The sequence below is a fragment of the Camarhynchus parvulus genome, chromosome Z (genome assembly GCF_901933205.1).
Source record: "Camarhynchus parvulus chromosome Z, STF_HiC, whole genome shotgun sequence".
In the NCBI taxonomy this organism is placed as follows: domain Eukaryota; kingdom Metazoa; phylum Chordata; class Aves; order Passeriformes; family Thraupidae; genus Camarhynchus; species Camarhynchus parvulus.
The window spans coordinates 19,680,565-19,824,743 of NC_044601.1; the positions used below are offsets into that span (position 1 = coordinate 19,680,565).

The 144,179-nt window shown below is 39.9% G+C and overlaps 1 protein-coding gene across 6 annotated transcripts; it reads right to left on the minus strand.

Moving 5' to 3' along the window:
- Window positions 1–15,204: 15,204 nt before the first annotated feature.
- SNCAIP (synuclein alpha interacting protein) lies at window positions 15,205–104,691 on the minus strand. 6 transcript variants are annotated; one of them, XM_030969313.1, is made up of 14 exons: window positions 104,409–104,691; window positions 70,239–70,344; window positions 70,032–70,148; window positions 68,640–68,742; window positions 57,588–57,660; window positions 46,295–47,157; window positions 44,489–44,668; window positions 42,933–43,046; window positions 37,375–37,500; window positions 31,911–32,080; window positions 25,324–25,416; window positions 21,855–22,923; window positions 19,980–20,047; window positions 15,205–15,773 (listed from the first exon to the last, which is right to left on the minus strand). In XM_030969313.1, exons 4-14 carry the CDS (start codon window positions 68,694–68,696, stop codon window positions 15,689–15,691), a joined length of 2,898 nt encoding a protein of 965 aa, XP_030825173.1. In that variant the 5' UTR covers window positions 68,697–68,742; window positions 70,032–70,148; window positions 70,239–70,344; window positions 104,409–104,691; the 3' UTR covers window positions 15,205–15,688. The 6 variants fall into 6 exon arrangements, with proteins under 6 accessions (XP_030825173.1, XP_030825172.1, XP_030825174.1 ...); XM_030969312.1 differs by lacking the exon at window positions 70,032–70,148; XM_030969314.1 differs by lacking the exons at window positions 70,032–70,148; window positions 70,239–70,344 and having other exon boundaries at window positions 104,414–104,691.
- Window positions 104,692–144,179: the final 39,488 nt, after the last annotated feature.

A 144,179-nucleotide genomic window follows, 5' to 3' on the forward strand; every position in this document is an offset into this window, starting at 1 on the left:
GACAGCGGTTGGAAATCCTGTTTCCATCCTCCGCTGTGCCCGGTCCCCAAGGAGGGCGGCGGGCGAGGGGGATCCGCGGCTCCCGGGTGTCGGGGCAGCCCCGAGCCGCCTGCATCGCCTCTCCGCGGGCCGAGGGCCCCCTCTGCTGCCCTCCTGCAGGAAACAGCGAGCTTCCAGGGAAAGGAGCGCTCCCGCACACGGCCGGCGGCGCGGCTTCAGGACAGCGGCTGGAGACTCGCCTCTCGCCTGCTGGGAATGCACGAAGGAAGGTTTGGCATCTCTTCTTTCCCGCTAGGCTGAGTGGGAGTAAAGAGGTGATTAGGTCACCTCACAGGGTATTTTCACCTCCTGTGCCCGCAGCTAGCCGCGCCTCAGTCTGATGCTCTGTCATAGGAGGTGGCTGGGCATTTTTTCTCCCCCTTTGTAGCTGCTGCTACAAAAGCCTGAATGTGAAAACACACAAGGCACTCTTCATGTGTAGGCAATCCCTTTTCTTAGCTATGAAAAAGCAGGCAGTTTTGCAGTCCTTATTTATGGTGTTAGCAGTAAATCAATATACCATACAATCAATAGACAATCAATTTTCATAACTGGAGGCAGACAGAAGGGCAGGACTCAGCAGTCATCTTCCCAGTGCTGAAGTGACGAATGACTGTGTGGCACTTCTGCTCATAAAACACTCCTGGTGGATCACATAAAAGATCAAGTCGCCTACTTAATGCATGAGAAGGGGCACTGATCTTACCACACTAAACCAGTTCTAGACCTGTCTACCTTCAGTGTTGTGATAGCAGCTGTATTTACTCAAGGAGTCGCACAGCTTCTTATTGAACCTCCTTGCTTTGTTACTGTCCTTTTGATAAGTTTATCTGCTTTCAGTCTCTGTGTGGGCATCTCATTGCTCATGACTGCAGTTAGGAAACCCACAGAAAGGGTTCAGATAAGGTCTTACCAAATATTGGAAATGCACCCACTTCTCACTTTTACTCTTTGACTGGCAGCTGCAGACAGTCATTGCTGTAGAAATCTCAGAGATGGACAGGAATTAAAAGTTCATCATACTACACAGCAAAAGAGCGAAAGCAGAGACGATCTGAACTCAGGTAAAGAAAAACCATCACATTAAAGAATACCCTCACCTCTCTATCTCCTAGGGGCCACTCCAGATATTCTTTGGGTTTTACCAAGCGTGTTACTTAAGCCTGATGCATTCATAAAAGTGCAGCAAGCATAACTGGAGAGACAGCTCCATCTGACTAAAAGTATGACAAACAAGCTTGTGAAGTCTTGTGGTCATTGCATAAGCAGAAACAGAGCTGAGAATATGTTGTGAGAGAAGTTGTTACTATTCTTGTGTCTTTTTTAGGTAACAATGAAAGAGAAAAGATGTTTTCGATTGGGTCAGCTGTAATAAATACATGGGTTGTCAGGTACGGGTGCAAAAAAACAGCCTTAAGAAAGTTGTGGTCCTCCAAACTGATTCCCCTATAACTAGTGGACATGCATCAGTTCCTCTGGCTGGGAGAAGAAATCAAACCAGAACACTGCCTTTTCCTCCATGGCTAAAAAGGTTGTTTTCCTGCCTGAGAAAGAGGAGGGTTTTTTTCCAAAACAGGTTTCCTTTTCAGTCATAGACAATAAAAACATTCTGCTTCTACTGAGATCCTTTGTGGTTTTCATTTTGTAGTAGGTTTGGTTCCATGCTTTAAAATGCTCTGATAAAGGTGATAAATTTGGGTGTCACTTTTCTCTGAACCAGATTGAAAGCAGAAAAGCAAGTTCATCTCCAGCAGAGGCCAGTGCACATTTCAAAACAAAACATCTTGCCAAAGTGTGTTTCAGAGACCTATACAGACATGTTTCTTGAAGTGCTCTCAGTACTTGCTTGCACCAGGCACAGCACTAACATGTGGCACTACCCCTCAGTGCCCTGTTCATCATTTCAGAGTTCTCTCTGCCAACTCCTCTCTTTTTCTGCAGTTCTGCTTCACAGTTTCTTTTCTGACACCAAGTTTTGTATTTGTCAGTGCATAAATAGAACCAGGATTGTAAAAATATTCTGCTTGGCAGCCAGGCTTGGCAGTTCCAATCAATTAAGGCTGGAAGTCATGATGGGATGGAGAAGGCAGCCCAGGCCCAGCGTGTATAAATGTTCTCATGGCCCAAAAATTCTCTTGGCAACTCCAGCCCCAAGTGATTCAGTCTGCTTAAATTACTGTGTTTTCCAGTGTGCCTGTGCTGGTTGACTTTGTTTGCCTCATACTTCTTGGGTTAGTGATACCTCAAGGATTGTTTCTGTGGTGCTGACAAAGCATCTACTTACCTTGGGGCCTGAGGGTAAGAGAGGTGGCTGACAGATCTCTGGTGAACATTCCCTGTGGCTCTGTAAGGGCGTCCTGAGGCATAAGATAGCAGTGGAGCTGCAGAAGTGCGCGGCTTTCCGCACTGCTTTCTGTGGTTATGGTCAGTCTTCACAAAAATGGAGCAGGTGGCACTTCCAGCTCAGCCCCACTTGCAATCTGTTCAGCTTTTACAGTGCAGCCCAGACAAGCTGTGGAGAAAAACCCCATAGGATTTACAATAGAAGAAAGTAACAGTGGTAGTGGTCCAACCAGCAACTTACTCTTACACAATTCCTAGCACGCATTTTAGTGGCATGTAGTGCAACACATGGTAAACTAACATTAGTCATCCCTCAGATCTGCGCTGGTATCTACTACACAAGCATACAATCAAGATAACTTAACTATATCTTTACTTACATGCCTTCTACAGATTCAGCCACAGGGATAAACAGGGTTTCCAACAGCTATGTGTCTGTCCACAGCTGAGTGCATGCAACACAGTGCTCTGATAGTTCATCTCAGCTGTCAGGCAGAGCAACAGGGAGAAGCCACGACTAAAACCAACTGCATTACCACTGCAGCTATGGATTCCTTTGATTCACTTGGCAGCTGATGCACCTTGCCAAATATAGGTTCAGTTTCTCCCATGGGTACTGCCTTGCCTGATACCAGATCTTGCTGGGTGAAGCGGAGTTTAGTAGTGATTAAGCCAAGAACAGAAGAATTCAAATTCATCAGTTGGCTCAACAAAGAGTTAGGTTTGAATTTAACATGGTCTATGACCAATAAGAAAAAGAAAGCTTTGGCTGTCAAATCTCTGCCTGTGCTGCAGCCAGTGGGTACCTGCGTGCAGCGCTGACTGTATGCTGTATACACAGATCTGTATGTGTTCCACACTCGCTGTAATAGCTGCTTCTTTCTATCAGATCCTAAAATGTAAGTTTTGGAAAACCATTCTGCTGGAAAGGGTGCTCTGGTTTCAGCAGCAATCTTTGTTGAAATGGTGGTTCAGACACTGCTCTTGTGGGCAGATTAGTCTCAAGTTATGGGATCAGCCAGATGTGACTGCATCCTGATCTTCAGCTCCCTTTCTCAATCTGGTAATTTCAGGCAGGCCTTCTCTGCTCTCAGTAAAGCTCCTGGAGTTTCCCCCTCCAATAAGACCAAAATTATAACCATGGGATCCAGGCAACAGATTCAGATAATCTCTCAGATTAACTGCAATGGGAGTTCATCCCCTTAGTTGCTGGCTGCTAACTGCAGGCTACCTTGTGACCATCTCCTGTGAAAATTCATATCAGACTTGTTCAGTGGAGTGAAGCATTTTCCCAGTTTAGCTTCTTGCCCTCAGAAAACATTCTTGAAATTATCTTTTTTTCTTTTTCTTTTTCTTTTTTTTTTTAACTCTGGTTCTCTTTGTGTTAAACACAACGTGTTTTAACACTGGCCTTTCTGGCCTACACTTAACTTCTTTTCTCCTGTAAAGGAGGTCTACTTTGTGTCCTTGTACTGTGAGTGTTCAAGTTCTCTCTCAGGCCCTGTTTAAACTTTGCTAAACCCTGTATTGCTTACTTACCCAACAAATACACAGGCTTCATTTACCTTTTACAGTAACCAAAACTGAAATTATTGATTACCTGTTTCCTTCAGGACACGGTGTTAAACTGCTTCACTTCCAAACTAGAGAAGCTGCACACAGCAGAAAATCCCCTAGAAAATGTAAAAAGGTCAGTGGTGCATTTGATGACATGAGTGCTTATGAAGCTACATAATTCATCATTTGTCACTGCAGAACTTGTTCCTAGGGGGATTAACATTTGCCAATAAATATACCATATGCTGGATTCTGCATGGAGATTTTTTTAAGCTACTTTACCAAGTCATTATGGATCTCCCATGACAACTATGACTAAAATGGGCCAAACCCACCAGGGTTCCCTAGACCAGTGAAGCATGTAGGTTAAAGGATGAAGTCATGTCTCATTCGTGTACCAATTCTTCAGTGAGACGTTTACAATTAAATAGTTTGGTTGTGACTTGTCTTCTGGGCAGAACTATTACTCCTCTGTGAGGTTGTGGACTTAACCCTTCCCTCTCTCCAGAAGAAGAATGGAGAAAGAACACAGACAAAAGTAAAGTACAGTTTGAACAGATATTAGTATCTGGTGAGGCTTGGATTCCAACAAGAATTGTGGATATGGAAGAAAGGCTATAAGCAATCTCCTATTACAATTAAATTGTAACTTATTTTCTAAGTCAAAGAAACAAATGGAAGAAATACAACTAGTTTTTGGAAGTTGTTCTCTCACAGGAAGCTCTTATATGTTCCGCTTTCATGCTGTTACGGTCCTTCCTTAGCAAAGTTTCCTGAAACTGCAGAGAGAGAAAATGGGCTTTCCAGCAACTGCGGCAGGAAGCTCTGCGAGACAGACACAGGCATGAGCTCACTCACGGTCTGTAGCTGCTTGTACCAACTAGCTGAGAAAAATCCTTTTGCAGATGGTGAAAAAGCATCAGATTGCTTCTTTGGATCTCAGCTATCTTCCTGACTCCTGTGCCAAAATGGTTAATATTTCCGCTGCCTCCCGTCAGCCTCTCCTGTGTTACGCTGTGCCAGTAAATGAAACAATGGCCCTTTAAAACACACAACCTGCCTTTGTGCATGTGTAGACTCAAGCACTCACACCAAGCGTGTTTGCTTTTGACGTAAAAACACTATATATACACACCCAACACTGCATGTGCTGAACTAAAACCTAAATCACGTCACCGGAGACAAATTCTTTGAAGAATTAAGTATGACTGGGGGCAGGTCCACAGCATGTGAGAAACTCTGAAGATCTCTGGAGATGAAAGACATTACTTAGTTTTAAACACTGGGAAAAATTCCCAGTATAGCTGGAAATTAATGACAGTATTCCCAAGGAACTTCATTAGAAGGAATATTTGGCTCATGTGACATAATACAGATGGTTAAATTTTATCATGATGGATACTGTGTAAATGACTAAATAAAGGAGGAGAAGACATGACGAAATAAAAACAATAGTAGTATATATTTTCTAAAGTGATCCTAAAATGGTGCTCAAAATAGATGTAATTCTAGGCTTTGCTTTTGTAAAAAAGTCTTTCCCCTGTTTTAAGTTTCTGTTTGCAAGAACAGAGAGATTTCCTAAAGCAAACCATGCACTAGCAGAGTAAATTCCAGCCAGGTAATATTCATGTGAGTGCATATCCTACCTGCAGAAGTATATATGGCTTCTTTTCTCTGGCCACTGTAGAATTCATTCTGCTAGTGAGAACCAGCACAAACTTGACATATTTGAGAGGAAACAGAACAAGAGAACAGTATGTGTCTGCTTATCTATTTCAGCTTCTTTTTACATGTAAAAAACTTTCAGTAAAGCCAAATGCCAGAAATTAACAACCAGGTAATCCTGTTGGCCTGTCTGATCAAGAAATGGCATTATTTCAGCGCTACAAAAGAAATGGTTCATAGAACTGGCAAGTGGGACACTTTTTCCACACTAAATTTCAAACAGTTTCAATGGTCAAAATTAGCCAAGGCCACAGCCATACATGAAGGTGCTATTCTGAACAGAAAAAAATGAGCTATCTTATTAAAAAAAATTTTTTTTGCTTTGCTGTGTTTTGGAAGCTTCAGCATCTTTCCCTCTTCTCCCCTATTCTTCAAATAACTTTTCATACCACTGTGTTTGAACAGACAAAAGCTGTTTGTACTTGTTAACTTAAAATCAGTGCTATGTAAGCAATCCATTCCTGCAGCAATCATGGGTGGTGCACAGAAGAAATGATAGATTTTCTCTGTGTGTTTTGAAAGACAGAATACTTGAGAGCCCACATTATCCTGACTGTTACAGAATGGTTTTGCTCCAACACATGTCAGGGAAATGACACTGAATGGGCTTTCAGGGAAAAACTGTCTGACAGCCCAACTACTTGCAAATCATTAAGTTGCCAGTTTTTTCTTTCCTATCAATAAAGTAAGATAGAAAGAAGAACGAAGTAATTTAGCCACATAGGCAGTTAGCAAATGCAAGTTCTTGAGAGCAGAGGATGTTGATTAGCTATGGGACCTGTGAGAAGCCATCTCATCCAGGTAATTATGAGGCCTCTGAGACCTGCTGGTCTATTGCCTGGAGCAGTACTATGATTTTTGGCTGCTAGATTTTTTCCAACAGTCATTGCTACAGCCACTGTAGACTTCTAAATCATTATTTTGGCTGATGAAACAGTAAAGGCTTGAGTTCATCATCCACAGGATGATCTCAGTGTTCTGCAGGTGTCAGGCAGAGATCATCTCTGTTGTCTTCTCAGCCTTGTTGTAACACAGGTTAATTACAAGAAATGTGGCTATAAAAGATAATGTACTTCTCAGTATTCTCACCACCAAAACTTACAACACATTAAGTTTTGAAATAATTAAATATCATTGTAGACATATCCTTTTTAACAACAACAGCTTCCCTCTGGTGTGAAAATGGGGTCTCAAACACTCCTTTTGTTCTCTCTCAACAAGGCAGCATCCCAAAATGCACATATGTACATACTTCTGTGCTGATTTCATTAAATCATTTGTGTTTACATATGTATTTCATTAAATCATTTGTGTTTACATATGTATTTCATTAATTTAGAATAAAACAAAATTATTACTAGTAAGACTGCCTATATTCAGAAATATTTTGTCCTGAGGTATTACGAAGTTACTCATCTGTCATATGCATGTCTGTCCAAAAGAACACAGAGCACAGAGTGAAGTCTCATTATTATTCCTATCTGTCACCGTTTTGGAAACTTGCATGCTCTCATGCTACCTTTACCTTGAGCACTGCTTGCCACTTTCAGCACTGTCTGGAAATGTTACACGCTCTGTCTCCCTCTGGTGATCAGTGAGGCCACAGGGCAGCCAGCATCCCCATGATATGTGTCTCTGGTCTGCACACAGGACAGTGTTCATTTGTCACTCAAAATCCAAACTATTGCATGCAAATAATATCTGCATTCTTACTCACATACCTTCTATTTTAACAGCTTTGTTCCTGCATTTTGCCGACAGCTTGCTGACATTGTTCCTGTAATGCTTTAGTGCCTGAAGCTAGAGAAAATGTTAGATTTAGGCTTTAAAACCTGGAGCATACTGCACTCAGTATTGCATAAAAAAAGCATCTGGAATACAGAAAACAATACTCTGTGGATAGTTACTAATCGGATAATCATACTAATGACATGATTTTGCAGTTACTGAGTTTCAAATAGAATTCCAATGCAAATGGTTTGAACTTGTCTCCTGAAAAGTTTGTATCTAAAATCTTTCCAAGTCATGTTGAATCAAGTTCTAAATATATCATTAGGAGAACTGTGGCTCCTAAAGAGACTTTTATATGAAATATTTCTTAAGGAGCTCCCTTTGCCTGGACAACATACTTTCAGTTCTTCGAAGTTACTGTTATTCTTAATAGGCAGTGCTTGACTGACATATGTTCTGCTCCATAAATCTGTATGAAGATCATAAAATGCCAGAGAAAATCTGTTAGTTTAACAGTAGCTGCCAAGTTATATTTTGTGTTACACCTGTGTGGCATCTTAAATTCTTCTGATGTGTATCTATATATTTACATATAAATATACATGTAAAAGAGTGTATATCTATTCACACACTTGGAGGACAAGGGTAGAAATGAAAAATCAATCTCTGTTGAAATGGATTTCTCCTGTTTCTGGAATTCTATACTGTCCTTACTGGCAGAACAAATTCATTCTTTTCCCCTACCTGACTTTATAGTGCTAAAAATGGTGGCTTCCATCTGCTTCAAAAGGTGAAGTTACAGGAGAAGCGTGAGGGGCCTCTTGACTGCCAAGCACTTACCTGAGAGACAGCAATGTAAATCTCCATGTGGCTCAGTCCAAACTCTCTTTTCCTTAGTCTCTGCTGGATGTGGTCCAGTCTTTGTCTTAAAGACTGTTCAGAACAGATAACTGACATGTTAAACACATAGAATCTGGTCTAAAATGTTCACATGGAAGTGCAAGTCTCTCCTGTCTTTCAGGAGAAAGGCTGAAATAGGCATTGAAATGGCTCCCTATAGATGCCTACTATTTGTAATGTGGCAAATTTCTATGCCCAAAAAAACCAGAAATTCCAAAAAGCAAGTTCTCTACTTTTCCAGTAGAGGACTTTCACAAACAGAACCTCAAATTAAATTGAAACATGCACATTCATTTGATGTCCAGGTGAATATTCTGTCTTTTTAACACTGTCTGTAGAAATACGTGCCTATTTAATGTTAGTTTTAAAAGTATAACAAAAAGCAAACTAGGAGAAGGTCTGGGGTTTTTAATTGCTATGGCATAAAAAGGATTTTCTCCCTGTTTCAGCATATGCTTACCTCACTTATATGAAGACAGAAAAGGCTTTCAAGGTGAATATTTGCAATGGGATTTCTTTGTAGTAATCTTTGTTCTTAACTTCTTTTAATGTTTTGAAGTACTCCTTTTAATGCTTTAAAGCACTTACCTTCAGTATCAAAAGATTTGTGAAGACATATTGCTATTTTACTAAAAACTGGCAAAAATTATCCTCAATGCTGACACTGGATGTCACTGGATGGCAGTTTTCTAGCACAGAGTTAGAGTTGCTCAGAATATGTTTGTCTTCTACTCCGTACCGTAGAGGGAAAACAGCTTCAGAAAAGCCACTTAGGAGAGTATGCCCAGGAACATATTAGACAAACACATTCAAGACACTGAGGTATCCAAGTGACTTTTAGGTGAGACCAGTCAGCACTTTTGCCACAGTGCTGTTTGTACTATTTTAAAAGCAATACATGTAAATTTATTTATTGCAAATGCATTCCCAGTGGAACCAGAAGTTATAGGCTATAGATTTTGAGGATATCTCTTTCTTCTGTTAAGATTTTAGGAAATCCAAGGACAATTGTGATCTGTAACATCATCTGTAAAGGGTACACAAAGGATTTTCTCATTATCAAGTGTCTCAGAAAGTAGTTCACACAAATGCAGCTGCCTCAGACATGGTTTTTGGATTTAAATCTTCATGGTAAGAGGAAGTTTATTGTCTCCTCTAGGTCAACTGTCAGATGTCATGCCCCAGGAAATAAAAGAATAGGCTGATTTATTTACTTTTTAAATTGCTAAATAAAGGACCTGGAATAACACAGATCTAATCAGCATCCTACTGCGTATTGCCAAGTGAGTTCTTCTTGAGCAACATCAGTGAGTTATCCCCTGACACCAGCAGGAAACAAACAGTGAGCACTGCAGCATGTGAGTGCACTGCTGCATGAGGTACCCAAGCAAGCTAGTAGCACCTGTGGCAAGTACAAGAAGTGGCATATTACAAACAATTCCCTCTGAAAAACTGTGAACAGCCTGTTTTACACATGCACTTTCATGGCGCAGCTCTTTTCTGCACAGGCCTTGTTCCCATTGCTAGGGAAGCAGAAAGTTCATGTACACTGAAACATGTAGACAATGAGACTCCTGTAAAAAACCCTTTGCTTATAGCTCTTGGTGCCTGGTGAAAAGTGGGCATTGCACTGAACAACAGGATTTCATCTTAAAAGACCAGAAGAATATTTTAGAAGGTGTCACATTTGGGTAGACATTTTCAAGAAAGCTTAAAGTTAAGTCACTTATTTGATTCCTAAGCAAACCTGTAGGTGACTCTTACCTGACCAGTGCTCTCAGAAAATAAATGCCATATCATGGACCTCAGGCAGAATTGTTGGTTATCTTGACAGTGCTATAAAAGTCACAAGGTGTGGAGACCTCACAGTTTTCCCTTTTAAGTTGATTCTTAAAGAGCAAAATCGCAGTAGAATTACAGACCCATTAAAGGAGACCTGCATAAAAGGGATCTCAGGATGTCATCCAGGTCCAGCTGCCTGCCTCATGGCATTTCTGATGGTTGTTGCTGGCATGCCATTTCAGACAGTTGCTTCTCCCACCTGTTCTTAAAATCCTCTGATTACGACTCTCTCCCATCTTGCCCCTGGCTATTGTTTCCAATGCTATCATTACTAGTGGAAAATTTTGCTAACACATGACCTCCGTATCATTTGCTACAGTTCTATATTTACTGCTTCTTGTTCTGCCCCTAGTAGACAATGTGCAGACCAACAAGGACAGGCATTATTTCCATCCTCCTTTTTAGCTGTGTACTGGAAGACAGTGGTCTTAACATTTTCATGCATATGCAAACACATAGCTATATGGCCAGGTCACAGCTTTTTGAACTGCAAAGCCCCTGAAATTTGTCCCTAAGCTGCAGTTTTTCCATACCCTATCTAAATGTAAGGCTATGTTCATGTTTGAACAGGAAAGAGGGCAAACTCCTTTTGGGCCTTTTCCCTTCACTTCCACATGATTTTATTTTCTTGGAGCAGTATTGCCTTCTGAAAACAGAGATAAAAAGCTAGCTCTGTGTTCTAACAGTATCAGGATTTCTTATCAGTTTCCCAAATATACCCTGAATAATTATTTTCCTTCTTCCTGTACACTGCTTGCCAGTAAGTACACTGGCAAAACACCTAACGTTTAGAGTGGGAAAGGAAGTGACTCTGCAGCTGTCAAAAAAATGTTCTCCAGGAAACAGATGGCTAGAGCTATTATTTACAGCTGACCATATGTGTTAGACAAAAACCGTCCATACTGCAAAATCTGGAGTATCTGGAAAAGTGGTGATGCATTACTAAATGTGTGCAAAGAGAATGGGTGGTTGGTGCTATGTCTGCAGCACCCTTCTTTACTTGAAGAGGTTGTGTGGCATATTAAGAACCTACCTGCTTTCTCCTGTCTGAAGTCTCTGATACTTGGATCAAAGTTACATATTGAATAGCCATTATAATGAAGAAAAGATGGGTACAAAGAGTGAATACTATGTCTGGTGTATGCAAGAAGGTGATAGGGCAGTGATATCCTACAGAGGCAGAGGATGGACTGTGGGTAATCCCGTGCATGGGCTTTTACACTTGGACATGGAGTGCTCACCATAGTTCCATGTCTGAAAGATATATTGGTTGCAGAGCATGTGCTGTACTTTTCCTGCACAACTGTTTGCTTACTTCCAACCTCAAAATGCAGAGAAAAAAAAGTTATACATAAGCTAACTAAGTAACAGCCCATATTTGGGCACAGCTGTACAGTGGGAAAGACATCTCAGAACTTAGAATAGGAAATGAAATATATTTTGAGAAATTATTCCTACTGTGTCATTGAAAAACCATTTCATGACAGACAATTAAGCCTTGTAGTTTGATGCTACAAATGCAGGGACTACTTTTAAAACAAATCTTTCTGTTGATTTTTTATTAAGTAGATTTTTAAAAGGCTAAGAAATATTTCAAGCATATGAGGAGGTGAATTTTAGTCTACATGCAAAGTTGTCTCACCTTTGAGATACTTCACTAATCCATTAATTCATACCTGGCATATGATGCGCTGACATTTTTACTTTGGTTTGATTGTGTTGCATGATCATATTCTGATGTTTCTTGTGATGGTAGGTGATGAAACATGCAACAAATCAGCACTCAGCGTATTTCTGAGACAGTTACCATCTTGTTATAATAAGTGGATGTTGGAGTATTTTTTTTACTGTTATGCTGTCAGTCGTATTTTGTTATGCTATTGATCTTATGCCAGCTTGATGTTACAAAAAGGTTTCTGAGTGACAGTTACAGTGAAGCGAATATTAAATCTGAACTGTCTAACTAGTCTCTTCCATCCACTTCATACAACTATGCTGACTATAGTTTATTTATTTATACATTACTAAACCAATGTATTTGACCTCTCACTTGGACACTGAAAGGCAGACAAATGGAGTATTATGAAAATGCTCCTTTACTAATGCAGAACAAAGCACAGCCTACCATTCTGCTGATGAAATTAAAGCACCATTCCTGCAGTTGTGATGCTGCATGTGTGTCCATATGCTGCTTGTCTCAAATACCAGAACCAAAGAAATCAGTCAACCATGAAAAAAACACAAGGCTCTTAGCAAATTATTTTCATTTTTCAAAAAAGGTGTCAGAGATTACCTGAAATTGGGAATTCACTACAGCTCTCTGGCACTCTGTTTATAACTTTTGGTAGAGAACTGCAGGATAAACACCAGGAGGCTTATTTTGACATCTTCTGAGTGATGGATCATGAAAAGTCATTCTTTGTATCTGTGGTGTCCACAGGTACAGTTTTACTAGGACACACATTGGTTCATTAGCAAATCACTGACTTCTTGGATCAAAAACTTCTGAGTGGGCAGAGGAGGATCTTTTATATAGGAGTTGTAATCATAAGGGTTTTGTGTTCCTGCTAAAAGCTTTGGATAGGTGATATTTTCTGAAGATGTTTGATGGAAATTCCCTGATCATCTCTTCTGCCTCTAGGAAATGCTTACGCTTTGCTGACAGAAGCCTGACTTAGACTCATGCCAGAAGGGATATGCTTCAAGGATTATAAACTAAACAGGAGAAGTAACAGCACCTGGATTTTATAGCTACTAAGGATACAAATACACAAAGCACACAGGCATCAGCCAGCTGAAGATCACAGAATCAGCATTTCTCTATAAGGCATGACATCAGATTGTACCATGTGGGCTTTGGGGCCCTGGGTAGGAAAGAGACTACAAATAAGGAACATTAAAATCAGGAGCTTATACAACACGAGTTCACCTTAAGCCTTCCAGATGCTACTTTTCATGCTTACATCAAGCTGACCTCTCTTCTGCACCAGCTTGCCCCAAAACATCTTTCTGTTGCAATGTGCTCAGGAGCCATGGATATCTTTAACCACACATCCCAAACAGCCCGTGGCATATTATCTCTTGTAGTAATCTGCATTGCCCTAGCATACTTGCATTATACAGCAGATTCTCCACATGCTGTATAAGAATACGCTTTGTAAATTGCTACATTGCAGGGAGCAGATAACTTTTAAATCCTCAAGACTCTAGAGTAAGCAGTTTCTTATTTCCAGGATTTGACAATATTTATATCTTGGTCTGCTTCAAATCTTTCACTGAAATTCAGTTTTATCCCCTGCTTCAGCTACGAACAACAGACTGTGTCAGACTTTACATATCTCCAGTCAGTCAAGATCATTCAGCAGGACTGGTGCTTCTGCCATTCACAAGAACACAGTGAACTCTCTTCACATTCTCAAAAATGCAGATTGCCAGTTTGTTTTAAGCCCCTCTACCAGACACAGAATTTCTCTTTTTTTAACTCTCTTTCACCACTCTGGCAATTGCAGCACATATGTCTCTTCTCATTCTGCTTTCAGATTTTTCATATGCACACAGATGACAGGAGGCCCAGTTAGAGGTATTGCTGTTCCTGACTCACAGATATTTTTGGAGGTTTGGTTGTTTCTTTAAACAGGTCAGCTAGCGTGCAAGGTTTATCACTTTAGCTAAAAAATCAGGGTGCTGCCAAGTGGCAGATAAGAACTGTGGAAAGAATTTCTGAGTTTCATTTCTGCAAGTACAGGCTTTTATTTTTTAATATTGTGTGGGCTTTTTGTGTGTATGTGTGTAGTGTGGTTTTTTTGTTTGTTTTGGTTATGTCTGGGGGGGTTTGTTTGTTTGTTATCCTGATGTCTCACTTGGCCCTGTATTTATCCAGTAGTACTCTGTGCTTACCCAAGGTGCCTGGAATATTCAGGCATCCTGGCCCATGCAAGCTGTGTAGCCAAATGTGACATCGCCCTGAAGACTGACACAAAAAAAGACATTTATCACACCTAATTAAAGGCATCCAAATAGTAAGTAACCATTCCTGTATCTTTACTATTTTAGCTCCCCTGTAGTAAGTAGGAAGGGATTAGCTAATTCTTCGGGCAAATACGACATATCTAATAGGCAGAATGAATCATAATCAGGAAGTTTTTCTCTCCTCACTGACCATAAATGAAGCCCAACAGTCAAGATAAACACCAAAAAAAAAAAGGCAAGAGAAACTGAACAGAAATCAACTGCATTGTACTTAATCAATATCCTCATGTGCCCACATTTTTTTAGTTACTAGTTCTGCATTTGCAGGAATTTAATTATCACAAGACCATAATTTTTATGTCCCTGCCCACTACGAGGAGATTTGAGCTCAATGATCTATAAAAGTCTTGTCCAGCCCAAACCACTTCATGATTCTATGACTGTCTTTGTGACAAAGAAAAAATTTCCTTGGCAAATTCTCTTTGACTTCCCTGTGTTATATTAAAACAGTCAGCAAAACAAATCCTCACAACTTTGAATCTTTCTCAGAAAACTGTAGCAGTCTTCAAATGGAAATAAATCAACATAATCAAAATAAAATAAAGCAAATGTATGCACACATATTTGCTATAAATAAATGTGACAAGTAAAAATTGCCTAGTAGTCTGCTTTTGGATGTTGTGCTGTAGGATGCATTTGAAGAATGTGCTCATAGTTTACCAGAGACAAAGTGAATTAATTAATTTTCTTTGAAAAGTTAAAAGAACATTCAATAAAGGGATCATGACAGCTTTGAGAGAATGTGGATTAGAGTTTCAGCAGATTATGCAGTAACTTCAGCAAAGCTGAGCACACTGCCAGTGCTTGGCAAGTAGCAGTAATTGGTAACTTAAACTGCATTTACATTTTTTTTTTATTTATACATGTTTTAAAGCTGATAAAGGACTACTAAATATTAAAGCAACTTTTGACACAACTAATTGACTGAAATCCAGAAACTGGATGTTGTCTAATTATCAAATGAACATCAAAAAGAACAAAAAAAACTTACAGCTCAAAAAAGGAAATGAATTACATGAAGTATCTGCACTCAGTGTATCCTATTAACACCGTCTTTATTTCCTTTTTACAAAAAATAGAAATAACAACAGACAAAACATACTAAAAAAAAATATCAATGCTTTTGCCTTGATCTCACTGAGGAGCTGCTCAGGCAGAGTCCTGGATGAAACTTTGATAGTATATGCTGTTGACAAAGGGAAATAAAGATATATGACAATATATCCATGCAAGACACAAAGTACAAAACGTGTTCTGTGGCCTAACAAACATTTTGGAAGTTGCAAGTGTCATAACAATTTTCAAATTGTTACTTCTGCTCACCCATGCCTTTACACAGCACAGCTTACAAACAAGTTACACATACACATATATCATAAAAAAGATTTGTATATGGTATAACTGATACAAATTAAGGCATCCTAACAGCTGCTGTTTTGCTGGTGAGGGGTATGTCTCATATAAGTGTTTGAAAAGGCTATATTTCAGGTATTTCAAACAAAGTGAGACATCATGACATGTTTTAGAGGAAGAATTCCTGCAGCTCTGGCTCTTCAATACTGCTTTGACCGTCAGATTTCTGGATTTTCCAGTTGATGTCATCATGCCTGGAGAAAAAAATGGAGAAAATTACTCAGTGGTTACATTAAAAATACAAAGGGGTTGGCAATGTGTTTATTTACCCTGTTTTGTTCCACTTGTATGTATTGAAGTCTGAATTAATCTTTCTCTCTTTCTCTGGGCCCATTTTCTAGACACATGCTAAACAAAATACTTTTTAATATTGTGGATTTTTTCTGAGTTATAACTTCATTCTGAAATCAAACCTGAAAACCAATGGTATGATGAGAAGCTTTTTAAGTCACAGTACTAATTAGTGTGCTGTTGTCATGTTCTGGTAATAATGCAAAGAATATAAAAAAATTCCTTGTACTTTAGAGGAAAGTATCACAGTGACAGAAGGATCCACTACAATCAACATTAGACATATCCTATTGGTTTCTGACTCTGCCTGTAATAGAATTATCTTATCACTGTTAATAGTCATCAGAGAGAAATGAACCTCTCTATCTATTCTGTAGGAGATTTGAATGAAGCTTGCCAATTAGAGTAGAAAAATTAAGCACAACATATCTGTAGCACTCATTTTCTTTACTTCCTTTCATATGCTCTTGCTCTGAATTCCCAGTATGTTCACCTTCTCTTCAATTAACCTTCCAACTGATTGTTCACTAAGCATCTAATCCACAGCAATTTTCAAACCTGTTAAGAGCGTCACATTTGGTTATTAGTACTGAAGAGCAAAACTCCTGCAATACAACCATGACTAGCTGGTTTGCTGCTGCAGAGGACAGACACTAGAGTGAGACCAAGAGTGTGTATGAAGGAGTTTGCCTTTAACTCATAAGCCTGACTCTTGTAAGCTAGAATAGCTTTATTTCAATCTACAACCATCACAAAGAATGAAATATTCCCAATAAACTTACACTTAGGGTGGTTAGTTAACCTGGTAGTTACTTCAGGGTTTAAGAAGATGACCTCATGGTTTTGGGTCCTAATAAGAAATGCATGAGGGATCATTCTATTTTAAATCCCTCTACGTTCATCTAAATTACAGTTGTCCCCCAAGGCAAGATCAAAAGGCACAGAACTGAGCCAGACCAGACAGATTTTGCAGGACTGAGTCTGAAGAGATAAAGAGGAGCTTAACTCTTTGCCATACCTACATGTTGGCATTTCAGGTGCATTGCTGTTATCATAGCATTAACTGTGTATCTTTACTGAAGGACGCTTTATAAGGCTAAGACTAACCTGCTGCATTGGCCCAGGCTTGCAGAGTTAAAGAGCCTGTGGGTGAGTTCCCCATGTAGAGGCTCACTAGGCACATCAAAGAGCCCTTTGGCAGCTCTACAGTTGCAGTGTGACCTCAAAGAAAAGTTTTGGCTAATGCAGATGTCTCTAGGTGACCATACTGAACAGATACACTTTTTGCAACTGCGCCTCCAGACCTGAAAAAAATGTATCACTAATATTGCTAATTAGTAACAAAATTTCTAATTAAATTTCTAGCAGATTCTAGTGCCATATCGCCACTAATACATCCTCTCATGCAACAAGCAGTGACACATGATCCCAACGGTTCACCAGAGAACAAATGTAAATCTTCTGTGACAAAGTTACTTTCACATCCATGTTGCACTCTACTAGTATAGTTACTAGCTACTGGTTAGTAATTAGTTAATGGTTACTATTTTGTTGGACATAGAGATAAGCATTCTTTTTCTGGAGAATATATTTGAAGTTGTAATTTATCCAGCATTAGGCCTAGCAGTGGGATATTTGCTGTTTTAGAAGCATGCCCATTTTTCTATCTGACAGACATGATGATGGATTCTGCTGAGTGTCCCCATGGAGGAAGCAATTTTTGCTGTTCATAGCTGTACCTACGTACAGGGTTTTTATATTGATATGGTGAGTTACTGTTTATTTTAATGTAATGCAGATCTCAGATGACTCAAAGTGTGGGAAGGAACTGTTATTGGCATACAGGTAAGATGGAAAAATACCACAAATACTTGCTTGGAGTTCTAATATGCAAAAACCAGCTAATCCTTCCAAAAGAGGAAAAAATATCCCAAACCATCTTGCACATCCAAAATGTCCTCCAAAGCTTTAAGAAAAATAGGGTGTATCAAATTTAAACAGGCCACTAAAGAATTTAGCACAGTCTTCTACTATTAAGTGGTGACCAACTTGAAAAAGTAAACTACAAACCCTTAACGTACTTTGGGGTATTTTGAATAAAAACAAAAATTAAAAAAACAAATGAAAATAATAGAAGCTGAAGAAAAAGTGCTGGAAACTAGCTGGCAGGAATGCAATCTCACTGAAAGCAGATTTTGTATCTTGACTTCAGATTTCAGAAAATGCTAATGAAATTCCCTATTATAAGGGTATAGTGTCACAATGGGCTTGGGACAGTGTTTAGAACTATAACTTCCCAATGTAAAAATCTGTGAAGTTTTTAACCACCAAAGACCATCTTGTTTTCCAAAAAAGTTCTTTATTTTTTTTCAAAATAGTTCTGAAATGTTAATTATGTAGTGTCCCCAGACTATTTAGGGAAAATTCAAACAGTGTCCAGGATGTTCTTTGGTTACGCTCTTTTAAGATTTAAATGTCACAACTACTAGGCATCATGTAGCTGACAAATGACAGGCACCCATTTTGCTATTCAAAAATCACAACATATGCTATAGGTCATTACAAAGGCTAACTCAGAAGCTCTGAGAACCTTCAGTCTGTGTCCTGATTTCTGAAAAGCAAAATACAACTCCCATTCTTATGTGGTGTTTGGAAATCTCATGCCACAGACTTGGGCACATAGTTTGCCCACTTCCTGATTTGTGGGCACTGTAACACCTCCTCAAGCTATGCCAGTCGTGCATTCTGCTCCTTGCTTCCCACTCTGGTTCTCCAAGTGTCTGTGGTACTGGGGGCAGCTTTAGGACATGGTGCCTGGACCAGCAGTGCCTGCAGGGATAGCCAGGAGTTCGTGCCCAACCATCACCCTCCCAGCAAGTGACTCCACAGCCCTGCAGTGGCAGCCAGACATTCCCTGTCTCTCATTTCTGGGAAAATGCCACATTGCCATTCTCATAAGAGCAGTACACAAGGCAAGTGACAAATTACAACAACTGCCTACACCTAGGAGATGGCTCTAACATAAGGATGAGATTAATCATTTTCTATTCCTCTACAGGCAGCTGGATGTTTTGACTGGAACCTTCCCATTAATGCTCCCTCAGACTGCTGCTATCCAGTTTTCTGCACAAAAGTTTTCAGGAGAGAATGAAACCTCTTGGAAATCTTACAGTTTCTGCTTTCACATACACTGTGCCAATGGCTTCTGAACAAGACTCACATTTCCATTACAGAAACTGAGTTTTTAAGTATGGGAAGGTCCTGGCAATAGAAAACTAGTGAATGGACCCCCCTTCCTCCACGTATTAGATATTTAGAAAACACTAACTTCAAAGTTAGGAAACTTGGGGTCTTGAACTGCAGAATAACAAATATCAAACTAACTTTACATCTCAGTTTAATAGAAAAAGAAAAAAGGAATTTGTGAGGGTTAAGAGTTAAGTGAAAATGACAGGTCATTTTTAGATAGCATTTGCTTACAAAATAAACATTTTATCAAGTGTTGTTTTTTCCAACATATCTTCATGTAATTGAGGGACTGGTTTCTAACTGCCTGAATAATCTTGAGGGAACAGGATTAAATTAAGGACTTTGAATACAGTCAGAGTTAATCTGATATGAAAAAGTGTTAAAAAACAGATTTAACTTCAAAGTCTAAAGGAAAGTAAGGAAAATGTGTGAAAATAGAAGAGCACTTATTCTTACAGTAAAGCACTCTGCTTCATGTTCTCTGTATTCTCTTTAGAGATGAACTGTAGTCTTTTTGCTCTTCTCATGAGGGGAAATTTAATTTCCATTCTCATCTGGTACTTGACTTTTATTCAACAGAGGCAGAATACTCAGCCAAAGTCTGCTATATACCCTGGTGGATTTATGAGCATGAATACTTTCTGTACTTGCTTGGAACTGAAATCCTGTAGCCAGTTCAATGGTGACATCAGCAGAAATCCATCATAAATTTTTGCTTTTCTAGGAATTTAGATGTTCATCTACTTCCCCTTTTGTGAATCAATCAGTTTGAGTGCTTCAGTCACAATGTTAAAAAACACATACAATTTGAGAAAAGAAGGCAACAGAGATGCTAAACATTACCACACAAAAGCACATACCAAGCATAGTTACACAGCTCTTCATTCAACGTGCTAGAAGAAAGACTGGTGTAGCTGAAGTAAGGATCCTAAAGAAGTGCAACATCATAACAATTAAGAGCATGCACAGAGCTTCCCACATGCATAACATGGAAATCAACTAAAACATGCAGTCAGATGGCCACAGTAACATTTAAACAGATTTCTTTTTGCACCTGAATCTGATACCTCTTTGAGATATGTGCTGTGGTTCTTTGGGTTGGTATGAAAATTTATTCTTTCCACAGTTCTGATGCTGGCAGCAGTAACATGCAAACATGGTCTCTTCCCAGAACAAGCATTTTATATTGCTAGTATCAATACTGTTACAATTACCTCATACAATCCTTCAAATTTCTTAGCGAACTACAAAAAATGCTCATGGACCTGCAACCTATCAGAACATCTTTGAAAACAGACTGTCTTTTCTCCTGTCACTATGAAATCTGAATCATCCATTAAAAAAAAAAGGCATTGTGTTGTAAAAATACTTCGTTAAACTGGCTGTTCGACAAGCTGGTGCATGTCTTTAAAGACTCAAATCAGTAGTTCATATTGTGATTCTGACTAGACTAAGAAATGCAGTCCCACTTCTATTTAGCCCTTTAGGTCTTCTTTGAATTTTTCGTTCAGTTTCATTTAGTTTCATTTCAGTTTGCAATAGCAATAGCTATTAATGGTCTAATAGCACCCACTAATATGGACTATTCACTATTTCCCAGTTCTCTCTTTCCATTCTTTCTTTTGCCTCCTCTTTGCCTAAGATGTTCCTGCATTTTTCTCCCATTAACTTGTCATACTTTTTACAGTATATAATTCACTACTGCTGCCCCTCCTCCTATTGGCCTCTTAATGTATTTTTTATCTTGAAATTACTGTTTTGCCTCATGTCTTTCCATCTACTGCTTCCCTCCCTGCCTGTCTTCCACTGCGGATTAAGTCATCTACAATTCCCTCTCACTCATCTCTATTGTATCTCCAGATGCTCGCACTTCTCTCCACTCCATAAACATACTGCACCCACAGTATTTCCTACATCTGTCTCTTCTATTCAGTACAAAATCACAGAATCACAGAATTAACTAGATTGGAAAAGACCTTTGAGATCATCGCGTTCAACCTATGACCTAAAACCTTGAAAGATGCATTTGCTCGAAGTATTTTCTCCTATCTTTTAAACAAGAGGACCAGTCTTTAAAGTGCACACACCCCTCTTTTCCTTAGGTTCCCAGAAAAGGCACTCTGTTCACTGTAGAGAGGGAAAGACCTGAACCCAGTATGTTTTCTGACAGGCCAACCATATGCTCTGACACAAGAAGACTCTGTGCTATGAGAAGAAGGTGGCCAAGGAAGACTTGCTGCCGACAGCTTCAACACCTAGAGTTGGCTGTAGCTCCCACAGAAGCATGAAGGACCATTTCTGCAATATTTCCGGTTCTTTTTCTTTTTTGGTTGGCCTCATCAGTCTTTACAGGACAGGACAGGGCTAGTCCTTCAGTTATTTACTCCTAAGAAAATGCATGATTTCATGACTGGAATTCTCATTGTACATTTTGTCACTCAGGCAGCACCAAACATCATTTCCATGTGAATCACATCTCTGTGGAAAGCTTTCAACACAGAATACGGGAATCATGTGCCCTAAGAGCACAGACTCTATACATAAGCAATACCTGCCACTCCTTGGAAAATTCTTCCAAAACTGAAAAGTGGATGGGCTTTCTGTAGGTCAAATACAATAAAGTATTTGTGTGTATTGTTTTGCAGTAGAAAGGCAGAAGGAAGAAGCTGTCACACTTATGCATTACTTAATGAGACAAGAAAAAAAAAGGCCCCTCCTTCTTTCAGTGTACTCACTGGCTTGTTTCTTCCTTTTGAGACAACTGCTGGATTTCCCTTGCTTTCTGTTGTCTTCCTTCCTAGTGAGGTAAAAGGCGGCGTTGACGAGGTTTTGATGACGTTTGCTGTTTGACAGTTGTTGTTGTTATTTTGGTTGCCACTCAGTGTCTCCATTATGGACCGAAAGGCTCCAAAAGGCCTTTTCAGCTGGTCCCCTGCATGCTCCCCAGAGCTGGCTGGAGCCCGCACGACTCCTTTGTTCCGGTCTTTATCCTTTTCCTCATTTAGTTCTGACTCTGCTAGCTCCACCTGCACCACAGGCTCCTCAAAAGTTACTCGAAGTTTCAAATTTTGAGAGGTTCTGCGCTTTGAGGATGGAGACTTGAGAGCACTCTTTGGGCTGGTGGCAACCTTCTGGGCAGTGGCACTGTCAGTGCTGGATGGAGAGCTGTCTGCACAGAACTGGTTCTGCGGGATGGTCCCAGACTGATATGGGGCTTCATTATCCGCATCACTGCTCTCCGAAGTAGGGGAAGGACTGTGGCCGTCCACAGACTTAGAGACCCTGATGCCAAAAGGGAAGCGCCGTCCTGCTGTGGAAGTGTGCTTCTTAAGCATCATGTTTAAACTCTCTGCGCTCTCAACACTCTCCACTATAGGCTGAGGCCTTGGTTTGTCAGTTCTTTTCACAGGGGTGTTCTTGTGGTCCTCAGAGTTAGCTGAATCTGTATCAGACTCGCTGAGAGACCGCTGCATCAGCTGCCTCAGTCGGGCTAACTTCAACTCCCTTTTCTCTGGCAAAATCTTCTTCACGTTCTTGGTGGATGCATGAGCATCCTGAAATTCCAAAGTCAGCTTTTCCTGCGTACAGACATTCTCAGAGATTTCCTTCCCCAGCAACTGGCGCAAGATTTTATCGGAGTCCTCATCTTTTATCTTAGCCCGAGCACGAGTAGATGTGCTCGTTCCCAAGCTGCCAAGAATCTGAATCCCATCTTGGGTGTTCAATTTACTTTTTGGGGGAGACAATTCATCTGCTTCAGATGGTTTCCACTGGGGTTTGCCAGAAGCAGGAGATGAGGGCAAGCTTAAAGAAAAAAAGAGGAAATGTCACAGCAAAATTAAGGCATACCTAAAATGTGAAAGTGGCATTTCCAATATATGTGTCTGTCTCAGTTTATTGTTACTTATCCTTTTCATCGCTACTCACATGGAATTCATTACCATGATGCCACAGCAAAGATTCCATAGAGAAGGATGTAATACTGTTTCTACTCCTGTGTAGAGCTTGAGTGCCTTCATTTTCTCTTACAAAAAAAAAACAAAAACAAAAACAAAACCCAAACCTCCTTAAAATCAAAACTTAGAACAGCTATTCAAACACCAAATAAGACTTTATGAGGAAAACTCTAGAGAAATTACTCCTATTTGTGAGAGCTGACATGCAAAAAATCTCCATAAGGCCAAATGCCTACTATTCAAGTCACATCATAATACAAAACTAGCTTATTTTAGGTCCTGTTTAAGTACCACCTCTCTGCATAGCATTGATTTCATAAATCTAAACTGCATCTGGTATTAATAATAACAACCATACAAGACCTCATAAAAAATCAGGGCAATTTGCACTGAAAACCTTTTCAGATATGAAATACTGAAAAGCAAGAGAAAGGTGACATGAATGTATTTCATACTAATAGAATAATAAATTAAATTTAGAGCTCCAATTCTTTTACAGAAAGAAACAGCAATTTCAACAATGCCTGATTTGTGAAGAATGTAAATTGCAGAGACATTTTCTTTTCCCGTGACATATGCTAGAGGTCATAACACTTCACATTCTTACTTTAAACCACTTTTCCTCTAAGCAAGGACAAGGTGACAAAATTTAGGTTTTTGTGAGGTTGGTAAGTACCTCGTGCTCTGATGAGTCCGTAGTTCTCACAGTGTAAAAAATTCACATGCCTATACTAAACACCTAATTTTCAATTAATTTTATGCCTTTTTTTTCTTGAGGCAAACCTACACAGTCTGAAGAACATGCATTTATCTACAGTGCACATTCCTAATAAAAGGGATATTTCTCTTAGATCTGCTACTGCCTCCTTGGATGATGAAAATATCTACAAGTGAGTTCCAATTAGAATGAAAAGTAGTAGTCAACTACGAAATAAAATAAATAGAGTGTAATTTTCAGACTTGGTTACTTAACCAAAGTCGAAGCCTGCCCTTTTACAGGAATAATGAATTATGAGGGATTTGCTTTCACCTGATCTTATCTGGTACTGAAAGTAAAACAGTCCTGGTGCACACCAGAACTCAGATGAGAGAGCACTTGGAAAGATCAGGCAGCAAAAATCATAGAAACCAAATGAGCTGGAAAACAGCTTTTGGTCCCATTGTCCCTGCTGAGCTGGCACACAGGGAAGACAAAGATTCCTTAAAAAAGGCAAACCCCCCTTTTTCCAGGGTGGTTTTCTACTTCAGCAGGAGTTCGGAGCTTACAGACCTTTCCTAGCTGAAGTTCCTTTACACAAATGTGTCTCCAATCCTAATGTCTTTGTTATGTACAACTGCAATTGTTTGCACTTTTTCTGAAATAGTGACACATGAAACTCAGGGCCATGGAGCACTTGTACAGGAAAACGCTGAGGATTCTGTGAGAATTGAAAAAAAGCAGTCACTGACTCTACAAGTTCATACTTGATGACCACAGCTAGGATTGTCAATGTCTGCAGAAGCTTTTATGCCAGCTTTACATTTTCACATATATATAGCCTCCTAAAAATTCTGAAATAGGGAAAGCACTGTATATGGCTTCCAGAGAGGAAAATAGATTAAAAAATAAGGATAAACCAAGCTCTATTTGCATGTGAGTTACTTTATTTCTTTCAAAATCATCTTCAGATTGCTGTGAGAGTGAAGTCATGCTTGCTTCACCTGCTTCCATGCAGACCTCTCACTGTCAGAGAGACCCAGTCCTCTGCATCCTCCTTTAATGTCTGAAACTTACGTTTCTTTCTGTGACTTCTGACAGGATAAGTAAACAATAGCTTCCAGAGATTTGACTTTTTATACAATCTAGAGCAGGTAAAAGATTTAATGAGTATAAGGAACCGTATTAATACGAAAGCAGGGGTTTTTGGTAACTTTTTATAACTTACTACTAAAAGTAATGTATGAGAGACCAACAAAACATCAACCTTTACATCTTTCCTAGGGTTTCTAGGATCTTCTGCTGTTCATCTAATTCAAAACATATTACATTCCACTGTAAAATTGGCTTTCACTCTATTGGGAAGCAGGGACTATTCAGTTTATACTCAGAATGTCAAACTCTAGAAGCTCAGCTTCAAGTCCAAGAGGTAGCCCCACATTTTCTTTACAGAACGCATCTACTATTTAGCCAGATCACAGTTTCTCCTGATAACTGGTATATTATGAAAATGTGCAAATCCAGGCTGCAGTACAGTTCCAGCCACCTTACCTTGGGGATGTGGGCAGTGACTTGCCCTCTGACCGCTGGGCTTCTAAAAGCTGCTGGAGCTGGTTCTGTAATGTCACACGTTCCACAGTCTGCCTGCAAGAAAATGTAAGACTGTTTGCCTCAAATTGTAAAACTGACTAACTTACATAAGCAAGTTACAGGAAAACTGATACTACCCTTTCAACTTTGAATTAAGGAAAGAAGTCCCCTTCACTTGTACTTTATATACTAAATAGAGAACTTATAAATAAGAACATAGAGAGTTTGTGCTTCTGTCTGAATTTCTGCTGACATTTTGTGATCACTGTAAAAGAACAACTGAGAAAAACTTATTTGTCAGATCAATTATTATACTTCATATAAGGACAAGTGTATGATTATAAGCACCAGTGAATTTAAACTGACTCACAGACACAAAAAATATGGTAAACTTAGGGCATTTGTTTCTTATTTGTTTGTGGAAAAGAACAGAAAGCACACAGATTAAGTAGTCACTTCGTACATTCAGTGGATGGCCTTCATCATCTGGGCAACAGCTCAGGAAACTGCTCTCTCCCTTTCTATTTGCAAATGAGCTCAGAGAAAAGTTTCTGCCCACTGGAAAGGATTGGTCCAAACTACAGCTGCAGGATGGAGTTGGCTGTTTGATGTTTGTACTACATCTGCTTGTTGTGCATCCTTTTTCAAAGGTCCTACCTGGGCTCTGCATCCACCTTATCCCGGTACTATACCTACCCAAGTGTATCACTTTCAGTGTGGTGTTCTGATCTACACTGTTTTTCAGATAACTTTAGAGACCAGCACTTAAAAACTTGCAATAGTACCTAAAAATTGTCAATGAGAGTGATATCCACAGTAGAAACTCCATTTTCCATTTGCCACCTGTAATCACTGTTTGTCCTACAACATATCTATTTTTCTTGGATGGTCTCAGTTGAGCATTATAACCTGCAAATCCTCAAGTACAAGAATGGTAGATCAATTTGCACAAAAAGATCATCTTTTTCCTGCTTCCATACAATTCAGACATTCCATTCTTACATCAGAATACCCCTTTTTGTTGACCACCACAGGTAACATCTGTTTAGTGATCTGTAATTTACAATGCATCTAAACACTGCACAGAGAGAATTATTTGAAAACTTCTAGAAAATTAGAGATTTTGAGGTTTTTATTCCCTGATCCTGACCAAATAACCATGGGAAAATTACTTTTTATCATGTTCCCCCAGGCTCTGCTTCTGTTGCTGTCTGTGTTTTAGTACTTTTATTCTTGTTGGATTTGCAGAACTAAGGCAGTTCTCTACCAATGAGATGGACACTTTCCTAGCTCACATGCCATCAGCAAAAGATTTAGCTGTGCTCCAAATGCAGTCCTTATAACTGGTCATGTCAAGGCCAGAAAGAATCCAGATCACTTTTTAGAGGTTGTACTTACAGGGCTGGCAGAAAAAAAAATGTTTTAATATATCAAAGCGAATTTGAAAAGTGAAATAGAAATAAAGGTGTGATCTTGACATACTGCTTTGCATTTTACAACACAGCCATGCTTTATAGATCCTTTTTTCCTTTAATTTTCCATCTTTCTTCCTCTGGCCTATACACTTCCTTAGACTATTTTAAAATTAGTTCTACCATCTGTCAACATTAGCTTATATTTCAGATTGCCAGATACTCTCCTATAAGAGCCAGTGAAATTCTTTTTAGGTTGTGATGCAGTACATCTGTTTTCTTTTCCTTTTATCATTCCTTTAATTTCTTTTTCTAAATAATGCAGCTAACAGTTTTTTATGTGTTTAGTTTCAGTGGAGATCTATGACATGTCTAGCTTTTGAGGTAATGCTCATTCCCCTTAAATAAATTATTGTGCTAAAAGAGTTGAAGTTTACTCCATTTTCACAATTTAACTAGTTAGTACATAAGTCACAGACACCCACACTTCTTGCCAGCACTATCCCTAAAGATAAATAACATGCACAAATATATTTCAAGATAACAATGGAAACGAGATCACAACTTTTTGGAATAGCAATAGTGCAAATTATTAAAGCCAGACTGATTTAGGAGACAAGATCTCTGTAGCTTCAGAGGAAAGAGGGTACACTCAATTTATTATAATTGATGGCCGAATTCTGGGGATCTTAGCTTAGCCAATGCTCCCAGTGACTAATATGTAAGGACTCCTCAGTGTCTAGTTAGGCATCTGGGGACCCCAGATAGGTCCTTATGGAATCAGAGAGCTCTGTAACTGCAGAGAGAAAAGGCTGAGGCACTGGGCTCTGCAAGAGTATATCTCATAGCATGGCTTTTTTATTTCTTTTTATTTCTCAGTTTTTGGTGTTTTTTTTTCAAATAACACAAGAATGACTATGCTACAAAGCAGAACATAAAATGTCTTAACTAAGTGAAAAAGAGATGAACATTTCAAAGCTTATATTGGGTTTCTTACTGTATGTCTATATACCATGATCTAGCCCAGTAAAAATCCCACACAATGAAAAACCACACCAACCTGCACACACTTTACCATACCACTATGGAAATTTCTTATTCAGTTATTTTTACAGCTGCTCCTAAGATGTTCCAGAAAATAATTAGTTTCTTTCATACAACACAGAAAAGTGCCTACAACAGAGAATATTAAATTATCTTCTCAACTTCATCTTTTGACTCATGGTTTGTTTTGATCTTTGGCTTGACAGCATATCAGAAGAATCCTTAGGTGTCTCACTCATTAATTGACTTGCCCATCCAGGTCCATAAATGTAGGACAGTACCATCTGGAAATGCAGGTCCATTTTCAGGCAGCATTGCAAAAGAAGTCTATAGAAGCACTCTCTATGTCATTAATTCTGACATGGTCTTCAGACCAGGAAAGCCCAAATAATACAAGTTATACTGCAAGTAGGAATTTTCTGCATTGGCAACTACAGATTCTTTTGGGCAGGTGAAATCAGTGAGAGAACAACTAATATTGTAAGACCTGCGAAGACCTCAGGAAGTAAAATGAAAGCAAATTACTTTGTATAGCCTGTATAGGAAACTTCTGTGACTGTCCTAACTATTGTGTTTAGCTGAGAAAGTCATACTGGAGTGAAAAAAATTCTGTAATTAGCAAGAGATTTAAACCAAAGCTTGCATTTTGAAGCCAGTAACACCAGGTCTTTGTGGGCCACTTTCGTTTCTACCTATGGAAAGAATTGCTTGGAAAGAATGGTTTTTTCCCTTCTAGGGGAAACCCTCAGCTAATCCTCTTGTGAAGATTTGATGGAACATTTGTAATTTCCACTTATTTCCTTCTTCCAAATATAAAGGCTTTTGCCCCTAAATGGAGAATTAGACTCAGCTCAGAATATTTTTCTATACTCCTCTGAATTTGTCATCTGAGCTGCTTTGGTTCAAAGAGCTGAAAGATGTGAAAACTGGAAAAAAAACGATGTTATTGTTTTGATTTTATGTCTTCTGTTAATAAATGGCTCCAAACAGTATGATGGTTCCCTAGAACTCCTCTTTGTTGTCTGATGACTGGAAGAACTCATAACAAGAGAATGGAAGATGATACATCTTTCTTTGGGTTAAAACCTTTGAAGATTTAGGTCTTGATAAGTACTTGTCTAAGAGAGTTTCTGCACTGTTTTTCTTCTTGCAGAATATCAAGAAGATATATCAAGAAGAATATCAAGAATCTTTCTTAGGTTGAGGAAACAGTATTACCAGATGAGGCTCCTTTATTTCATCAATAAAGCACTCAAAAAAAAGAAGATTGCATTATCAGCTTGTGCTTATGGAAGCTGAGGGAAGGCTGGGAAACACATAAGAGCCCTCAGTGTTTTGACCCTTCAGGTAATCCATCATGATACAGCCATACCTCTTCTGTCCCTACAGCAGTGTTCATTAACCCTGGTGAATATCCAGGAAAGCCAGCTCAACTGCCCAGGTTGCAGTTATTCCTACCTAACAGCTATGTTACGTACATTTCAAAGAATGAGATAGCAAACTTGACTTCCATCTGTTGACATCTAATGTCTTCAGGATATTCTTAACTTTTTTCAGGATTTTCAGAGGTGTTGAAGACAGTGAATTCTTCTGCTATGAATAAGACCCCCTTGACAAGGTGCTCCATGGATGCACTTTGTACTATCCTTGGATTTTTCAGAAGGATGACAACTGCAAAACAGGGCAAGAGTCTTCTTCCATCATCCCTTCTGGCTCCTGAGCATGAGCCTCTGAACATGGCATTTATCAAAACCTCCTATGGCCTGAGGCCTGCAGCCCAAATAGCCATGCAGAAGCTGCTCATTCAAGCAGAAAACAGATTATTTCACTGCCTCAGTAAACTGAAACAGGGTTCCACAAGAGACATATCTCTGTAGAAGAGGCAGAAAAGGCTGCTGCTGCACTTACTGAAACTAATCTGAAGCCTGAAAAATAGGCTGCTGAAGGGATGGAGATTTAACTCCAGCTGAAACCAGCAAAGAAACTCCTCAGGAGCCAGATAAGAATAATTTCAATTACTTCTTAGGGATGCAGTCTGTGAGACAACAGGGATACTTGGTAAAGTGTTAGTGCTTTTGTCATGAAAGTCACAACTAGAGTATTTCTGTGGGAGTAAGCAGCTTGCTGACTCACATAACAACTCCTTTCTTTCCAAACGAGAGGCAAAACTTTTATCAAGTACTGGGTGAGAACAGAGAAGAACTGAAACATGGGTATTCTGCAGCTGCCACCTCTACTTCCTGGTTGTGTGTGTTTGTGTGGTTTTTTTTTCCTGCTGAATTATGGAGAAAATATATTTCATCATATTACTCATGATAGGAGTCAGCTGCTAATTCTGTCTTCTAGAGAAATGCCTTATGTTTATTTTTTTTTCTTTATGTCAGATGATAGTATTTTTCAGCAAATGGACCAAGTACAACCAGGTACATTGATATATCCAGGGGACATTGTTAGGCTATAAAATGATGAAAATGGTAAATATTATAATGATCCTCAGTTCAGCGTTTGTATTTTTGACAGTATAAATGTAATAGCATGAAAATACTGCAAAGGGGAAATGTAAACATAAAGACAGAGTTCACTTCCCTGCTACTGTCATGGACAAAAGAGTTTCAACATGGGGGATTTAACTCGATTCATGGTTTATTAGCATAAATATTTCACTACTGGTTCAGGTACTGGGAAACAAAGAAGGAAGACATTTAAAACATCTATTTCCCCTTTTCCAAGCTTAACTTCTCTCCCAGATTCACCTGCACACCTAGCTCCTTTTCACCATTTCCAGGCTTCACTCCAGATACCTCTCTTGCCCTCTTGTCATTGCTGCAGGTTACCCCCAGTCTTTTCAGCCACATTCAGCCACATGCAGCACAGGTCAGGGTTCATGTGCAGCACTTTCTCTCTGTTACTCCTTTCCTCCCACCCTTTCCTGTTCTCTAGTATACGTCTTTGACAGGCTGCATTCCAATCAGGATATCGCTGGCTCTGGGCTTGTCCATGGGCTGCAGCCCTTTCAAGGGATGTTCCTGTTCTACCACAGGTACTCCAGGGACCACTTGGGGATATGCCTTCTCCACCCTGGTGCACCTCCACCTCCTCTGGCCTTGCTGTTCCCTCTGATTGTCACTCTTCTGTTTCCTTCATCTCTCTGGCATTTTCTGCTCTTTTTTAGGTATGTTTATGAACGGTGGGGCTTAGCTGTGTCCTGCAGAGGGTCTGTTTCAGAGAGTTCTGTCTACCAATGGGAAAACCCTCACTCATTCTCACTGAGGCCACTCTGCAGCTCCCCTGCTAGCAGAGTATTGTAATTTATACCCAATACAATTAGCTACACATTTATCACCACAGAATTATATGGTCTCCTTGAAACTTAGGGTTATTAGAAGTCATTTTCATGGACTGTGATAGCTGACATCTTGACCACATATCTGTGCTGGAACAATGTCACATCAGTGCTGATGGTTTCTAAGAGTATTATGAGGATACTGACATGTTAAGCCACAGTAACTGTATCCACAAATAAATCAAGCAACTAGAATTGTTTGTTTCAAAATAATAGGCTCTTTACAGAATATTTAATAAAAACCATACCAAAATATTAAAACCAGTTCATATGAAGAAATATAGAACAGAAGATATTTCCTGAGTAGCTATTGTAAGTTTTGGTGACTTTCCAAGACCAAAAAAATTCCTTGCATTTACTGTCTCTACTATTCCTCCCAACATAAACACCCAGCACTGTAACCTGTAGATAAAAGCATGCTATATGAGCAGAAACGATGATCTGTAATTATGTGATTGCCAGATATGCAAAGGGAAAAGGGACTGGATTTCTTCATACCTACCCTTTTTAGCTTCCACTCTTTTCATGTATGTCCACAGCAAACTGCCACAAAAAGAACAGCTGAAAAACTAAGCTGCTAAAGGTGAAGGGACAAATACTTGAGAGTAGGAAAGAGTGGAGAAAAAAGGTAGAAATCCAACTTTAAAATGTCATATATAAGAAGAAGAAAATAGACACTGCTAATAAACTGAAGGCGAATTAGGGTATTGTTTTAAGGTAACCCCTCTTGCTAACAATGAAACACTTACTCCTTCAGCTGCTTAGTCAGCTTGACAACCTGAGAGGCCAGTGACATACATGTCTCCACAACAACTAAGTAGCGGGAACACATGGTGTGCCCATGTCGCTCAGCACTTTGAGAGGGTTTCTCTCCCACATGGTTTTGCATGGTGACATTTGCTCCATATTCAACCAAGGTCTGTAAAAACATAAAAGGGAACAGTGACATCTGTAAGTGTAAATCTCTGTTGTGACTTCTGATCAGCACAAGAATGGTTGAACAAAAAGCACTCCTGAATAAAATGTTTGAAAAACATTAGTCTAAGCCAGTAATTTTTAAAATTCACTCACTGACAAATCTGTTTGCAGCTTGAATTCAAACCACATACCAATAAAATCTACCAGTCAGGTGCAACAGTAACATAGGTGAGAGCTGCAGTTCCGAAGAGTTATAAAGAGACTATATTTTATATGTTATTCCTTCCTCTCCCCTCGAAATTCTACTAAATGAATTTGTTTTCTGTTCATTCATTTTCATGTTCATTCATTTCATCATGAATGCACTTGCAGCATTCATACAGGTGATGGGACTAACAAATGAAAACAGAGGACTTTTGTTTGGCCACCTATTGATTCTCTCCTGCACCACAGTAACAAACTTTTGCAGATGCACCTATCTATGCATTACAGAACATTGTGATAACATTGTGATGGCAGACCTAGAAAAGAAGACACAGGACACCTGTTGTAGATGGCATCTAGGTCCAGAGCAGCAGCAGAATGAACACATTGCTAGCCAGTTTACAATGAGCTGTAATAGCTTACTAGGTCTTTTCTTAGGATCTCCACACTGCAAGGTATTGCAACACACCCTTAGAATCTCATTTTAGTAATGTCTTTGCTACAGTATTTGCTGACTCCTTTTGTTGTTTAACTCTCCATTTTCTACCACAGCAGAATCCCTATGTTTAAAACACTCCTTAGGGAAGTCTCAGTGTCCTGACTCCTTAAATAAGTAATACTTAGATACGAAAGACAGGGCAGATACTTAAGGTCAGATAGGCACAAATTTCTTATTGCACATAAAGAACTGTACAATGACTATATCAATCTAGTTGGAATTTTGCAGGGGGGTTAGGTCACTGTGGTTTTTTAATGCTGAGAGAATCTCATTGCTTTGCACTTGCTTGGTTAGTCACTATTTTCTTTTGAAGACATACTGAAATATGTGTCAGTTTTTAATCTTCAAGAAAAATAAGATCTTATACCCTGACGTATATCCCTGTGTTACTCACAGCATCAGCAAAGAACCCTAGCTTGCTGCTGGAGAACTATCCCGGTTTTAAGCATGACATTTGAGTTATTCTGAGACTAGAACAAAGAGTGTTCTATGTGCAAAAAAAGCTCTGTCTGGCTGACTTCAAGACATCCAATAACTGAAGCAAGATTTGAGACCAAGTCTTCCCTCTTTATGATCTGTTTGTGATAATCAGTTAGGAGCTATTTGCATTGATGGAGTAGGTAAAATGGACCTAATTATTCTCAGCAATGCTTTGATACGCATTGATGCCAACCCCTAGGAAAACCTGTGATCCTGTACAGTCAGAAACTACAGCATCATTAACTTTATGCACACACATGCAGACGAGGAATTGCATGGCTGAGCTCTTGGTTGACTTATCCAAGCAGAGCTGGTAAGCCACTGAGGGCTGGAGTGACTTGGCTGACCACAAAGAGCAGACACAGAGACCTCGGCATCTGCTGGGAGAGAAGTGGAATGGGTGGTCTGTCTGATCTGCTAAAACCATACAGAAAGGAAAGTTACAAACTCTTGCACTGCATCTCATATCAATAGGTTGGGCTTAATTTGTCAAGAAAGAAAACAAAGGAGAGTTATGACCTTGCAGAAAGTAATCATATAGTTTGAAACATAATAGCAGCATCACATGCTCATAAACACAGTGAGTAAGCGGGCCAGGGAATCACTGACAGCCTGTGATTCTTCATTTTTTATGCTGTTGCCTATAATTTCTCTGCTTTCTTTATCACTTCTTTCCTCTTACCAGATTATTCACAGTACATTATTTTAAATTAGACTGCAAGCTTACTGGGCACAGAGCTTATTTTGTTTCACAGCCGAAAATATCAACTACACTTAAGACTGTGAGGTGTTAGTGAAGTGATATTACTGACATTGCGTATTTTTATCACCACTAGATAATTTCGTAACTTATTTCTCATGGTCTCACTTCAACAAAAAGCACTTGTTGAATTGCATATTTACCTAAAATAAAATAATCTTTAAAATTCTAAGCCATTTATTAAGGTTTGCTTTTAACAGCGAAAGCAGGGCTAGTCTCTTTGTTTAGTTTTATCCATGAAAACAGCCTGCAGATGTTACCACTCTGTTCAAAGTAATCCATACCCATTTCTCCTTCAAATGTACTGCACATCTTGATGAGGCACTGCTGAGATAGCAACCCTAAACACACACTCCATAGGAGCCCTAAGCACACCCCCTACCACAATAGTGCCCCCCACCAACAAATCATAAACATTTCTTCTATCCATTTTTTCCAACTGATGATAGCAACTGGCTACAATACAATAGTAAACCCACCAGATTCAGCATGGATGTGATGGTTTGCTTATTTTATTCTCATATGAGTTTTTACAGGATCCATTCTTCAAGTCTTTAAGAAAAAAGACATATTCCCTCAGCAAGAAAATGCAGAGATGGTCATGTCCTCCAAATCTATTTGACTGTCTTCTTTTCAAGTCTATTCACTCAGCTCAACCTGTTTTTCTTTTTTTATTATGCAATACTCTCACAAACTGGCTTTTACAAAATTATGTCTTCTGGGAGACCAAATATATAAATAGACTGTAATAATAATAATAATAATAATAATAATAATAATAATAATAATAATAATAATAATAATAGCAGCAGCAGTTCTGCAGCTGTAGATCCAACATAACAGTGTGCACAAATATACTTAGCTCTCTGGAGAGGTTAGCTAATGAAAATTAACTCTCCTATTTCTTTTAGGGTTGGACTAATACAAAAGTTCTGTATTTGCAATGGCCTGAAGAGTGGATTGGTTCATGTGTGGTTGCAGGAATAACATGTTTACTGATACATATCTGAGTTCTTGGAGAATTACTGCTCCTTCTTGACATGTTTTCCTCCCCAACTTGACTTAACAACTTTAATTTTTTTTTAATAACTTTAAGTTTTTAATTTAACTTAACTTAATAACTTTAACTTGTCTTTCTGCCAAGAGATTATTTTTTTAATCTGTTCTTCTGCAATTACTTGTTTATTTATTGAATATCTCTCTGCAATTTCCTGGAATAATTTTATTATTATTTCTTCTCCAAAAAGCTTTGGCTCAAAGTGCCGACAACACAAACAGTGAAATGTACTTCTGTGACTAATGGTTCTAGCAAATTTGATGGACAGAGGATACATCTGCAATTAAGACAATGTTCATTGTTTCACCTTCAATAATTTACCAGAAGTGCTGATCAACCAGGGGGGTTCCAGTGACTGCAAGCTGCCAAACTTGGCAGCCATGTATAACAAGGGTTTGAAGAAGGAAGGATTCAGGGAAGACTAAGCCTGTCAGCCTGATCTCAGTGCCAGGCAAGTTCATAGAGCAGATCATCTTGATCATCCTCATGCAATTAATACAGACAACCAGGGGTTCTCACCTATAGCATGGGTTTATGAAAGGCAGGTTCTGCTTGACCAAGCTGACCTCATTCTATGACAAGGTGACCTGCCTAATGGATGAGGAAAAGGTTGTGGATGTGTTTACCTGGATTTTAGCAAAGCCTTTCATATGGTTTCCCACAGTATTCTCCTAGAGACTCTTGCTGCCTATGGCGTTCACTGAGAGAAAAACTGACTGGATGGCAGCTCTGAGAGCAGTGGTGAGTGTATTTACCTCCAGATTGTGGCTGATCAGTGGTGGTGCTCCCCAGGGCTCAGGGTTGGGGCCAGTCCGGTTTAATGTAATCAACAACATAGACAAGGGGATCAAGTGCATCGTCAGTAAATTCACAGATATATCAAGTTGGGCAGGAGCGTTGATCTGCTGGAGGGCAGGAAAGCTCTGGAGAGGGATCTGCACAGACTGGATCAAAGAGCTGAGGCCAACTGGATGAGATTCAACTGCACTTGAAGGTCCAGTGCATCCTGGCCTGGGTCCATAGTGCGGCCAGCAGGACCAGGGCAGTGACCATACCCCTGTACTGGGCACTGGTGAAGCCACACCTCAAGCCCTGCGACCAATTCTGGGCCCCTCACAACAAAAAAGACATTGAGGTGCTGGAGCAAATCCAGGGAAGGGCAGCAGAGCTGGGAAAGGGTGTGGGACAAAAGCCCTACCAGGCTGAGGGAGCTGGGGTTGTTTAGCCTGGAGAAAAGGACACTGAGGAGGGACATTGCTCTCTACAATTTCCTGATGAGAAATTGTTGACCTGCAGGAATTGGCCTCTTCTCGCAGTTAAAAATTAACAGGATGAGAGGAAGTAGCCTCAAATTCTGCCAGGAGAAGTTTAGAACAGTTATTAGGAAAAAAAAATTCACAGAAAGGGTTGTTAAGCACTGGAACAGACTGACTGTTGAAGTGGTGGAGTCATTGTCCCTAGAAGTGGTGTGGATGTGGCATTTGAAGACATGCTTTAATGGTGAACATGATGGTGGTGCTAGTTTGGTCAGACTTGATGATCTTTGAGGTCTTTTCCAGCCTTAATGGTCCAATGGTTCTATGACTCAGTGACCAGCCATCCAGTTCAACTCCATGACTTTTTTGGTATATCTGCACTGAACTCAAGTATTGGATGGAGGTATCCAAACTGGTCTATTCTGTCTCCTGTAAGTACTCTAGATGTGTAAGCCTTCTCAGCTGGAAAAACGACCAATTTTAGCACCTCTATAAACAGAACTATATTGTTTTCAGTGGCCAAGATGATTTACTGAAACTTAGTTAGAAGTCAGCATCACTCTTCATTGTATAGCACAGATTCATTCCAGGATGGTAAGTCTGAGCAGCATGGTTTATTCAAGTGTAAAGTGTTCAACAAACCTATATTTTATACTTCCCCTGAAATGGATAGCTACAAAGATCCTTTTTCAATGGAAAAAGAAACAGAAGGAAAACATCAGAGTAATGACAAAAGTATGCATATCTGTACTGGCTGCCCTTTTGTAACACAAAAAAAAACACAGTAGCTGCTTATATGTAAACAATATAATCATGCTTTCATCTTGCAATACAAGTTAGTTTAGGCTTACAACAGCATACTCGAGAATAGAATCAAAACCCAGAGATTTTCAGTATTTCAGTCTGACTCCTACTGGTTTCAAGTTCTTCCTTCTGATATATTTTAATGTATCAATAATTTTTCCCACTTAGATTTCTAATATTTTTTTTGTCATTCAAGCTTGAAGTTTAGAGGTGTCTGCTATAGCTATCACTCTACCTGTATGCATCCCAGATAGCCATGTTGAGCAGCTATGTGAACAGCAGTATTTCCATCCTGGTCAACTTCATCCAGCGAAATCCCTTGTTCTTGCATAAACTGAAGAAGCCACAGAAGGATTTTCTCCTAAGGGCAAAGAAATATCACAAAAGATAAGAAATAATGAAAAGGAATACTGGTGCTGTCATCTATTACTAATACTATCCAATAATTCCTTGTTTTCAGTCTTAACTTTGTAGGCTTAGTGCATCATGGAACTCTGGTTTGTCTTTTTGGAGGTTCTGGGTTTCTTTCCCCCACCCACCAAGGAAAAAAGTGGAAATACTTTATTTTATAAAAAGAAATAATAGGAAAAATACGAGTACTGTAACACATTTTGAGAAATTGTACATCAAGATTGTGCGAGCCTCTGGGCTGGTGACGAAACCTGAAGAAGAATAACCCATATATCAAGCTGAAAATTAGGTTGAGAAATTTGGTCAGACTTCAGAAAAGCCTCTCTAGAAAATCAAAATAGGATTATGATCAGATGACAGAGCTGAGCAGCTAAGATTCTTCAAATCTATAATCATTCCCCATGTGGTTGTGCTAAAGACAAAGCAACACAACTAAAAGCAGAAAATAAAGCTACCCTAAGAACTCAATACATTCACTCATGGACCATTCGTATGCCCTGCATGTAGGGAAGGAGGGGGAGACTTGGACTGCAAAAACTTGTCACTGAAGGTCTGGAAGCCAAAATAGAAGCAGAAGCTTTTTTTTTCAACATCACCTTTTTGTGTGTGTATGTAGGTGCAACGTACACTTATTCGGGTATTCTTTTCTAACAATGGAGAGTTACATATGCGCACTAAGCTTTTTTGACTTCTTATTTTCCTCAGGGAGTTTATTTGGAAAAAAAAATTCTTCTCTCTAGGAACTTCCAATGCCACTGCAGATTAAATTTCACTTCGTCATAATGAATATTATACATATTGAAAATCTAGAATAAATCTATAGATTGTATAGAAAAGTGGGGTCCATGAAAGCTGACTACAGCTGCTTTCCCAGTTTTTCTGTCTGAAAAGGTGAAAAGACTAAATTACTTCCTAGCATAAAACTTTTTTATTTAAATGTGTATTTTTAATACCTTGTGTTGATACCTATCATGTTATACCTGCTCAGAGCTCCAGTTCCAGGGGGCTTTGTGGATTCTAGTGTTGCTGAGGCAAAAGCTGATCCACAGACTTAACCTGCAGCACCTCAGTAGCTTCAGTGACACATAAATACGTAATCACCCAAAATTAGAAATGTGGAAAACTAAAGTAGGCCTAAATAAAAAAGTACTGAAAGCACATATAGGACTGTGAGCAGTAATTAGTAGAAAAGAGAAAGAATAAAAACTGAGAAAGAAAAGCCTAAAAAGGTTGAATACAAACCTGCATTTTTGTGTAAAAGTACTACAGAAATTTTAATCTCAATGAAAAGAAGAGGACTCTTCTCGAGCTACTCCAGGATGATTCTGCACATTCATGCGTCTGGGTCTCTGCTTGCTGCCTCAGAGGGCTACTCTGTCTGATGCTTATCTTCTTCATATCTTCACTTCAGCAGCAATTTTGTTCTTACTAGAGGGTGAAGGCATAGGTATTTTGACTTCTCCTTGGCTCAATGCCCAACACAGCTGACAGCCAGTGTGGAGAGATGACTACAGATCACATATTCCTTTAAAAATACTTTTGAGCATTTCCCAATATGCCAGTGGTGTTGGCCAGCAAGGAAGAAGGATTATACTACTCCTATGAATTTCCCCTATGTTTTGATAATTAAAAGAAAAATATTTTAGCAAAACTTATCTGCAGAATTGGAAGACAACTATAGCTTTGAAATCATATATTTCTTTGGAACATATTAGGGATCAGAATGTTAAGCATGTTCTGTAATTTTATGATCACAATCAGCATGGACCAAATGATGCTTTCTAGTCATTTATCTTATCAACAAGGAAATCAAGTGGCTGGGTGGCCCAATTCAATCATCTGTACTTAGGACTACCTGTGCACTAAGTGATCACAGGCACAACATCACAGTTCTACTCAAACAGTTTGTGTTTCAACAAATTTATCCTTGATCAAAAAAACCCAAGAAAAAAATATTTTTTTCACTTAAAACTAGGGAAAACAAACCCATCATATATCAAAATAAGCCACATTTCAGTTTATTACCACTCATAATACATATTTAAAGGAAAAATGTTTTCAGGAATAGATTTATAGTCTTCAATTTATTCAGAACCAAAGGAAAGATAGAAAGAAAATTCATCAGATGAAGGCAATGAAAAATAATCACTTTTTTTGTGAAGTAATAGGAACTGATAAATACTGATAAATTATTCAGTATATCTGTTACTTTTAAGACCTACAATGCTTATGCTCTAGCAGTTATTAACACCTCTCTGCCATATTCTAGACCTACAATAATTCAAATCTGTCTACAAGGAGATTTCAGGAAAATTTGGGACAGGTTGCTGACTTTGGTTCCATCGGATAACTTTTGGGGAAGAAAGTACAACTAACATGGACCACTTAAATGATTACCACTTAAATGGCCTACAAAAGGAAGGGTTAGCATGCTGAAGAGTACTGACTCTACAGCTAATCCTAGACCCATCACTTGATATTAATTAAATAAGCTGGCCTTCCCAGTATCCCTTCACAGAAGAGGAGTAGGAGTGCGTGATAACAACACATTGCCTTTGTAATAATGACATTAGACAGGAAGGCAAATATCCTGAGGTGTAAAACACGGGTGTTTCGTTAGCTATCTGAATATCTGAATGTTGTACACTCCTTCCCACTGTGCTCTCCGGAGCCGTACCACCATCAAGGCGTGCACAGGATCCTTTCTAGAACACCAGCATGCTTCAGGCTGGTTGCCCAAAGTCTCTCTAGATTCTCCAGAGTTCAGAAAATGCAAATCCTTGACATTCCCCACCCTCTGCACCCACCTGTGCAGTCCATACTACCACAACAGCCCTGATGGAAAGGCATGCCAGCCCCATGAAGCTCTAAGTCAGGACTAGGACAATGTGCGCCCAGGACTGCACCACCACCTTCCTGTTACTGGTGAACTGGATCAGACACACCTGGCAGCCCTGTACTCATGCCTTAGCCCAGTGTGCAAAGGCCTGCCAGCCGTCATGGTTTCTCTTGCATAATATCATGCTTAAAGAAACCCTTGCTAGGAGCTATGCTGACCAGGCTATAGGTTGACTTTGAGCTTTTGTTCTCTTCAATCAGATTAACTTATGTGGTCTCCTCTCCGACTGGAAAAATAAAATGTTGTTGACATGTCCTTGGAGGCAGGCCACAACTGTAGTTTGATGACCTGTAACATAGGAACTTTGCTATGAACTCCCTTCTGCTGCCCATTCTAAAGTATAATTCTTGAAGAAAAATATGGCGTGCATGTCTAATGCCTGGAGAAACAATGGACGGACTGAATCTCTTAGAAAACGATTCTATAACAGGTCTTCCTTGTAAAAATATTACTCTTGTAATTCTGCCAAGACCAGTGTTTACATGGATTATCTCTTGTGTAAGTAATGGTAAAATAAATTAAAGCTTCCAGGACAGCGCCAAGTAAGCATTTAAATTTCTCAAAGGTTTTTTTTTTCTTAACACAGTTGGGTAAGATAGTCTGGCACCCCTTCAGCCTCAATATACCCTCACATTTGAAGTTTGTTTATGGATTATAAAAAAATATATAATCAGCACTACATATGAACTTTGTCTGGCATTCAGCTAACTAAGAAAATTTGGCAGCAATTTATATATCACCTTTTCAAATTTCATGGGTGGCTGACTGTGGTTGGTGTTTTTCAAGTGGTAGAGCTTCCGTTCTGCTTTGAAAAGAATCTAGATAAAGTGTGCCAGATCTGTTTCTGGCAGTAAATAGCATAGCTCACGAAAAAACTCCAAAACTTCACTGGCTTTAGTTTATATAAATATCTTTAGAGATGAGGACAAAATCAGATTAATCAAGTGAAGATATGAATTTAAGTTCATATGCAACTTTCTCTTCCAAACTTTTTCTTCCTAGTAGGAAGCACTCTTTTCTCTATTCCTGTTTTGATCTGGCTCACATATTCTCTATCCTCAGTGCTGGGTTTACAGCAAGCTTGCTAACACCAGCAATCCATATATCCAGCAGGGTCCTGTCTCACACCAGTAACATCTGTATAGTAGAGAAGTGCAGAAAAAATGAGATCTTTGCACAGCATGAAAACAAGGGCGTCTCTGTGCCTATGGAAACAGCAGGAGAAAAAGTAGACTCCCAGCACCACAGCTGTCCAAACCTGCCTCCTCTCCTTCCCTACCCTTACAGTAAATTCATGCTTGGACAGAAGCAGTTAGCAGCAGAAATATGCCACAATAATTGTATGGCATTTAATGAGACAACCACACACAGCAAAGAACTGATTTTCTTAGTGGTTATATTTTGTTTGCTGTCTCTTAAGAAGAGTAAAAAGCATTCGCACAAAATCAGTAAGGTTTGGTGTCTGTGCCAATGTCTGGGGAGTTGGAACTGGATGATCTTTAAGATCCCAACCCAAACCAGACTATGATTCTGTGATTCCATGATTTATCTTAAATGTCTATCAAAGAAACTGTGGGATCAAATGGTCCATCTGCCAAAGAGATTAGAGAAGAATAACTGATCACTATTTCTTTCACAGTAGATCCTGGAGAAGGTCCCTTGAAGATGGGTTATTGCAAGATCTACTTAGGAGAAAACAGACATTGTGGGAAGACAATGTAGTGTAAGTAACTGGCATAAATGTTCCTCCAGATATTAGCAAAACACTGGAATGCTGTACTCCTGTGCTGTCTCATTGTAATATTAATAGACAAGTTAGATGTGAAACAGGATTGATTTACAATTAGCTCAGCTGGCTAGAGCATGGTACTAGTAACAGCAAGCTTATGGGATCAAGCCCTATATGGGCCATTTATTTAAGAGCTGGATTAGATGATCCTTGTGGGTCCCTTCCAAATCAGAATATTCTGTGAATCTACAGATATTCTGTGAATCTACAGAATCTACTACCTACTTTTGTATGTAGTTTTCAACTAAAGCGGCTAAAGCTAGACAGATGATGTTCAAGTTCTACCATACTTCACTGGCAATACAATGAATTCTTAAATTGCAAAATTTTGTTGCTCTTCTGATGTATCCTATGAGTCCTCTAGACAACAGCTAATTTCTGTAGACATTCTTAGGATTTATTGGTTGACCTAATATGCCAGTTAATCTTCTCCTTGCCATTATTCAAACCTTATAAATCAAAACCCAAACAACCAAAAACCAAAACCCAAACAACCAAAAAAACAAACAAACAAACAACTTCACAGGGGAAAATGCTGAAAAAATTACACAGGTTAAGTTAGGAAAGATTTTGCTCTACTTCAACTAATTCAGAACATCTTAATTAAAAGCCACAAAATGACATACACACTTTAATTCGAATTCTTGTACAAGCATCTAAGTAATCCATTTGAAGAAGAAAAAGAAAGTCATACCTGGCCATAGCAACCTGCATAATGAATAAGGCTTGGGTGGTCTTTCGAGCAACTGAGTTCTGCAATAGCTTCCGTTTCACTCACCATCCACCGAACACACTCCAGCTGACCATTCTAAACAAGCAAAAAAAAAAGTCTAGATTCCATTCTAAAATCTAGCTGTTTCCATTCTAAACACATCTACTAGAGAGCAAAAGGTTTATCAGAATTATTAGAACTTTCCAGTTTGTTTAAGAATTTAAAGAATAAGCCAATAACACCTTTTGTCCTTTTCTGCAGAAAGGCTGGCTTATTTAACATTTGGTTCCTTTACTTCCAATAATACTTGAACATTCTTTGTCATTCACAGAAAAGAGTATGAATGTGTTGGAGTTCTTCCTGCAAGTGAGGGTGCCCTAGCACAAGTATTTCTAATGATGACTTACATAACTGGACATGTCCTGGGTCATTGCAAAGTTCTGTAAGAGCCTTTAAGTCATCTGGCTTAACTAAAACTTGTGGTTCTTTATTCTTACTTCCAGAGTGGTCTTCAACGCTGGTACAATGATATTTATTTTTCTTGCTCTTCCTTTATACCACTGTAACTCCCATAATCTTGTATTATATGGGGTGTGCACCTCTTTTCCACAAAAGCGATAAGTACTAGAATTTACTGGCTTACAAATACATCATATACCCACCTTGAATAAACAAGGAAGAAAAATTGCAAAAATTTTCTGAGACTTTAAACTGGCAGATTGTAAATATACAGTGTGATACAGGCCAAGATTTCAGAGCATTTTATTAGTACAACTAGGATCAATTTAATTTTCTAATCATATAGCTTGGTCCAGAAAAATAAAAAACCCCTACCCTGACACCTGCACTAGGACCCTAGGTCATTGAAATGATGCTTTAAATATGCAAAACTGCAGGCTGGAATCCACCAGTCTTCTCAGCTTCCAAACCTTTGCCAGGAAGAAAGTAACAATAAACCCCCTCAAAGAAACAGAAACTCTTGTATTATGTCTCACCCCTTCCCTTCTTTGTCCCTGAGGTATTTAGAGGATTAAAGGAATGACATTTAACCATTCACTCTCACTAAAGAACCAGAACCACTATGGGTAAATCATCAACTGCTTTGGACAACCAGGAATTTTCACCTCAAGGTGCTTTTATGCTTTGTAAACTTGTTCTTACACTTGTCTTACAAGACTATACCAGTACTTGTAAAAAAAACAAGAAACTGTTATGCTCCTTAAAGAAACAACTGAATCCAAGTTAAATGAAAGCTGCTTGAAATATAACAAATAGTCTCTAGATTCAGTAGACTGATTTAAAAATTAATGTATATGCATTGATAACAATGTGAAAACTGTCACTATTATACAGTGGATATTACATCTTGTGTAGTAATCCATTTTCCTTTGCTTATATAGTACCAGCCAACAGGGGTTTTTTTCCCCTCACTTATAAAGCCTGAAAAATAACATCCTGCTGGATGCATTTCTACTGCCATCAAAAGAGGAAACTAAACGACCTTTATGTCGCCTAACAGTAGAGAAAGGGCCTGTTACCTTTATTGCTAGCCCAGCTGGAGTTAGCTGCTCAATGTTTCGTTCATTCAAACAGTCTTCACCCATCAAAGAAGTGAGATGCTGCAGGCATTCTGCATGTCCCTTTGATGCTGCTACATGCAACAGATTGTTGTCACATTCATCATGGATCTTATCCAGATTATCTGCTGCTAAATGTGGCTGTTAAAAAAAGCCGTATGTTAGTTACAACTAAGGATAAAAAGATACATTTATCCTCACAGCCCCAGACACAAGCCAATAGGTTTCCCAATAGGCATGTTCTTTTACAAGTCAAAATCCAGAGCTTTTCACTTCACTGTACAGAACCTGGATACTACTAGCATTAGGACAGAAGTGGGATGTTCAGTGGCTTGATTAATCATGAAGTTTCTCTCCTCATGTAAATGTCATGCAACAGCGCAAGATCTTAAGTGCCTTCAATTCTTTGCGCTAGTCTAGTCAATACGGTAACTGCAAAAATACCCATAAATTAATAATTTCTGTCTATTTTGAGTTTTCTCTCCTTTTAATTTTTTTTGGCATTATATTGATATGTAATTGAAGAGAAAATATTCATGACTTCTGAAAGACATTCCTGACTAATTTTGCTCATCACAAAAGTGACAGCTTATGCTTAGCACCATTTAAAACACAGTTAAAGCACATGACAGAAGACTTTGGTGTGATGGGTTTTTTCCATGAAAAAAACTGTTGAGATATTTACTCAAAGTTCAACACCACTATGATGTAATACATTATTTCTGCCCGATTCTAATTTAAAGACAAAATAATTGGATTGAGAAACTCCAAAAGAAAAACAGATGATTGAAGACAGAGTCAAGAAGTAGCAATAACAAAGTTCCTAGAGTTATGCAGTCTTGCCAGAGTATTGTTCCATGAGTGTACTTCATGAAGAGGTTTCAACCACTTTGGAAAAAATACATATTTTCTTACCTATGATGTCCTCTTTTTTCCCCCAATTTCTATTTCAGGACAAATTTATCTTGCTTTTATTTCTTAATGAGTAATCTAATATTCTCTTCTGCCTCTGTCTAGTTTTGAATATCTTCCTTTGTCCTTGTTTCTATGTTAATGGCATGCCTTTGTGCTTGAGTTAGACTGCTAAGCAGAGAAGCTAAACAAAAATCTAACAAAAACAGTTTTTATACATACACTGTGCCTTCACCAGCTGCTCCATGTGGAGATCACATGCTCTGCATCATTGTGCTAACTTGCAGCCAGTTACTTTGGAAACCAACATTGACAGTGCCTGATCACAGTGCTAGAATTTACTAAAAAAACCTTCATATGGGTCAGAGGCCAACAAGGCTTTACAGAAAGCTCCTCCCTGAGAATGCTGCTGCAACAAGACAGCGTAAATACTCCTGAATAATAATCAGAATACAACAGAAGCCTCTCTGTTCCCATCATCAACTTCTATATAACAATAATGGTAAACCAGCAATAATTGAGCAAAGTGACCCACAAATGTGAAAGGCAAAACTGTTTGGATTTAAATTTGATATTTAAATGATCCTATTAGTTAAAATGTCTGCCTTCTTTATAATTTCAGTGTACTGCATAAAACAGCAATCTTGGCCATGCATACATAAAACTAGTATCTTGGTTTTGCTACATATTTTATTCAAATATTAATACTTTGCATTTGGAAGCCCATAAGCTTAATTTCTAAGGAGTCTACAAGATAAAAAGGGCACTTGATATGAATATCAGCTTAGCTAGCCTAATAAACAACATCATAGATCACTTTTATTCTATGTTTGTTATGAAAAAGATGATACTTACCAGTAAAGATATTTGGCCTTCCTTTACAATGTTTAAGATGCTCTTAATTTTTTTCACCTCTTCACTCCTCTCTTCTGGGCCCCCTGCACTGCTCCAGTTCATACTCAGCTCCTCTAGCTGCTTGCTTTCTGCCACTGCTGTCTGCAGGTGGAAAGTCCTCCGGTGGCAGTTCGGCATGGTCTTCTCAGCTTTGTGACCAAGAGGATCAGCAAGTGTCCTGCTGAAGAAGCCCTTGCCTTGGGCGTCAGATTCATGGGCTGAGCTACACTTAACTAGAGGCTGAGAAAGCTCTAATTCTTCGGCTGAATGCTTGTGCTGATCAAGGATAATGGGCTGTGTTTTTCTCAGCTGAGCGCCTTTCACAGGAGACAGCACACAGAACTGCGTCCCGCCAGCAGGCGAGCTCTCCGCGCTCCCTGCAGGACAGGTCTTGACACTTAGACCGTTCACAGTTGAACACACACTTAAAAGTTTTTTCTCAGGAGCTACCTTTGTAAAAGGAACAGGTTGCTGACTTGATTTAATATAAGGCACATCCAAAATTTCATCCATATCCAGGTCATAGTGCTCCAGCTCCCCAAGCAGAACAGCAGGCTCGGTGCCTTTGCTTTTAAGGCTCTCTCCTTCTCCTGGACTCTGGTCATCATTTGGAGGTGCAGACTGAGAATCACTGCCTTTCTGGTATTCTCCCTTCTGGTTCTTCTGGTCATCACTTTCATTGTTCTCAGAGCTTTCTGGCTGGTGCTTTAATGGAGAAACCCTCTTCACTGGTCTGAATTTATTGCACACATCTGCAATTCCTGTTGGTTTCTGTGCACTTCCAAGAAGAGTTGAGACCCCACAGTTCCAGCTGCTGCTGGAAACTAGAGAAATAAAGGAATTTGATTTAGCAGTGAGTGCTACCTGACATGTGACACGATAGCATGCTTTTAAAGACACACCTGGCCAAATACCGGGAACAAGAATTATATGATAACATGCCAGATTCATATCTAAACAGATTTAATGGCAACACTATCAAAACTGAAGAATTTTACATTCCTAAAAAAAAACTTTCCTCAAGGATATATAATGTAATAATTACAAATAATTAGTTCTAATCAAGTTCTAACCAAGAAAATAAGTTATCTGTGAGCCAATAATGTGTGCTGGTACCCAAGAAGGCCAATGGCATTCTGGGGTGCATCAGGAAAAGTATTGCCAGCAATAATCTAGAAGTGTTCCTCACCCTTTACTTGGCCCTGATGAGGCCATATCTGGAGTACTGCGTCCAGTTCTGTGCTCCTCAGTACAAGAGAGACATGGAGCTCCTGGACTGGGTCCAGGCTGTCCCTGTTAGTAAGGGACAGGACTGTCTCTCTTACCAGGAAAGGCTGAGGGAGCTGTGCCTGTTCAGCCTTGAGAAGAGACAACTGGGGCAGGACCTCATCAATGTCTATGAGTATCAGAAGGGAGGGCTTCACGAGGAGGGACCAGGCTCTGCTCAGTGGTGCCCAGCAATAGCAGGAGAGGCAATGGGCAAACACTGAGGCACAGGAAATTCAATCCAAACTTGAGGAAGATCTCCTTTACTGTGCAGGTGACTGAGTACTGGAACTGGTTACCCAGAGAGGTTCTGGAATCTCCTTCACTGTAGATATTCAAGAACTACCTGGACACAATCCTGTGCCACATGCCCTGGGATGGCCCTGCTTGAGCAGGGAGATTGGACCACATGACCTGCTGTGGTCCCTTCAACCTGAGCTGTTCTGCAAGTAATAGCCTAGTGGCATTTACAGGGGTCTGGTCCAACTATGTTAGTGTGTACTCTGCTCTGCACTGAGAGGCATCATAAGAGTAGAATGATTTTCTGAGAGGGCACCAAAAGAGTTAGCCAAAGTTTTTTAGTGGATTTGTTTTAGCACCAATAACAACTCAGTTGTTAAGGCCTGTTTCCTCTGGAAGATGTATTTTTCTTACAAGAACTAGAAATTCATAAACATCAACTGAGAGCTGGGACAGTTCAGCTTGGGAAAGGAAAGGGTCAGGAGGAATCTCATCATTAAGAAGAGGTAACAAGGCTCTTTTCCGTGACAAGACAAGAGGCAGCCAGCACTAAGTGAAATATAAGAAATTCTATCTGAGCACAAGAAAACACTTTTTAAATTGTGTGGCTGGTCAAACACTGGCATAGTTGCCCAGAGATTTTTGAAATCTCCATCATTAGAGATAGAGTTCAACTGGACACAGACCTGGCTTAACCTGCTCTAGCCAACCTAAACAATTCTGTGATTCTCTGATCTAAAAATTAAGCCTACTTATTGAGATATGATGTTCCTTCTGAACTTCTCCTCTCTCTGTTGGCTTTTCTGCCAAACTTTCCATCCCTTATATCTATAACCTGTGTACACTCACACCCACATCCACATCCATATCTATAGCTCTGGACCTTCCAGGCAATTATTTCAGTGCACTGCAGGACAGTTTGAGTAGTGAATCTGACTTGAGAGAAGGGAAGGAGCTCAAGTCAACTGAACCCTTAATTCTACTGAACTTGAACCCAATCCTACTGAATTTGTACTCTTTCAGAAATAGTCCCCTCTGGTAATATTGATGATCGTCATAGTAAGTGGAATTCTGGCAAATAGTTTTCTTTCTCTTGTTATTTTCAGTTGAGGGACAGCACTAAAACCACAGAAGCATTTAGGCAGTTACTACACGCCTTTCAATGTACACTAAGAGTTAATGCAGTCTGAAAGTCAAGAATGCTGTTTAAACAAAGCAGATTTATAACATGTGCTAACTGCATATCAGTGGGATCTAATTTGTGGTCAAAACACACAATTTGCCATGAACACCTTCCTAAGGAAACAGATATATACACTTTCAGTGCAACATTAATATCTGAAGCAAAAGATTAGTATGGCTTAGTAGTTATGGATGTCTGAAAATTACATTAATACTTTTGGAAGTGCTTAAGAAAACATTTCCGAAGAAGTAATAAAAATAATAATAATCAAAAGGCATGTAACTTAGTGGGCCAATACAAAGAATGCATTGTACTGACTTATTTATGTATTGTATAAGATTCTAGGTTCAAAGGCCTACACTTTTATGTTGGTTTTATTTACATGTGAAATTTTTTCCAAGTGATACTGGGAAATGGATACCATATGTTTCCCAGCTGTTTTGTTCTGACAGGAACTATTAAGCACTCAGTATGGAAATGAATTCTGTCTGAGTTTTATGAAAACACTGCTTTCAACACAGGGGTCTAGACAGAGGAAAAGGTATCAGCATTTTGTTTGTCGTCACTTTATTTAAGTTTACATTTATTTTGTTGCTTCACTTTCTCCACTTTTTAACTTTAATAACATGCATTTACATAAACCACTGGGGACCAAACTGTAAAATCAGGCACTGAGAAGAAGCAATGATGTTTGTTACAAATCTGCCTCAGATAATGATGAAGTCATGTACTTCTCCTTTCTTTCATTAAAGTTAGAGCAGAGTAAGGTACTTTCATTTTTCATTGTATTTTTTATCAATATCTCCTTACAAACACAGCTTTTCCAGGGAAAAAGAACCAAACTGCAACACCAAAAGCAGTTAGCAATATTTTTACTGACTTAAAATTATCCTCTTCACTTAACTGAGATGATAAATTTCCACTGTTTTTAACAAAGGACTAGAACATAGTATTTAACCATATAGCTGAAGGGATGAAAGCATGTCAGACTAGCAGACACAGAATTTCTTTGCGCCATTTACTCCTTGGGAGCTACATCAGTCCTTAGGCAGTTAGAGCTTGATTTCCCTCTCCATGACACTGCAGTCATAGCCTGGAGTGGGCTGGGACATGGCTTGAATCTCTTTCTTTCTGCTTTCAGATGCTTGCTCCCCAAAAAAGCAAAAGCAAGCGCTGCCTATAGCTCCCAAAGCACCAGCACAGCAGGAGTTATGCTGAGTAGTCTTAAACAGATGCTCCAGAGGAAAAGCCTCTTGCTCATCTCTCCATACTTATGAACTCAGACAGGGGCCATTAAAAGTCTGGGTCAAATAAATACTGTTTGATTATTTTATAAACAACAGTAAAAGATGGCCTGAGTTTAAGGCAGGGGGCTAGAATACAGAGCAGCTAGTTTGATTCCAGAATCTGAGAAATAATTCTGGTATACTCCTAAAAAGAGATGAAAATTTTTTTTCCCCAACTATGTGTCAAAATTATCTCCCAAACTTTTACTCATTAATATAAGAGACTTGAATAATTCTACTGTTGTGTTACTGAGGCAAAAAGAGTGAGGAATACAGAAATTGCAGACTTCTTTCGCGTTGGTAAAGAAGTGTTAGCTGCCTGATAGACCTGAGGTGTCAAAGTATTTCTTTGGCACAAAAAAAAACTTTATCTGGCAAAAACCTGCAAGAGCCAAATTTGCAGATGTAGTTCCTCACTATATATTGTGCTCTATTTTTTTTTTTTTTTGGGGAAGACAAAATGCAAATGAGTCCAGAGGCCTGCAGGCTTATTTATAGGTTTTCTTATAAATTTATTTACTTACAGATGTCCTAGAACTACTGGGGGCAAATAAGCAGAAAAGGGGACAACTAGGAAGCAACTTATCTTTCAATTTAATCCCCACCTGATTCTATTTTCAGGAATCAAAATTGATCCTTATAACATGTTTCCATTAAGAAGCATCTGTTGACTTCAGAGTATTTTTCAATCACCTCTGTGTCTAGAGAATGGTGAGAGGTGGAGTATCTGGTATACGAGAATCTGTAGAACTACAGGGTAACTGAGTTTTCTCCAATCATCAAGATAACCTCCTGCACAGATATTTTACACTTGTGACAGGCAGTTTCTGTGATACTTACAGTCAAATGCCAAACACAAAAAAGCCTCTAAATTGTCCTGAGTATAATGAAAATATCAGTATCATGTTTTACTTTAAGAAAGCTTGTGAATAGCATTGACAACTGTCCATACTTTTTTTAATGCAGTATTTCAACTTAATGCTCATGTAATATTAGGAGGGGACCTGCAGCAAATCTACACAAAGTTTCGTATTTGGAGTTTTACTGTCATCTGAAAGAAATGCCTGAGCTTCTTCCTTGTGATATGCCTTCAGCAGAGACTTGAATCAAATAACACCTGCATTAATTCAGGTAAGACAAAGCATTGTGATTCTGACTTTGTATACAGGTGCTGACGTGTTGACTACACTAGGGAAACTTTCCAAAAACTCATGTTTGTAATCACCAATGTATCACCAACACTTAGAGGAGTATGTGGGCTCCAAGTGATAGAGGAATGGGTGTCTCTTACAAATCAGTGGAAAATCAGAGCCAGATCCAAGGATCTATTTACTCCTTTATTAATATCACAAAATTCATATTTAACTGAATTCATTTTGACTGAAGGTGGCACTGTTTTACAGTTTTAATATATCAATAACCTGTACCAGGAATACATACTGGAGTTCTTTAACGTGAACTCTTATAGCACGGGAACCTCAATTAAAGAACAACCCTGCACAGATTAAAATGGAGAGGGTTTGCTCCCATTTAAATGGAATTTCGAGTCACTCTAAAGAAAAAAGGAAGAGTATACAGGGTAAATAATAATTAATGCTTTTAAATAACAGTGCATCTTCTCCAGGTAATTCAAACAATTTGTGTCTCAGTGAATGAATATTTTTTCTTATCTTGGTTTGAGGAGGAATAATACAAAAGCTGTCATTCTCGAATAGATAATAAAGGAAAAGCAAAGAAAATTTTGAAATTAATAAATTTGGTTTACTCTTGTATAGAGTGATCTATGGACATAAAAGGAAGATAGCAAACAAAGTTCTAATGAAAAATCAGAAGAAGTCATTCTGACACAAAATGTGTGAAAAAAGAGGAGGGAGGATGCAAAAATTTGGTAGGAAAAGAACTTATATGTAGCTAGCACAATTGGCTTTTTACTAAGAAAATTCTTCAGTATTCTACCAAGGAATGATCCAATCAGTATTTTATTGTTTCAGACATATTTACCTGGGAGATATTTGGAGAGTATAGTCTTGAATATAGAATATAGAATACAAGTCTGTGAAATGGATGGTTTTTAACACTGCTTCCAAATCAAATTTTACTTTATTTTCTCATACAACTAAAAACTACCAAGAGCTTGAGACAGAAATTGAGACAGAAATTTTCTGCTCATTGATTTATTTTTCTCAATTAGAAAACGAATATTTTGAATAATTTTTCAAATGGCAGTTTCTTTGGGAATGAATCAAGCAGTGCAGAAGGATAACTGCTGGACATTAAAAGTGAATTTGTTTTTACCAATCAGTGAATAAAGATCCAGAGTAGTATTTTGCCTTCATTTGAAACAGCCATGTAATGACAACTGAAAGTTGTCCCAGATGACAGAATATACTTCAACAATGACATAGTTCAGTGAAGCTTGTTTAACACTGTTGTCTTGAACCATTTATTCAAGCGTCCTTAGAAAATTTGCCCAGAAAGAATACAACCAATTTCATGCTTAGTAACAAAAGCACAAAGGACTGATTTCTGTTTCAGTTCATCAGTCTATATTAAACAATGCTGGAAATCAACGGGCACTCTGGCTAATACTTCATTTCAGGAAAAATGTGCTAGCTTGGTCCATTTCTAAACCACATTCTTTAATTTTTTATCTTTGAAGATAAAAAAATCACAGAATCACAGAATATTCTGAGTTGGAAGGGATCCACATGGATCATTGAGTCCAGGTCTTAAGTGAATGGCCTGTACAGGGCTTAAACCCACAGTCTTGGAGTTAATTAGCACCTTGCTCTAAACAACTGAGATAATGTCCAGCTTAGTGGTTATTATGCTACCTAATAGATCATTATCTAAAAGATCATTATCTTGATGCATGATCGCAGAAAAAACAATTACCCTTAATCATACTTTATTGTGGATAAACCATGATTTTCCCTGCAATTTTTTGCCAATACTGTATCTCTTTCCCTGTAATCTGAGGGTACTGACACATATACTGGCTCCTAGGATCCCTTGGAACTTTCCTGAGTCAGAATTCCCTAAATCCAAGGACTCCGAGAAGTCTTAAGGGACTTGGATGCAGGACTTGAAGGAATACTAAGGAAGTTTGCAGATGACACAAAATAAGGAGTAGCTGGTTACTCTCTCTGAAGACAGAGAGGCTCTGCAGAGAGACCTCGACAGATCAGAGGCCTGGGCAATCACCAACTGTATGAAGCTTAAGAAGGGAAAGTGATGCATTCTGCTCCTCAGATGGGGTAACCCTGAATGAATGGACAAACTGGGGAATGAGAGGCTGGAGTGCAGAGCCATGGAAAGGGACCTGGGGTTCCTGGTCAATGGCAAGCTGAACATGAGCCAGCAGTGCTCCGGCAGCCAGGAGAGCCCCCATGTCCTGGGGTGCATCAGGCACAGCATGGCCAGCTGTGCCTCATGCAAGGGACAATCCCCAAGGGAGGGGATTGTCCCTCTCTGCTCTGCACTGGGGCAGCCTCACCTCAAGAGCTAGGGGCAGTTCTGGGTGCCACAACACAAAAAAGACATTGAGCTGTTAGAGGGGGTCCAAAGGAGGGTAACAAGGATGGTGAAGGGCTTTGAGAGGAAACCGTTTGTGGAGTGGCTGAAGTCACTTGGTCTGTTCAGCCTGGAGGAGACTGAGGGGAGACCTCATTCCAGTTCTGCAGCTCCCCCATGAGGGGAAGCAGAGAGGCAGGCACTGATCTTCTTCTCTGTGGTGACAGTGACAGGATTCAGGAGAATGGCATGAAACTCTGTCAGGGGAGGTTTAGGTTTGGTATCAGGAAAAGTTCTTCACCCAGAGGGTGGCTGGGCACTGGAACAGGCTCCCGAAGAAGTGGTCACAGCACTAACCTGACAGAGCTTGAGAACTGTTTGGGCAATGCTCTCAGGCAGATGGGGTGACTCTTGGGGTGTCCTGTACAGGGCCAGGAGTTGGACTTTGATGATCCTTGTGGACACCCTCTAAGTCAGAATATTTTGTGATTCTTTGATTCTGAGACAGGATGGAGACTGTGTTGTTTCATGGCTGTCATGCACATCTTGCAAAAGAGCGAGGCAGGAGCAGGACCTTCCCAACAATACACTCTACCTGCCAGTGCTCTCCAACAAAGGGAGGCAATGGTGGCATTTCAAGGAGGAAAAACTACACATTGGGAAAACTTTCTAATACCTGCCTTTCCAAAAGAACAAGTAATCTAAGCAAAAGTTACAGGCCATCAGAAATAGTTAAAAAAAACCCAAAAAGTCTGCTGAAGGAATTATGTGAAATACCAGAGAAGACACATTGACTTCTAAACATCAGTACTTGCCTAGGATTAAAAGTGCTCGGAGTAAGTTGAAAACAAGGTAACCAAATACTTTCATATGTGACTAACTTATTATTCAGTGTTTACATGAAAGGGGGAAAGAAAATCGGAATGACAGGGCTATTTACCAAACTTATCTGCAAACAATGAATAGTAACACTTCCATATTATTAGCCATATAGTTAAGAAATAAGAAATGGGTCTGGTTTATATCTATTCCAACAATTCTGCTGGTGAAAACTGTTGCCTATGTATATATGTATATATAGATATATATAATTATTTTTTCAAGTATAAATTCGAATCTTACTTTCTCCACAATTTTTTCTTAACTGTATTAGTGAACTAAATATTTTCCTAAGAGAAAGATGACAGACAATTGTTTTTTAGGTTATGATGTCTTACCTACGGTTAACATTTGCTTAACTTTTAGTTCTTCTGAAAAAAAGAATTATTGGACAGCTACTTTCATAGTCCTCTCTGTTTTAAAGGAGAAATGCAACCTCTAAGTAAGCAGGAGTCAGTATGAGGTAAAAAGCTAGATCAGCACTTTATAAAACCTCTGAGTTTTTCTATTTGTAACTACTTGAATTAACAGTGGAATGCAGATATAAATTAGTATGAATGCTTCATGCTATAGTATGAAAGATTTATTATATAATCAATTTTCATTAAAAATAGTGCACATCATCAATACTTTGGCATCATTATTTTAATGACCTACAGTATAGGGAAGGCAAAATACTGTGCCAAAAGCAACTGTGAAAAGTTATCAAATGGAGCCTTATATAATGTTGACTAATCCAGCTTTGTTGATATTTCAAGATACTTGAGATACTCAAATCTATATAGACATGTAAAGTGATACATGTCTGTATCATGCATGTCTGTACATGCTGAACTCCTGTTCAGCACTGTATTATTACTCAGGAAAAAAAGAGAGCAAAAATAAAAATATTTCAGTACTATCTCCAATTTACCAAAATAAGTGGTGACTAGCAAGAAAACCCAGCTTTTAATACTGTTTCCACTTTGCCAATACTACTATCAGTGCAAAAGACCTCTTTTTTACTCAATACTTTTAAACAATCTGCAATTAACTTCTACTGGCAGACTCCCCAGAGCTACTACTGTTTTCCAGCAATTCCTGTATTTGCTTCTGTCAACCCCTTTTTAAGGGAATAGATGAGTACTGATTTAATTAAAATCATAATCAAAAAATGTCCATCTGCAGAGGCAACCACAGAACAAGACAGATACAAGGGATGCTGTCAGCATCCCACAATCTAAAGAAAGAGCTCATAACCAATATTTCATTCTTACTGTTGGATTACATTTCACTTCATGACTACTACCTTAATTTTAAATGGAGATAGAAGAATGGGAGGAGGAATATGGGAGAGAATGGTGGGAGCATGTGGGGAGCAATGGGGGATTAAATGCTATGGAGTATGGTAGGGAAGAAGGATGAGCAGAGGGGGGAAGAAGTGGGTGAAAACAAGGCAGGAGGACAGAAGGAGGCAGGAGTAATGAGAGAAGAGGGGGAGAAGAATAGTGTGGAGCAACGGTGTGACAATAGGAAAACAGGGAGAGTGGGAGTAAGAATGGGTAAGAAAGGAGAAGAAGAGGGAAGGAATTGGAAGAAAGGGGGAAGGTGTCAGGATGCAAGGGATGAGGATGGGGGGAAGAAACAGCAAGATGGAAGGAAGAAGACAGAAGAAAAGGGATAGGGATGAGACAGGGGAAGGATAGAAGGATGTAAAGGGGTATGATGGGAAGAAAGAGGAGAATATGCAAGGGAGGATGGAGGGGAGGATGGGGTGAGACTGGGCTAGAAGGAGATAGGGCAATTTGAGGGGAGTGCATCAAGAGTCTTCACCCATTACACTTCTGCCCTACTCTTGCTTGCAACAAGTAATACTGTGAGTGCAACCACTGTTGTACCCTGTGTAGGCAAGTAAGTATTGTGAAAGTAATATGCAAGTAAGTATGGTAAGGAGAGCTTTGCTTCTCTTTATTGCCAAGGACAGTGGCATGTGGTGACATGGCCTCCAATAACTGTGTTAGAAGAAGTAGCAATCAGAAAGTTTTCACTTAAGTTTAACACAGTAGAAATTTTTAAAAGTCTGAAAGGAAATATAGAAATAAAAGTTGCTGAAGTATAGCATGGTTCTTAAGTCCTTGTATCATCCCATCAATTCCAGATCTCCTGTTTCTGTTATAAAAGTACTTGATGAAACAACATTAACAAAAGTTCAATTAAAAGATCAAAAAAGCACAATAAACTTTTCATAACTCAACAAAAATGCTTCTCTCACCAATTCATTTCTCCTCCATCAGGAAGAGAAAAATGAAAGCGGATTAATCTGATTTACAGAGTGAAAAACAATGATGAATGCACTTTTTGTCAGGGGGCAGGGGGAAGGTCTCCAGCTGGTTCTCATCTATATGCCATGATTCTTCATTTAGTTTACACTATTAAACTAAAAAACTCTGCTTTAATCTTAACTATTACAGTATGCCTTAGAGTAGATTCTATCATGTAGCATCCTTGATACAGTTTCAGACTCTGGCAAAACATCATCCCTCAGACTGGTCGTGGCCATATGGGTAGTAAATGTATCCAACATTTTTTCATTGGCGCCTACATTATTACGTCTTGTCACCAATGGTTTCTCGGGTTTTCAAGTAAATTGTTGCACATACTGTGGTTTGGAGCTGCTGAGATGAAGCCCTACATTTATCTGTAAACAGCCAAATCCTTTTTTGGAACTTTCTTTCCTTCTAATGAACTAACATCTGTTAAAAAAAAAGAAACTCATGTTTCCAGAACACTGTACATAAATGAGAAAAAACAAAACAACAGGACACTGCCAAGAAGTTATTGTTGCCAAATTGTACATGATTAAAACAAAGCCTAGAATAGTATGGGTGGACAAAAATGGGCATCATACCTGATCTGTCTTCATTTTGTGAATCACACCTTCTACATAATTCTGGGATGGTCTTGAGAGAAGTTACAGAATACTGTAAAAAAGGAGAACAAAATGTATAGAGGTAATAATTAAAAAAAGACAAAAAGTAAGATTTTCAAGACGTTCAAATGTCATGGACACTAACTAAATCTACAAACCAAGGCTGCTTCTGGCAGTCTGATGGTCTTAGGTCGCATGAGAAAAGCAAAAGGCACCTGCTTTTGTTTCCCACCCAGAGACATATGAAACAGACTTTCAAAGCCAGAGCAAAGCGTCTCCTCACCTCAGATTTCTCCTTCCTGCAGGTCACCACTCCTCAAGGCACAAACACAAGGTGAGATACATTGGAGGTCAGACCACATGCAGGCTTCAAGGGTCTCACTTTGCCCACCTGCGCACCTTTATGGTGCTGCAGTGCATCAATTACCATGCTCAAAAATTACAATTCAAGCTGTCACAAACTGATATGTAAAAGGGATGCAGAATATCTGCACTGCAGAGATTTTATTCCAGAGAGGGGGGTGCGTACCCAAACATATCAGACAACAGGCTGATTTCTCTAACCTGGGCTTTATTAAAGCAAATTTGTACTATTATTTTGACATAAATAAAATATTTACAAAAAACCCCATATCTAATATGAATCAGTATGTTATTCTCCACATTAACCATTCAAAAATGGAAAATAAAAAAACCCACAGGTGCCATAGGTATTATACTAAACAGAATTTTTTTGTTTACATACTTGTGGAATACCTTTAGAAAGACATAGAATCCAGAGTTATAAAACCATACATTCTTGTCATGGTTTGACACTGGCACAATGCCAGTGCCCCATGAAAATATACTTCCCTGGTGTTTGCTGTGAGATGTGACCAGGAAATAAGCAAAGCAGGCCTCTACCTTAGAAAAAAAAGGTTTATTAACTAAACTACAAAAGGAAAAAAAACCACACACACACACACACACACCTGGAAAATGAAAACTCCACAAAAACATTTCCTCCTCCCCCCACCACATTTCCAATACATCTTCCAAATTTCAACTCTCCATCCATCACCCTGTAAATACTCAATTCCAGTCCATCAAGAGGAGAGGAGTCCTTCTTGGAGGGCCATGGTGACCTCTTCCTTCCATGTCCCGCGCTCTCACTGCTGCGCATGGACCAGAGCTGCTTCGAGGGTTGTCCTTTTAAGGGTGCTTTGACCAGTTCCAAAAAAGCACAGTCTCTCACTTTCGGGACCTCTTGTCCCCCCATACTTGTCTACCCCCTGGGGCCGGGGGGTCTCCAACACTGAACCCTCTCAGTTCTGAGCCATCGCCTCCCCGCTGCATGCAGCCTCTGTGTCGTGAGGAAGCATGGTTCTGTCCATGGCTGTACCAAAAAGAGTCCAGCAACCAGCTACTCCATCATCTCTTTCCAGCCTCTTCTTTACTCTCCCAGCCTCACTCACTGCTCCGACTGTCATTCACTTGCCCATTTCCTCTTTATCATCCACTCCATCTCCCCTCCAGGAAAGGTCCAAATGCTCTGTGAGCTCTTCATTGTCCAGAAAGGGGTTAACAAACTCCTGCACGCGGCCAGGCTCCTTCCCTGCTGCACTCCCCCCTTCCCCCTCCTTCTCCACAGCCGATATCACTTCAAGGCCACAGGCCCCTACCAGCTTTCTCTCTCATCTTCTGGGGGCTGGGGGGTGCTGCCCAAATCCTCTCGGGGCCTCTCTCCCTCTGTCTCTCCTGGGGGGGGTGCCCAACGCCTCCTGGTGCCCCCACCACCCTTCCATCTTGAGGGGTCAGGCCTACCTCTGCCGGGCGCAGGTTTCCCCTCCCCCGCCCAGCTCGAAGCCAGGCAGGGGAGGCCTGGCCTCTTTGCTGGCCGGAAATCAAAGAGAGAGCCCAAGGGAGTGCTCTGCTTCTAACCCCTGTGTTCTCAGAGGCGCACCCACCCTCAGTGGCCAAGCCTGGTGCCAGTTTAGAATCTGAACACCTATTGGCCTCTGGCCACTCCATTCCCAGAAAACCTGCTTCCTGTAAACCCACGACAATTCTGATAAGTAGTTGCTTTATAGCAAGTCTTTCTTAATCAAATGCTTAAATGTTACAGGAATCTCCATTTAAACAAATGAAAATCATTATGTTTGTGAAAGAAATATCAATTACTTTGCTTATACTAAAAAAGACCCTATAAAAACAGTATTTTGGAAACTTAAATAGAAAAAAAAGCATTTAGGATTAGCACAACTGAAATTTTTCTAAGAATACATAAACACCATATGTTTTCAAAGAAACAGACATTTTAGTTGGTGTGCTGTTGACCAATGAAGCAAAACAGCTACATATGAAACCATATAAACTTTCCACACAAAAAAAAAGAAATAGTGATACATTGTCTTGGGTTTTGCTGACAGTTAGTCATTCGGTGTTTGACATGTTTCTAAAGCACAGCTGGCAATCTCATTCAAAATAATCTAAATTCAAGCTCATGTGACCAATTGCAGAGTAATGTACTTTTCTGGTGCAAGTTTAAGACTGTTACTCAAATGACTGTAGTTACTTCATTAAGCCTAGAAAACCTCCCAGGCCCTACTTTTTCCCCTTGCTGACCTAATTCAGGGATGTATTGAGAAACCTCACCCACAAGAAGAAACCCTCGTAAGTATTCCCAGGATCAACACTGAACTTATTAATCAAAACGTGTAGCACTACTCCAGAACTACCCAGTGATTCCAACCCCCACTAAACAAGGGGCTGTCTGTATGGCTGTGACTGCTTCAGGATATGACAGCCTAAAGCAAAAAAGAACAGAGCTGAGATGGCGAGAAGGATGCTACTAAAGACAAATTAATCCCTGGACAAACACCATGTGCTGTCCTTCACTTTAGTTATTGTTTAATAAAGCCTGAGCTGTTAAGCTATACATCTTGCTATTTCAGCACCAAGACTTAGAATGCAATGTTGAACTGGTCTAGTAAGATTCTTAAAAGAATCCAAGGAGCATGTGTCCAAGGAATATGGTAGCTTCATAAGACCAGCTGTTGTAGTTTAAACTATTACACAGTTTGTAATTCAATTAGAAAGAGGTCTTTTGTATTCTATTGCTATGTATTTTGTCAGACAACTTCAAAAACAGAAAGCTGTCTTTCTTTTTGTCTTTTTCCTGCTCTTTCTTGGAAAACCAGATTTTTTTCTGTTTCAGCATTGCTCTAAAATGTATTCAGTTAGTAATCCCACCACCAAAAATCTATTGGATGTTTATAAATTTGTTATTCATTTTAATAATATTGGTTTGATTTCATTAACAGATTTCCTCCCATTTACCTCTGTTCTCAAAGATATTTAGGCAAATTTACATTTCTGCCTTTTGTATTTTGTGGTTAAAATGTAAAGAACCAACTTTTCATCCACGAAAAAAATAAAATTACTTTTTCAAGTGGACCTTTCCCAACCATAAAAACAATCCATTCCCTGCTCTTCTCACTAGAATTGATTTCTCACATATCTAGCTCCAGTTGGAATAGTCAGTAATGTCTTCTCACTTTTCTTCAACTGCAAATTTCAAGGTTAAACAGGACATCAAAAGCAGTTGAGACTGCTTCCTTCCTTGGAACAGAATTTAAGACTTAATACTTATTCAACCGCATTTAAAATTAATTAGTTTCAACTCTTCATTTAATAATTTCAATTTTTTTTTTTTGCATGCAAAATTAAACACCACTTCTCGTGTTTCACCACTGGAGTAGCCACTTCAGCCAGAGCTGAGGGCCATGCCCAAGGGCATAACTGACAATGTAAGGGCTGAGCACATCCTGTTACTTCCTTAGCCAATGCTTACTGTGATCTTTGGTATTTAATAAAGTCTGTTGTGGTTGATGGTGACATTCAGTAACAAACTAAGAGCTTGTTCCTAAGATAACATATGTAATGGAATTTTTGATTACTGTTTGAGTTCTGAGTTCCTTTTCAGCATTTAAAGCCTGCTGAAATAGTGAATTCTAATACGTCTCTAAAGAACTTTGTAAGATGGAAGAGCAGTATCAACAGCAAATGAGACAAGAAGCAGTAGCAAGCATTCCATGCAAATGCAAGATAGTCCCAGATATTTTTCCAACAGACACTGGTAATTCAAGAAAAAATAGGACTTCCCTTATAATACAATACATTTGTTCATTATGTAACACTGCACTCACTACAGAATCTGAATTAATGCCAAGATTAACCTTTCAATTTTCACATGGTTTTCAAATTTTAATGCAATGAATTTTAAACAAAACAGGTAAGAAAAAAATATCTTTAATAGGGCTGTTCTGCTCTATGCCACTTGTCCACCACTTGCACATGCACTTATGTTCTAGAAGTATCAGAAAGAAGAAATAACTGATCATGAGTAGTAGCAGAGAAATATTACAGAAAATAGTAAAAACCCCAAGTAAATTACGAATCAAAAGTTACTTTTCAACATTCTGCTGTATCCTAAATGGAGTCAAAGTGCAAAGTTGTATGCATAGTGTGACTCTCAGACCATTCTCACAACCATGACACCCCCAAAGCATGAAGGACCACATCCAACTGTTTGCAGTATCAGAACTCAAATAAATTACTGCCACCAATGACTCTGTCCTGATCCTAAACGCAGACTTCTGTTTTCATTTTGGTACTGAAAAGAGACACCTTCCTCCATTACAGCAGCTTTTTTCAAGTGTGTCCAGGTAAATAGTCTCATTTCAGTTTATTTGTGATAGTGGAAAAAAAAAGTTTCATTGATATTAAAAACCTATTAAATTAGTGACTTTACAATGCATTTTCTTAATCATTTAACTGTGCAATGTCATCGTATCTCTGAGACATTTATTTGCGAATAGCAAAATATATTGAGAAAAAGTAAAGGAACAATACTTGGCCTGATGTTGCAGGAAGATTTTTCTCAATAGTAGTGCCAATTTAAGCAGCTTCCAAACAAAAAACAGAAAAGGAAAGAGATTAGACTGGTATGGTGCATATGGGAAATACCACCTCCTCAAACTAAGTGTCTTTCTTACAGCTGTGATGAACATCTTTGGAGCATTAGTTAGGTTATTTGTGCTACATGTTGTGCATTTTATATAGACCCTTGATATGTTATTCTTCCCTTTAGCTTAAAAGGGGACCTATATAGACACTACTAACACAGTTAGGGGTACAAAATACCTGTCTGAAACTAACACTTCCACCCAGAGGACATCTGCATTTTGCTTCATTCTGAAATGGGAGACAGGAAGAAAAGAGAGAGGTAAGAGAGAGCTTCAGCTGGATGGTAAATTAATCAGTGCTGCAGCTAATGATTGTGCCTGCACAGCGACGTAGGACCCTGCACACTGAGCTCAGCAGCACTCGTGGCTGGGTAGGCAAAGTCTGGTTGTGTGCGAGCCTGAGGGGTGACCCAGCTCTTCCTGTGGCCAAGGAAGGGGGCAGCAGGCTCAGGAAGGGCCCTCTGTTGAGTAAATAGGAGGCTAGCAGCTCGGGCATACTCCTGACCACACACAGTCTGCGTCTTCCCTGCCAGGTAAGGATTCACAAGAAGTTTTTTAAGCTGTCCCAAAATTCCTGGTGATTCAACAGCTGTTTATTTAGATTTGAACTCAATTACTGCACTTGCATTTCACAAACCTTTAAATCAGGAGCAGTCTCACACTGGCACCACTGAGCTGGGCTTTCATTCATACAGAGCTAAGAAAATTACCAGAGCAATTATCTATATACTCAATCTCTAACAGTTTACAAGTATCTTAGCATGAGGAACTCTGGTTATGATGAGGTTATCTTGTACTATTTCTGTAAACCAAAAATAAAATTGTTTCAATTTCCTCAATTTGCCAGTGCAATATAAATCCTGCATTCCAACCAAAGTGTTAGGAAACCTTCAGGTAACCATACCAAGCATACCAAGCATAAAACTTCAAAGCAGGAATAAATTTATATTCAAAATCAGGAGAAATAGCAAAAAGGTGAAAGCATAAAACATAAATTTGACAATGTATCTATCATTTAATGCAACCTAAAGGTCTTTTATTTCCCCTTTCCTTTCTGTAAGCAGTTATCAATGAAGAAATAAATGAAAATATGCAGCTGGGTTGCTTAATGTTATTGTACACAGATTATTACTTTTGCTTAACATAAACAAGAGCCCCAGAAATCTATTCTGCTGTCTGAATTACAGTCAAATATACTATACCATTTAGATCAGGGATGGAACCATCTTAGTTTATAAAATGAGCACCACATTTACATTCCATGACCCTGATGGAGTTGGTAGATGTAGCTGCTAAACCATGCTCAATAATATTTTAACATTCATAGCAGTCAGTCTCCAATGACTGGATAAAAGTGATACCACATTCTCCTTTAAAAAGGATGAAAAGAAGGCCCCCAGGAACTACTAGTAGGTCAGCTACGCCTCAGTGCCCAGTAAGAGCATGGAACAGATCCTCCTGGAACTTATGCTGAAACTTATGAATGCCAGAGAGTTGATTAGAGACAGCCAGCCTGGCTTCACAAAGGGAAAATTGTGCCTGACTAAGACAGTGGCCTCCTACCATGGAGTGAGAGAGCTACAGAGAGAGCCTCAGCTTCTGTAATGCCTTTGGCACACGGTATCCAAGTACAACTTCCTCACCTCTAATTTGGAGAGACATGGGTTTGATGGATAGATGGACAAGGAATTGGCCATGTCCAATGAGTTACAATCAGCAGCTCAGTCTCCAAGTGAAACTCAGCAATGAGTGGTGTCCCTCAAGGATGTATACTGCAACCAGAAGCATTTAATATCTTTGTCAAGGACATAGATGATGGGATCAGGTGCAAGCTTTCACATGACACCAAGCTGAGTAGTTAATTTGCTGGAGGGATGGAATGCCATCCAGAGAGATCTTGGGACAGGCTGTGGTGTGGGCCCACATGAACACCATGAAGTTCAACATCAAGATCCTGTGTCTATGTGTCAGAGCAATGCCCAGGATCCATACAGACTCGAATATCGAGAGCAGCCCTGCAGAGAAGGACTTGGCATACTGGAGGATAAACAATTTGACATAAACTGGCAATGCTCACTTGCAGACCAGAAAATCAGTCATATCCTGGGCTGCACAAAAAGTCTGGCCGGCAGAGTAAGGGAGGCGATCCTCCCATGGACTTCATTGTTGGGAGAATCCACCTGGAGTACTGTCTTCACTGGGACAAAAATGACATGAACATGTTCAGTGCGTCCAAAAAAGATCATGAAAATAGCCAAGGGCCTGGGCCACCCTCTTCTGTGAAGTAAGGCTGAGAGAGAGTTTGGATTCTTCATCCTGGACAACAAGTGGCTGCAGGTAGACTTTCTTACGGCCTTCCAATACATACAGGAGGCTTATAAGAAAAATGTAGATTGTTTTCCAGGGCCTGTAGTGACAGGACAAGGGGCAAATGAGAAAACATCAATTTAGATTGAATAGAACGAGGACATTTTAAACAATGAGAGTAGTGAGACAGCGCAACAGGCTGCCCAGAGAAGTTGTGGATGCCCACCATACATGATTGTATTTGGTTTATGTGGCAAACTAAGAGTGGAGGATGCCTCCATGTAGGAGTAGCTGCTGGCAAAGGCTGAGCCCATCAGAAATGTTGGTAGCACCTCTGGGATAACAGACTTAAGACAGGGTAAAAACTACTGCATAAAAGCAGCTGGGAGAGAGGAACAATAAAATGTGAGATACCAAGGTCAGTGAATAAGTAGCGGAAGGTAGTGTTCCAGATGCTGTGGCAGACATTCCCCTGAAATCACAGGAGAATACCATAGTGGAGCACATATCACAGACATCCAGCTTTCAGCCCACAGAAGACCTCACACTGGAGTGTGTGGAGTGCCCTGAAGAAACCTGCAGCTTGTGGAAAGACAGTGCTGGAACAGGGTCCTGGCAGGAACTAATTCTTGTGGAGAGGAGACCACATTGGAGCAGGTTTTGTAGCAGGAACTGTGACCCTTTGTGAGACCCATGCTGGAGCAGTCTGCTCCTGAAGGATTCTGTCTCATGGAAAGGATGCATGCTGGTGCAGTCCATGAAGAATGCTGGTCCTTTGGAAGAATTCACACTGGAGAAGTTCACAGAGGACTGCCTTCCATGGGTTGGACCCCACGCTGGTGCAAGCATGAAGAGGATGAGGAGGGAACAGCAGAGACATTCTGTGATAACCTGTCAGGTTACAATGTAAGATGGACCCAAAAGTATGTATTCTTTCATCAGCTTCATAAGCTGTTAAAACCAGGTAGGGCAGTGCTCCTTATCTACTTCATGACTCATCCCTGATAACTCCAGGGGATATCTTCTGCTAACGAGCCACTGAGTCTCACTGCAAGACTGATAAAATTACATCGTCCATTGTGAGATGCTCCACCCAGCAGGAGGATCCAAGGATTCCTACCTGGATATAATCGGAAGTTTGGAACATAACAGGCAGCTTTATCCACTGAATTCCCGGAGGACAAGAGCTCCACAACCACCACTGGATCTTCGGAGGAAGATCAAGCCCTTCTACAGGATCACTGCTTCACAGAACCACATCTATCACTTCCAGAGGACTGCAGCCACCATTTAATCAGATGCTACCAACACCCAGATGCACAGGGTGTCAGGTCGCATTGAGACTCTGTCAGTGTTTCTGTAATATTGCATGTACTTTGATTTTCCTATTAAATTGTATTTCTGACTTGGGATCTCCCACTGGTTTGCCTTCAAACTGGTACCTGAATACAAACCCCATCGTCCCCCATCCCCCTGTCATTATCAAGGTGGTAAAGCAAAGCACTCAGGAGTGAAGTTGAGACTGTGGAGAGGGAGGAGTGGGGAAAAGGTGCTTTTAGATTTGTCCTTGTTTCCCATCATCCTGTGCTTTTTGATTGGCAATAAATTAATATCACCAAGAAGAGTCTTTTTTTCCTACTACACTAATTGGTGAGTGGTGTCCATCTCCCTAAACCACAAGTTTCTTGATGGAGTAGGATTGACAGAGTGGCTTGGTGGGCACCTGATGACCAATCAATGTCAACCCATCACAACGAGCCTTGGGACAACCTGATCTAGTGGAAGGTATCCCTACCTACGACAGGGAGATTGGAACTGAATGACCTTCCAATCTCCCTTCCAACCAAAACCATTCTAGGATTCCATGATATTGGAGAAATGTAGTTTCCTTTTCTCATGTACAAATGTAACATAAAAACAAACCAACAAACCAACAAAAAAACCACAAAAACAACAAACAAAAAACCAATCAACCAAAGCCAAACAAAACAAAGGAAAATAAAGTAAGAACCCAAACACACTTCCTCCACTCTCTTTCCCTTACTTACTCATATATTTGCCTTTAAATCAAATTCCTGTCTTTCTATCTTTTTTTTTGATTATTACATTTTGGTTAATTTTGCTGAAATGGATGACAAGGATCTGGACTACAAACAGTGGCTTTCTAAATGAGGTACATTTGTAAGTGCATCATTTTAACAGCCTTCTTGCTACCATTACTATTAGTCACTTTTCTGCACTGGATTAGAACCAGAGGCCTAACATGAATAATATAATTTGCTAATACAGATGCTATGCAGCTGCTCTTACCAGAGCAGGCTAATGATAAAAGGTGAAGATCAGGTATTTCTAAACTGTGTATGAAGAGATACGAGCAGAGCACTAGAGTAACCATGAATTCTCTTGTTGATCTGGGTTCTGGCAACAAATCTTTGTCCTCTTACTTGTTAAAGCAGGGAGTATAACTGCGACCTCAATCACTTGTGATGATTTTTTATTTAATGTTCAGCATCCCCTGAAAGAACAGCCTGTGAAAGCAGGCAGCCTGAGCTGTTCAGCAGTGAGTAACCTAACCCACCAGTATGCAGCAACAGCCACAATGGGAGGGACATGGAAAGGTTACATCTATTATGTTTTACAGTTTTACTAAACTGAGTATAGAAACAGATACCAGGACATAATCTGGCATATAACAGTAATGTAAAGAAAGTTGCCCATAAAAAGGTATTCACTACAGATTGGCTTATTGTCTTGTAATATTTTGGGCATTTGCCATATTCTGCTTTAATAAAAATTCAACAGTACAATAGGTAGAAAAAAATTTCTTTCCAAAAGGAATTTGCCAGTGAATAAAGCATCTGGAATGTTTTAAAATGAATCAGGAGTCCCAAATGCTAACAGGAAAACCAGGACCTTTGTGAAAAAAAACTATAAAACTATGAAACATGGAAGGAGATGGTGGCACACTTTAACCTGAAAATTGAATTAATAAAATCTCTTACAGGAGATTTAATTTATGTATTCAAGTCTATTTTTTATCAAACATTGAACATATGAACAACTCCATTGCACAAAAAGCAGAAACACTGGCAGTAGGAGTAGTGTTATGAGAAACAGAGAAATATACAGGACCAGTGCCTCCTATAAAAACACTAAAAATGTAGAAAGTATTTTCGTTTGTAATTAGGCTGATTTATTTGTGACACTAAGGATCACTGCTGCCTATAAATCCCTAGAAGTCTTTCTATCTTTTTCTGTACACTACCACATCACACCTATTGATAAAATCAAGCTGTACTGGGAAATGGCTCCTCGTGAAAAAGGCAAAGGTGAGAGAAACAGGTTTTCTACAACTGAAATCCATTTGATTAAAAAAGTAAACTTAAAATGTTGGTGTCTAAGGCTAGCACTACAGCACATATGCTCATTCAGGACAAAACAGGAGAGAAGCAACCCAGAAATGAAACTAATTTATTAATTTTGTCTACAAGTAATTTTTACTGCCTGAAGGAGAGAAATCAAGTTTTCATTCCAAGCTTTTTAGAGAGATTTCCTTTATAAAACATCTGATTTTTATTCTAGATTCAACCTATCTAAACATTCCCTTAAATGAAGTAAAAGGAAGTGCGGCTTATGACAAGAGTATTGCTTTTTATATCAGGACTGAGATATCTAAGGTTATCTCAACTTGAACAAATAAAGTAAGATGTGTACTTACCGATATATCATCACTAAAATCTATTTCATCCAAATCAAGGTATTCAGGAGCTTCCATTATTCTCTTATGGACATTTTGGGTGAGTCAGCACATTAGTAAAGACCTAATTAAGAAAAGAGAAATGTGTTGTCTTTAGAGAGCCAGAATCACACAGAAGAGTTTCCATATAGTTGCTACAATACTGAAACATTTAACTTGAATAGTAAAGTACTAATAAAGTACTAACTTGATCTTAGAAGATAAATACGATTTACCACCTCTACTCTGCATATTGTAAAGCAGACATTCCAATTTTCTGGGAGAACAGCTAAGTGCTACTTGAAGTAGAAGTACAAAATACTTGGTTCAGCATCACTCAGTCCCTCCAGAAGTTCAATACTGGTATAAAGACCTAAGCTATTGAACACCCTCATGACCTCGCAACCATAGCTTTGTTAATGACGTGCCTTCTCATGAGAATGAGACATTTACTCACAGCAACTCCTGTTACTCTAGTTTTCCTCTGCCCAAGATGCCAGAAAAAAACTGAGATTCCTGCTGTGCACAGACGATAAAGTCCTATCACACCTTATCTCTGCTTACAAGCAGACTAACACACAATGCAGCCAGCGCTTTACAGATTAATGGTTTACCACCCCTCAGGCTCTGAGTGCACATCAACAAATTCAATACCAGAATTATATCACATGCACTAATTATCAGGGGCATTAACCATTTTCTTACAGTAAGAAAAGAAAAAGAAGAGCAAATTCTCTTGCAAAGCAAGAAATTCGTCTGGAAAAGTCAATATTAGATCTGAATAAACTGAAGCGTCAACAGTCAGAAGACCAAAGACAATAAACCCCTCACTGTCAATCCTAACTACAATGAAGGTGTGTGTTATCACTACAGACAAGCACCACAGAAGTAAAAGTAGAAAAGGAAGGTATTTTAAAGGAAGCTGAAAAACAAAAGCACAATGCATTTTTCAATAATGTGAGTCACCACATAAGGATTAAGTATTATTATAGGAGAAAATTAAATCCTCCAGTACTTGTACATAGCAAAGGAAACACCCTAAAAAAAAAAAGACATAAACCCAACTTATTCCTATGACAACTACCAAGAAATATGTTTATGAATAATGAAATCAGCTGTGTAGGCCTAAATAAAATCACTGTGTGAAACTTCCACATGCATTTAAAAATGTCCTAGCATACGGGGTCTGAAAAAAAAAGCTTTTCTGTAAGTGTCAGACAAAACCTCAGTAACTGATCTCCCTAATAATACACTATCCAAGCACAAAGCTGACCTTAATACACCTGTTCTTGAGAAGCTATTAGAAAGAGAACCAGTAGGCAAAACTCCAGTAATACCCTAAAACAGACAGAAAAGCAAATTTTTGTTTCTCACCAAGTTACTGAAGCTCTATCAGCATCATTTTCTCATTAAGTGAATGTTCCAGTTTTGGCTGGGGTGGAATTAATTTTCTTCACAGCAGATAGTACAGGGCTGGGATTGGGACTTGTGCTGGAAACAGAGTTGATAATTTGGGGAGGCAATGCTTTCATTACTGCTGAGCAGGGCTTACATAGAGATAAAGACACTTCTGCTCCTTACCTCTCCCCACCTGTGAGCAGGCTGGGGGGCTAAAGGAGTTGGGACAGCCAGGACAGAGGATCCCAACTAACTCAATGAGATATTCCACAGCAGATGACATCAGGAGCTGCATAGAAAGATGGAAGAAAGGAAAAGGAGGGTGTTTGGAGTGATGAAGTTTGTGTCTTCCAGGTCAGCAATATGCATGATAGGGCCTTGCACTCCAGGAGATGGCTGGCCTGCTCACGTAAAATGGTGAACTAATTCCTTTTTTTGCTCTGCTTGTATGCACACCTTTTGCCCTTCCCTACTAAACTGTCTTGACCTCAACCCAAGGTTTTTCTCACTTCTACTCTCCAAGCAACTGTGTGGTAACACTGTGGAGGACAGCAGCATGTAAGACAACCTCAACTACCTACAATTTTCTCTCACTGTGACTGTTAGACTTGAGTGAAGCAGTGGGAAAAGGCTACAGAAAGGTAAAACCAGAAGTGTCTGTATTGTGACACTCATCAGAAGCTTTTTATTTTGCACATTACTAAATGCTAAGTTTATGGTCAGAGGGACCCACTAAAATCAGGCAAAAGCCTGATTATGAAAGGAAATAGCGTAAAAAGGCATGACACATTCAAGTCTACAAATTTCTGCACTGCAGATTCTCCTTTACAGAAACACAAAGTGTCAGTATATTTTTTAAAGATTTATGTATTTCGTAGACATTTCAGCTAAATTGTGCACCGGTAATGTATTGCAGTGATTGGCAAGGCAAGGTTTTGGTAGTGGTAGAGTTACAGGGTTGGCTTCTGAGAGAAGATGCTAGAAGTTTCTGCTGTGTCTGATGGAGCCAGTTCCAGACAGAGCACTCCAAGACAGTTACATTGCTAATCAGACCTAAGCCTGACAGTGGTGGCACCTCTGGGATAACAGTTTTAGGAGAGGGAAAAAGTCACTGTGCAACAGCAGCCAGGAGAGGGGAGTTAGAATATGAGAGCAATGGCCCTGCAGACACCAAGGTCAGTGAAGGAGTGGGACAAGGTGGTCCAGGTGCCAGAGCTGGAATTCCCCTGTAGCCTGTGGTGAAGGCCATGGCAGGGCAGCTGTGTGCCTGCAGCCTAGGAGGAGCCTGCGGAAGTCCCCAAGTCAGAGCAGCTGGAAGCCCAAAGGAGGCTGTGATCCCACAGAAAGTCCATGCTAGAGCAGGGTCTTTATCGCTGTGACCACTGACACCAGCTCAAACCAAATGATTATTAGTTTTTGAAGCAAGACAAAGGCTGACCGTCTATGCCAAATGTATTTGACAAATTTTAGCTCTATATGCCAGCTACCAGAGGGTGGCTGGGCACCAGAACAGGCTTCCCAGAGAAGTGGTCACAGCACCAAGCCTGACAGAGTTCAAGGTTTATTTGGACAATGTGCTCAGACACATGGTGTGACTCTTGGGGCTTTCTGTGTAGAAGGCTGGATTCTATGATCCTTTTTTGGTCCTGTTCCAACTCAGAATATTTGCATGATTCTGTATGTACCGTCCTAGACAAGCGAAAGGATTGTGTTACTACATAAGCTGATAGATGTATGAAGAAGAAATGAGCATTAAAACATAAGTTTAAAGGTTGAAAACATAAATGGACCATATAACATAGAAATATTATGAAATCAAATCAAAGCTCCAATGAGTTTTTGTTTTTCACTGGAATTAAACGGATTAAAATCTGCCCACCCACTGTATTTAAAAGTCAACAGAAGAGATAAATAAAGCTACTTTAAACATGTCATGTAAGGAAGAATCAAGAAGTGATCCAGAGTTTTTATTTTCTACTAAGACTAAAGTCATTCAGTTAAAATTAAATTACAAAATGTTTTTAAAATAAAATTTTGAAATAGTTTTTTAAAAGTAAAATTAAGTAGCCACTTTAAAAATGATTAATTAAAAACTCCAGTAAAAAAAAAACTCCACAGCTTTAGTAATATAACTATTATTCCTGATTACCACATATCTCAAGATTTAGAACAGAAAGGTTTCAATCTTTCAAACTTATTTTTTCATTCCAAATTGGAAGAAGCCATTGAAGCAAAGAAATTCGCTGTATCCATGCACAGCTGACAAAAGGACTTCATTCCACCTGGTGATGTACAGAACCCATGAAGTCAGTCCACAGTCCTGCATCCTTACTTCCCCAAAATGTTACAATCTGTCTTCAAAACTTAAGACTATGAAACATGTAAAGGCTGAACAGGAAGTTAATAACCAAAACAAAGACATTTTCTCTATGGAAAGCTCTCTGAAAACAGTATTCAGTTATATGAAAAGAAAGGGCAAGAGATTAATGAATTCACTTTGCTACAAAATTTTCATTTTTTTCTTAACAAAGTAAAACTGAACAGCATCTCAATTCAATTATTATGACTAAATAAGATTTCTCATGACTATACTTGGAGTTTTATGCAAGAGGTGTACTTTTTGGATACAATTTAATACAGTAGAACTCCACCATGCATAATCCAAACCATATGGTAAAGATGGTACTCAGAGTGACCATTCTGAGAGCTTTGTGATGGCTGAATCCAGCACAATACGAGAAGCAGAAACAATCTGAATAAGATTCACAGGAGGATCATAAGCACAACTGGTCAAATTCAAGGTAGGAATAACTGCAACCAAAATTACAGCTGCTAGCAGTGGCTGACATGAGATGAATAATGTGCTTCCAGTACAAACATCAAAGCAATACAGACGACTGTCTCTAACTTGTCAGCAGAAATGTCTGACATTTAACCCATAAATGTTCCTAACTGTATTTTGGAAGCTAGTAATTTAATATTCCACAAAATTTTAACCCCAAAAAGGGCATTTCCTGTCTGGCAATTTGACTTGCAGAGTGACTTATGCACACACATGTATGTTTTATACAGGTTAATGAAATTCGGTTGGCTCTCAGAATTCACAACTAAAAGAAGAAAACCACATAAACATCACCCATATGTACTCGGGGAAAAAAAGTATCTTTTTACAATTTTGTGATCCAGTTCACCAGGTGAAATCGAGCTAAAAACTACTACAAAGAAATGGGGAAATACTAGGATTATCAGTACAATAACATATTGCATATGTTGCATTGCAACAGATAGTACTAGTATTTGGAACCAAACTCCTCCTTTTCAAACACTGTTTTTACAAAACAGATTTCCTCTGCTGTTTTCCTTCCCAACTAAAACTACACACCTGAGCACAAATCCTGTTGCTAACATTCAGTACAATCAGATGAATTAGGGAAAAAGTGACAAAAAGAGCAATTTCTAGAATAATACTAATATTACTAATAGTAGTAGCAATGAAGTATTAGATGCAGTGAACGAATCCACCAACCCCTACAAACGCTGAAAACCCACTCCGGTTTGATGGTACATATTGCCAAGATGTAATGTTTACAGTTGTTCACTGTAGATTTAGTTTCTAACGTAGATCAAGCCTTGGATTTTTCTCTCCATGAAGTCTCAAACAGTCACACCACCAGCAATCCCCAGGGCCTGGTGTGCCTTTTGAGGATGAAGTAGACTCAATGCAGGAATGGCAGGAATGCTTTAAGAGTCAGATCAGCCCCATCACATTACCCATACTAGTGCTCATAGGCAAGAACAAGGCCCTACAGGTGAGCATCTGCTGTCAGGCAATTAACTGAGTGAATGAGCAGACTGACACAGGTTCAGCCTGTGCAGACATCAGGTTCAGCCTCTTGTTCTGACTGCTCAACGCAAAACTGTGGAACAAAACAGCCCAACTGATTTGCAGAGACGCCTTTGCCACAAGCCTGTAGTGAATTCAGTAGTTTTGAGAGCAAACTGATCCTTTTAGACGAAAACAGTCTCAGTGCAGCATGTGAAAGGCTAAATCCAAGAGGGAGCACAGGGAAAATGGCCTTTACTGAGCCCAAATAAAACATGTAATTGAAAATACATAATTTTAATTATTTATGGATACATAAAAACCAAGAACAAATAACAATAAATATCTGCTGTCAATTAAATCTTTATTTCAGTTGTAACTCAAAGAAATTCTGCTAAATGCCACATGGGATTTTATTTTCCACAAGTCAGAACTACTTTAACAAAATATTTGGGGATTTACTTAAACTTTCAATCAAATATAAAGCGTATCAGATGTAAAATACTTCTATGTTTCCTTTAGCACAGTTAATATTAAAGATTTAGGCTTTAAATGCCAGAATGCCACGACAGTTGCTTTTTAATTAGGGGATAAGGTTACATTTTTCAATTATAGGTCTAAGATAACAAAATAAACATATGGTCATTTCCTAAGCATCAGGAGCTATAGTAGCTCAAGATGAACAAAATCTGTGGGCTGAAATGAAAGACACTACATCTTTAATTTAAGCACACAGCATGCATTTCAACTAATGCTTGAAATATAGTAAGCATCTGACTTTTGTTGCCTACCATTAAGAAATATGAAGATCATAACCCCAAATTTCTTCACTTTCAAACAAACACAACAGTGTAACATTACATTATGTTAAATCTATTCAGCATGCAATGAAAAGCCCAGCACACAATTAAACTCTACTGTTGAGGAAGGGATGTCAGCACTAGGAAATGCCCAAAACTGAATTCAGTTCCTCCATCCTCATATTCTACTGTAACACGTAAGCTCTACCAAAAAAATTAATTTGGCCTTCCACCTCTATTTAATACACAACGTGCAGAAAGTAGTACAGTAAGTCCATGAGCACTGGCACAGCTGGGGGATGTGAGAACCGGACTGCTGAATGAAGGCAAGAAACCTTAGCTGCTCTGGGCTACACTACCACCTCTCTAGCTATCCCATAGTTTCTTATGCTCCCTGGTACCTGGCTGTGCGTTGTCTCCTATTAAAGATTACATGTTCTTTGAGACAGGGATCGCATGGTCACTCTACATTTGTCTGGCTTTTCCTATAGCTGGTGTCCTTGTCCATTAACAGAGCTTTGTGGTGCAAGAGTAATCCAGCTAAATATAAACATAATGCAAATACACTGGAGTGGGCCCTGAAAGAGGGCACATTTGAAGCTTTGTAGACAACATGCAATATTTTATTTACTAAATACAGACGGTGCCTTTGCAGGTGATAAATGCCAAAGTCATCAAACACATGAAAACATCAAACACACAGGAAGCATACAGTTTCATTAGAATAGAAAAGAATAGTCTAGTTGGAAGGGAACTACCATGATCATTCAGGTATTTTTGAGTAATTGTTTAAATTTAACCCTACACATACATGCATTCTTAGAAGACCTCAGCTTCCAACTCATATTTCTATTATTTCCATCATCTCTAAAGGGCAAATTACATGGATATAATCAATAAATTTTTAAGCCGTGATTTTAGAAATATAAAGAGTGACAATGAAGCTCAAATGGAGATTTATTTCCTTTGCAAGCATACTACTTTAACTTCATGCATTCAAATAAAATGGCAACATGATACATGGTTAGACTATGTCGGTATTTTAAAGACATATAAGGGTTTGTGATAATATAATGTACTCTGAACTGCGTTGAGCAACCAATTTTTGTTACCCCCTATATTTACCGAAGTATTTTTTCTGATTATACAATGCAACATTTTTTTCTACAGCTTGTTGTTGAAATTACATATCAAGTCAGATCTTAAACATAAAAATATAAAGGGAAGGCTCAATAGGAGTGGTAGGAGATATTAAAGAGTTAAGATGAATTTTAAATAACAATATATTAGAAAAAAAAAAGAAGTAACAGAGAAGCTGAAAAATTATGTGATTTATTTCAGTGAAGGAATGTATTCTGCAACTAAGATTACCTAATCCCTTATCACATTTATTCAGGAATAGTCCTGAGTTTAAAAGTTCACAACAGAAATTCATAATAGTATGATACCTCTAAGGCAAGTAAAAATAAAGGCACTGCTTTTAATCACCACTCAAGTACTATCAGCACACAAGCTACACAGATAGAACAGGAAGACAGAAGTCAGCAAAGCACAATTTTCCAAAACCAAAAGATGCCGTTTGCAAAATTTTACTTCAGAAAAATTCTGTATTCCAGATATACAGAAACAATCCACCTACAGCCCTGAACAGTCCCAAACACTAAGGCCGGTTCTGTTCTTAATGAAGCCAGCACACATTTTGAGGACTGGTTTGAGATAAGAACAAATGTATTTATTCTTGGCCAAATGTAGCTGAACTTCTCCTGGATATATATACCCAGACCTTGAGAACACATGTTCTTCCATATTGGTTGCATATAAAGGGCAGGACCATCCCACCCTGCTCTGCACTGGGGCAACCTCATCTTGAGGCCACAATATAAGAAGGATCTAAAACTGTTAGAAAGCATTCAAAGGAGAGGTATGAAGATGGTCAAGGGCCTTGAGAGGAAGCCATAGGAGGTGCAGCTGAAGTCACTTGGTCTGTTCAGGTTGGAGAAGAGGAGACTGAGGGAAGATCTCATTCCAGTTCTTCAGTTTCCCTGTGAGAGGAAGCAGGGGCAGGCACTGATCTCTTCTCTGAGGTGACCAGTGACAGGACTCAAGAAAATGGCATGAAACTCCTCCAGGGGAGGTTTAGGTTCAATATCAGGAAAAGGTTTTTCAACCAGAGGGTGGTTGGGCACTGAACAGGCTCCCCAGAGAAATGGTCACAGCACCAAGCCTGACAGAGCTCAAGAAGTATTTGGACAGTGTCACAGACATCTTTTATGAAAAATCCTTTCCTTAGGATTTTTCCTGAGAAGCTGAGAGGCCTCAGGAACAAAATGTAAACAATGGTTATCTGCTGCTGTGGAATGCACCAGGTGGACCTGTGATTGGTCTCATGTGGTTGTTTCTAATTAATTACCAATCACAGTGAACTGGCGTGAACAGAGTCCAAGCCACAAGCCTTTGTTATCATTCTTTCTTTTTCTATTCTTAGCTAGCCTTCTGATGAAATCCTTTCTTCTATTCTTTTAGTATAGTTTTAATATAATATATATCATAAAATAATAAATCAAGCCTTCTGAAACATGGAGTCAGATCCTTGTCTCTTCCCTCATCCTAAGACCCCTGTGAACACGGTCACAGGACAGTGCTCTCAGATACAGGTTGCAATTCTTGGAGCAGTCCTGTGTAGGGCCTGGAGCTGGATTTTGATGATTCTCATGCTTATCTACTGACCCAGGATTTTCTACACTTCTATGATTCTATTATTCAATCCCACGGAGCCTTAAGAGAGATGCACAGTTTGCACAATTTCTGCAGCCCAGAAAGCCAAACATGTCCAAACCAAAAGCAGAGTGACCACCAGGTCAAGGGAGGAGATTCTGCCCTTCTATTCTGCTCTCATGAGATTTCAGCTCAAATAGTGTGACCAGTTCTAGGATCCTCAGGACAGGAAAGGACCCGTTGGAGTGGGTCTACAGGAGGGCCATGAAAATAACTAGAGGGAGGGGAAAACTTTTTACAAGGAAAGGCTGAGAGAGTCAGGGGTGTTCAATCTGAAGAAGAGAAGGTCCAAGGAGACCTTACTGCAGCTTTTCAATACTTCAAGGGAGCTTACAAGAAAGATGGGTACAGATTTTTAGTAGGGACTGTAGAGATAGAACAAAACGTAATAGTTGGTTAGTTTAAACTAGAATAGGGAATAATTTTTTTGCAATGTGGGTGGTGAAACACTGGAACAATTTGACAACTTGTCATCTGCCAACTACTCCCGCCAACATTCAAGGTCAGGTTGGACTGGGCTCTCAGCACATACAGATCTGGTTGAAAATATAGATCTGATAGCAAATATAGATCTGGTTGAAGATGTCCCTGCTTATTGCAAGGGATGTAGACTAGATGACCTTTCAAAATCCCTATGATTCTATGATTTTGAAGAAGTCATGTGGAAGTAGGTAATAATATATGGATCACCTACTCTTCTACTTCCGTGAAGTGAATGGAAAATTCGTCACAACTCCAGGCATTTTAACATCAAACATATTTAACTTCTACAAAGACTGACATCTGTAAGATGTGTGTCAGCATATATATAGAGTGAAGATAAAGCATTAGATACAGTTCCTCATGCTTTTGGGTGTTTTTTTAGCACACTGAATAATACGTCAGATAACTTCCTGCAAGTATTACCCTAAGGATGACATCTGAGCTGCAGCAACATACAAGCAAGCTTTGCCATCAATATCTGTGTGTCTAAGACACTACCCACCTTAGCACAAGGAATGTCTGTCTATCTGGCTGCTGGAAGCATCTTCTGGCTTTTTTAGTTCTGGTCCATTTAGTTGTCTCATCAACAACCATTACATTAGTATTAAAAGAGAGTGATTCTACTCCTTCATTTCCAAAATAACACAGCAACATAGCAAGAAGAAACTAATAGTCAGGCTACTGAGTGATCTGACAAACTGAAGAGTTGTTTTTACTGTAACCCAACTAGAAAGGCATCTGCTCACTGCAAACTACCTCAGATTTCTTATTAAAAAAACATTCTTCCCACTCGATAGTTTTATATTCCTTCAATATTTAAGCATAAAGAAATGGGGATTCCAAGCATTCAGCCAGAAATATGCACTTGAGTATTTTGGAGTGAGGCTTAGAAAAATAAAGTTGTTTGTTTCACTTAGCCTTGAAAGAGAAACCTTAGGAGTTGAAAATTAATAGCTTTTATTTCCAAACTACCACAGCATATGATTCAAGCACTGTAAAAAAGTTAATACACTGTCTGCTTCACTTTGATGACGGGATCAAAACAAATAAGAGGTCAACTGATCTGTTCAAGAATATTTAATTGGCTGTAGTTGATTAATTTATGGTTTTATTCCCTTTGAAGTACTACATGGTTCTTTGTTCTTAATATGAAATATCCCACAGTCATGCAAAATTAATATGCTTATCTCATTGCAATCTTGCTTACGTGGCAACTGTTTCAGTTATTTCAGACCAGCTAACTCCTTCTATATGCTTTAGGATTTACTGACATGCAGATCAAATCCAGATCAAACCCTTTGTAAATAATGAATGTACATGTATGTGTAAAAGCAGGGAAAGACAGGGTAAAAATCTCACTAGAAGACAGAGCAAGAATAAATGCTACTCCATTATCATAACTTGTTTCTACAATACCATTGTTGGTAGTGATCTGCCACACTGGACACCCTGTGTTTGGAATGCAACACACAGCTGCTGCCTCAGATGTAGTCCCAGACAAACTGTAAGAAAAGCAGGTGGTGGGATTTACTTCAACATCTAATGTCTTAACTTTTGCACTGGAAGTGGAATTGGGTCTGGCTTTGCCACTTTCCAGTTGTCAGCTGATGCCAGTAGGAAAAGCATTACTTTATTCAGGTACCACACAGACAGGTACAGCTTCTGCTGAGTGTGCTGCAGCAGCACCCTCTCCTCTTCACTGTGACATACTGTAATATTTGCACACAAGGACCACAGAGTAACTTTAACTATTAATGTAATTTCTTTTTTAGTAATTTTCCATATTAAAAAAGAGGCTCTACCTGTGAGGGGAGATTAAATAAAACAATGCACTATTCATTCTTAGCCATTTTTCTGTTAATGGCCATTAAACTAGTCAAACATGGAAAATAGCCTGTAGCTCTACTTAGTTCTACTGCTGCTTTCGTGACACTTACCTAAGATGTGGAGTACTACTTCCTGCCAGCCACTGACCCTACTTGGGCTTGAGGGCTGCTCCCTTCACTTGTTTAAAAATGGTCTTTAAATGGTAATGAACTTCTGCTTCTTCCTTTTTACCGCCCTGTGAATATGTATTTATTGTCATGCTATCTTCAGTTACTATTTGTTCTCAAATTGGATTTGTTGAGTCTTCCCATTAAACATTTTTGTGACAGCATGACTCTAAAATAACAGTGTTTCTGCTTAGCACAGAAAATAACAATTCTCAAATCTATATTACAAGAAAAATAACAATGTCCATTTGAAATTAACTACTTGTAAATTTAAAAACCTGTCACCCAGAGGCATAAGAAATAGCTGCAAATAAAGCAATCTACTTAAAGTGTGAAATTCTTATCATTCATGTATGAAATGGCCACTTCCCACAAAAAAGACCAGAATCATCTCCATGAAATATAATTTACTTCTCAAATGAAATGTTCCTGTAACGTCAAAAAAGACACTTGAGGTAAACACTGCATTTACAAAAAAAAACTGTAACAGCAAAAACTCAATTAAAAATTATTTTCCATCAACAAAAAAATCTATTTTTATAAAAGAGAAAATTAATTTTCTCAAAGAAAAATATTTAAAAATTAGCAAAGATACTTTCAATAGCTTTATATATCCTCAAAAATAGCCAGCAGATAGATCAACATTATCACTCAAAACAGCAGCATGAAAAAGGCTGAAAGGGTTTGCCTGAGTTCATTTAGTTCAAGCCCCTCTGCTCACACAAGGTCAGGTTTAAATCCAGGACTGCACCCATCTGGTTTCTGAATATCTCTAAGAATGGACACTCGAAAATTTCCCTGGGCAACCTGGTCCAGTGTGTGACCAGCCTCACAGTGAAAAAGCATTTCCTTGTTTTTTAGATGGAATTTCATGTGTTTCACTTGGTGCCAATAGCCTCTTGTTCTGTCAGCGTGCACTGCAGAAGTCTTCATGGAGAAGAGCCTCACTCTTCTTCACTCTATCTCAGCCTGGAAGAGAGAAGGCTTAGGGATATCCTTATTGTGGCCTTCTAGTTCCTGAAGGGAGCCTACAAGAATGATGGAGAGAACTATTAATAAGTTAGTGACAGGAGAAGAGCAATGATTTCAAACTGAAAGAGGGTAGGTTTAGATTAGATATTAGGAAGAAATTCTTTAATGTCAGGGTGGTGAAGCACTAGAACAGGTTGAGAAAAGAAGAGGTGGATGCCCCATCCCTGGAATGCCCAAGGCCTAGTTGTATGGGAAGAACTTCAGGTAGTGAAAGTTGTCCCTCCCTGTCACTGGGGGCAGAAAACCATCAAGGTGGAAGAGACCTTTAAGATCATTAAGTACAACCATCAACCCAGCACCACCACAGTAATTCCTAAACCACTAAACCACACGATCCAGTGCCTAATCCAAGATCCCTCTTAAACACCTCCAGGGATGACAACTGCATCACATCCCCGGGCAACTTATCCCAATGCCTGACCCTGCTAACAAGGAAAGAAATTTCTAATATCTAAGCTAAATGTCCTTTGTCTCATTTTAAGGCCATTTCCTCTGGTCCTGTCACTGGAGGCATGGGAAGGGACCAGGCCCACCTCACCACAACCTCCAGAGAGTTGTAGAGACCCATGAGGTTTCCCTCTCTCCTCGAGACTAAACAAACCCATCTCCCTCAGGAGTTCCTCATAAGACATGTTTTCGAGACCTTCCAAGATCCTCACTGCCTGTCACTGGATGTGCTCCAGCACCTCCATGTCCTTTTTAAAGTGAGGGGCCCAGAACTGAACTCCAGGTGTGGCCTCATCACTGATGAGTACAGGAGATGAGCCTGGCTGATCAAACAGCACCCAAGGTCCCCTTCTGCTGAGCAGCTTTCAAGACTCTTCTGCCCAAGTCTGTGGTTCTGCAAGGGATTATTTCAACCCCAATGCAGAATCTGGCATTGGGGTTGCAGCTGAACATCCTGCAGTATCCTCAGCCTGTGGTTCTAGGGATTACTGCAATCGCAATGCAGAATCTGGCACTGGGGTTGCAGCTGAACATCCTGCAGTATCCTCAGCCCACTGACCAAGCCTGTTCAGGTCTCCCTGCAGAGCTTTCCTAGCCTCCAGCAGATCAACACACCCACACAATTTGGTGCCATCTGCAAATTCACTGAGAATACCCTCAATCCCCACATTCAGATCATCAATAAAGATGTTAAACAGGACTGGCCCTAAAACTGAGTCCTGGGGAACATTGCTAGGGACAAAGCAACAACTGGATTCGCTCCATTCACCACAGCTCTCTGGGCCCAGCCCATCCAGCCTGTTTTTTAGTCATTGAAGAATACACCCATCCAAGCCAGCTTTTCTAGGAGGATACTGTGGGAAATGGAATACGCTTTACTGAAGACTAGATAGATGACATCCACAGCTTTCCCTTCAACTTTGTCATAGAAGGTGAATCAGATTGGCCAAGCAGGAGCTTCATTCCATAACTCCAGGCTGGCTGGGCTTGATTCCCTGCTTATCCTGCCTGTGCCATGCAAGAGCACTCAGGATGATCTCTTCCATGACCTTACCCAGGACCAAGGTTAGGATGTGTAGCAGGATGCTCTGCCCTGGAATGTGGTTCAGCCACTGGACAATATCCTTTTTGCAAGGCTCTCAGTAGTGGATTGAGAGGCGGAATCATGGGCTGCTTTTGGTGTTGAATTATGCTAAAACCAGTCTGGTTCACTAAACCCAAATTGACATCCTGATACTGACGCAACTGGAGACATGTGACTGGCAATCAATCACTTTATGCTATAAAAGTCCAGTCCACTCTCATGCGGTTAGGTTGTTCTAACATATTCCTTCTTGCAGTATGTATGAAGTTTCCTCCTCTAAAGTGGGAATGCCCCTTCAAAGATACTCCTCGAGGCTGAAAGAGATCTGCCTACAAGCATTGGTATGGTGAGTTACATCAATCTCTACTTAATAATTGTTTCTTTTTGCTAGTTTTAATATAATTGCTTTGGTATAGTGAAGTATCCTATCTTATACTATATGCTACTAGTAGTTTTAGATTTTATACTGCATAGTGATTCTGATAAAGATATTTTGTCTGATTATTTGTCATTATAAATAATACATTTTATACATATACATCTGATGTGCCACCTTTAATTCTGTGAGAAAAAATTATTTAAACTGTTGACAAAAGATGGGGGCTAAGACTGGATTCAGCTGCACTCAGGCTCCTCTTATGAGGAGTTTAGAAACCTAGAAGGTCCTTTCTGCACCTCATGTCTCAATGGGACAGCTTCTCTAATAAACTTCATCTGAAGCTCCCACTCCCACCCATGACAGGCTGACAGGGCTATAGTTCTCTGCATTATCTTGTAAGTGAGCACTATATTTGCTAATTTCCAGTCAGCTGGAACTTCTCCACTAAAACAGGACTGCTGTTAAATGACTGAGAGTGATTTGGCAAGCTCTTTTGCCAGTTCCCTCATTATTCTGGGGTGTATCCCACCATGGCCCATGTTCCTTAAGGTCCCACCCAACCCAGACCTTTCTACGATTCTGTGATCAACAAGTGCTTTCCAACTCTTCTTTCCAGGGCTGTACCCAGGATTCTTTCAAACAGGTCTCTTAAGTTATGTACAGAACAGTATTGGTGGCTTTTATATTTACAATGACTAAATGCTTCCTCTAAGCATTTATTTTCTATTATTTTGCTAGTTTGTAAATGTGTGTGAAACTCAGTAATAGAAAATTTATATTTCAAACACAGGATATCATAACATGAGTAATGTAAGATACCCAACACTGAGAACTAAATTCAAGGCAGAAATGAGGACTAATTTTGCATTTTTTCAGCTTGGCAGGGTTTCAGTGCTCTTCCATTCTCATGTCCTTTTTATATATTGAAGAATTTAGCAGAGATAAGAACAAAAATGAGATAATGCTGTTTAATGGCTTTTTAGCAGATGCAGAAACAGAAACACCTATCAAAAGAATTGTTTGCATAATCATGACATAAACAAGCTGCAATTAGACTGTACTTATAATTTCATTATGCTGCTCATTATGACCAAGATATCCTGTTTGTTGTGCCTGTTCAAACAGAAAAAAATGCAACCCTTCATGAAAGCAATTCTTTACTAGTGTTTCAGAAGGAAGCTGTAGCTGGTAAACACATGTTCTTATGGGAAATTGCCATAATCCTGACTATATCCCAGCAGGCTCTGAAAATATTTCTCACAAAGTCTCTTACATAAAATCTACAACATATGTAGAGCAGACTGTGCTTCACATCCTTTTAAGGAACTTGCAAGATTAATGAAGAGGACATTGCTCTTGCTTTTCCTTCCAAATGTCTACCTCTTGCAACAGGTATTCTGTAATATTTATTTTTTCTCCTATTTTCATGGTTTCTGCCCTACCAAGAATCTGTAAAAGAGGCTGTGAAAGTTTACAACTAGACCTCCTATTGACAGTGTCTTACTATCGGCTTCTTATGCAGCCTATCCAACACAACAACTATTGATAAATGCATTTCATTACATTTGTACCACTAAGCTCCAACCATTCTTCCAGAGCAATTATCAGAGAAATCAATACAGTTGCTATTTTTTATGTGGTTGCTAAGAGGTTTTGAAAATCAATACAGTAGTTATTTTTTATATGGTTGTTAAGAGGTTTTGAAATTGAACTCACTTCTTTTTTCTTCTACTTTTTTTTTTTTATTACTATTGACTGATATGTCGAAAAGAACACAAACAGACCAATACAGCTCCCTTACTAATTGTCATTCAGCTAAATATCTATAAGCCATTAGGGACATATAAAAGTCACAAATTTCTGGATAAGGAACACTAACATTGATAAAAATTTTAATAAACTTGACCATTTGAAAAATGTAGATCACTCTTCACAATCTAAAACAAACAGAATGGTTTTTTCAACTATTTTTTCTTCACTACTTCTCAACGGAGGTTTTGCCCTCTCGCATCGAACAAGACAATTCAGTTAGAGAAAATGAGACCACATTATAGACATGGAAAAATTCTCAGTGAAACCAGAGAAAAATTGAAGAAGTATTTGGGGCTTTTTATTTTAAATATAGTTTCTTTGATATTCCAAATCAGAAACCTAGCAATTAGTCTTTCTGAAAAGCTCTGTGATCCAGTATCACCTACTGTAATTATCTATTTTTATCAAAACCAGAATCAGTAGCAATGAGAAGTCTGCCAGGACTACTGTGTTCGTTGTCTCATGCCTCATCTTCTTTTTCAACAGTTGTTTTTTCAGGAATTGTTTACCAGAAAGATGAGCAGTCATGCCTCATTGTCTTCTTCTCACTGGAACAAAACTGACCTTTACAATTTGTGCAACTTGAAATTATGTGTTCAAAAACAGCATGGATAAGAAAGGGGGTGGTACACTTCTGATCTGTGTAATTTACTAAATCTGTAAAAAGTGGATTTACAACCCCTCTATTCTGATTTACCAGAATTATGCTCACACTTAGGCTGCGTTTGTAGAAATAGCTGCAGAAAATGCAGGAGGGAAAGAAAAAAGTCAGACCTTTAATGAACAGATAGAAACTTACAACCAATGTCCTCCACATTGAAATATAACAGACAGTAAGATTAATTTTTAAATTACTGTGCTTTCCTTTACCACATGCAAAAATATTGCACTAGTATTTTTAACTTTCTGGATGTTAGCTGGCCACAATGACTTGCTACTACAGTTGGAAACCAGACCACAAATGTTCTACCACTGAAGTTTAAATCTATCTCTTGGTTTTGACTCCACACTATAAATTACTAAAATAAACAGGAAAACTTTTCATTTGCACTTCTGTTACTTTCCATCCAGGACTCTACTCTCCAGAAACTATTCAGACTCCTCTCCCTCTCCCCTCCCCTCCCCTGTGTTCCATGTTACTCTTTAAAGCCCAAGGTTTTAAGTGCTCTGCCTAGAGTACTCTAGCTACTTCTGTGGGTGTCACTGTTAATCAGCGACACATGGAAGGGAAATGAAGGAGCCAAAAAGCAGCCTTGTTGTCTGGAAAAACCTCAGAATACATGGACACGGGTGACAACGGTAGAAAAAATCAGAGCTGGATAACAGGAAATGTTTGCAGCTTGCTGAAACAGTTTAATTAGAGCCTCATTTTAAAGCATATGAAGCTGAATGAACAAAATTTAGCTGCAAATTAATGGAAAAATGGGGCAATGACCTCAAAAATTACAAATGTATCCAAACCCCTCAAGACATTATAAGGATGAACCTATCACAACTGTTAAAAGAAATCTGATTTACTTTTTACACTGTCTATGCAAATTAAAACATATTTTGTTTTTTTTATATGTCCTACTCAAACTTCACTAAACATGTAGTCATTTGCAAACCTACCAAACCATGTGTTCAGCTATAAAGAGTGAATTAGGATGTTTAAAGGCTAAAGATGATCAGATAGGCCCCTGCGGTAAACCAGCAGGGAGTAACAGAGACACATTTATTTACTGATTGATTTGAAATCAAGCTTTTTCCTCTGTGGTAGCCTCATTTTTGACCCACATCAACTACATTTCTGTTCCCAGCAACAAGAAAAGCATGCCAAAACCAGGTAATTCTGATCTCTGTTTATATTAACCCCATTCTGGTTTCTAGCTGCTGGCTTTCACAAGTGAAACAAACATATAGCTCTGAGAAGGTCTGCAATTTAAAATAGACAAGCTGTACACCCAAACTGCTTATCATACATAGTGAAGAACTGATCTTTCACCACTGAACTATCATCCTCATTTCCAGACCCTCTCAAGTCCTTCACCTCCACTGTGATGGCCTGAACTACACACACAAACTCTTTTCTAGTCATGACTCTTGGGCCCACTAAGAACAGCTGTTACATTTAGCACAATCTATTGACAGGGATTTGAAAGAATGCATGGCCAATACCACATTCTCTTGTTTTTTCACTCAAAAACTATGCCAACCAACATTTCTACTCCTAGTTCTAGGGGGATGTAAATGAAGAAAAACTGGGAATAGAAGGAACCCCCCCCCAATCCCAAATTGACAATATTTGTCAAACAGCAGCTTAGCATGACAAGTAAGTATTTAGTTGTCTGCAACTGAGAAGTAAGCAGAAACACTGATTGGCTAGACTTGGTTCAAAAATCTACGCAAACAACTAAGAATCAATGTTAGAATGTTTAGTTTTCCAGTAAACAATATTGTCATAAGAAAGCTTGTGCTCGTAGATTACTATTCTACACTATAATCTGTAGTTTTATTAACATAATTTTCAGGATCTATAAAACAAATCATTAGTCTTGGCATGTGACCAAGGTACAAGTGTAGTCGCTTCACTGGCAATAAATGCAGTTGGCTAGGCAGTGTTGTAAGACTGTTATTCCATTTTTTCCCAACAGAGAAGGACTTCTTTTACTGCCTCTTTTTCATGCACATATACACTGAAACAAGCAACCAGTTAGGATCTCTCCCAGTTTCGGGAAGGGTAAACAGCTTTAACACTACTTAGAGCAAATCAGCACCAGTTGCAACTGTCTAAGAGATTATTCCTTTTAAAAAGCTCCAATCCTTTCCATTCACTTGTTGCAAGGTAAAAGGGCATTACATCTGGTGAGAAAGAGGAACAAGGATTTCCTGCTTTGTATATCCTACTACACAGAAGAAAGCGTTGCCAATCCCAGAAATTGAATTTTGGAATACTGACAAAATTATGAACCTTATGTGGTCCATGATGTTCATATGGTGTTTCAATTACACAGATGATTCACTGATATTTATCATAGCCATACAGTCTGAAAAGGAACTTTGGATAGCTATGTCAGTTAGGCAGTTAGCTGCTACTGATGAATATGATCTTATGCTGCTTGTTATCTAGCAAATCTGTCTTTGAAAAAGTATAGTCTTGCTATTCAAAAGTCAGTTGTTACTCTCACAAATGCTCTTAGGAGATAAGAGACGATGCCTTACAATTCCAGCAGAACCATGCTGGGCAAAGAAAAGAGTATATTGTCTGCAGCTGTCAGAGCCCAATCCATCTGAAATCCTGAATCCAACTGTTTCCAGCCCTCAGAGCCAAGTTCTCAAAGTTCTGACCATTAATGAAGAATTTCACCCTCTTTGGCTGTTCAAACACTCACAGATCCAGCACCATCACAAATGCAGACCAGCAAAACTGAGTTTTGTAGCAGTGCCGTTCTTTGAGGATTTGCAGAAATGCATGCAGAGCCATAAAATACTGGAGAGTCACACAAACTACTAAGCAGCTTATGAAAGAGCCTCCACAAGAGATCAGGCACATCTGTAGAGCTGCAAGCGATAAAGACACTAATCTCTCCCTTAACTAATAGATCCAAAGAGCCTATCACCAAAATACTTAGGAAGCTACATTCTTCCCTGCAAGATCACAGCACCTTCCTTTTGCCTGAGAGTTAGTTAATGCTTGTACAAATTCTTTAAAGCCCTAGCAGGACCTTTTAAGCAAGAAATGCTTAATCCTTTAATGCTGAGGAGAGTGGCTCTTTCCTTAAGGAAAGCCAGGTCTAAGTAAGATCTTTCAGAATCAGCTGGCAGTCTCACTGGGACAGAAAACACACTACTGCATACTTCTGTACATATAGAAACCAGGACTGAATGTAACAAGCAATTCTACAGAATATCTCACTCTACCTAATCTACCACAGAACCTAAAATTCAGATTTACACTGAAGAAGGCAGGAATTGCTCTTAATGTAGAAGATTCATCACCCACCTGAAATCCAGAGTTGCTGCATCAGCCAGTCTCCAAAAATGAACTTAAGTGAACTTGTAACATATATGTACTTTTCAATTCAGATATTTGAAAAGCTCCCTTTGAGCCTAGAAAAGAGCAAGCACTGACTATCCTTCCACTTTCACCAGTGAATGATGTAGAAGTTCTATAAGCAGCTGTGCTGACTCCAAACCATCACCACTTCCATCAACCTGGACAGGGAACCTTAAAGTATGCCAGAGGGTTTGAGGGATGCAAAACAATTATTACTAACTCTTTTTTTAATGTACACTAGATTTAGTTTACAAAGCAAGAAAAGAATTACTTCATTTGCTCTACAGAATTACAATGATGTAAATAAAACCACTGGAGATTTTTTTACTCTCTCAATTTTATGAAAGCCATCTCTCTTAAAGCAGTTTATGTATTACTTCACCATTCTGCAAGCCCATGTCTAGAAAACTGTAACTGTAACTATTTTTAAAATATTTTGCAAGTGCTGTAATTTTTCAAGGATCTGATTGGTTTAAACCACTCCATTTATGGGAAAAGAATATTTATTTCTGTTGTTCCTGATGAAATTTGTATTTTCCATGTTGCAGCTGGAGATCTAAAATACACTTAGGGCACATTATATTACCCTATACCTGTAATTAAAATATTGGTTTTGCTTTCTTCCCCATCACAACCATGAGCCTTAATATATTTTAAAATATTATTAAAATAAGAAAAAAAAGACTTTTTTTTTCTTTTTTAATTTGAACTCCAAACTGTTTCAAGAGCCAATATTACAGCAATGAATTGATAGTGCAATATTTTCTTATGAAGGTTCCATAAGAAAGATTGAATTTATGATTTATCACACTGTACTACCCCATAATCAACACATCCTCTGAAACTGCAAGATCTCAGCAACATGTAAAAAGCAGTTCTGTCAGGGTCTATGAAAAGGCTTTTTCCTTTGCTTTTGAATGGTGAAAACTATATAGCATGTCAGATCAATGAATGGACTAAACCAAAACAAAAGCAACTGAAACAAAGGGAAAAAATGATATATCCTATCAAGCCAGGAATAACGTTAAATTAGACCAAAAGCAGAATCTGGAGTAACCAGTAATAAAACAGAACATACACAACACTGGGAAACCTGCCATTGATATATTTTGTAGCACCGAATGTACAAAGGCTCAAGTATAAATTGTGCAGCTAGTAACTAGTTCATTGTACTTCCTCTGAGCTTTAAAAATATTTTCTTAAGCAGAACTAGCCAAAGAGTCTTCAAATACGTTTGTTTTGAGTACTGGTAATTCAATGCTAACACCAAACCCAGGTTAAAATAATACATTCACATATAGATCTGGAGATTATGTATGACATAATTTTCCATAGAAAATTATGATTGAGCGGAACATCAGGAATTTAACAAATCTGTTCTTCAGTCATTTTAGAAGTGAAATCTGACCAGAAAAGCTTTCTTTACGAACTAATCTTAAAAGACATTCATCTTTTTTCCCTACTTCCTGCAAAATTTCAGGAAAAAAAACCCACTGCTATTCTAAAGTGTGACTCCCTGGAGAAAATGTACATACAATGTTTGCAATTACTAGGAAAAGTCCACTGCAAATTGAATTTATTACTTTACTAGTGGAAATTCAGCAGCTGAACTAACAAAATCAGGTTGAGTGTTGATTCTTTTTAATAACTGCCTCTTATATCACTAAATTCTATGGCAGAAATAAATTTTATTTCATGTTACCTCTCTGTTCTGCCAATGCCAATGCAGGAAGCTCATAAATGTGAATCCTCAGGAGGCTTACACGCATCACTGAGAACAGTAAAATGAATGGTTACACATCTGCAGTCTGAACTTTGAGATGAATACAAGCAAATAGTGAATGTGCATTTTTCAAATGATTGCGCCCATTATTTTCCACTGACTCATGACTGTTGGCAGAAATGAATAATACATTTTAATATGCAGAGGTTCAACAATCACAAGTACAGAGAGTATGTATGTGTATATATCCATCTTCTTTGCATACATAATACACTAAAGCTATAGGTTTTCATCTGTTTTTTATACTTAAACATGAAATAATTTACAATGCAGAACTGTAAAATATATATAGAACACTGTATCAATCATGTGAAAGTACAAGTGCTGTTCAGCATTTCTGTAAATCCTTCATTAAACCTAGATTTGAGACCGAACCAAAGACTTACATGGATCAAGTCATGGTCACTTGGAACACTGAGAGACACAAAATGCTGTGTTACTTTATGTCAAGATTATCTGCAGTTTGCTTCATTATTTCAAAGAATATTAGTGACAAGTTCAGTGCATTCCACAATAAAGCCAGTGCTTACACCCTTAAATTCAGGAGGCAGCTGCTAAACAAGGACTAGGAAATCAGCTGACCTGTGTCCTGAGGTATTTTACACAACCAGTACACTGCTAACATACACACAGAAAACACAGACCTGTAACTAACTTTCAGCAACATCGTCAAATAAGAAGGAATTAACTACGGTATTCCCTATCAGGCTTTGTAACATACCATATGCCACTTCTCAAGACATCAACCACTACATGTCCTGCATGGAAATACACAGAAAAAATGAAAATTCAACCAGTATATCCTAAATGGTGGCTGAAAGCGTAAAGCACATGTGTCACCTAGAACTACTCAAAGCAGCACAATACTTTACTGTCATTTACTACAACACTGTAACTGCTTTTTACATGTTAAAGTAAATAAACAACATAGAAGAAAATGTGTGTGTACACTGCCCTCATACTTACTTGAGCAAGACTTTGGAGATGTGCATTTGAGGAGAATTAAGCAGAACATTCAAGAAATTAATGGTTGAATACGGTTCCAAATCAACTCAAGAAGAAACTGATAAATAAAAATATCCATGATACTTTGATTTAACAACTTTTTACTCCAGGTACAATTTGAAAAGTACTGTGCTGTCAAAGCGCTCACAACTTCTAGTCTTTTGGCAAAGGCAATGAATATCAAACATCTGCAGGGCTGTTGTGAGTTCATGAACTACAGAAATAAAAAATATGCCTTCTTTTGGTAGCCTAGTTCTTATGTAAAAATCCAAAAATAATACACCCTAGTAACCACATCCAAAAGGAACCAGATACTTGGCCCCAAAGTAAGACAGAGCAACATAAGGCTTATGGCAACTACCACTACTAATGTAGGCTCCAGCACTTATGTTAGGATGAAATCAAGCATAGCAGAGCTCAGCCTTTCCAAATCATGCCTTGGTTTAGGGGGAGGTGGAGGATTCTGTGTCAACATCCTTAATAAAGCAGATGTGACTCATTGCACTCTGGTTTCAAACCATAAACTGAGGTTTCTCTTCTTTCTCTGAATTAGTGGCAGCAGCACTAGGGGCAGCAATCCTTCATAAGGGTTTGCTCAGTACAATAATTTAAAGTAAATTATATTATTTGATACTTAAGTTTTGTTACATGAATTCTGACTTTAGTTCCTCTTCTTAGTACTTTGCATCCTTATTCACTTTATCTTCTTCAGGTATCGATCATAGAAAAATATGGAACCAATTTAATCAGTATATCATCCCCATAAATCTTCCTGTGCTGCATTTTCTTCTTGCTGAAGAACACATTTAATTTATAAGTGTTGTTTCAATAAAACCAAGCAATTGAAAATATCTTTGTTTAACATAGTTTTAATGTTGAAAGCATCTGTTAGGTCATGTTAGGGTTTGAGGTTATTTTAATTATTATTATTTTTACACAGATGAGTAAAAGGAGTTTTTCAAACACTTCCTTGCATCTTTCTTTGTTCCATTTAAATTACTCAACCTAAATTCAGTAATAGTCCAGTTGAATTTCAACACCTTGTAGCCCCACAGCGGTCTGCTAAATTATTTCTAGAAATATCCTAAAAAGAATTAATGCCAAACACTGCTCTTAAGTTTGCAGCATTCAAATGCTGTACTTGAAGTCAGAAATTTTGAACTTGCCTTATTTATATTTCCCTGCCAAAATCCTGCACTCAGCCCCATGATGATTTTTTGCTTCATGTGAGCTTTAAAGTCAAGAGAAAACTCCTATGCAAGTAGATTCTCTGCTTCAAGGGTCAGAATATGCCAAGTGTATCCACCATTTGTGTGAAGCCTCTGCACTGTCCTGCTGTCTTGTGGGAGGCCTGTTTTCTCTGCAACCACTTTCCTGTGGATACAGTCTTCCAACTACACCCTTTTTTATTCTCTCCTTTTTTATTTTTGGGCTGTCAATTCCATCCTTTATGCCCTGAAACTGACTAGAACATCTAAGAGCTACACTCTAGCAAATTCTGATACTCCAAATGCCAAAGCTGAATTTTCCATTGACACAAGGTGAATTCCATTAGCAGTCAGGGCTGAGGGGCAGCAGAGGGTAACCAGCATTACACTTCAGTTTGGGATGTGAGCCAGCCTTATGCAGGGCATGTCACACAGAGCATATATCTGTGCACATGGTGCCCATGGACCAAAGGAACCAAACCTCATACTCAAAAAAACAAACTTTGAACTAAAAAACTCAGAACTCAGACTCCTTGTCACTCAGACCAACCCACTTTCATTTGACACTATGTGGTGAATAAAATAAATTTGACAAATACTATATGCATGTATTACAGGTTTTACTTTTACTATATTTATTTTTAAAGCAAAAAGCATGGAAAATAATTTTTTAAAATATTATCATTTCTACTGCAAACATCAACTTTCCTCTGACTTAGAAATGACACTTGACCACTGACATCTATGCAAATATTTTCATTCTGATAAAATTAAAATTAGGACAGTAGAGAAACCGTAGAGTTTTTCATACTTTATTCCATTGACATAGACTATGATGTTGTGTGCAAAACTTCTTAAAAATTAAACAGTGCAAACTACTGTAAATTTAAGCACTGTCAAAAATGAACCTTTTATTTCCATTATAGTTTAGTGGAAACTGGAATATTCAGGGAAAAACAACTACATTATTCCTGAGAGACATCTATGCCCCTGAAACCAGAATGCTGTCTTCTGAAACTGTCATTATTTTCTCATTTGAGAAACAGACTGCAACTGAAGGTCTGAAGCTATATAATGCTATTCTATACAGAATACTGCTATCCAATATCATTTGTTTGGAATGTTATGGGTAGCAGATACAACCAGCACTACTGTTCAGCTGTGTAGCTATTAGTGCTGTAATAAACTGTGGGATGAGGTGGCAGAAATGCCAAGTAGAAGTAGTACTATTATTTTAAGCTGAAATTTTGTAGTATCTTCAGAGATTCCTAAAACCCTTCATTAAAAAATAATGAAACTTTGTTAAAGAATGAACCTCACTACCTCACTACATCAAAACCCACACTGTTACAAACTTTAGGCATGAGCACATTTCTTTGCTTGTACTGACTTTGATGCAGGGACTAACTGAAGGATCCCACTTCAATGCTTTGCAAAAGGTGATCTGTCTCACACAAAGCACACCCAAACTACTCAGAAATATCAGGGGTGCATTTTCATTTCCTGTGTTCCACCATCCAGCATTTAACTAGTCTAAATTTATTTAAACTTTTAGATGGTCACAGCCCTATAGCAAGCAGAAGATATCCTCGTAGCTTTTTTTAGGGATACTCATCAGTAATGCCCAAGTGTTTCACAAAGACTCCTCAATTCATTCACAGTCTTACAGTATTACAGGATAGAATGCATTATTATCCCCATCCAGAGGCTGGAAACAAAGGGGCTTACAGGAAGCCACAAAAAAACAGAGCAGAAGGGCCAGAAAGACGCATGGGAGCACACAGGTGTTCCTGTGTATCCGTCCACATCCCCACACTGTACTGATCCCTGTCAGAAGTGGGAGGTGGCTCTCACTGCAGTTCACTTAGCCCATATACCCGACACCAAAAGGCTCAATAAACAGAACCTAAATAAGAAAGCACAATCTTTCCCGGCTACAGCCATGCCATGTTTTGGGTTGTGCTTAGCAGCATGCAAAGCCACCATCACTGAGCCAGATACACAGGCCTTGTGTGTATTAATTATAACAATGTTTCTTCTTTTCACAGTGCTGCACAGAACCACAAAACAGATGAGGACAGAAAGGAGTTCTGGAGATCATCCAGTCCAACCCCTTGCCCATGCCTCAGCTAGAGCCTGCTGCCCAGGACTGCATCCATGTGGCTGTCAAGTATCTCCAAAGATGGAAAGAGACTCCACCAACTCTGAGAAACCAGCTCTTGGCCGCCGTGACCAACTGTTTCCTCAGCAAGGCTGAGGATGACATCAAGCTGACAGCGCAGCTGACACTCCTGAAGGGTGGGGTGTCATCCAAAGGGACCTGGACAGGCTCAAGATGAGGGCACATGGGCTCGAGATGAGGTTCAACAAGATCAAGTGCAAAGCGGTGCACCTGGATTGGGGCAATTCCCAGTATCAATCCAGGCTGGAGAATGAAGGGATTGAAAGCAGCCCTGTGAGAAGGACTTGAGGTGGGTGAGAGGCGGGACATGACCCAGCCATGGGCCACAGAGCCCACAGAGCTCACTCACAGCCCACAGAGCCAACCATGTCCTGGGCTGCATCCAAAGCAGGGTGGCCAGCAGGGTGAGGGAGGGGATTCTGCCCCTCTGCTCTGCTCTGGTGAGACCCCATTGCAGTGTCCAGCTCTGGGGTCCCACCACAGGAAGGGCATGGACCTTCTGTATCAAGCCCAGAAGGGGGCCATGAAGATGATAAAAAGGATAGAACATGTCTTCTGAGAGAATTGGGATTGTTCAGCTTGGAGAAGCCTCTGAGGAAACCTCATTGAAGAAGGCCTACAGCAAAGCTGGAGAGGCATTTTATACCATGATTTGTGGATATAAAACCAGAGGCAATCGTTTCAAACTAAAAAACACCCAGTTTAGTTTGGGTATTAGGAACAAATCCTAATTTGTGGGACTGGTGAGGCACTGGAATGGGTTGCCCAGAGAAGTGGTACATGTTCCACTCTCTGTCCCACACTCTGAACCTCACAGTTTGAAGGTGCTGGAGCTGTTTAACATAAAGAATTATTCTTTTCATAACAAAAATATTAGGCACCGTTTGATTGCCATATTACAAAAAGATGTTGCTAGTGTCAATTTGCAGTTCTCTACTGTATTTTCTTCTCATAAGTGAAAAGAATTAGATAATTTATTCAAGACCGTGTGAGGCAGAAACCAGGCTTAGCTTGCATTCTTGCGCAGCATCCAGTGAACTAAGGCTGTTCTTCTTCCTCAGAAAGGTGTCAAGGACAGGAGTAAGAAACACTACTTTTAAAGAATTGTTTGATGAAAGATAAGAGAATATTTTATTTATTTCAGTTTAACCATTTATCTAGAAACAAAATATTTTCTTGGCAGACAAGTAAGCTGTAGAATTCCACCAGGCTGAAAAGCTCAGTTTCACCTTACTCCTCTACAGCATATCTCACATCACAGTAACAAACAAGAGTCTACTTTGTATTCCTCTTTGTCTGACAGTACTGATTTTATGTGAAATATTTTTTGGCATGAAAAAAAAATTCCACTAACTAATCCTTTTATGTTCTAATTTTTAAGCCATGTTTTCTCCCTTATCTTTGTTAAATAGCACAGAAAGTGCACAGTGCAAGAATTAGACACTTGACAGATATTTTCAGACTATATCCTTAGATACAGATCAGGTTTTTGGGTTTTTTTTGGTTGGTTGGTTGATTGGTTTTTAATGCAGAAAGAAAATCAATTTCTGCATAAAAAAAATTACTAAAATCTGATGTGCAACTATAGCTGTTGTCAAACTTTACTCACACAATATAGTACCTTCATAAGAAGGTTCACTGACTTCAAGCAGATGGAGTAACTTAACAATTAATCTGACAAACCAAAAATAACCTTTACTACATAAACTAAAAAAAAATCCCCACAAACCAAAACAAGAAATTCCTAGCAGTGCAAGGATCTTCCTTGAAACGTTGAAAAAACATACACAATCCTTCTGTTAAAAATAATTCCAAATCCTTTTAACAGAGTTGGATTGTGTTTTATATATTATAGTGACCTTACTGTTATTGCTGATATTTCTTATCATTTATATAATTTCACTTTTTTTCCCTCCATAATTGTGCTCTAGATTCAATGTTTTGATACAGAACATTTTAAAATGCTCACTTTCTAACATAGCTCCTTTAACCTGGTCTCTCATCTGGATTTTAACACTTGCAAAAATGTATGGCCTGTATATGATGGTTCTTTAAGGCTGAACTTAACAATCAAATTTGGAATAGGGACTATAAAATTAATTTTTGGAGTGGAAATTTGCCAGAAGTCTGACACTCTTCTGCCCTTCCTATAATTCCTTACAGAGGGGAATTAAATAGTGAGACAATCAGTTAAACTCCATAGAAAAGCAGACTATGTCAGTATAAAGAATAATGGATATGCACCCAGACGCAGAGCATCCCCCAGTGATGCTGCAGGAGGCATGAAGTGGGCATGCAGTCCTGAGTTTATGTCAGCACGTGTAGCCATATCCAAAAGAGTGCAAATCTAGAGAGGACAGTTAAAAATAGCAGTGGAGACAGATGAAAGCAGACTTCAACATGGTTTAATAATCTGTCCAGAAGGCTTGGAAAGCCCTCTCTTAAGTCTAGGCTGGCATGTCTTCACATCACATACAGATCAAAGCAATTACAGAGCTGTCTGCATGTCCTGCAATCACACTACTCGACTGCAGTGTAGACACATCCAGAAATAGTGCTACTGTAGATATGTTCATCTAAAAACTGCATTTGCAAAAAGAAAAGCCTGGAAGCATACTGTAAAGCATATGGGACCTGATGAGGAACATACGCAGGAGAGAGCGTCCATTTTGCTAAATTCCATTAGCTGGAATTGTGGAGAACTTCCCTTAATACTCCCTACCATGTGTTGGTTGGCCTCTCCTGTGGGGATTTACAGAGTCAGGCCAGATTAACCTGAACCTTCAAGGACAGCAATTCACTCAGCTTTACTGTCTACAGAAGGGACACCATACACTCAACAGGCAGCTGGGAGAAACCTTGTGACATGTAAACAGCACTGATTCCTCTCCATTCCAAAGCAGCGCCAGAGCTGGGTTCTGAACCCTTAACCCAAGCAGGCACATTAGCTATCTACTGACTCAACGACAGTAATTTCAGAAGAACATCAAGACACCAATGCCTTTATCTATTAGTGCTGCCAACAAGGGCGGAACTTACTGTGATGCAGAAACCCAGAGCTGATAAAATCCTTCAAATTCAGGACCTCCTCTCCTCCAACAGCGGTTCACTGCATGGCAGCAACACTACAACTACTCCACTGGCTCTAGCCTCTACTGGCTACAAAAAACAAACCATGACATCCTCTCAAGGATGGTTTACTATCTTTTGTCCAGCAAATGACCAAAGGGATCCACGTGTGTTCTTAAACTGACTGCACAGTGAATGATTCACTCTGAGGAGATTTTGTGTGCATTTTGCTAAATCACAACCAGAAGTTAAGAAGGAATGCAGTTTTTCAGCATATTTTGCTGCCTTACCGGGAGAGTATAAAGACACACAAGAACTAATGTTGACTCAGACAATTAAAGACTTGGGAGGAATTGGATCACAGCAGCAGGGATTACATACAGGCCAATTTACCATGGGAAGAAGCAAGCTAGTAAAATACATAAAGTTTTGGGTGCAGGGATAAGCAAAGCATTCTGCTGCCTGTCTCTTTGCGGAAACCCTGAGCACGTGCACAGCTGAACTCCAATTAGTTGTCTGGACCTGAGCATCTCAGCACTCAAACACAGCAAAACCTCCAGTCACCAGGCAGCACCATTCCAGCAGATTCCACCAGTCCAACTGGGAGAAGCTACTGACTCCATTGAAGAGATGCCCTGCAGACACCTTGACAAATTGTAAGGCTGGGCAATCACCATCCATATGAAGCATAACAAGCGCAAGAGCCATGCTCTGCACCTGGAACAGGGCACTCCTGGCTGTAAGGACAGACTGAGAGGCTGGAGAAGGAATGAAAGGTCCCATGGAAGAGGATCTGGTGGTCTGGATCAAGAGCAAGTTGACTATGAGTCAACAGTATGCTCTGGCAGCCAAAAGGTCCAACTGTATCCTGGGGTGCATCAAGAACATGGAAGAATTCCTCTGCCTTATAAATGTGAATTTATAAGAACTGCTCTCAGTTCTTGTCAACAAAAGAGCAACACCCCACATCCTAGGGTGCATCAGGCACAGCATCACCAGACTGGCAAGGGAGGGGATTGTTCCTCTCTGCTCTGCTCTGGGGCAGCCTCACCTCAAGTACTGGCGGCAATTTTGGGTGTCATAACACAAAAAAGACATCGAGCTGTTAGAGAGGGTCCAAAGGAGGGTAACAAGGACGGTGAAGGGCCTTGGGGTGAAGCTGCGTGAGGAGTGGCTGAGGTGACTTGGTCTGTTCAGCCTGAAGAAGGGGAGACTGAGGGGAGACCTCACTGCAGTTACAGCTTCCTTGTGAGGGGAAGAGGAGGGGCAGGCACTGAGCTCTTCTCTGTGGTGGCAGTGATAGGGCCCAAGGAAATGGCCTGAAGTTGTGTTAGGGGAAGTGTAGACTGGATATTAGGAAAAAGTTCTTCACACAGAGGGTGAAGGTTCTTCACCCAGGGAAGCAGTCACACCACCAAGCCTGTCAGAGTTTCAATGTTAATGAGAAGCAAATAATTAATTATGTAAGTGTAACTCACTTTCCTGGTGATTCCATTCAGTAACTCAAGGTAAATTTTTGGCCATGTCCTAGCAACAACCACAAATATTGTGCTTTATCCAGACCTCAGCATATGAGTTTGCAAAATGGTAATACCCTAGACATTAACATAATTTGGACACATAACTGAAGACTCTTTCCATGTAACAAGAGGAGAAATGAGTACACATACTTAGCACAGTAGAATGTGGGTCAGGGAAAACAACACAGCTTCTTTACCTTACTAGCACTCTTCTGCTTCTGTGTGCAGTATATTTCCGAGATATATTTTGCTTCATTTTGTTTGGCCCTTTTTTTTTGTTTGCTTTTAAAAGCATCTTGGAGACAGCTTTTACAAATATTCAAATAAGTGTCTCAACAGGCTGATAACTTCAGTATTTAAAATCTTGAGCCCATTCAAAAGCAGCTCATGGGATCTTCATAAATTTACTACTGTGACTCAACTGGAACTGACAGCATAGCATACAAAAGGCAGAATATTCATATCTGAATTTTAGTTAAAGAGAACATGAGGAATGTACATGCATACATAAGCAGTTGAAGGTATTTCCTAATTCTATAAGAAAAAGAGGCCAGTCAGTATGGCAAGATCCTGCAAAAGAACTACATGGATGAATAACCTGTAGAGAACCACAGCTCCAAATCACAATCTCATGCATGCCCCTGTCATGCACATCACAGATTCACAGAATGGCAGGGGTTGGAAGAGAACTCTGGAGATCATTGAATCCAATCCTCCAATAAAGCAGGCTCACCCACAGCAGGCTGCACAGGATCATGTCCAGGCTGGTCCAGGAAAGAGACTTCCCAACCTCTCTGGGCAGCCTGTTCCAAGAAAGCTATGCAGCACAGCCTGATTTTTAGTCACAGATGTAAACAAGTTGGTTAAAATAGGGGGGGTTGAAGGGAAGTGCTAAGTTCCTGATTAGAATTTCATTTTAAAAGGAAAGCTCCAGATTGATTCAGTAACAATAAAACAGAAGGGGAAAGAAGGGGGAGGATTTATATATAAAAAGAGGTCATGTAGTACACTGTATTGAGTTTAAAAGATAAGTTAGACAATGTTTTTTTATCTGGTATAAACAAAAATAATGCCAGCAGTCTGACTGCAAACAAGAACTGAGGAGGAAATTAAACCAAAAAGGAAATGATTACGGTAAACCTCACAAACCTATGCTATGTTTTAACCAGAAAAAATACACTTTCAAGCACTGCTTTGTAATTCTTTATGAAGTGCAAATCAGCCATATTCATATTCAAAATAAGCTTTTGTAAAGACTCCTTAACACACAAGAAAACACACCTAATGAATGATTGCCCCAACTGCCAAATTGTGGCAGCTGAATCGTACTTTTCTTTGATAACTCTAAGACCTTCAGACCTCTGAATCACTTGGTGCTTTATTGTAAAAGATGAAATCACAGTTCCACCTTAGACAGGTACAATATTTCTACCACAAAAATTAATTAATTATTTCCCCCCCTCTGTTTAGAACTCTCTTAGGGACTTAAATCAATAAAGTATCTGATGCATATGTTCTACCTTCTTGTTTCCAATGGTTCCATTGCGCATATAAATCTATTGTAGAACCACATTTGCATTTAAAGAGAAATTCCCTTGTGTTTAGTATGCACCTGCTTCATGTAAGCCTATCTTTTCTACCTCCTTTGAGAAACAACAGATCTGCCAGAAAAACAGGGAGCTCAGACACAACGCTACTCCAAGTCCTCTTGCCAATTATCTAAGCACCATTTCCTTCAGTTTAGTTTAGTTATGGTCCTATTCAGACAAGAGTTGAAAAGAATTACTATTTGCCCTTCCAAAATCCAATGTTTCTCAACTTTTTCTAACATATTTTTCATTTTGACAGTGATCATACAGATTTCAACAGTAAAAAAACACTGTATTTGCTAAGCAACACAGAGTAAAGCACTGGCAAATAGATTACTTACAGACTAACACAAAAATATAAACTTTACTTGGCATTAATTTTAATTGGCATAAGGAAGGATGAGAATATTCTCCTCGTGACATCTACCTGAAAAGAGATGCAGGTTTATTCTAAAATTGAAATTAAAAAATAATTGTTCCATGCCTCCTTAGTCATGATTCATGGGCTGCCGCTGGAGCTTCACGCACACAATCAGAGACAGACAAGGGTGCAGATAAAGCTTTGTTACACACCTCATCTAGTCAGCTGAAGCATTTAAACACCAGATGAGGGACATAACTGGCTGCATCCCACAAGACTGCTGAACTACATCTTTGTGCTCATGAGGTGCAGCATCACCACTTCAAGGCACCAAACTATGTCACAAGGACCATCATCCCTGCACCAGTGTCAACAGGACTTTTGTGCTGCTTTCTGTGACAGATGAGCCACCCCACGGGGCTGCCTCTAGCTGTCTGCTCCCCGTTTCTTGCTGGCATATCCGGCACGTGGAGGCAGCACTACTTGTGTGTCTCCATTTCAGAAGAGAGAAGCTACAGCAGCTGCAGCGGGGCTGTCATGCTTCCCCCTTCCTGCTTCTAATCAGACAAGCATCCAAGGACGGAGCTGCTGAGGAATTAGGTACAGGTCCGAGACATCCTGGAAGAGCACTGTGAGAAAGAGAGCTGTGCCAATGCAGGTGGTATTCCACCTCAGGTGTGTGTGGGATGAACACTTCTTGCACCTATGGAGTCCAGATAGGAACAGATTTCAGCTGCCAAGAAAAATGGACAATTGGGAAGCAGAGGAACACTTCATAGTTTTTCAAGCTCTGTTGATGCCCAGTCAAGAAACAGTTACAAAATACCTAATATTTGGCATCGTGGTTTTGCGATTACAAAAAAAGTGACTTATCACTGATTAACAGTACTCTGTGAAGGGACTAAATCTTCAAGGGTACCTTCAGTCACCTAGTCCAAGCAGTCTAATTTTACATGCAGCTCTTTGTAAACATGGAAGCTGGCCCCAAAGAACTCATGACATACTTACTTTCCATGTTGCTGTCATTACAGAAAGAGATATTAAGACGAGCAGCTTCTAGCTAATGTATCCTACTATCTTCTGCAGAACTTCCTTACTCGAAAGACTATCCAGCTCCTTGTTCCAAAATGACACTTTAAAAGCATTTTGAGTAGCCTGCACTGGACTGCTTGCTCAATAAAGAAGGAAATTTTTTTTAACCGGTCTCCTTGAATTTCGAGGTTAACTCTACACTGGGCCAATACTCTGATGCAGTTTTCTTTTAGTCACTTTTTCTACAAGCTGCAAGTCACACACGTGCTTTCCGCAGCCCACTGAATCAGTGACACAGACCAGAAATCACAAAGACCTGAAAAGTAAGTGAATTGCCAGTTAAGACAGTGTAAGTGACTGTATTCAGCAAAATACAGTCTGCAGGCCTGTCTGCACAAGTCAAGCTTTATACCACATACCCCTTACAAAGGGAGCCTTTTCATTACAGGCAAATTGCCTATAGTGATGAGGCAAATGTCTCTTTGACTACTGAACAGGTCAAATTCTAATGGTTTCTTTCAGATGAAAAGTGCTTCTCATTTTGTTTGAACTACCTCTTGAGCCTACCCCAAGCCTGTTCCTGGAACCAGTTTTTCAGCTTACCTGCCAGTTCTTCAAAATATGGCTCCAGTATTCCACACGGCATATTTGCAGGCTTAGCAATCTGAAGACTGAAGTGGTTTACCAAGTTCATCAACCATGAGCTCACACATGAGCGAGCTGCAGAGGATTTTAGGGTGAAGAATCTCATGTTTATGGGTGGTATTAAGGCAACAGGTCATGCTTTTTATGGCTCGCTGGAAGCACATGCAGTGCACATAACTCCTAAATTCAGTAAGGGCAGGACACCATTAAAAGTCTGCTACAGCATGTTACACAAGGCTAAATGCATGCACACCATTCAAGATAATTTCTGGCTGCAGGACCAGTGCTATTTGCACAAAATATAAAATTATTTTGATTTCCCAGTGGTATGATTGTATATCTTTCTTCAGCCATTTAAATAATAGAAAAGGGTCCAACAGTCAAGTGATTTGCTTCAGAATTATTTTTTTAAACATTTTTTTCAGCTACCTTTTGCTGGTGAAATGCTGAGGTATAAAACGAGGCTAAGATGCTAAGATTTTCCATGGAAAACACAGGCACTAGCAGTTTTTTGCTGGGTTTTGGGGTGAGGGGACTTCTCGAGGACCAGTTGTGACTGATTAATATCTCTGTAACAGATGTGGCTTTAAGCCAACCATCTTCTTTATATATCCAGTACCATCGGAACCTGATCCTCGAGCTCTTCTTAATATAAATTACATCTGCTCACATAAAGCACTCATTGATGCAGGTAGGAAAAAGGTTTGATCCCCGCTGCTGCACAAACACGATTTTGGACTGACCCAAGTATAAGCCTTGGAGCATGTTTCTACCAGACAACTTGGCATTTGTTTCCCCACAGTTACAAACATGCAACTCCTACTTGATTTTCTTCCAGATTTCGGCTTGCCCGGCGGGACAGGAGGGTGCCGACGGCGGGGTGCCCGCCCGGGCTCCCGGCTCCGAGCAGAGCAGCGGCAGATCCGCGCTGGGGGCGAGTGTCACTGCGCGACCCGGGCTTCGCGGCGGCACTTCGCGCGGCTGACATCACGTACGTGCTCAGCCCCAGCGAAACCCCCCGCGCTCAGCCCTGATTTCATGCGGAAAGCACTTCCCCGGGGCGGGCTGGCGGGGGCCGGGGCTCGCCCCCGGCTCCCGCCCGCCGCCCGCGTCTCCCGCCGCCCGGCAGCCCCGCTCCGCGCCCCCAGGGACGCCTCGGCGGGGGAAGCGCCTCCAGCGCCACCCGCGGGGCAGCCCGGGCTCGGCTCCGCGCCCCCTCTCCCACCGATCCGGGGGCAGCGCTGTCGGCGGCAACAAAGCCCGCATCCGCTCCTCTCCGCTCCGCTCGGCTCACCTCACCCCTGCGCTCCGCTCGGCCGCGGCCGTTCCACGGCGGCCGGGGTGATGGAGACGGGGGAAGGACCCAGGTGCCGCCTCTCGGCTGCCGCCCCCCGCCACTCCCCGCCGGTGCAGGCAGCGCTCAGGCAGCGGCCCGGCTCCTGCCGCCCCGCCCTCCGCCCCTGCCCTGCCACCGGGCAGCGGCCGGCAGGAGCGGGAGGAGGAGGAGGAGAGGGAGAGGGAAGGAGGGAGCGAGGGACGGAGGGAGCGAGGGGAGGGGGCGGCTCCGCCCGGCCCTGCTGCGTCACAATGCGGGGGGCGCTGCCACGTGACCGGCGGCGCGGGGCGGGGGCGCGGGGGCTGCGCGGGACCCCGCGCTGAGGCGGCGGGAGCGGCGCGCCCGGCCCACGGCTGCGGAGTTGCCCCGGAGCCGCCGCCCCGCCACGCCGCCCCGCCACGCCGCCCGCGGGTCCCGCGCGCGTCGGGAGCGATTGCCCGCGGCGTCTGAAAACGCTGCTCCGGCGTGACCAGTGCGAAGCGCGTGGTACGCCGCTGCGCTACAAATAATGGAAATGCAGAGCTCGAGCCTGAAAATGCTGAGTTCAATCCGCTCGCATCTGTTTAAAATAAAACTCCGTGGGGTTGGGGTGGATTTTTTTTTTTTTAAATCTGCTATAAAACCTGGAAAGCCTCGCTGCTTCGCTCTTGTTCACAGGTTCACGAGGTCAGGGGCGGTGGCGTCCTTGCAGGCCTTCCCATCGAGCTGGTCCCTCCTGCCTCGCAAGGAGCCAGCGCTTTCTCAGACAGTGCTGCTAAAGGTGCCTCTGCATCCCGCCGCTGCAGGTGCTTGGTGAGCCGGACAGAAACCTGCCGGCTGTCCCTCAGGCACTGCAGGGCTGGTGGGTGCACGAAGCAGGTTAGCCCGAGTAGCGCCCTGCCACGCAGGCATCCGATGGCAGCACGACGAGAGCAGAAAAGTGAACCCTTTGGCTGGGTTTTCCTCTTTGTGATTTAGCCTGGTTTGTTTCCCACTTGCTTTTCATAGGCACATTTTCCATCCTGTGTCTTAAAGTGTATCCCTTTATATACCTTTCCACCTTCCATTGCTTTTGTGTGCTTTTACCTTTCAAACACAGAGCATCTTAAATTTCATTTGCTTGGATGAGTGAGGAGTGCAAAAGCCCGAGAGACGCATATAGGAAATTTAAGTGAATTTATGCTCCTTTGGCATTGTGGAAAACTACTGCCCACAGAGCACGCTCAGCACTACCACAAGCATGCCCACATCAGTCAGCAAGTAGCACTGCTCTGGACGAGTGTCTCTGGAAATGGGGAAAATGCTCTAGTCTCCAGCTAAGTAGGTCTCTGTTTCTCCTGTAGGGATTCCTAGTGAAAGTGCCTAAACTCCCCTCCTCACCTCCTTTTAGTTCTGCTTAGTCCTGAGACAAAGTCATCAGACTAACAACCTTGAGAAACTTGTCATCTGAGCCCAGCAACATGGACATGAAAGGAAATACAGTCCTCCATGATACATTACTTGAACTATCTAGGAGCTGCAGCATTATGCATTTTCAGCTTATTCAACATACTTGCCCAGAAGTGGAAAGCTGTTATATTTCTTTCTTTTTAAATTACATTTTTAAGATGTGTAGAAAACAAATTGAATATGAATTACAGTGATGGATTCTAGTGTTTATGTGCAAAGACAACTATGTGGTGCAATAGGATCTTAACCACCTGGGCATATTGAACATGGAGAAAGGAGTGCTTTGGACAGGTCTTCTGCTTTTATGGAATTCACTTTTAGGAAAAGGATATTTGGATACTGCACATTTCACACTTGTACATATATAGAGATTAGTAACCATTTGGGGTATTTGTAATGCCCTTGATTAGGTGGTTTTATCCAGGAATGTTGGTCAGCTGTGTGTGATTAAATGGTTTGAAAGGAATGCAGGTCAGCTCCAGAATACAGTGTCATATAGGAGTATGACCTGTCTGACAAACAGTGTTGATGAAAAAACAAAACCAAAAAAATCTTATTTTAATTTAGAGTCCATAAATACCATTCATATGCAAATACAATTTGTAAGATAAAAGCTTGCCAAGTGTCTTTGTATGTGTTATATATTAGTGTCTCAGTTAGTACTGATAACCCTGTTTGTGTATGTACTTCTGAAATCATTGCTGAAAATACTGTTTAAATAAGAAGTGCTGATTATGCTGTATGACTGTAAAAAAACCTTAAATTATGATACACGGCTTCAGTTCTTTTAAGAACTTCAGGATGGATTTTTACTGCCAGTTATATGGCCCCATCAGTATTTTTTGTCTAAAATAAAATCACAGAATGTCAGCTCTCTTCTTGCTATGGGTGCAGATACAAACATTTGCTGAAATAATAAAAAGCTTGTCATTGATAATCCTATTCCAAATGGAGTAAAGTGATTAAAAAATACGTTGCCTGTTGTTTTTCTAGTATGTCTCTGCAGGATCATTTAGTGGCTTGTTGAACCTCAGTATTCCTACGTGGTGAAGCCAAGGCCAGTACTTGTGTCAGCTGCAGAGTATGGCAGGATGCACGTGAGAGCAGACTGGTCCACACCAAGGGCCCATGGCAGTCAGCAGCAATCGCAGCATCCGTCAGTGGTCACATACGCGGACTTTAATAAACACAAGACAAAACCTTCCATTACTTTTGAAATTCTTCTGATAGATGAGTTTGAGATTTAAAAGTTGGTTCTTGGTGATGTTGCTCATGAAGACATGACCACATTATATTTATGGCACAAAGCCCATGGAGACATTTCCTGCAGGAGATTTTTCTATTCCTATGCAGGACCAATGGTAGTGTCTCTGTATTTGTTCCTTGATATGTGCAGCAGCCTTGTGAAGCAAAAGGTAGGCAGGAACAGAAAGGAGGCAGCAGAAGCCTAGAAGAGATGAGCCCAGCAACATACAGTATATTGCCATCTTTTCCAGAGCATTAAGGCCGGAAAAGGCTAATCAGTATTGTGCAGGTAACTCTAACAGTGGGTAACCTTAGGGACTTTATGTAATGAATACATACAGGCAGCCTGTGAGCTTCCACATGGTGACCTAGGACTGCTGATGTATAGTATCTCCACCAAGGAACATCACCAAGCGTATCATATTAGCAAAACCTAGCAATTACAGTGTAAGAGTATCTCCTGAAATAACAGAGAACAAGCTTTAGTTCAGTCAGATTATGAACCATGATGACTCAGTCATTCAGGGCAGTCATCAGGGCACTTAGATGTTCTCTGAAAGAAAAAAAATTAAAAACACATTTAGCTTTGAGAATCAGTAAGAGCATTTTTGGAGCATGACAGAATTAATCCGCTGATTTCAGAAGAGTGAGTCCAATTCACTCACCTTTCAGATCCTGAGTGGATGTAAACAGGTGACAGATCATGTCAACCTTGCATCTAACTCTCGAAAAGCATCATTCTTAATTTTTCTCACCTTCGGTCTACCCTGCCATAAATATATAAAATATTTTGCTCAATTTGGAAAAACCATTTTAATTCTTAGTAGCACATAGGAATATAGTAAATAATGGTATAGGCACAATTCTCTTAGGCTGAGAAAATGATGACAATATTTCATAGACTGCTAGAAGTAATGACTTACTGTTTCACCTTGATTATGACAAACACATACACACATATGCTGATGAGAAGTTGACCATCTGAGATTCATAGAACTGCTACATCTGAAGGAAAATTGAGACTACATAGCTAGGACTGCAATAAAACAATTATTTTTCTGCTGTGTTTTTGCATTGTTTTCAGTGCTTGTAATGCCTGAACCTGATCTGTTAGCCCACAGTGGGCCAATCTCACATCAGGAGAATTCAGAAAGCAAGAGTTTGTCTTGAAAAGAATGCAGATTGTTTCCTCATCTATAAGAAGAGAGAGGCTTACAAAACCAGAAATAATTAGTTCAAAACCATCTTTCAGTGCATATAGCTTTATTTCTGGGATTGGGCAGAAAGTATTTTCTGCAATCTTAAGAGGCCATTTAGTTGGCACCACCGTGGGCGGAGAGGAGACTCAAGCCTGGGCTTTATTAAATGCTTATTTATTTGATCTATTCTGCTGGATAAATCACACAGAGAATTTCACAATGTGACATCCAAGGTCCTGCTCACACATTTGGCGCAGCTGTGCAGAAGAACTGAACATAGTATGTATGGTTGGAAAGCTAGTACATGGCATTACTGCATCAAAAGGTCAGGGACAATTACCATAAACAGCTACTATGATTTCTGGCATAAAGCCCCACAATTCCTGGTTGAACTAGAGAATGTTTTTCAGAAAGTGATCTAATCTTGATTACTATACTCCTAACAATGTTGTTGTAATAGAGCATTAGCTTCACTGTTAAATTATATATGCTTTGTTCATCTTCTCATTCAGCTTGCTTGAGTTTTGAGATTCTGACTTTGCCAAATATAAATAGGAAGCTGTCCATTCTCATAGGTTTTCTTCCCACAACATCTATGTATTTACAGTATGTTTTCAAGCCCCCTTCCAAAAATTTTTTGGACAGATTATAAAGGATTTCTTAAACGTTCCCTGATATTTTGACGGTAATACAAGCCCACAGCTTTGAATTTGTGAATATTTGACATCACAGATTTTCATTCTGAAAATTAATTTTGGCAAATTGGAAAGCTTCTAAATGTGATCCTCACAACAAATTACAGATAATTATAAATCTTTCTCTTTTTTTTTTTTTCTTTCATTGTTCTTCTGCTTTATGTACCAAGATCACCTTTGAATATGGCCACATTAGCAAGTTGCCACAAGGAAAGACAGAATTTGTAGCAAGGGATTACATGTCTGCTTCTTAACTGCCCTGGTGTAGCTCCTTCTCCCTCCCATGCTGAAGTCAGATCACTTGCTAGGGAAATGCTCCTGTTTAAGGGGTGGGTGAATTTGCACTCTTCAGAGGATGAGAGCATGCACAGAAGCAGATCCCACAAAGCAGCTGAACCCGACCGGTTTTTGCATTATCTTACAGCATTAGAGCTTTGTGGGATTACTTGGCTACTGTTTTATACTGGGAATACGTAGGGTTGGCTGTCCAGAATTCCACTCCAGTTTTCTCCCATCCTGTATATATGACACACATTCTGTGATATGACCTCATTAGGCAAGAAAAACAAGGAAAAATAGTTGTTTTTTTTAATGTGATTAGAATATAAAGATGTTGTATGGTGCCAATCCAGAGATAAGATAAAAAGTCAAAAGCCTTGGAGTTTGGGTTCAATGTCAATTTACACATATCCTTTTCAATTCATTAGGGGTATGAATGAGTCATTAGAGGAAATCCGGACTGGGGAACACATTAACTTGGATTAAGACCAAATATTATGTTTCACTTGAGCCTCAAGCAAAATCTGTACTGCCATAAACTTATTGTAAGAGCCAGAAGTGAATTCCGGTCACAGCAACCCTGTGAATTAATAAAAAACTTTATAGCTTTAACCAGTACACCACTACTGATTTGACTGTTTTGAAGATGCCCCAATTAATAACATTATTTTGAGAAAGTTTAAAATCTGTGCTTACTGTCAATCCCTTGGCAGAAGACTCTATTTCCTGAATTAGATCAAAGCAAGACATTTCAAACAGTCTTTAAGTAATTGCTAAAATAATGATTAAAAAACACTCTAGAGAAAACACTCTGTAAACCAGCTGACTGTACTAAAAGCCTAAAAGGAAGGCAAATTCCCATTATAAACTTAGGGCAGAAAAGCTTCGACTTTGGGGGTTGACCAGTGTATTGGGGCCTGTTACTTCTCTGCTGAATTGTGTTCTACAATAACTCTTTGTGGAGGGAACTCAGGGACACAGAGGAAAACAAAGTGTTTCTAAGCAGTTAGAGAGGAGGCTGCTTCCTGTTCTCTTGTCTTACTGAATCTCAGGCAACACGTGCAGACATGCAGTTGCACACCGACACACACATCTATCTGCATGTCTACCTACATGAAAAGACCTTGACACAATGACAGCTAAAACTAGCCCCGAAATTATTCCTTGGAAAGTAAACATCAGTTCTTTATCCTTCTGAGCTCGCTTAGAAGAGAGGATTCATTTGCTGGGTTAGCTCAACAAATAAGAATACACAGTGGTCTGCTTTGGATCTTAAAAAAGTAAAGGTGCAGACAGTGGCCACACTACTCCCATTATGGACCATTCTCATTGTGATGCCTTCTTAACCTCTCAGAAGACTTTTTTCATTTTCAAAGGCACTATTTTGGGTAAAAATAGTATCAGAGTTTCAACATATGGAGAGAGATGATGGCAAAAAAATGTGGCATTTACACAGATGGTTGAGTACAAGCATTTTGTGTGCGAGCGTCAATACAAGGATACAGCTACCTTTAGTAAAGGTGTTGCTTTGTCCTGGAAGAAGACCATGTCACCTGTACCATCTGATCATTGCTGTGATCAGATGTTGAGAGTTTCCACCTTCTCAGTTGCTGACAAGATGCTTCAGAACATTAATGTTCACATAAGGAATAAAAATTCCCATTCACATGACTTCTTATTTGGCAAATCTGTGTTTACTAGAGCTTACTAAAACCACCTGTCTGCCTGAGCTTCCATCTGTAAGATTGGAAATAGTTCTGTGAACAAAGAAAAACATGGGAGAATTCTGTTTTCCTTTACCATAATTAATATTTAGAATCAAAGATTTTTACATATTACTATATACATTCCTACTGGACAAGGGGAGGTGTCTTGTTAATTTTCAAGCTGACTTAACCTGACTGCTTTAAGGTTTAGAAATCAGGTTTCAGGCTGATTTCTGTCCAATCACAGAATCATAGAATGGACTGGTTTTGAAGGGACCTCAAAGATCCTCTAGTTTCTTCCATGGGCAGGGACACCTCCGACTAGATCATGTTGCTCAGGACCATCCAGCCCAGTCTTGAGCATTTCCAGGGACAGGGCATCCACAACCACTTTGAGCAACCTGTTCCAGTGCCTCATCACCCTCACAGCAAAGAGTTTCTTCCTCATACCTAAAACAAACCTGCTCTCTTTCAATATGAAACCATTATCCCTTCTCCTGTCAATACATGTTCTTGGAAAACATTCCTCTCCATTAGGCTCTCTTCAGGTGTGGGAAGGCTCTGCAATTCAGTCACCCTGAAGCCTTCTCTCCTTCAGGCTGAACAAACAGAATTCTCTCAGCCTTCCCGTGTGGGAGAGGTGCTGCATCCCTCTGATCAGTCTGGTGGCCCTGCACTGGACTCACTCCAACAGGCTGATGTGCTAGGGACCCAAAGCTGGAGGCAGCATGCAGGGAATCTCACCAGAGCAGAGCAGAGGACAGAACCACAGGAAAACCTGCTTGTCTTACCTTGTATAGAGGCAGTTACTAACAAGCTTATTTCAGACAGCATTTTTCTTTGGCTCCTCTGTGTTCTGTCCCACTGTTGTTTTCTTCCACTGTTGTAATTACCTATCTCTTTGCCATCTTTGATATATAACGGATACCTATTTCAAGTATTGGGAACTAAAGAGAAAACTATTTATGTTCTTTTTTCTGTACTACTCTGCCGTTGCTACTAAGTATTATTTGTCTGCAACAAATAATCCATAAAATAATCACAATTATAAAGGCATATTGGACAATGGTACTCTTTGTAAATACCCTTGACAAGAAGATAAAGACTGTGGGTAAAATAGACCAAAACCTAATTAAGAAACAACATATTGTTCTTCATGAGGAAGAGGGCATATTTTCAAAGCACAAGCAGAACTGAAGTCTAAACTAAATCCCTCCAAACTCAGGATACTCTCTAAACCTGGAATACAAGTTCTCCCCACATGGAGAGAACTTCTCAACACAGAATCAACTTTTCCCTCTCCCAACACTCACACATGCAATTATTAACCAGCAATACCACAATTTGGTAATTATCGTTTGAAGGCATCGTTTTGTTGCTCTATACCAAATAGGGTTTTTGCCAAAGAAAACTTTGTTAGTTATTCAAGTAGCATTGTATTAAGCATTCAAAAGACTTTGAAAACTCAAAACAGCAGTCATGCCCCATGGGATTCACAGTTCATATTGTCAATCCATCCTCTGTCCCGTGATCACTGCTGTGATTTACAAAAATAAGACCAGAAAAAAAGTCTAAAAACAATATGGGCCGAATAACAGCTGTTCTAAATTGTCATAACTTTTCTAAGCAAAGAAGAATGATGTTGATTTACACCCGTGAAGATTCCAACTCTGATCTTTTATTTTCTTCCTTCCAATATGTCATAAGGAGGATAGTAGTAGCCAATGGTAACACATCTTGCATGGTATTCCTATTCTCTTTGTATTTGTCCTACTAGTATTGTGTACTACACTAGTGTTATTTTTCTCTTTCTCCAGCTGTTTCTGTTTCTCCTCTTTCTTTTGTGTCTTTTCCCTTGATATATTATTGTTATTTGAAATGGCAAAGAAATGGGTTCCAATTTTTTTTTCTCCAGAAGAAAACAGACTTATTTGAATCTCTGTTGGCCGCATGTTTCCCGCTCATGGGCCACCATCCAAGTACCAGCCTCTGCACTTTGTGACAACTCCATTGTTCTAGATACTGGTTGTTATTGTGGTGTGCCTGCATAATGAGAAAAAAATCCAGAATACTTAGCCTCTTGAGAGCTTGGAAAATGAAGATGTGAAATTATATCATCTCCTTCTTCTACACTCTTAGCAATATGAGAGGATTACCAAGGGGTTTGAAACTTATAGTCTACTAGAACAGAATTTCCTAATTTCCAAGGAAGCCTTATAGTAGCATCTAGGTGGATCCTTACAAACAATTTGTCCTCCCAGTCCAAGAACTGGAAGCTGGCATGATTGGTTGGCACTGGGATATGCCAACCTGGCAGATGTTTCCTCCGGAGCTACTATCAGCTGGCATAGTCTAGAAATGCCTTTTGGTCACTTGAAATTATGTGGGAGCTGGCCTTGGATGAACATGAAGACCAAGCTATTCAGCCCTCCTTCCCCCACACACCTTTGTGTGATTGACAAGACCAAATTGAACACCTCAGACAATCTGCACCAAAAATTAGAGTTTAACCCAGAAACCTACTCAGATGCTCTATCACTATCACTAGTGTCTATCACACTATCAGAATTTGTACAGCAATAGGCTATCACATCCCTCAGTCTTTGGGAGATGATCCCAGGCCAGGTATGGTACATTGCAGTTATGAATGAAGCCTGAAGGCTCACAGGGTCATGGGTCATCCTCCATTAGCCAAAACAGGCTGTCTCCTGGCCAGCCAAAAATACCAAAGTGGTTTTTTTTGCCAGCTGCTGCTTTTGGATGTCTGTTTTAAATAGTGAAGCATGAAAAGGCAAAGTTTAGAGCTCGTCCTATGGGTGTGAAGTTAGTTCTTTCACTTAAGGATGATATCAGCAAAAATAAAATGTAAGTGGAAGTTTGAGCACTGGAGATCATTGAGGTAACTGTGACTTAGCTAAAAAGTATTTGTGAACTTCAAGGATAAAATAGACAAAACAAGAGCAATTGTGATCTGACGCTGATGTGTGCCAAAACCCCGCATCTACATTTGAAGCCACACAATTTAAGAAAAGCTGTAGAATTTGCACTCTCAGCACCTGTCAAGATTACAGGCTGACTTCATAATTTTTTTCCAAACACAGGTTAAAACAAGAAAAGGAAAGATTTCTGAAAGCAGGAAAAGGAAGGCACAATTAGAAATACATAAAACATTTAAGAAAAGATTTTACTGGGTCAAGTGTGACTGGGTGAGAATTTGATTATGGCATGTAAGAGGGTTGGGAACACAGTCAGCAGATTCAGAGAGAAAATAGGTCAGAGCAGTGTTAACTGCAACAGAAATTCTTTTAAGGAATTTCAGGCCATATGGAGTAATTATAAAATGTATTCACAGAATTACAGAGTATCATGAGTTGAAAGGAATCCATAAGGATGGTCAAGTCCAGCTGCTAGGCCTGCACAGGATAACCCCCAAAATCACACCATATGCCTGAGAGCATTGTCCAAACCCTCTTAAACTCTGTCAGGTTAGTGCTGTGACCACTTCTCTCAGGAGCCTGTTCCAGTGCCCAGCCACCCTCTGGGTGAAGAACGTTTCCTTGATATCAAACCAAAATCTCCCCTGACAGAGTTTCATGCCATTCTCCTGAATCCTGTCACTGTCACCACAGAGAAGAAGATCAGTGCCTCTCCCTGCTTGCCACCATGGGGGAACTGCAGAACTGGAATGAGGTCTCCCCTCAGTCTCCTCCAGGCTGAACAGACCAAGTCACCTCAGCCACTCCACACACGGCTTCACCCCAAGACCCTTCACCATCCTTGTTACCCTCCTTTGGACCCTCTCTGACAGCTCAATGTCTTTTTTGTGTTATGACACCCAAAACTGCCCCCAGCACTCGAGGTGAGGCTGCCCCTCACCTTGAATAGAAGAATTCTTCCACATGTTTCTTTACACAAAAATCCAAAACTGTTGCCAGTGTCAGATTGTTCTCAATTGTCTGCTGTGACATTGCATAGAAATAGTTGATGTTCCCGCATTGATGGATGATTTTTCAATGCCTTATTGACTTAAAGGAAATTATAAAATATTTCATGCAGATGAGCATGAAATAATCCTGACCCAGCAGTGAGGTGCCTATCTCTGGCATTGTTCTTCTCCTTGCCAAACATTATCTCAGCCAGCTGCTATTTTAGATTTAGTATCCTTGACTTGACATATCCCTTCTGTTTGCGTTATTTTCTTATTTTTTTCTAGTTTATGTCATTCTCCTGTATGGAATAAATAACTTTAAAAAAGAAAAACAAAAACAAACCTCAGTAAGACTATTATCAGGAAAAAGATCATGAACAGAATAACCCCATCTGATCCAAGATAACTATGCAGATAGTTGCTGTTGAAATTAAACAAAAATTTATTTGCCACACCTAATTTCCCTGATAATTTTCCTAATAGACATGATCTATTTAGCACTCATCTTGTATCTCTTTCTCCTACTTTAGCTCTTTTCATTTTGATGTATAATTTATGGAATCCTGCCTTTCCATACTTTCACTCCATATTTATCCTGCATTTCCCCTCACGGTCAGAATCACAAACACTCTGGCAAGAAATGACAACATAGACAAGCCACTTAAAGCTGAGTTTCTACTTCATTCTGATTGCAGAATGGCTGAAACTAAATGTGCTAGGGAAGCATAGTGTGTTTGGTGGGCATCCTGAATTAATTTAACTTCTAACCAACTTCAATTATTCCATCAACTACCCCATCAATGACAGCCAAGACAAATTCATTATATGCTTAGATATTCACATTCCTTAGAAAGCCCTGTATATCAGAGTGAGAGTCAAACTAGATTTCCAACATAAGGAGTCAGAAATACAGAAAGTATTACATAGATTGTGAACATCATGATACACTGAAAAACTCTCCCACTAGCTAAGTGGATTGTAGTCAAAGTTATGGTTGGCTACAGAGACCTCACTATTTTTTAAGGAAAAATGTTATACAGAAATAACAGATATCCTCTTTGAGTTCTCTTCATCTGCCATCTGCCAGTTGGAGAATTTTACTTTGCCCTGTTGGAATATTTTTTGTGCTTTAAGATAATGGAATAATGATTTTTTTTTTTGATGGGTGAAACATACAGTAACAGCTCCAGCTTCTACAATGGAACGTAGCAATTCAATGTCTCAAATAATTCTCACTAGTAATATTATGTTGCTAGTTCTTGTTTTGTTTTGTTGTTTTGGCATAGCTCTTCAGACAGCACACTGTCAGTAAATCCATGATTAAGAGGAGTGGCTTATCTAAGTTAAAATAATCCTTTTTAGCATGTTTCTCTCTCTCATATAATATATTTTAAGAAGACATACAGGATTCAAAGTAATTTGTTGAAGTGTTGAAGGATGCAACACAGTATGTAATTCTGGCTCTAGTGAAAAGAAAAAAACCCAAAATTTCCACTGCCTTCACTGGGGTTAGGATTTTGAAAGATGTCATGTTTCCATATTGCAAAAGTCAACCGATTTGGCCCTTAATCTGTGCTTGCTTTTTGCATATCCTGTGAAACAGACCCATAAAGTTTGGCTCTTTTTGAGGAATTCAATGTGTGCAAAACCAGCTAAAAAAAAAAGTGTTTTATTTTATAAAGTTCTATACTTCTGAAATTAAGCTTTTGCCACTGTTTACAATAAGATACATTCAGGTTTGTAGTAATGGGGTTAGATTTCAGGTTACTCTGGTAGTATCAAGTCTCCCAGTTCTGCTATCCAGATAGTCTTAAAAACAGTGCTTTACTTCAGAGCGGAATAAGCCTAGGCTTGTTTATTTTCCCTTAGATTTATGGAGGAAATTATGTGGAAGACATAAAAATGCAGATAGTTGATGACAAAAAAATGCAGGTAGTTGATGGGAATACACACTTATTTATTCCACCAATGTGTCATTATTAAAAACCAAGAAATAAGTTCATCACCACTGGTTTTTTTGGTTTTTGTGGTGGCTTTGGTTTTGGTTTTATTTTTTTCATGTTTGTGACGTTAGGGCATATTTTCAATCTACGTAAAGCAGCATACAATCCCGCACAACGAGAGGTATAAATACCTATGGGCCATGTTTAACCAAGGCAAATTATTTAAAACACATATCCTTATGAAATTTAAGAGGGCATAAAGTAATAGGTGGGTGCTGTTCAATGATATGAGCGTTGGAGAAATGCTGACTGATTTTTAGCTACAGAAGTATTAGGGACCCATTCTATGGTAATAGTATAAGCTGTGCAAAGAGAGGATTAAGCTGGATAAACCTTTCTCCTTACGCATGAAAGAACACCTTTATAAGTCAGTGTTTTTCTCAGTTATAATCCTTGAAGTCTAATTCATGAAAAGTTTATCACGTAAGATTTTCAGTCAAGGAGATTAACAGTCTAAAAAGTAGGGCAGGAGTTAGACCTATCAGCTCATGTTTGAACCTGCAAGTGCACTCATTTGCTTTAAAAAGGAATTTTTGTGGTAAATAAAGGACAATACATCAGACCAATCTTCTCTTTACTGCAATGATTTTTGCTTTTACATTAGAAGAGCAAATGCAAGCACTGGTACTCTACGATGAGGTGAAAATTTGGAGATGCTAATGGTTGGGTGCATTGCACATGTTTTTACTGGGGGTGACTACAAAAAGCAAAAGGAAGATACTTACTTGGCTCTTCCGGCTTCCCTCCTGAAACATTGCTACGCCTCAGCGCATTAAGGGATTGCAAGCACAGAACTTTCATACCTTCTGGTCAGCTGTAACAATCACAGCAAACTGGTCTACCTCAGGAAAACAAAAACACCATGAAAATACCATGGAAAGTTCACCTGTCCTTTGCATTCACCTTTTCTGAAATTATAAATATCTGGCAACATTATCCAAAAAGTCACTCATATCTTTCGCTATATTCTTGGTGAAATTTGATTCAAAGTGAGAAATCCATGGTAACAGGTAGATTATTTTAGACTAGAAAAGAAGGACTCTGTGCGCAGGATGGTGGAGAAGACTGAAGGGGTAACTAGCCAAAGTAAGCAGGCCACAGGCAAAATGGGCAGCAAAATGAGGGAAAAGATACCAAAATAGAAATGCATTGTAGAAAAACTCAAGGTTGGACAGTATGGAGATAAAAATATCCACATTGCTGTTTCTGTGCTACCCTTTGGCATGGGGAATAAGTCTTGACTTAGGCATGGAGATTTATTCTCTTTTTCTGCCACTGCTCTGCTTAATGCCTGTAACTGGAATGAGAAAAGCTCTTTCATATATCAGAACCAAAATATTTTGTCTTCTAGGAGTCTTTGACAACAAGTTTTCTTTGTAAGTTAAATCTCTTGTGTTACTTCTCCATTTACAACTGCAAATTTAATGTGATTTTTTCCTGTAAAGATTGTCATGCTACCTCCTTTATATCCATGAAGAAAAGATGATGAAGTTTGTCTTCTGCTGCTGCTGGATACTCTCCATCGAACTCTTTTTTGTTGCTGTTAGTTTCCCATTAAAAAACCATACATGGGAAAAATCTGTGGTGGAATAAGTTGGAATTTCTTAAATATATCAAAAGAACTGCAGAATTAGAGCTCAGTTTCTGAGCGTGACTCTGAGAGCATGCCTGTGTGAGAGGCTGGCTGAAGCTACAATGCCTTGGCATTGCAGTGGGCCTGGTGTAGCACGTTTGCCCTTCAGCAAAACTCTCAGCAAGTCCTACTGAATTACAGCATTTGACTGTACTACTGAGGTCACTTCCAGGTGGGAACGGGCAGTGTGACTTGCAGCTGTGAAGGAAGACGCTCTTCCAGCAAGCTGGATGCTTTAGGGACATCCACCATTAGAAGAATCTTCTTTAGCGTACAGCATCACAACACTTACTTTACAGCAAACAATATTTAAAACATATCATGCAGTTTGACTACTGTGTTTCCTGTCATAATATTCATTAAAGATATTTTTTATGTTAAAAGCAAAATTATTTTGAAGGAGTCAGAGTTTCAGCTAATATAATTTCATTAATTATGAAGACCATGAAGAAGGAAGTGGCAGAAAAGCATAAGAGCAAGCAATTGATCCAGCTATTGCTGACTCTCTCCAAAATGTTGATCCTGAAATAATTTCATTATTTAGGAGTGGTGTTAAGTATTCTTATTTAACACTTAAACCTGAAATTCTCAAATTATTCTTTCTTGACACAGGGCTGCACTGTTAGCTTAGTTTTCTTCTATTGCTGTAATACTTAATTTTGGGTATTCCAGTTCGGAATATGTCATTGCTGAAGTAAGTAGGTCAACACACAAGATGAATATAACAGTGTACTTCATTTCCTAATGTCCAGTACAGTACCAAAAATCTGATTTCTTTAAAAAAAATTGAAGAGCTGACTTAGGACAATAGCCACAAAATCGGTTGCTAGTTCATCTATGTAAGACAGAATTCAAAGTTTCACTCTTTAAGCCATATTTTGAGGGCTAGTCCTCTGGTCATAAGTGACAGGTGCATTTCAGTCTTACAGGAGTGACACAACAAGTATGTCAAGTGAACTGTAAAGACAAAGGCCTCCGTTTTCTGCTGACTAGTCTCTGCCAAAGTCTTTTCACTTGGCACAGAGAAAGCAATGGGTGCCTGGACTTTGATGCTTGCAAAAGTGGTAAAGCTTTCTGCAATAGGGTTTATACAGCCAGGTGGTGTCCATAAGCTATTCCCAATCTATTTCCCAAGCTATTTCCCAAGAGGTCAAAAAGGAGATTGTAAAGTCTCCTTTTTGACCTCTTGCTTTATCTGCAGAGACCATCGTTATAAAGTGGACAGCCCCTGTCACTAAGAGTATCATATAAGAAACAACTGACCAGCTTCAGCTTGGGTTACTCAAAGCCATGGATGCTTTGGTGCCATGGATTCTGAAGGAAAGAAAACATTCAGACCCAGACTACATCCAGAAATAACATGCTTTGTTTGAATTCCTGGAGAAAGGGGACGTGGGGGGAAACCATGACCTCCTGCTTTGCCTGCTTTTGTAGAACCTAAATTCAATCTATAAGAAGGAATGAAACAGTCAGCTTTTCAGAAGCTTACCAAATAAATTACTAGTGCCACGTCTATTTGTAATTATACGTCAGTTCTTAATACTGCTGTAAACCACACATTCCAGGGCTTTGCAGGCTCTTAAGAGCATATTTTAATCTCTTTGGATAAAAGAAGCAGCCATTGGCAACAATAAAAGAAATGCAGACTAAGTCCCTTGGTTCTTACTACAAAATTATGTTTTCCACTACTTTAAACAACTCCCCCAGCATACAAGCTGCATGCCCTCACATACAACCCATGCTAAGCTATTTCTTGTGACAGTTTCAGCTACATTATGGAAAAACTTCATGTCATACTGTATCAGAGCCCCACACTGACAGTGGTCTCATGATATAATGTCTGGGGAGTATGATAAAAATATCAGAGGCAATGTCTCATAAAAGGCACTCACTGCTAATGGCTCCACAGATGTGTCAGATCCAAATGTATCAGTTCAAAGAAACTGCAGGCAAGTGTCAATGGCAGAGGGTTTGCTTCCTATGCATGTAATCGATCCTTTTGGATTTTGGAAGACGTACAAAGACAATAAGAGTTGTCTTCTTCTACTGTATGTGCAGTGTTCAAAATTAAGGAAAAACTACATCAACTACCTTTGTATCAGATGGTATGGGAAGCACGCAACAACGGCAACAAATTCCTGCCGGTACACCGAGACATTCCTTTCCCCTGAGATCCCTTACCTCCCAAAACAAGGTACAGGAGGCCATAAGGATTACTTGTTCTGGCTTCTCTGGCTCTGTCAGATGCTGTTGTTACTGGCAGGGAGGGAAGGGTGGGAGCTGCTCCTTGGCCCACCAGCTTAATCAGGGCTCAGGATCCACAGTGCAGCTCTTTCTGACGCGCTGGCTTCTGCCTTGCCCAGAAGCTCTGTGCTGTGCTCTGTGTCTGTCACCAGGGCTTTCAGCTGTCCCACTAATCGTGGTGTGATTCAGCCTCCCAGATGGGCATGGCTGGCAGGCAGGCCTTAATCAAGACCCTAAATATTTTCCTTTGTGTTGAGAGAAAGAAGTGCTAAGCTGATGTTCTGGCTCTTATGTCAGACCTACTGAAGCACTGGCCTCAGGAAATGAAAGACGAGTCAGACCTTAATATTTCAAACATCCACTTTATCAGGTCAGTGTGTATTTCATAATAAAAATTAAAAAGAAAAAACAGACATTTTCAACTGTGTCTGAGTTCATGCAAAATCAGAAGGAAAAAAAAGCGCTAAGTATTTTTCTACCCTTTGTTCACTCCCCATTTCAAACGTTTGCTGTTCTGCTGATCAACATCCAGCATCCTGCTGATGTTAATGACTAGTAGGCCAAATTTTGAAGATTTCATCAGTGGTTGCAGTGTCACAATCTAAATGGTGTGGCATTAAGTGAGCAGTACTATCCTTTTCCATCAAATATGATAGAGCTCATCCTGAAATGATTGACAAGCTCAGCTTGGCACTATTCAGGCTGCAAATAGATTTGAATTTTGGGTCACTTCAGAAAGGTTTAGACAAACAAGAAAGTTCCTCTGTTTCTAAGAGCAATTATTCATGTTGCATGAAATGCTTTTTTTTTTGCGGAGGAGGATGCAGATGCTCTTTGCATCGATGAATGCCTTTGACATTCTCTTGGGAGGAAAAACTTGTGTCTTCCAAGAACTATTTTGTTCATTATACAAAGTGGAAGACTTTAAAATAAAACAGTTCACAAGCCCATTTCCAGACTTTCCAGGTATTGGATTGCATGGTGGCTGGAATACACTAAAGGAACTGCTAACATCTCCAAAGGCAGGCAATGTGACTGAATCTGGAATTGGCAAGTCTTGGTGTATTTTCTTATAACTGAATTGCCATGAAAAAGGGTTGCTGTCAGCCTGCCCAGCCTGTCATATCTTTTCCTGTTTTATTATTTTTAAAAGTACTCCAAAATGAAAGTACATTGTTTCTGACAAGTGTGAGTTTTGGCATGCCCTGATTTGGTTTTAAGCATGAAACAGGCTCTGAAATATTAAATGCCCAGTATGAAGGTGTTTTTGTTTGCTTGTTTTACTGCAAGAAAACTCAATATATATTTGTCTTCTTTTTAGCTTTATTTATTTTAGGCGCATACAGGTTGTGATAATCAAGTCTTTATTATTTTGAACTAGAATTTTTTAATAAGCTATAGCAACTTTAAAGGTATTTTGTGTCAGTACTTTTATACACAGAAGCGGCAGGACAGGTTTTACTGTCTTATGCAGTAAGCCAGATTCTGTTCACAGAAAATGGCATTGCTTCTCAAGGAGAAGCCAGTAGCTGGGGTAAAGGTAGCTGCCTATGTTTTGTAGCTTAATGAAGGTCATAGCAATAATGTAAATTCTCATCTAGCAGTGTTGGAACTGCTTTCAAAGTCAAGGTGAAAAAACCCTTAATTTATTTCTGTGAATTATTTTTTATATCATTCTTATTGAAAGTTTTCAACATGCAGACATTAGTCGCAATTACAAAACCTTTTGTTCATACACCGCAAATTAAGTGTTTAAAATGTGACACTTTAGTGTAGATGAACAATACCACCTATAGAGAAAAAGGATGTTGTGACTTCTGCTGTGGAGATGTTTGTTGGTGGGTTGGTGTGGGAACACATGCAGAGGACTGCAGAACTGAGATCTCAGTGGGCACAAATTCAAATCAGAAGGAACATTTGGTCAGGAGGACTGAACAGTGAAATCAGGTACTTTCCACATGATGTTTGTATTTTTATTTCTGTTGATGCTGCTTTCTAGAAAAATGATGTTGTTTAGTTTGCCTACTTCACTGAGGGAAGGGCCTAGTGCCATTATCCTTTGGAACAAGTATGCTTTGGAGAAACATTCCAAGACACTGTAAACACTGTATAAGCATAAAAAAAAAACCAAGAAAAAACATCTTTTCTTTTCCAAACCTTTAATGAAAGCAGTTCCTATATACACTGGCAAATTAGGAATATTTAAAAAACCCAATAAAAATGATAAAATCAGAGCTCCATTTTAAAGGCTGGCATGAGTTATGTGGAGCACTTGTGCATTATGAGAATGACGAGATAATCTTTCACCACCTCTTTTCTTGTTTTGCCTTTTAAGAATGTTCTTTTTGAAGCATCTCATTGTGCCACAAAACAATTTTTATACAGACCAGTATTTTATATTTATTTCACACATCAGTGACTCCTTTTTTTGTGTTTTCCTACAAAGCACTTAAGGGATTATAACAGTGCAGCATCACCAGTTGTTTTATTCCTCTGCCATGAAGGAGAGAAAACTGATGTACATTAAATACATTAAGCAATAAAGAGAAGAAATGAAGAATGATCAAAGGTACTGAAAAACCTCTTGCATAAAAGGCCAGAGAATAATTAATGGAACTCATAATTTTCTAATAAAGAAAAAAGCATGAAATTTGATTTGATTTTATTTGATTTGATGTGAAAAGTATAGGTGAATTTATGCTGCTAAAATTTGAAATCATGGCTCAAAGGAATGAATTATTAACTTATTATTATCATCCACTTAGATTAAAAAAAATTACAGCAAGTCATCCATCAATCTAAATAAATTGTCTTTTAGAGGTCAGATAACTACAGCAATTTTTAAAAAGGTTGAAAAGATATGGTAAGAAATTTGGATCTACAGGAAAAAGCAGAATTTTCAAAACCACACAGATTATGGGTATTGTTTTGAAAATCTAGAGTTGCTTCACTTAAGCATTTATTGCTAACACATCATAACTTTTTTGTGTGTGTAATGAGCCAAAACTGTTTTGCAACTCTGTGCCACAGAAGAAAATAATGGCTACTTCTCTGATAAACAGACAGAAAATTCTACCATTCAGAGGATAATCAATTAATATACTTCAACTCATTTAAAGAACTATGTCTGGTAACTGTCCCAGAATCTTTTGCCTGCACCAAAATCAATTGCAATTTTTTGGCTTCGGCTTCAGGGTCAGGATTTTAGCTTTAGGGCCTTCTTGCTACAAAGACTTTACCCAAATTTACACAAAGGCATAGCAGACACAAAGATAAAATCCAAGGCCCTAAAGAAAGGAAAAGGTCGTTTCAGTGACACAAGAAAGCAGTGAGTCTTTAGTTTGTTATGCTTTGTGACTAACAACAGCAGCACTGTAAACTGAACTTCTGCAATCCCCTCATTGAAGTGCATGCCTGAGACAGAGAAACAACATCCCTGGGAAAGCTAAGTAGCAGTATCCCACTTGGAAACTGAAACACTCCATGGCTGTGCATGGCACACTAGTGATAGAGCTGAGATCAGACCCTCTGGAGTGCTCCAGACATCAGCAAACAGTCTTTTGCTGCTCGTCACAAGATTTTGTCCTCGTTTTTAAAGCACAGTATCCTCTTCCAGCAACAGCATTTGGCTCACGTTCCAACAGAGCAAAAATAAAACGGAGCTGGTATTGTAAAAATGAAACCACCAGGGAATGATAATCTTTTGGCTACTGATGCCTTTCAACTTGCCAGGTTCACCCAGCCCGTTTTTTGATAAAATCCATCCCTGTGGTGTTTCCTGGTACTCTAAATCAACTTTTAAACAATGACACATTTGCGTTGCACCCAGAATTGTGAACTAATTTCACACTTTGTGAAAATGCAGTAAATTAGCTATAGAACAAACAGCCTTGGACATGCTGAAACAAAAAAGCCTTCCATATGTATTTCATCTTCGTAGATCACTTCTGAAGCAGTCTTTGGTTCTTCCTGTTCTTCGCCTAATTTTTTTCCACAGACACACAGAGGCACACTACTATTGTATATTGGCTTGTTTGTAGAGATATAACTATAAATTCTGGAAGCTGGCTGTTTTTCTCTTTAAATATTTAGTAACTAATAGAAATAAATATTTTTTAAATTTGTACAACTAAAAATTTTAAATATTTTTCAGGCCTGTGATAGAGAACAGAAAGTAATACTTGCATGAATTTCAAAGTATTTAATGTTAATTTTTCCATATACCTGTCAGGCATTAATTACATTCGTGATGCATAGTACTTGCACCTTTTTATTATTGTTCCTAGAACAATTTATAGATACAGAGATTGGAATTCAGAGCTTGTGGTATAAACAAAGATAAAAGACAAGTGCTTGGCAAAAGCTAACCCATCATTCAGATTCTTAATATCCGGTCTCCCTCTCAGTTATCCTTTGTAAAATATTTGACTGGTTATCACTTATAAAACCCCGACATTACCCCTTACATTTGCAGCTGTGATTTTCTTCAGGAATTCTTCTGATGAGTTGAGTTACAAGTATTCCTCTCCACATTAGATGATAGGTTTTGTTTTCAAATGTATTTTGTACTGATTAAGTCACATATACTTAATTCTTCTGGAGGAAAAGGATGCATTTTATGAAATCACTTTCAGATTTTATAGCCCTTTCTTTTGTCTCCACCTCTCAGCCTGACATAAGGCTCTGTTCCCATGCTGGGCCATCACAAGAACACATGGGGAGTCACTGCTGGATGGAGATTGTTCCTGACAGAGCCTGGTGAGGAAAGAAACCCAGCTGAAACTGAGGTACTGGTTGATGCAGCAGATCAAGGAGGGTGTTAGTTCTTCAGACACCTGGTGAGCAAGGGAAACATCATCTCCCTATGGGAGACTCTGGCATGGAGACAGAGGCTGGCCATTCTTGCTGTTGAAAACTGGGATGGATCTCAGAAGTAGAGTTGGTTAACACATCCACCTCCATGAGCTGCAGCTGCTCCTCCTGGCATCCTGAGATACTGCAGAGGAAGGGAATACAGAGGGATTGTTGGGAATCACTGCTAACATACCATCTAGCAGTTACTTCTTCAATGTAGATAATCATCCAGGATCTAGCATGGTCTTCTCCACAACCAGGTTCAGGGGTTCTCTTTGTACATGCTCAGCATTTTAAGAAATCTGAGTCTATATTCATGGAAGCAGCATCTGTGGGGACCTTCCCTTGCCCTACCCTGTTCTAATACACCACAGGAACCCCATCTTCCACTCCTCTCCTCGGTAAGGAAATGGGGCAGGAATTAGGAAGGCTCTCTTTTAAAAGTAGCTTTTACCACCCTTTAAAATAATACTCAGCTTGGGATTTCCTGTAGGTATTTAGGTGTATTGTATTACCAGGATAAAAATCTGTACTCTTCTGTACAATGCAAGCCTTTTCTCTTTGTCATTGCTGCAGAAAACGTGCTGTGTTTCTAGTAGCAACTGAGACCTTGTAGAAGCAAATATCTGGTGCATGTAAGAAACAGCTGAAATTGGGTCATCTTTGATTCTACCCAGTTGCTAAAAGAGGAGGTACTTCTTTAAATGCAGTTTTGTACTGGCTTGCATCAAGCTGCAGTATGTCACATCAGATATTTACAGTAGTTTATGTACTGAAAAAGGATGAGGTGAATTCTAGGTCAGGAGGATTCTGTAAATGCTATTCCTGCTGTTCTCTGTAATCCAACATGCACATGTGGGGAATAGTCCAATTTCTTTCTACACTTGTGTGTACTCACTCTGGGCCCTACCTAGGTGGGTGCTGAGCACCTGCAGGCATTGGCAGATGCCTAACACCTTCCCCCAATCCATTACTTCTCCACAGTAATTAGATGAAACCTTATAACCATACCTTCCAGCCCAGCAACAGCTCTTACAATGATCCAGTCTAGATTTGACTTCTGTGGCTCATTGCTGATTTTGACCATTAATTTCTTCCTTGTTACAAAACACTTCATAAAGGCTGGGAAGTCTGCAGATCTAGTAAGCTAGATACTCAGGGAGAAAAAACACGTGATATAACAATGCACCACCTGCACCGGAAAGACAGCCTGGTGGTTATAATTAATCAATATCCCAAAGGTGACCGTGGTCTTCTGCCTTTGACAAAATACATGGCTTCAGCCAAAGTCTGATCTCAATTACATGCACAGAAATCAAAAACAATTTCACTGCATTCTCTGATATAAACAAGACCAAAGTTCAGTCTTCAGTTTCTTTCTTTTTTTTTCCGCTCCAAAATATGATATTCCACCAAGTTTCTGGTCCACAGAAATTCTGAGTCTGTGGCATATATGGACATACACAATGAAATTCTAAAATTCTACCCACAGATCTGGCAACATGTAAATTATATCTGCTGAAACTTAAAGCAGGATAATATAGACATGGTCAGATATATAGACAATAAATGAAATAGGAGAGAGGGAGAAAAAAGAGATGAAACAGAAGGGCTTGAAGAAAATAAAATGCTAGAATCCAAAAGGCTCGCCTTTTCACCTTCATGACTAGCATGTCTTTTATTTTTTACACCCAGATTTTTAAATGAATATAGCTTGGGCAGCAAGAGACTTTAGGATTTTTGACACTCCACTGATGAGCATGATGTGTACTTCCCCTTGGTAGGAAAAATAACCTAAGGACCATTATAATTCTTCAATATATTTCAAAACTTGGGAATCCAAATCTCTTAGAGATGGCCATCCAGTCCTTTGTGACTGGTCACTGTGACTCTCCCACATGTGCCAAGTCTGCAGCAGGCTGCAGACACCTGGTAGGGCTGTCAGGGAGACCAGCAGGCAATGGAAATAACTTCTGTCACCATGTGCATTGCTCAGTGAGGGGGGTGACACTGTGGTGGCAATTCTGGGCATGGGAAGCTGCCACTAAGCCAATGAGCTCCTCTGTGCAGCCTGTGGGTGGTACACAGCAGGGAGCAGTGATGTGGGAAAGGGCTGGAAGCTGCTGACAGTTCCCATGTTCCACCCAGCAACTCCCAAATGTCCTCTTTCTCCCAGCCACCTCCCACATCTTTCCCCAGGTCGAAGCACATCAGGCAAGATGCCTCCACCCAGGCATGGGGCTCCATGTAATGTTCAATACCTGGGGACAGGAGGGTGCCAGTGCCCAGTGCTTAACAGGTGGCCTTGCCTCCGAGATGTTTTCATCAAGCCCAGATGGTGATGGTGTGCCACAGTCCCTGTGCTTTTTTTCCACATGGGTCTGTGTCTGAAGGCTGGGCCCCAAGGCTAGGGAGTCACAGACCACAGGCAGCACTGTGACACAGCGCTGAGACTTGCTTGTCAGACTGCGGTCTCTTCTCAAGGGAGTCTGTCAGACAGTCTGACTTAGAGAGGAAATGGTCTTCATCTCTCTCACTGACAGTGCTTCAGCTCCTGTCACAGCCAGCAGAAGCAACCTGCTGAGGTTCCTGGTGTTGCCTCTGGGAAAAAACCTTAACTTGAAAATCGTGAGTCCTCTCGAGGTATAGCCTGGTCAGAAGGCAGACAGTGATCTCCTCTGAGCCCCTAGTGTGTGTGAGTAGGACTGTGACTGGGCCTGAGAGAGCATATTTTGTAGGGTTTATGTCTTTATTTTTTCCTTTTAAAAATCTACTTATTTTATTATTTTTTGAAAACAAAAGAGCAAAATAGGAAACAAAACCAAAAACATAATTACAGCCAAAAGTGCAAATAATATACCAGAAAGCTAAGTTCCTAAATATTAAGAAAATATTGTGTAGCATGTCAGATGAGTGTGTTTATAGCATCCTCTGAATTGCTCTCATACAGCATAAGGATCCTGGCATATGGTGCTTTGAGAAGTTACTGAAGGATTCCTTCTTGAGCAGGGCCTCTGGGAGTCAGGAGGAATGCTGGGAGTGAACTGTCCTTCACACATTGCTGGTCTGTAGTGTGTGCATCTTTCACTCCAGACGTGTGACAGAAGTGTGCGTATTAGATAAATATTAACGAGGAATAGAAGACCTGGGATTGAGCAGGTTGCTCAACAGATTTCTCAAGCAACAGTACTACTATGATCAGAAGCAACCAGTTCTGTTCTCCATAATCCCTGCTTGGGAATGCATTTGCAAAGACTTGTTTCTCATCAGCATTACAGAAAATGCTGAAGATTTTAGATAGTCATATTGGTCTATCTGCATCTGACTTCTTCTAGAACTGGTTTGCAACATTAAATATTAATTTTAGCTTCTACATTGCCTGATACAGTTCAGAAGATCAGACTTCCAGCAAGTTTCAAGTTCCTAGCAAACCACCGAGTCAGGTTAGAGTGAACCATTTCTTGGAGGTGAGAGTGGGCAGAGGAAAACAGGGCTGAGCTGTAATGTTGCACTCCAGCAATCAATTTCATCAGCTGTAGAGTGGTAGTAATGAGCTTACCTGGCAAAGGCTCTAAGCCTGAACTAATGGCTGGTTTTAAGGTACTTCGAGAGGCCTGAAGAGAAGGTGCAGTGCTAGTGCAAAGTATTACTCTTCTTAGAGGCTGTCAGATGCCTTAGCAGTCTGGGTGGGGCTCCTAGTGGCTCTCCAGCACTCTTGGTTCTTAGCTTCACCCTGGGGAACTCTCCAGTTACATCAGTCCCCAGAAGCCTGGAAGAGAACTGGATGTCCACTAAAACTCATTTTCTCAATATATTTCTCTATGCTTATACAGATAATCAGCGCACTTCAAGAGAGTAGTTTATGGCTATAAACATCTTTCAATATATCATTTGTGCCCTTCTCGTGCCTTTTCACATAAAGTCTTTGTTTGAGCCTCTTTAGAAGTAAAACATTCTATTCCAATCTCAAGTAATTTCACTCCTCTTTGAACAGTACATTTATGTACAAGAAGAGCTGGAAATCAGTGTTAGCCACCAGGAGATGTGATCTTGAAGCCATACTCCAGAAGGAGGTCATGGTTTTGAAGGAATCTGATTAATTGCAGATAGAGCAAACCTTTTGAAACCTTAACCATATGAGAATATGTACTTCATGTTGACTCATATGTAAAACCTGCTTAGAACAGCACTTTAGGAGAAATTTCTGGTCAGAGCTCATTCTTTCAACATACAGAAAAAAAGAAAATATCTGAGGTGTGTTTCTAGGTGTAATCTGGTTGCAGTTACATGACACTGTTCAAACTGAGACAAATGGAACAGTACTTGGTAAATTCCAAAGACACAAGAGGGATCCAGAAATGGAAAGAATGCCAGATTCTCACACGTGGAATTTGCATTATTTTAGTGAATAGCCTTCAGCATTGAGGCTTATTTTCCATGCAAGCCAGATCTACGAAAGACTAAATCATAATGCTATTGGATTACAAGAGTTCAACGATTTCAAATTAGCAGAAGTGCTTATATTGCCACCTGCTGGGCTTTGTTGCTTCACAAGCACACAAGCAAGCACACTGTTTCTCAAGTGTCTCTTGCAGATGTGAGGTTGCCAATAATTTAAAGTTGAATGAACAAAGAGTGTCACAGAAAAAAAAAAATTTAAAAAACCTATCAGTCTTAATGTGCTTCCAGTTCCAACAGACTACTTCTCACTAATCCACAAACCCCTCTTCAGAAAACTAACTATAAAAGCTGGTTTTTGTTAAAATACAAGTAAATCCATTTTTAAGGTCCATGTTTGGTCACTCCTACCACATGTGAAAGTACCTGTTTACAAGACAGGACAAAAATATATTTGATACTGTTTTTCTGTTTTGCTACAGTGTGGCATCTACTACAAAGACAGGGCAACAATAAGTATTTGAACCCTTTTAAATAGAATAATATACATCTCTTCTATGCTGTTTTAGTCGCTTCTTTTGTTGTACAGATAATGTAGAGGGCCATGTCTGCTACTGTGAGACTGTATCACTTCCCAGCTGTAATCAGCTGTGTCAGTGCAGCCATCCTGTTTTACATCCTGTTTTATGCAACGCAGTTCATCTACAAGATGATGCAGCATCCTTGGTGTAGATGTGAGTGTGGCCCAAGCTGGTGACAAATTTGCAGCAAGCAAAGTACTTCCTGAACACCTTTTCTCTCTGTAGATTTAGAAAAGTCATGAGAATGGGAACTAGTAGAAAATTGCTGCATATGAGACTTTGCAATTAAAGTGTCATACCTTCTGTGAAAATCGTATTCTTTCTTCCACAAAAACAAATCTTAGGAAACAATGGAAATTGAATCTAAGAACACAAAATATTTGGGGGATTTTTGAATCTAAAATTTTTTTTGATTAAATCAAAAATGAGGCAGGAAAAATACTTTTAAAAATTCAAAATCAAAGTTAAAGTTGTGGTTTGGCCCTTTACTTTTACTCCTAAACAGATTTTAGTCCCCTGACCACTATGCTATTGAACAGGGACAAACAACTTCCTAAAACAAGCAAAGGACCCAACCCTAAAAATGCTTGATTTTCACCTGCATATTAGCTTTATTGTTTCCACTTCCAGGTCTGAGGATTTGTGGCTTTTTAATCAAGTTTTTCTTGGAAAACATGAAATTGAAAAACATGCTTCACACGTGTGTTTGGCATTCATCACAGGATTCTAACCCTCTATTTCTCTCAGACTTTAGGTGAGGCACTTTGAGAAATACAACATAAGTGGAAATAGCTGGGGTTTTTCTTAGGCAGTTCAGCCACGTGCAGCTCAGAGCAAGGGACATCACACATGCTGCAAAATTTGTCTGCAAATAGAATGTGTTAGCCTATTTGGATCATCATGGTTAGAATGTTTTCAAGGTCAGAACCTGGTGAGTTGAACTTAGCTGGACGTTTAAATGCAGCACTGCAGACTGTAGCATGGCAGCGTGGTTGGACGGCTTCAGCTGCAGCTTGTCCTCTCAGAAAGGCAAAAACCTCCTCACTGACCAAAGCAGAACAGATCAGAAACATCTGTATTACCACAATGTGGAAAAGCACTGGGTATGTACTGTAACTCTGCTCTCAACAGCTGGTATCCTTTTCCTGCTCTTTATTCATGACAAACATCTTGCTTGCATTGGAGACTGCCACTCCCAATACCAGCTAAGCTGGGTTTTCATAACCGTTTTCACTTATGAGAGGAATGATACTTTGACACACTTTCATGTTGATTTTATCCATAAAAAATATCTCTACATGGTTCTGCAAGGGCTGGTTCATTTTACTAGGATGATACTGCAGCTTTTGGATGACAAAAGAATAGCTCCTTCATGATGCTGTTTGAAACGAATTACCTGTATCAGTGTAATTTTACTGTATAGAATTTTATTACATGATTTTATATAAATTAATGAAAACACATGATGAAAATAAATATGAAAAGAGAATACAAAAGTCTACCCATAAATGAGCCAATTAAGTCACAAGCAAAACAACCATCTACAAAGAAAGGTGTTGTAAACAGGTTTTGGGCATGAAAAAAATGCAGACTCAAACTGTGGATAATAGAGACAGATGGAGGCTACAAACTGGATTAAGGACACTCTCAAGAAACAGAAAAAAAAAACAGAAAAAGGGCTGCGTTTTATTAAACTTTGACTTCAAATGACTGAGTTTATCTTTCCATTTATTTTGGGCTGGATTGCTGGAACTGTAAGGGTCAGAGTTGTCCTCCCTGATCTTTTCTGGAGTGCTGTGAAACTCCTGGGCTTGCCTAGAACACACTGACATTTAGTGTGCCCCTTAGACTAGGAAGTTAGTCAGCAGTCATTGAATAAGGACCTTGGGACTTAGGTTACCAACTCCCCTTCTCCATAGACAAGTTTTCCCTTAGAATAGCAGACTACTAATATTTGAGAGGATCACATTCAGGGAAAAAAGCAAACTATAGATCTAATAAGACTCCAGAAATTTTTGCTTAGTTCTAATAAAAAACCCTCAATGCCTTCATAGGACCTACACATAATTACTGGAACTCTACTAAATAGAAGCTCTCTTTTATTCTTCAGTCTTAAAATACTATGCTGCCTGACATTGTACTTGTCTTGTACTCATCATGAAGCCCACAGACCTTCTTCAGATCCTTCCTAACATGTGACAAACTTTCATACAAGCCAACAGCTCATTCCAGCTTCCAAATACTAGTACAGTTCTCTAGTTAAACAGAGCTAGATCTCTTGAGATATGTAGGCACCTAACTCCTCTGACCACAGATGCTCAGAAGGAGAAGGAGAAAGACCTCTTACCTCTGCTGAAAATAAACTGCCTGTCCAGACCACTTCATACCATAGTCACATTTCTGACAACTCTCTATTCTCTCTGGCATTCAGGTCAGCTTCACCGACCAAACTGAATGGGAAACACTAGAGAACCTGCTAGTATTTTCCACAGACTTTTTCAAAAGAGCCAAGACAAGATGACATGGGTGTCCTCCCTTGTATTTTCAGAGGTCTAAATTTTGCTAAAGCTAATACTCTGGAAGTTGTACTGGGTATTTTTAGTGTGACATCAATAAGTAATGTGGTATCTAGTCTGCTATGTGACCTACATGAGATGAAGTTTGTAAAGCACTCTTGGGATCCTGGGCATGTCAAGGTTAAGTATGCAAAAATGAATTCTGTGAGTGCTCACTTCTCCCCTTGTACTTGATTTATGAAAATTCAGAGCTGAAATATGGCATGTATGATAGATCAAACAGCCTGTCTTGTCTTTGAGAAGCTGAACAGACTGAGCCTCTTCATTCTCGTAGCCACAACTGTGTTTTTCAAGACGCATACCCCTTCTACATCTTATCTTCTACATGATAAAATGTAAGTATTTCTTTTTAAGGGATTAAAAACCCTCCATGTGGCTCTGCTGTATTGTTTGAATGTATCCAGAATATGGCCTTGTAACATGGTGTGTAGCATGTGATCCATGTTTCTGACTCTGGCTTCTTCCACACTGAACGCATTTTGCAGCCTCATGGCAATACACTGAGAAGTTTAACTGCTCTCCAAGAGGTATTTAGAGAAGATACCTCTGTCTGAATGCATCACATAAGTCTAAATGGTAGAGCAGGGGACACAGGGAGGAAAACAAAAACATGGTGGCTAACAAACCAGCATTTGTTACAAAGAGGGAGTAGACTGGAGAAAGAGGTCTTGGAAATCTGCTTTTATCACAAGCTGTATCTGGCAGAGCCCTTGTTTTACATCTTTCCAGCCTTTAAACCTGGTATAAATAGACAGTAAGTATGACTTGTTTTGAACTGGATGTATTACAACAATAAAGTGTGAAACTAACCCGAAACAGCCAGTTTCCTAACTACTGAGATTTACAAGTCCTATGAGCTAACTTAGGTAAATCTTTTTCCCTTTAAGGTGCCAGAGAAAGCAAGGAAGGCAAAGCACCTAATTGTTTTGAAATCAAACTCCTCTTTCTGACAAGACTGGCAGTTTATCTTCCGAGACCGCATCCTATAAATTTTTTGTCCAGATATCTCTTACTGCTACTCTAAATACCTCTTTATCACAATCTGACTTGGCAGTCTGATTAGCTTCAAACACAGGTACAAATCCTAAGCCAATTCAAACACTTTTACCTTAAGAAGCCTTGTTATTTACATGTTTCACAGGTGAGGGCCCACATTCTTGTAGAGATGGCACTGTTTTTAAAATATATGCATCTTCCTGTTTCTTCTTTTTATTCGCTAACTTCGAATTCTTCAATATGTACCCTAGAGAAACTACTAGTCACAGCAACACACTACAAACAAGTGCTCAGGCAGTCCATGTGTTTGGGCCTGGAGCATGAAACCACTGGAAAGCTGATCAAGGATGATGTTGAGACGGGTTCTTGCTTGAAAATCTGAATGCTGGTTTATTGAAAAACAGGATACAGGGCAGAACAATGCAGTAAAACAGGACCAATGGGGATTCAAGAAGGGAGAACATTCTAAAGGATATACAAAAACAGAAATGGGGGCCGAACAGGGGTGGTCAGAGCCAACAGGGCAATGGGACAACAGAACTCTGAGGGAATTAACATGTGAACACAGAGGTCTGTGGAAAAGAGGCTTCTGTCACCCTAACATTGGGATGTATTACTTTTTACAACCTTTCAAAGGCTCAGGGTCTGATTTTAGTAAGTGTCCCTTGGGCCTCCATGACTCTCCCTTTTTGTTTTACTAAAAAAGCCTCTCACATACCTGCACAAAAAGCGAACAAAATAGGAAAACGTAACTAACATAGTGACAAAAATAATTGTAACCCAAAAGACAGTTTTAACTAGCCAACCCGTGAGCCCATCAATCCAGTCTCTGCCACTTTCTGCTTGGATCTTCTTTATTTCATCTTCTAGAGACTGGATGATCTGATTAACAAACTCACTGTGTGAGAACAGATTTAAACAACATATGCCCTCAAATTCTTGACAGCCCTGCGTCGAGGTGAGCAGCAGGTAGTCAACAGCTGCCTTGTTTTGCAAGGTACCATACCTGACGGTCTCAGCATCTTCAAGCAAGCTGCTTAATGCGATGGAAGTAGCATTGGACTGCTTGCTAAGCCAACACCCTAAAGGTTTTAATGCTCCGAGAGCTTTGGCAGCAGCCATCCAAGGTAACAAAAGGGAGTCTGTAATTTGGCTATCACAATTTTCATCAAATTCATTAAGCGATCTCCTTTTGGGGGCCAACTGATTCTTCCAGCCTTGAACCAGGGGAATGTCAGGGGTCAGGAGAGCGAGCCGCCCAAGACTACAGGGACCCCCCTGGAGGCGGGATGGAATCCCGGGCCACGCTCGGTCCCCGCAGACAAGAAACACACCCTTAGGTAACCTTTTGGGATGCAGGCTGGACCAGGAGGTAATGGGAAATGTGTAATTACACCAATTCTTTTCCCTTTTATAAAGTGAATGATGGGGACTGACATTTTGTCTAACAATCACACTTTTTTCATCAGGCCTAACCATTCTGCTGTCCCGTTCTCCCCATCTCAGCTTATAATAAAACTTAACACAGTAATTCATTTTTGAGGATCCCAACAGATCTAATTCTTGCGGTTCCTCTGGTGCATGCTCAAGTCCCTCAGTCCAGGCGTCCCAGGTATCCACTGGGCTAGGCTTCTCGTGGGTATTGTTGGGGGAACTACCTTGCCTTCTATGGATGGCATCCACAGTTACCGGCCACTCATCCACAGGTAACCCTACGAGGCATGTAGAAAGGGGATTGTAAGCGCTTTCCATGGACAGACACATGCTGTCTTGTTTCAGTGTCCTGGCGAGGGTGAGCCAAACGTTGAGGCTGGCTGGCGGGATCACCAAGCTAAGGGCATGTGGCACAGTGAGGAGCATCCACAATCCTTTCATGGCGGCCATATGCAGAGGTCTCCTAGTCATACGTGGTCCTGACTTCTGGGGACACAGGTTAGCCTGCAAACAAAGCAACAGCAGTTGAAATGTTAGCACTTTTAAGGCGGATAAACTTGCTGAAAATGGGTACTCTGTCTCCATGCCGTGTCACTGATGGGCAACATAGACACAGTTTATCAAACTGGTTTATGGTTTCCTTGGGAAAATCTAGGGGAAAGTTCCTGTACATCTAGGATTAAGTCCTGCTGTGCAACTGCAAAGCTCTCCAGGGGATTTTCTTCTGGGCTTTGCTCAATGTCTGCAAAACCAAGGCTGGGGATAATCCCATCAGGTCTTTGGATTAGAGCAGTTTTTGCAGCACTTTTGATGTCCTCCAAGACAGCCTGGGGAAGGTCAATGGCCTGATCTTCAGGCTTAGAGTAGTCCCCCTTCCCCAGCTAAGTGCTCTAAGGTAAGGCATGCTCACCCCTCCTCATTTGCATAGTCTTCTATGACTTTTCAAAGTTGCCTTTTCCATACTCCCTCCCCTAATATGTATTCAGTGGGAGAAAGTAGGACAGGCACCTTATGTTTTAAATCATGTGGCACTAACACATGCGTTGTCAAAGTCACAGACAAAACACTGTCAAAATAAAGTGACCCTCTCCTAAAATCTTTGGCTGTTTTGCAATGTTCTTTCATCTCCCCATAGGATAAAGACTCCCACTTGGGATTAGCTCCCCTCTGGTACTGCACTAGGGCTGCTTGAATTTTAGCAGCCATTGTCCAGTCCTATTCCTTGACTGTTTGCCTCTGCCCTTTCTGCCAATGGTCATCACGCTCGCCCTCATAACTGGATAAGCCTTCACCCTCCTCCTCCTCTGAGGAGGATGGATATGGTCTGGCAGAGGGGTGTGATGGCCGGCTGACCGGCACGGCCTGGTGGTGTGGGCCGTCGGTAGCCAGCATGGCTGCCTTCCAGTCAGCATCATTTCCAGGTATGGAAACCGGGTGACCAGAAGAGGCTGGGTCAGGGGTATGAGGGGAAGTGGGGCCCTCAATGGGAAAGGGTTTCTCCCCAGAAGGGAAGGCTCCTGATGCAGGGGCGATGCCTGACACTGGAGTGTCACAGGTCACGGGAGAGGAACTCATGGAGGGCTGGGAAACGGCGAGGGCAGTGGGAGAGAGTCACTCAAGATGCTGGGCTTCCCCTACAGGGCCACTGCCTTTTTGTGAAAGATAGTAAGAAAGAAAAAGAATAAAGAATGCTGGAGCATGGATTAGGGTAGGACCCAAACCAGGCGGGCCAACACTGTCCTGGGTAGGAGATGGAAACGGCAGAAGGCAGGTGGCTCAGCTGCAACTATAGGGAGTTTCCATCTCCTGTCCTGCTCTCCAAGACAGAGAGATTAAGAGCACGGGGGGAGGAACACAAGAACTGGGAAGCAGGGTTCAAATATAAACTTTGAACTGCATCATAAATTAAATTAAAAATAGGGCAGAACTTAGCATCTTTTAACTTTTCCTCTGTTTGCAAAACAGAAAGTTCTTCCCCAACAGAGTCCCAAAAACCTAATGAATTAACAGAGTCTTTAGAAATGACAGGAACATTCTTAAACAACCAACAAATGAATTGTTTCAGATCCCTCTTTGTAAATTCTTTCTCCCTAAGAATTAAAAACTTCCCTAACCTGCATATATACATCCTTTTCAGCCACGCTAAGCACATTCCCCACGGCTGTTCCCCCTCACCCACAGGACCTCTAATGGAAAAGCACCCATAGCCTGGGCAGCCTCCCTGCCGCCCACCCTCCCGTGGGTCTGGGGAGCGGTCCGGCACACCAGGTCCCGCGGGGGCTCACCAACAGAGCCGCCCCCCCTGCGGCACCAAGGGTGCTGCCTCTCCTGGCGCCCTCGCCCAGAAACACACGGGCTTAGTGTCAGGGTCGGGCTAACCTGAACGTGTCTTCTTCCCGATGATCGCCGGGCTGCTTTCAGGGACTTCAGTGAGAAAGTCCCTGCTCGGGAGGCAGACGTAGCAACACGCCAAAACAGGTCCCCAGGCAGGCCACGTGGGCCTGGAGCACAAAACCACCGGAAGGCTGAGGAAGGATGGTGTTTGGACAGCTTCTTGCTTGAAAATCCAAAAAGACAGGACACAGCCGCAAGCACGCTACCAGAATAAGAACCAGGATCCAGGACTATATCTGGGGTGAGGGGGCAGTCCGGAGGGTTAGGGCCCAATGGGAGCAGGGCAGAATGGTGCAAAAGCGGGCTTACGGACAGCGAGAGCCGTTCGGATTGATAGGGCGGAGCAATGCAGCAAAACAGGACCAACAGGGATTCAGGGAAGGGAGAACATTCTAGGGGATAGACATAAACGGTAATGGGGGCTGAACGGCGTGGTCAGAGCCGATGGGCCAATGGGTCAACAGAAGTCGGAGGGAACTAACGTGTGAACCTAAAGGCCTGTGCGAAGGACCTTCAGTCACCCTAACATTGGGATGTATTACTTATGCAACCTTTCCAAGGCTGAACGATGATTTTAGTAAATGGTCCTTGGGTCTCCAAAACTAGTTACTTGCAATATTTTTCTTAGACTTCTACAAACTGTCCTGAAAAATATATGTTAATTATTATATTTCATGATCATCTGCAAAAATCTTGGGAGTCCAGTGTTCTACAAGCTATACTGTAATACAAGGTGTTATGAACCGAATTTTGTTAAATTTTATATCAGTAGAAAAAAACTGAGTTACAACATCTATAAACCAGAGCTGCTGAGGCAGAGCTGCTGGGCAGAGTTACTTGTTATGTTAATTACAAGTCGTTAGAGTTAATAGCTCTCTTTGTATCACTTAACGACCGTAGCCAGGGCAGTTAGATAGCCCTCCTTTTGTGTTGGTAAAACCCTGCCTAAGGCAAAACTGCACTTCTCCTTACCAGGCAGGGAGAATTTGGAGAGGAAAGAAGCATTACAATATGTAGATTTTGAGAACCAGTGTACCATAGGACGTATTAAACTTATAAAAACCCCAAAACCAACGAGCCAAATATAAAATTAAAGAATTAGAGTGATTCGTAGATGTGAAGAATAGAGTGCTAGACCTGCAGAGATGTTGGGAGACCTTGGTGCCCCTCGCCCCGACTAAAGAAGCTGCCTGGGAACGGGACCTGGAGCTGGGAAGCAGGGAAAAGCGAGAAACACCAGGGTCCCGCCCAGGCGTTCCTGTGAAGATCAGACCCGCCGGCTCTGCCCTTCGTGGACAAAGCTGCACATCCTCCTCCTCTGAGCCACGCTGGGAAGAAGACGGAGACGGCCGCCCCGTCGAGCTTCCTAATCCTGAGCTGATCACTTTAATAAAGGCGTTAAAAGGAGAAAAGTCTCCTGCCCTGTTTTTATTTCACAAGGCTGGCCTAAATGTATTCATATTATACCTATGGATAACTTTTTTTTTTAAATTTTGTTTGTAAAAATCCTGCCACAGACAATCTACTGAAAATCTCAGTAAGCTGTTTGAAAGTTCTGGGTTTCTTCCTTCTGAGTTTGACTAGCAACAAATTCCTGCTTGGAAATTGTTCTGTTGTTTTCTTCTGGAAAGAAGTCTCATTAGTCTGGATATGTACAGGCTATCAGGGAGGCACTTAATGGGTTTTTTTGAGAAGTTAAACAGTCTGGCCTCCTGGAGTCTCTCTTGTCAGGTACAATTTCCTGCTCTGCTGTCAACTCTTCTCAACTCTGTGAAAATTAGAACATTTTTTCTTCAACTGAAAATGACAGAAGTTTTTTAAAGAAATATATATTTAGGAGGAGTACCTCATTCTTGTGTGCTCCAGAGTCATCAATACTGTGTATGTCAGTTATGTTATTGACCAAGGAATAAACAGTAACAGCATGCAAGAATTTAGACAGTCCCTCAGGCAACTTCTTGGAGGGTTTCCAGGCTTGCAGGTTTCATTTTTTGGTGGACTTCACACCCCTGTTGAATCCTGCTTTTGCACAATCCTACCATGTTGCTGGGGGTGGCATGTCTCCACATACAGCAAACTCATTTGTCCCCACTGTGGTTAACACAGTTCAGAAATACAGAATTCAGAAGCCTTATCCCCACTGACAGCGAAGCAAAACTAAGCACAGGAAAGAAAGTATTAATTCAGACAGAAGACCACCTAGAATTCCTTCTTCATGGACCAGCTCTATGCATTGGGTAATAAACCCAAAATTCTCAACTATAAGAATTTGTTATTGTTAAGCAAACATAGGCTTTGAAAGCTTGTGTGCTATCATGAAAAACTGCACTCTTTAATTGGATTAAGGCATATACATGTGTCAACATCTGATCATCCTGTACTCATACAGTACAGTATACATACATACATACAGTACAATAAATGTAAGATTTGTTTCAGTGAGCACAGGATCAAAAATCCTGTTTACAAATCCTGGAGTAAAGCTTAAGCATTCAAATTGTCAGTAGTCAGTACTGAAAGCATCATTTCTACATGGTGCTATATGCTTTCTAGGTCTGTGGCCTGCAAAGAGAATTCACAGATCCATACAAGTGCTCACTATCTTCAATTAGAAACTGACATTACATTTACAGAAGTTTTTATTTCTCAAGTTGTGGTCTATTCACTCCCAGTAGCCTTTAAGAAAAAAGGCCCATGAAACTGTCTTGTTCAAGCCTATCAGGCATTTTTAACTACTGCCCTTAAAGATGCAGGACCTTTTGAAGTTTGTATGGTAACTGTGACATTCCCAACTCAAGAGATTATAACCCTTTGCATATAATACTTAACTACAATTATGGATTCTTTCATTAATGCCCAATTTTTCAATTCTGCAATTAAATGCTTCTAGCTTGACTATGATCTTCTGATTTGCTTTTATAAAATGCCTCTTTTTAAATTTGAAATTGGTAGGTTCAAATGGCTGCACTAAAATATAAGTCATGGCTTTTATTTATGATCAGATACTGCATGCTCTTTTGTTTAATGTGATTAAATTTTGCTTGTCAATCCATGTCCTGACTTTCTGTATATTTTGTCCAGCTCTCAGCACAACTATGGGAAACTAGATGAAATGTCACTGGTTTTGAAGTACTAGAAGATATTTTTCAGCTCTTTAAATGTACTGTGGCAGTAGGAAACATGGGATTCAGCTGGAAATAACATTGAACCAACAGTGGATGAGATATGGTTAAATGACAAATCACTAAAGAACGGAAACAAAGGAAGCAAAGTAGCTCAATTTCTCATTTCCTTTTCCTCTTCTGCAAAAAAAGTCAAAATTATACATGCCAAGGCATAATTGTAATGCTTGTAAGATCTCATTTTAACTCTGCTGAGAGCAAGTCATGAAGGCACTCTCAGTGCTTCTCCCAGTAAACAAAGATTGCTTTGACCTCACTGTCATCGTCAGCAAACACACCAGCACTGGTGAGCTCAGCAGAAAAGCTTGTGACAGAGTAACCTTGGTATATGAGTGACGTCTGAAACTGAACAATATGCACTCCTATGTCAGTGATTTCTATATTTCTACATATTTTGGAAATCATTGTTCCCATGAAGTTGTGGAGGGAAGGGAATGCTACAACCCTTGAGATCTTTCCAAGGGCTGTTGGCTCCAGCTGAGCTTCTGCATGCTCTGGTCTTGCCATCAGCCCTCACAGCCCAATGCTGACTTTACTCTGTGAGTGATAAGGCTAACCATTTCTCAAATCCCACATTGAATTCAGAACTCAGCAGCAATCACCAGCTAGCGGAGACAGCTCTTAATTTGACAGATCCTCATTTCCCTTTTTAAAAGATGATGTGGAAAACATACTCTAGGCTTATGGCTTCACCAGTTCCCCTACAATAGTATTTCTGGATGAGACACAACGTACACTTAATATTGGTACTTTTTTATTGTTCATGAACATTCAGCTCATCAGACAGATTTTACCACTTTTAGAGAAAAAATTCCAGAAACCAAAACATATCCAAGTGTAGAGCTGTCAATGAAACACAGAAAACATGTTCTGGGTGAAATCTCTGACAGATTTAGAACCATCAAGACACTAAGTCCAACTTTCAGAATTACACATGGACTCCAATATATTAATTCCACGAAGAGGCAGAGCTGAATATTTAATGCCAAACATTGCAGTGACTCTGCAAAGGCTTACTTTCTTTAAATTATTATTTTGCTCTAGAAGTGGATGTAGTGAATCTCGATGACCCAATGAGGCAGATGTAACCAAAAAATGCTTATTGTGTCTAAGAAAAGAGAGTATTCCAGGAAGAGCAAGAGGGGACACAAAGGTGAGATTGTATGATATCCATAATCCTCCAATTACCATACCACTTGTCAGTGGGCCAGCACTTGGTGTGACCTCAGGGCCTCGCAGTATATGTTGCCAGCCAGCAGTTCCTAGGAGCCAGTCTAGCAATCACAAACTAGTGCCCCTGTTCTTCTGTCCTCAGGCCACATGCCTTCTCCCAGCGAAAAGAAGGAGGGGTGGCACTGGTCCAGCTCCGACAGCACCTCTTCTTACGCTGGAGACACTAAGAACAGATCTGCAGGGTTTACACAGCTTTGTTCTGTAGAACAGAAACTGAACCTTTGACTCCTGAAGATATCTATCTTCAGACTATACAATCCTCATTCCAAAGATGAAAGGGCTGCTGAGGTACCATTGATTGTTTTGGAAATTGTTTTCACCAAAGAATGCTGGTACTTCTCCAGTCTGAATTAACAGCCCGCCAGGGCTGGAGCCAGGAGCATTTCTCTAATAACAGAACAAAGATATTGCTTCTTGTTTCACTTACTCCACAAATCACACAGCTTGATCGCTTGGAAAAGTTGTTGGTACCCATATTTCACTTTAGTGTGTATGAAAGCACTCGCTTCCTCTGATTTGTAAGTACAATAGTAAGTGTGAATGCTCTGAGAAAAGTCATATCAATCACATAATACATAACAGACAACTCTAGGCCTTAAGCCCATACATGAGGTACAGTTTCTTTCATGATATCAGGAAGCCTAGATTGCTAGTTCACAACTTGTACTGGATTTTGTCATACCTTTTGAATAACCTCACCACTTAATAAAAGGCTTCAGAGTAAGTAAAATAATAATTGCTCTCTGCTGTATCTTGTAAAAGGGAGTATTGCTTCCTTCATGTGTTTAGCCTATTCCTATACTGATATATTCCTATACTGAGTGTTTTGGCACTCATTCCTCTACATAAGGTAACAGCATTTTTCAAAATAGCACCTTCAAACACCTTCCCTGTGGTTTTCTTGTATAATACCCACTCTTGCAGCCAGCACTGGCTCTGTTATGGCTGCAATTGGTACAGAGGGCAGGGTGGTATTTTATGCCATCTGGCACATCATGATCATTTTGTCTTGACATTAAAATATTCTCTTTTACAAAGTTCATGACCAAGATGTGCTTCCCTGACTTACTAATTTTTTGACATGATGAGCTTACTGAGCTGAGGATAAATCACATGGTCAGCATCATTCTTAAATAAAAAGAGGGCACTTCTGGGTGTTTTTTAAAAAACAGCCTGTGTCAGCTTCTACCACACAAATGAATCCCTTTACATGAGAAGGTTTCACTTGTAGCAGTCAAGGGCTTCATGAGATGCAGTTACACATGAATGTGAACACTGGAATGCTCCAAACAAAAAAACCCCAAAACTGGAAAACCCAAACAAAAATGAACAAACTTAAAGGAGCTACATGGTTTCTCTGGTTAGTCAAGTTTGGCTAAAGATCTTTACAACAACCAGAGAGTCTTTGAAAGAGGAGAAGCAAAATTTTGTTTTCAATGAAGCAATTTTCTCTATTTGACTTTACACTTTAGTAGCAACTGCTGATTTTTACTCTGTAGACTTTTGGAGCACATGATATCATTACACAATAAAGTTTTGGTGACCATGTCTCTCCAGATGAATTTTATTTCTCTCATGGTTTCTCTGAAAGGCATGGGTGCATGTGTGTGTATTCGTGCACACACACACACACACACACACACACACACACACACACACACACACACGCTTTATTTAGCTTAGGATAAATGTGTGTCTGTCTGTTTGTGTATGTGTGAGCA

Bases quoted from the DNA above. Each gene is read 5' to 3' on its own strand.
- SNCAIP (XM_030969314.1), bottom strand. From the start codon at position 68,696: ATGGAAGCTCCTGAATACCTTGATTTGGATGAAATAGATTTTAGTGAT. The intron at 25,417-31,910 runs GTAAGTGTTTCA...ATTTTCTTGCAG, and splicing joins CTGACTAAGCAGCTGAAGGA to GCAGACTGTGGAACGTGTGA. The intron at 22,924-25,323 runs GTAAGGTGGCTG...TTTTTCTTTAAG, and splicing joins TCACTGCCCACATCCCCAAG to CTTGCCCTCATCTCCTGCTT.